The 144179-nt window shown below is 35.5% G+C and overlaps 7 protein-coding genes, 2 long non-coding RNA genes and 4 pseudogenes across 43 annotated transcripts; 7 read left to right on the forward strand and 6 right to left on the reverse strand.

Annotated features, from left to right (window-relative positions):
• Positions 1-13143: 13143 nt before the first annotated feature.
• Positions 13144-16081, forward strand: LOC112771917 (ABC transporter G family member 39-like). The gene is made up of 6 exons (XM_072225884.1): positions 13144-13794; positions 13888-14220; positions 14338-14392; positions 14547-14628; positions 15166-15428; positions 15832-16081. Exons 1-4 carry the CDS (start codon positions 13786-13788, stop codon positions 14555-14557), a joined length of 408 nt encoding a protein of 135 aa, XP_072081985.1. The 5' UTR covers positions 13144-13785; the 3' UTR covers positions 14558-14628; positions 15166-15428; positions 15832-16081.
• Positions 16082-22899: 6818 nt separating this feature from the next.
• Positions 22900-36346, reverse strand: LOC112771273 (uncharacterized). 26 transcript variants are annotated; one of them, XR_011876049.1, is made up of 19 exons: positions 33579-33722; positions 31518-32054; positions 31048-31169; positions 30790-30953; positions 30524-30663; positions 30363-30425; positions 30237-30278; positions 30105-30164; positions 29999-30026; positions 29770-29874; positions 29324-29441; positions 29202-29240; positions 28896-29078; positions 28237-28320; positions 26662-26760; positions 25886-25986; positions 25667-25755; positions 23545-23626; positions 22900-23181 (listed from the first exon to the last, which is right to left on the reverse strand). XR_011876049.1 is itself a non-coding variant. In XM_025815966.3 (10 exons), the coding sequence occupies exons 5-10, from the start codon at positions 30619-30621 to the stop codon at positions 29782-29784; spliced, it is 384 nt and encodes a 127-aa protein (XP_025671751.1). In that variant the 5' UTR covers positions 30622-30663; positions 30790-30953; positions 31048-31169; positions 31518-32054; positions 33579-33722; the 3' UTR covers positions 29769-29781. The 26 variants fall into 26 exon arrangements, 1 of the variants encoding a protein (XP_025671751.1); XR_011876064.1 differs by lacking the exon at positions 25667-25755 and having other exon boundaries at positions 29409-29441; XR_011876050.1 differs by lacking the exon at positions 26662-26760.
• On the forward strand, positions 33579-35465 carry LOC112771275 (uncharacterized). Its single transcript, XR_003186967.2, has 2 exons — positions 33579-33829; positions 35104-35465. It is a non-coding gene; the product is annotated as an uncharacterized lncRNA (long non-coding RNA).
• A 9230-nt stretch (positions 36347-45576) lies between the features above and the next one.
• On the reverse strand, positions 45577-46688 carry LOC112771512 (uncharacterized). Its single transcript, XR_003187099.3, has 2 exons — positions 46455-46688; positions 45577-46348 (listed from the first exon to the last, which is right to left on the reverse strand). It is a non-coding gene; the product is annotated as an uncharacterized lncRNA (long non-coding RNA).
• Positions 46689-46932: 244 nt separating this feature from the next.
• On the reverse strand, positions 46933-52405 carry LOC112771511 (uncharacterized). 2 transcript variants are annotated; one of them, XM_025816277.3, is made up of 9 exons: positions 52071-52405; positions 51662-51864; positions 50348-50529; positions 49965-50249; positions 49804-49862; positions 49675-49711; positions 49484-49555; positions 48350-48680; positions 46933-47627 (listed from the first exon to the last, which is right to left on the reverse strand). In XM_025816277.3, the coding sequence occupies exons 1-9, from the start codon at positions 52189-52191 to the stop codon at positions 47082-47084; spliced, it is 1836 nt and encodes a 611-aa protein (XP_025672062.1). In that variant the 5' UTR covers positions 52192-52405; the 3' UTR covers positions 46933-47081. The 2 variants fall into 2 exon arrangements, with proteins under 2 accessions (XP_025672062.1, XP_025672061.1); XM_025816276.3 differs by having other exon boundaries at positions 51662-51873; positions 52071-52334.
• Positions 52406-54881: 2476 nt separating this feature from the next.
• On the forward strand, positions 54882-57915 carry LOC112770574 (BES1/BZR1 homolog protein 2-like; annotated as a pseudogene).
• Positions 57916-58172: 257 nt separating this feature from the next.
• Positions 58173-60649, reverse strand: LOC112772921 (cation/H(+) antiporter 18-like; annotated as a pseudogene).
• Positions 60650-63323: 2674 nt separating this feature from the next.
• Positions 63324-66096, forward strand: LOC112772923 (flotillin-like protein 4). The gene is made up of 4 exons (XM_025817940.3): positions 63324-63810; positions 64316-64611; positions 64711-64959; positions 65398-66096. The coding sequence occupies exons 1-4, from the start codon at positions 63426-63428 to the stop codon at positions 65914-65916; spliced, it is 1449 nt and encodes a 482-aa protein (XP_025673725.1). The 5' UTR covers positions 63324-63425; the 3' UTR covers positions 65917-66096.
• Positions 66097-83558: 17462 nt separating this feature from the next.
• On the forward strand, positions 83559-86127 carry LOC112772922 (flotillin-like protein 4; annotated as a pseudogene).
• Positions 86128-87309: 1182 nt separating this feature from the next.
• Positions 87310-98163, reverse strand: LOC112772926 (uncharacterized; annotated as a pseudogene).
• A 10456-nt stretch (positions 98164-108619) lies between these two features.
• LOC112772925 (flotillin-like protein 1) lies at positions 108620-113804 on the forward strand. Of its 9 annotated transcripts, none has more exons than XM_025817941.3 (5): positions 108620-108865; positions 109690-109830; positions 111117-111537; positions 112268-112674; positions 113131-113804. In XM_025817941.3, the coding sequence occupies exons 3-5, from the start codon at positions 111153-111155 to the stop codon at positions 113647-113649; spliced, it is 1311 nt and encodes a 436-aa protein (XP_025673726.1). In that variant the 5' UTR covers positions 108620-108865; positions 109690-109830; positions 111117-111152; the 3' UTR covers positions 113650-113804. The 9 variants fall into 9 exon arrangements, with proteins under 9 accessions (XP_025673726.1, XP_025673727.1, XP_025673729.1 ...); XM_025817942.3 differs by having other exon boundaries at positions 108632-108865; positions 109731-109830; XM_025817944.3 differs by having other exon boundaries at positions 108636-108865; positions 111085-111537.
• A 15816-nt stretch (positions 113805-129620) lies between these two features.
• On the forward strand, positions 129621-132275 carry LOC112772924 (flotillin-like protein 3). The gene is made up of 4 exons (XM_029294787.2): positions 129621-130082; positions 130818-131113; positions 131213-131446; positions 131889-132275. Exons 1-4 carry the CDS (start codon positions 129698-129700, stop codon positions 132273-132275), a joined length of 1302 nt encoding a protein of 433 aa, XP_029150620.1. The 5' UTR covers positions 129621-129697.
• Positions 132276-139391: 7116 nt separating this feature from the next.
• On the reverse strand, positions 139392-140666 carry LOC112770575 (uncharacterized). Its single transcript, XM_025814912.1, has 3 exons — positions 140459-140666; positions 139836-140375; positions 139392-139756 (listed from the first exon to the last, which is right to left on the reverse strand). Exons 1-3 carry the CDS (start codon positions 140664-140666, stop codon positions 139392-139394), a joined length of 1113 nt encoding a protein of 370 aa, XP_025670697.1.
• Positions 140667-144179: the final 3513 nt, after the last annotated feature.

Here is a 144179-nt window from a genome sequence, read left to right on the forward strand (position 1 = left end):
AAGTCCGTCCCGTCAGAGGTCGTCATCCCTTTTGGTTGTCGTTAGAGGGGGAGCGGCTTATCCCGACTTACTGGAGTTTCGGGGCGGGGTCGAATCCCTTTATCAAGGTGACGTACAAAAGGTTGTCACCTGTAGATAAGCAAATAGCTGACGTTCTTTTTGCTATTTTTGAAAAGAACCCCGTGAACCCTCATCTTCTTATGGGTGAACGGGAGGCCGGCAGGAGCTATATCCGTGAGTTGTCTTGTTTGCTTGTCTTTGCGTTTACTGTTGTTTCGTTTATCCGTTTTGACGACTAACGCGTTTGTTGTTTGTTGTAGTGGAAATGTCTGCCACTGTGGTCGGACTTGAAAACTTGATGAAGAACTTTTTTGAGGATAGTGACGACGAGAAAGCGGAGAAGGATGCTGGGGAGGCGGAGGATCAGACCGGGAAGTTAGAGGGTCCGGCCGTGGAGGTTGAAGGTCAGGGTGAGGCTTCTTCTCGGGAGGCCGTTAAGGCGGGGAAAAGGCCTATCGGGGATTAGGGTTCCCCTGTTCCCGAGGAGGCAACTGGCGGGCACTCAACCGCTTATCACCAAGAAGATGATGACGTGGAGCTTATTCACACCCCCAAGAGGCGGAGGTCGTCAGCCAGCCCGGAGGGGGCCCTTAGTATCATGGAGAGAAATTTTGATGCAATAAGGTTTATAGATTCCCAATTGATCCCCGGGACGGAGGAACATTTCCTTGGCACTAAACTGGCTGGGCAGGCTAGATGGATGTATCGGACTTTGCTCCGGGGGGCCGTAATAGCTCGAAAGGCTGAGTTCGAGTTGTCGGGGATGCAAGCTCTCCGTAGGAAGCTCGAGTCCTCCGTTAAAGCCAATAATGATTTCAAAGTCCAAGTTGAGCAGCTCCAAGGTCAGTTGTCCGAAATGACGGAGAAGCTCAAGGTTTCGGAGGAGAAGGCGGCGTCCGCTGCCGAGAAGTTGAAAGTTTCGGACGAGTCGGTGGCCCGCCTAATCGAGCGGGAGATGACCTTGGAGAGCCAGCTGAACTCTGCCCAGGGTCGGGTGGCGGCCTTGGAGAAAGAGCGTGACGAAGCTGTCTCGTTGGCCGAGGTCGCTAGGTCGGAAGTTGAGGGGCTCAAAAAGAAGCTAAAAGCGACCAAGGATCAGGGAAAGAATGCAATTACTATGACTGAGGATGCCTTGAAGGCTCAAATGAAGATTGTGGCTCCCGACTTCGACACCTCTGCTATTGGGGTCTTCAAAATGATTCAAGATGGCAAGGTTGTAGATATGCCGAGGAAGTGATTCCTTGTAATTTTGTGTATTTGTCGTTTGTTTGTTTTGAACAATTTGCTTGTCCGTCCCATGTTTTGACACTTTATAAGTTATCCTCATTTGGTTGCTTTATGATTTACGCTCGTTTCGTTGTCTGGTCGTGTTGCCGTTATTGTCTTACCGTTTATTCTGGGCGGGCTTATTTCTTGTGCCCGTCTCGCCGTTTTTACGTTGGCAACGGTTCGGACCGATTTGGTCGCGTCGTCGCCGAATTGGTTAAGGCTTATGACCCGTCTGGCTCCCGGGGTGATCAATCCCGGGGTGCCGTTTTAGGTATCAGTCGTGTGAAACACATGTGAAGTAAGAAAATTTTAACAAGTAAAAAATTTGAACAAGTGAAAATTAATCGTCAGCTGGGCAAGTATTTGTCAAAGTAAGTAAACAAGATGAATTAACATGTGGATAGGGCAAATATCAACTATCTGGTTAGGCTCCCTGGTCGGTGAGCCGGTGGATCATGAGTAGAACCTCTTTAGGTTACTTGCGTTCCATGTTCTGGGTATTTCCTTGCCGTCGAGTCTTTCGAGTTTGTAAGCGCCTTTGCCGAGTGCCTCCCTTACCCTGTAGGGACCTTCCCAATTTACCGCCAGCTTACCTTCCCCTGGGATCGGGACGCCGATGTCGTTGCGTCGCAGGACGAGGTCCCTTTCCTCGAAATCTCGTTTGAGGACTTTTGCGTTGTAATGCAGGGCTATTCTTTGTTTCAGCGCCGTTTCTGTTAGGTGAGCCATCTCCCTTGTTTCCTCAATCAGGTCTTTCTCGACCGCTTCGCTCATGCCCGCGAGTAGTAGTCGGGGGCTCGGTTCGCCGATTTCAACTGGTATCACCGCAACGACCCCGTATGTTAGGCGAAAGGGAGTTTCCCCCGTAGCGCTTTGCTCGGTTGTCCGGTAAGACCATAAGACGGAGGAGAGTTCGTCAGCCCAGCTTCCTTTCTTATTGTCTAGGCGCTTCTTTAGACCAAGAAGGACGACTTTGTTTGCGGCCTCTACCTGCCCGTTTGTTTGGGGATGTTCTACTGAGGAGAACTTTTGCTTTATCCCTAGGCCAGAGAGGAATTCCATGAACTTCTTGTCTGTGAACTGGGTCCCGTTGTCTGAGATAACGACCTCCGGGATACCGAAACGGGTTATCACCTGCCTCCACATGAACTTCCGGCAGTTGGAGGATGATATCGTGGCTAGTGGTTCAGCCTCCACCCATTTGGTATAGTAGTCAATGGCGACAATGAGGTATTTGACTTGTCCTGGGCCGACCGGGAAAGGTCCCAGGAGGTCGATTCCCCATTGTGCAAAAGGTCGTGTAGTCGTTAGCGAGCTTAGCTCGGAGGCCGGCGCCCTGTGGAAGTTGGCGTTTTGTTGACACTTTGTGCATTTTCTGACAAATTCCTTTGAGTCCTTCATCATTGTTGGCCAGTAGTATCCTGCTCGGATGAGCTTCCTTGCTAGGGCTTTGCCCCCGATGTGGTGTCCGTAACACCCCTCATGGACTTCTCTAAGCACGTAATCCGTTTGGTCGGGATGCAAACACTTCAATAGGGGCTGGCTGAGTCCCTTTTTGAATAGTTGTCCCTGTATGATTGCATATTTGGCCGCCCCCCTTCTTAAAGCTTTGGCTGCTTTCTCATCTTCGGGCAACTTGCCGAGTTCCAGGAAGTTGGTGATGGGGTCCAGCCATGAGGGGCTCGACTTCGTCAAGTGGAGGGCGACCGTTGGTTCCTTCACCATGCCTTGGATGAGCGACCGGTTACCCGATCCTGGCTTTGTGCTCGCCAGCTTCGACAGGAGGTCTGCCCGTGTGTTCCTTTCTCTTGGAACGTGCTGGACGATGACCTCCTGGAACTGGCTTGTCATTTCCTTAACCTTTTCCAAGTATTTTTGGAGGAGGGGGTCCCGGGCTTGGTAGCTTCCGTTTACCTGCGAGGTGACGACTTGGGAGTCGCTGCATACTTCGACCTTTGTCGCCCCGACTTCCCGAGCTAGCATTAGTCCGCCCAAGAGAGCCTCATATTCTGCTTGGTTGTTCGACACTGGGAACTCGAACTTGGTTGATTGCTCATAGGTGACCCCTGCTGGGCTTTCTAAGATGACCCCTGCTCCTCCGGATGTTTGGTTGGAGGCTCCGTCCACATGAAGCCTCCACCGTGTGCCCGTTTCTTCGGGAGGGTCCCCTGTTACCTCAACCAAAAAGTCTGCCATTGCCTGGGTTTTGATTGCATGTCGGGGCTCATACTGTAGGTCATATTGTGAGAGCTCGATGGCCCAGGTCATCATCCTACCAACCAAGTCAGGTTTTTGCAGTACTTGTCGAATCTCCTGATCCGTCCTCACGACTATACGGTGACTTTGGAAGTATTGTCTTAACCTTCGGGAGGACACTAAGAGCGCCAGCGCCAGTCTTTCCAATTTGCTGTACCTCAGCTCTGGTCCTTGGAGTGCCCTGCTCACGAAGTAAACGGGCTGTTGGGTCTTCGCTTCTTCTGTAACGAGGACTGCCGCAAGCGCTTCCTCGGTTACTGACAGGTAGAGATAGAGCGGTTCTCCGGCCCTGGGTTTCCCGAGAACTGGTGGTGCTGCCAAGATCTCCTTGAAGTGGTTGAATGCCTCTTCGCACGCTGGGGTCCATTCGAACGTCATTCCCTTTCTCATTAGATTGAAGAAGGGTAGGGCTCTTGCTGCCGATGCGCCGAGGAAACGGGATAAAGCTGTCAATCTTCCGGCAAGTCGCTGGACGTCTTTGATGCAACCCGGACTCTTCATCTGAAGGACCGCTTGGCACTTCTCGGGATTGGCTTCCACTCCTCTTTGAGTGATCATGAAACCCAGGAACTTTCCGGCCTCCATGGCGAACGCGCATTTGAGCGGATTAAGCCTCATGCCGTGTTGCCGGAGGGACGAGAAAACGCCGTTAAGGTCGCTCAGGAGATCGTCGGGTCGTTCGGTCTTTGCGAGTATGTCATCCACGTAGACTTCTACCGTTTTGCCCATGAGTTCGCTGAATATCCTATTCATCAACCTTTGGTATGTGGCCCCAGCATTTTTTAAACCAAAGGGCATTACCTTGTAACAATAGATGCCCCCTGGCATTATGAACGCCGTTTTTTCCTCGTCGGGTCGGTGCATCGGTATCTGATTGTACCCCGAGTAGGCATCCATGAAGCTTAGATACCTGTACCCCGCCGCTGCGTCCACGAGTGCGTCAATATTAGGCAGGGGGTAGCAGTCCTTGGGACAAGCCTTGTTGAGGTCAGAGTAGTCCACACACATTCTCCATCTCCCATTGTGTTTTTTAACCAGAACTACATTCGACAACCAAGTCGAGTAGTCCAGTTCCCGGATGAACCCCTCTTCTAGGAGGCTGGCCGTTTGCTTGGCCACCTCTTCCGCCCTTTCCTGCAACATTTTTCTCCTTCTCTGGGCCACTGGTTTGGCTCCGCCTTAATGGCCAGGTGATGCGACATGAGCTGGGGATCTATCCCGGGCATGTCAGCAGGTGTCCAGGCAAAGAGGTCGGCATTGGCCCTGATCATTTCCATCAAAGGCTCCTTTATCTCATGGGGGAGGTTTCTGTTTATGAATGTGAATTTATCGTCCTCCTCGCTGACTCTGAACTTTTCCAAGTCTCCTTCTGGCTCTGGTCTGGGTTTGTCGTCCACCCTGGCATCCAGGTCGGCCAGGAAGACCCCTGATGCTTCTTTGGATTTTTTTCTGAGAGAAAGGCTGGCGTGGTCGCAAGCGACCGCCGTTTCCAAGTCGCCCTTGAGGGATCCCACGGATCCGTCATCGGTGATGAACTTCATCACCAGTAGTTTCGTACTAATAGCTGCCCCCAGGTCGTTAATGGTCTTTCTCCCTAGGATGATGTTATAAGCCGTGGAATCTCGTAATATTACAAAGTCTGCCATGACTGTTCTCCGTCTCTGCCCTTGTCCCACAGAGGTCGGGAGTGTGATGATTCCGTCCGGCTTGATGAAGTGGTCCCCTAACCCTACCACACCGTGCTGGTGGGTCGTCAGGTCGGAATCTCTCAATCCCAGGGCATCAAAAACGTTTCGAAACATGATATTTGAGTCTGCCCCCGTGTCTACCAGGATTCGTTTGACGAGGCCAGTTCCGACCCTAGCCGTGATGACCATGGGCGGACTTTCCGGCACCTCGTCAAACCATTGGTCCTCCGGCCCGAAAGAGATAGGTGGGAGACCCTTGAGACTTCTAACAGATGAGGTGGAGACCGCTAGGACCTTGGCATCTTTTTTCTGCGCCGATTTTGACCTCGGGGCGGTATTCCTGGCCGTCACCACGTTTACCACCGTGAGACCGTGGTCATCACCCTCTGGTTCTTGTCGTCGCGTTGTGGGTCGGGATCTGTCTTCGCCATCGTGGTCCCGGTTGCGTCTCCTTGGTTCCCTTATAAGGTGGGAGAAGTCGGCGAGTTTGCCGTCCCTGATAGCTTGCTCGAGGGCGTCCTTTAGGTCGAAGCAGTCTTGGGTCTTGTGCCCGTAACCCTTGTGATACTCGCAGTAGAGGTTCTTGTTTCCTCCCGTCCTGTCTTTCAGTGGTCGGGGCTTCGACAGTATCCCCTTTTCTGCTATCTGTTGGTAAACTTCAGTGATTGATGCCGTGAGGGGGGTATAGTTGGTGAACTTCCCAACTCGGGAGAACGGTTTGGGTGGTTTACTCGGACCGCCGTCCCTGGCGTGCTCCTTTGGTCTTTCTCTGTCTTCAAAGTGCCGGGCTTGGTTGTAGGCGGGCTGCCGTTTATTGGCAGCCACAACCCGGCTGACTTCCTCGTCATTGATGTATTCTTTGGCCACGCACTGGATCTCTTGCATTGTCCAGACGGGCTTTGTGGTGAGGTGTTTCCTGAAGTCCTCATTCGAGAGCCCGTTCGTCAAGCACAAACTTGCCACCGAGTCCGTCAGACCGTCAATTTCCAAGCACTCGTCATTAAAACGGTCCAGGTACTTCCTGGTCGGTTCCCCGGGTCTCTGTGTCACTCCTAGCAAATTGATTGGGTGTTTGGCTTTGACAATCCTAGTCGTGAACTGAGCCAAGAAGGCGTGGCTGATGTCGGAGAATTGGGTCACCGATCCTTGCGGGAGGTTGTTGAACCACCGTATTGCCGGGCCCGCTAAGGTGACCGGGAAAGCGCGACATCTGACCTCGTCTCCCACTCCTTCTAGGTTCATCCTGGCCTCAAAGGCCGTCAAGTGTTCCAGGGGGTCTTGCGTTCCGTCATACTTCATGTCTGTCGGCTTGTCGAAGTGTTTCGGTAGCCGGACCTCGAGTACGGAACGGTGGAAAGGAGTCGCTCCTATTATGACGGGTCCTCGGGCAGTTCTTCTCGACTCGTCGTTCTCGCGGCGCACCTCCTCGTCGCCCCTGTTCGACGCACGCCGCCTTTCGTGTCGGGCGTAGATGATGGGGTCCCGACTTCTTCTTCTGGGGCGTACCCGTCCCCCAGTGCTCTCCGACTCGTATTGGGGGCTGGGCGTGCGCCTCGAGCGGCTCCTTGAACGGGAACGGGTGGGGCTCTGCTCTGGGGTGCGTTGGTTGCGCTCTCTCTCTGCTAGCCTGCGCTCTAAGTCCTGCATTCTGTGGCGTAGCTCTTGCATTATCCTGGCGTGGTTGTCACCTGTCCCCCCGAAGGGGCGTCTCTCGTAAGTTTGCGTCGCATCCCTTGGGGCGACCTCTGTTGTTGCCGGGTTTCCGCCGCAACGGCGCCTCCCCCGAGCACGGGAGGCGCTGCCTCGGAGCCTGTCCCAGTTTGGACCAGTACGAAATCCATGGACGAGTGTTTTCCCCACAGACGGCGCCAATGTTCGGTAGGTCGGTTACCGGACGGTTCGGATCGAGGTTCAGAGTGATAGAAGGGGGCTCGTCTGGTCACGGTCTTCTAGTCTGAGAGGCACGAGGTCCCGAGTACTTTGTGTGAAGGGGGGTGCCACCTGCAAAGACACTCCGACGCTCTTGTCAGAATATGTGCAGGCGGAACAAGGGTGTGTAAGAATGTGACATACCTCGGGGGAAGAGCCAATCTTCCCCTTATATACATGTCAGCAGTGGGCTCCCCTGGAGGGTAAGCCCATATTCTCAAGGACGCTGTCCCATAGCTGCGGGTGAGCCGTACGGGACGCGTGTCCGGGTCGGCTGGAGGGTGCGCGACCGGGTCGGGTGGAGCTCGGGTCGGATTGACCCGCGAGAGTCCTGGGCCGGGCCGTAACAATACATTTTCTAACAAAATAGTATACTACTAATTTAATCAAATTTTCATAATGAAATAGTAGTTAAACATATCATAATAGAATAATTGAATTTTCTTTTCAACGATATAATAATTAACTTTTATATTTTATAAATACCAAATGTACATCCTTCTATAATTGATAAGAGAGTAAATTTTGTTATTCATGTAACATGGTTATTCACGATATAATGATGCATATTCAAATCCTCTTTAACAAATTATGAACAAATTGATACCATACATTACAACGATTCATACGCATTTTTATTTTATTCGAGTGAAAAACATCTATAATATATTAAATTGGACTCAATTCATATTCTATCCAAAAACATTAAACTAATTAGCCCTATCTACTATTTAGTATTAGACTTGCTGACAAACACAAAAGGCTATATTTTGGGCATGAAATTAAACAACCAAAACTTTGGAGGTCTAATTTGTCTTTTCTCTTCAGTTAGTGTGCTTTGGCAAATACCAAAGGCCAATTATATTTGGCAACTGTCTCATAACTGTTTCTAGTTGGTAAAAGAAAATGAAAATCTTTTTTAAAAATGTATTCCCTCACAATGACTCTACCAATTTAAATATAATATAGAATAAGTAATCAAATTAATCTATAAAAAATTACTTATTTTTTAAATTAGTCCCTGAAAATTTTTTTAATTAAATTCGTTTTTTTAAGATTTTAAATTAGTCATTTTAGTTAGGGATAAGTATGGTTTTGGTCTCAAAAGTTTTCAGCCAGAATCGTAATCGTCTCTCGTCTAATTTTCGATTTAAAATCATCTCTAACGTTTTTTTTCGTATTAAAATCACCTTTTTAAATAAAATTTTTAATTTAATTCCTAAACTACCCTTATTTTAATAAAAAAATTTTAAAATAAAATAAATATAAAAAAAGAAAGAAAGAAAGGGGGATACAGAGAAGCGAGGTGGGTGGGGAGAGAAAGAAAGAAGGGGAGGGGGGAAGAAAGGGGGGGGGGGGGCGAAGGGTGGAGGGGGAGAGAAGGGGACGCCATGCCGCTGCACCGTTGCCCGCCGCCCACCGCTTCTTCTTCTTCTTCTTCCCGCCGCCACACACACTGCCGCCCGTTTCTTCTTCTTCTTCTTCCCGCCGCCACACCGCCGCCCGTTTCTTCTTCTTCCTGCCACCGCACCGCCGCCCGTTTCTGATTTGTTGTAGAATATTATTGTTGCTGATTTGTTGATTTGTTGCTTTCTGTTTCTGCTTGTGTTAAATTTGTGCTTGAATTTGTTGATTTTCTGTTTCTGCTTCTCTGTGTGGAGGTGGAGGTGGAGGTGGGGGGTGGGGGGAAGGGAAGACGGGGAGGGGGAGGGGGAGGGGACGTGGGGTGGGGGGAAGGGAACGGGGAGGGGGAGGGGACGGGTGGGGACGCGGGGTGGGGGGAAGGGGGAGACGGGGAGGGGGAGGGGACGCGGGGTGGGGGTGGGAGTGGGGGATACAGAGGAAGGCAGGGAGGGGGGAGGGGGACGGCGGCGACGTTGATGGTGGTGTTGGTGGTGCTGGTGGTGGTGTTGGTGGTGCTGTTGATGGAGGTTGTGGCGGTGGTGTTGGTGTTGGTGGTGGTGGTGGAGGAGGATGTAATTGTGTTGGTAGTGGTGAGGGTATTTTTGTCCAAAAAAAATAAAAAGGACGATTTTAATACGAAAAAAACGTTAAAGATGATTTTAAATCGAAAATTAGACGAGGGACGATTTCGATTCTGGCTGAAAACCTTTGGGACCAAAACCATACCTATCCCTTTTAGTTATTTGGTTACTTTTTTTGCTAATGACATCAAAATTTATTGATGTAACACATATATTAAGTGAGACCACAACATACACATACCTAATAGTTTTTGAAAATTAGTCATTTTAGTCATTTTTTTAAATCAAATTCATCTTTTAAAGATTTTAAGTTAATCACTTTAATTTTTTCGTACTTTTATTATTGACGACGTCAAAATTTGCTGAAGTTACACCTTAAATAATACTACAACACTATCTGATATTTTTAATTTATTAATATAATAAATTTATGAAATTAGATCTAATTAACTTTAAATTAAAATATTTTAATGTCTCAATTTTTTTTTTCAAAATAATTTTATCTAATTTTATAAATTTACCATATTATTAGCTAATTAAAACTGTCAAATGTGTATTGTAGTCAAAATAATGTCATTTAATATATTATATTAATAAATTTTGATACTATCAATGATAGAAGTGATGGATAGAATAATGTGACTAACTTAAAATTAAAAAAAAATAATTAAAAATTATTTGATGACCAATTTAAAAAATAAATAATTTTTTGAGGATAAATTTAATTACTTATTTAATAAAATAAAGTACGTATATATGGTAATATTTAATGAGTTATTTTATCTTAGAGGAGGGTAAGCTCTGAAATAAGAAATCTTTTACCTAAAGATAATGAAAGAATTAATTAAAATATTAGCCACATGTTAGAAGAATAGTCTAGATAACCATAGATGGTAATTGATCATAGCCACTCACCAAAAGAAAAGTAAATTAAATCATAGGTGGCTATAGTTAGTGGAACAACCTATGTGGTTGACAGTTGTGAAGACTAAATTGGTTGGTTGAAAGGGAAACATGGTAGTTCATGAGATTGGGGATGACTCAAGTTTTGGGTGCAAAGCTACACAGCATGCGTATGTGTATAATTCATTCTTGTAGGAATCAATGGTGAGCAAACTTTCATTATAATATTAACGAATTTTGTTTACAATTGTTTTAAAAATATTAATTTTCAAGTTTATTTGAATAGTAATAAATTAAATTGTCGCTAGGAAGCAATAACTCAAATGACATAGTTTTTCTATACTCACTTAGAGGTCGCGGGTTCAAGTTTCTCTATCTTTGAAAAAAAAAATTAAATTGCCAAAAACTAATTTAATAGATGCATTGTTTTATTTTATTTTATTTATTTATTTATTTATAAAATTTTCTTTTATAAAAATTTATCAATTTATTGATTAATAGAAAATGAATATTATATACTTTTACTTTGATAAAAAAAATAAATTTATGCAAATATATAGTATAAAAATACTATGTATGAAATAATATTATAAAAAAATAGAGACAAAATTATTGCCTACTAATAATCTTAATATATAACAAATGCTATTAAGATATTTTTTAGGGGTAAGTATTGTTTTGGTCCCTAACGTTTAGGATCAGAATCGAAACTATTTCCAACGTAATTTTTTATTTAGAATCGTTCTTAACGTTTTTTTTCGTATTACAATTGTCATTTTTAATAAAATTTTTAATTTTATTACTAAATTACCCCTATCCTAACTAATAAAATAAAAAATTATGAAATTAAAAAAAAAAAGAGAAAAGGACGCGAGGGGGGAGGGGAGAAAGGAAAGGGGAAAAAACGCGCGCGCGCGGGGGGGAGGAAAAGGGGAAGTGTGGGGGGGAGGGGGGACGGCGCCGGCTGCTCCTTGCTACTGCTCTTCGCCGCCTCGCCGCTGCACCTCCCCGCTTCTGCTTCTTGCTTCGGCCTCTGTTTCTGCTTCGGCTTCTGATCTGCTTCTTGCTTCGGTTTCTACTTCTTGCTTCTGATATGCACCTTGTCGCCTCGCCGCCTAGCCGTTGCACCTCCCCGCTTCTACTTCTTGCTTCGGCCTCTGTTTCTGTTTCGACTTCTGATTTGCTTCTTACTTCTGATCTGCACCTCGCCGCCTCGCTGCTGCACTTTTTCATTTTTGCTTATGCTTCTACTTCTTGCTTCTGCTTCTGCTTGAGCTTCTACTTGAGATTTTCCTTCTGTTTCTGTGTCTGTTTCTGATTGTGTTTTTGCTTCTAATTCTGATTTTGATTTGTTATTTTTTTATTTTATTGTTGTTGTGTTGATTTTATTGTTCAATTTGATATTGTTATTTCTGAATTTGAATAATGTGTTATTCAATTCGATGTTGTTATTGTTGTGTGTTGATTTTATTAATATTTGATGGGAGGAAGGGAGGTGGTGGTGGTGGAGTAAGGGAGGTGCTGGTAGTGGTAAAGGTGCTGGTGGTAGAGGAGAATATTTTTGTCCGTAAAAAGTTAAAAGGACGATTTTAATACGAAAAAAAACGTTAAGGATTATTCTAAATTAAAAATTACGTTAGGACGGTTTCGATTCAGACCCTCTACGTTAGGGATAAAAATAATACTTACCCCTATTTTTTATTAACATATATTCTATTTTAATTAGCTCTATAATTGAACTATCTAATCTATTTTAGAGTTTAATTTAATATTTTGATAGTATAAATTTTTTTACACAATTATTTAATTATATTTTTTTAATAACTATATATAAGATAAAAGTAAAAAGTTATTTAATTAGTTTTGCTTAAGTACAATACGTAATTAATGGTATTAAAATTATTATTTTTCATTTTATTCTTATCCTGCCTTATTACTTTAACGCCCATGTAGATATAGATATAAATATAAGAATAATTAAGACTGAAACTGAATAAAGTTATGAGCCAATTCGAATTCGACTCATTAACAGTTCGATAATATAAGTTTATGAATTTGTAAGTCAAACTTGAGCCTGAATTTGAACTCATATATTAAATAAGTCGAACTTAAACTTTAATAATGAACTAACTCGAATATATATATATATATTATAGTTTTACAGCTAGTTTGAAAAAAATTATTTATATTAATATATTTTGTATTTTATATATAATTATGATAGAATCATATATTTTTATTTATATAAAATTCTAAATTATGTTCTTGTTAGTTGTTAGCGCATGAATTCAAATCAGCTCGTAAATTTTTGGTAAGTTAGGTTTACACTACAAAAAAATATTGAATACCGTCAGATTGTATCCGATAATATAAAATACTTAACAAAATCCTAAACTAAAAAAATATAAAACAAAATAAAAAAACTATAACAAAATTATCTCTGATGGTAGCTGCAGGATGATGGAAGCATGGTGGTGACAGAAAGCAGCAGTGATAGCAACAAAGTGAGAACCTCCGACAGAAACGGACACCAACAGTGGCGGCAACGGCGACAGCTCCAGGTAGTGGTGGTGATGGCAGCAGCTTCAACGGAGCATAAACATAGGGATGAGAGACAAAGAGGCGAGAAAGAAGAGAAGCGAAGAGAGAAAGAGTTCATAGAAGTGAGAGAAAAGAATTTCGTGTTTGAATTTTACTCCAATTTTACCGTCGAATTTACACCGATAAGATATTCGTTGTTGCCTAAACGCCTTGTTTCACTAAAACCTGTTGTTGTCGGAAAATTTCTCCCGTAAAATTCGACGGTAATATTGGTGCTAATAATTTAAAATTTTGCGCGACTATTTGCCATCAGATTTAGTAACGGAATTTTTACTCCGACGGTAAATTTTTTGAGAGACGAAATTTCACTCGTAACCATAAAAAAATCCGATGCTATATCTACTGCTATGTCTACCACTATATCTACCGATAATATCCGACACTAAATCTAATAATAAATCCAACGATATTTAATATTTTTTATAGTATTAAATTTTACAAATAGACTCCTCAATTTTGGTAGACCAAACTTAAATTTTCTTAGCTCTCTCTCTCTCTCTCTCTCTCTCTCTCTCTCTCTCTCTCTCTCTCTCTCTCTCTCTCTCTCTCTCTCTCTCTCTCTCTCTCTCTCTCTCTCTCTCTCTCTCTCTCTCTGATGCACTTCCGTGGTTGCACTACAAGAAAATATAGCGACCGATATAGAATTTCTAGGACCAAATCAATATGGTCGCTAAATTATATTCAGCGACCGATTTTAGCGACCAATAATGTCTTTGGAACTGTTGGTCACAAAGGCGGTCACTATTTTTATTTTAACGACCGATTTTGCAACTGATAGTGAAAAATAGGGTGAACAACTGTTTGGTCACTAATTTAGCCGCTAAATTACTGGTTGCTAAATCGATTGCTAATTGTTAATTTAGTGAGTCATTTTAGTGACTAATATAATCAGCCACTAATAGCCACCAAATTAGCAACCGACTAATTTTATACAACTAGAATATGCTCATTTTTTATGTATATTTTTTCATGCGGAAAATTCAAGAGCAGCAGAAGATGCTGTTGTGGAGTCAAGCCATGGAAAGTAAAAGGGAACGGTTCTTCCCTTTGAACCATATGCTATCACCTTCGATGAAGTCATATACTCTGTTGACATGCTACAGGTAAGTCACATTTCACTAACATTGTTTTTATATTTAGTTACTTTTCTTTATCAAAAAGCAAATGAAATCATTACTCTTGATTTCAACTTTCAGAAAATGAAAGAACAAGGTGTACAAGAGGACAAGTTGATGCTTCTGAAGGGTGTTAGTGGTGCATTCAGGCCTGGTGTTCTCACTGCTCTTATGGGTGTAAGTGGAGCCGGTAAAACTACCTTGATGGATGTTCTTGCTGGTAGAAAAACCAGTGGATATATTGAAGGAAGCATAAAAGTTTCTAGATACCCTAAGAAGCAAGAAACATTCGCTCGAGTCTCGGATTACTGTGAACAGAATGATATGCATTCACCTCACGTTACAGTCTATGAGTCCTTGCTCTACTCCGCATGGCTTCGTTTATCTTCAAGTGTTGATTCCAAAACTAGAAAGGTTTGTAACTGCGGCATAATACACCACTATGGCTAAAATCTAAGATGTTTATTATGACAAACTAGTTATCATATTTTAGATACTAATTGCTTAAAACTTTTTAGCAAATGGTTACAGATGTTCATTGAGGAAGTCATGGAACTTGTGGAGCTAACCCCATTGAGGAAAACAGGTGTAGTGTGTTTTTACTTTTTGTTATTATATCTTACGTGATACAACTTTAGATGAAGTCATGCATATGCTAAAATTTTTCATTGAGATCTGATATATAATTTGCCTTTAACCTGGAACTATCATTTTCATTGCTGTTTTATTTTCCTATGCAGTGTGTTCATAACGGAAGGTGATCCCCATCCAGGGGCAGCAAGAGGTCGTATGTCATTTCAAAGTTTTAATCCTTCTGTTGATGTGAGTGTGAATGATCAATAGTTTCAAAGCTTTTTTCGTGTTCTCAATATTGTGCTCTTTCTTGTGATCATGTTTTAATGACAAAGCAATGCCTCTGTAGAATTTAAATGAGGAAGAAGCTAAACTTCAGCAGCCAGTTGCTGAAACTAATATTTCTAGAAGAGGAGTGCTAGGGGCAGTAACTTTTGTGATTTGTAGCTATCAAATAGTCATCAATGATGATTTTAATGGTGTGAGATTGGTGTGAGATTTCATCCAATGACTCATTTTTTTTTACTAGTTACATGCTGGCTAGAATTTGAAAAAATTGTTGGCCTCGTAGACTTTTCCTTTCTAAAAATCAAAGTGGAAATGAGTCTTTTAGGTGGGTTTATTTGTCTAAACTTCCAAGTTTTTTTTTTAATTTATTTCCCTTTTTTTCCCTTGCAGCTGAGGTAATGCTACTATAGAATTTTTATTTTTATTTTTTTATTTTTTTTTTTTGCTTTTTATGTTGGTTTAAAGTGGATTAATATATTAAGCTATTAATATTTCCAGGATTTTCTTACAAGCCAGAAACAACCAAAATCTACAAGAATAACCAGGATCATTCAAGGTTATGAACCACATTCATTTAAATCTAACTTTGACTCTTGGCCATCAGGATCTTCTAATACTGGTGCTGAGGATGGAAGAGAAAAAGTTGCAGGTGGACATTGTTTCTTCTGAAGTATCAAGGAATTGGTGTCAAAGGAATGACAAAGAGTGCCCCAATAAACGAGGAAATTCCACCTTTGCTTGAAGGAGGTGGAAAGTTAGAGGTGAGTTAATAGATGGTTTTAATGGGTATCTTGGCTTAATTTAATTAATACCAGAAAATAATATATATTGGCATAATTTAATCAATATCAGAAAACACCCACTGTTGTGTAATTTCAGGTTTGGCAAATCAATATAATTTTTAAGCATTTAGCATTTAAAAAATATATATATACATGATTTAAGCATTTAGCAATAGCATTGTTCACCAAAATTCTACTAACTTGCAAATTAAAAACTACAACTAAGTCTTGATTAGAAAAATGTTTGTTTATGAAATATAATATAATTAAACTTGGATGGTTAGTTTGCTATTGTTATAGCTACTTCATTGTTTAGTTTTGGAACCAATCCAAGAGATAATTTTCTGTTTTTACTTCTTAGCTTTTTCTCTATCTTTTTTAGGAAACAAGAAGAAAAAAGTGTTGACAAAGAGAACTAGTTGAAGTGAAATGAGATATATATGGTGTAGCAACTTCAAGCTTCCAAAGTCAAAAGATCAATGTAGATTTTAAGGTTTAGTATTGTAAGATATGAGTAGTAAATGTACCATGAACCATGAATTTAGACTGTGGATTGTAAGCCATTAATGTATATTTGGATTGTGGATCATAAAATTTGATATATTTATAAATTTTGTCTCTTTTAATTTCTATATTTCAATATAGATATTGTGGATATTTATGAATTTTGTCTATTTTAATTTCTATATTTTTATATAGATATTGTGAAAAACTAGTAAAAATATGTAATTAGAAAATTAGTAATAGTGACCGATTTTAGATTTTCAGATCAGACATCAGCGACCGATTTATTCAAAGACCGATTTAGCGACCGATATTATTTGGTTAGGGGTTGGTGACCTTTTTAACAAATTGGTCGCTAAAATCGGTCGCTAACGTTTAGCGACCGAAATTGGTCGCTATTTTCTGATTAGCGATCATGGTTTTAGTGACTACCGAAATGGGTCACTAATCTGGTAATTTCTTGTAGTGTTGCCAATAATAATACATGTGTATGCATGTGAATTTATGTACCTATACATACATATAACAAAAAGTATTATAAGGGTATAACATATTGTCATATTTTTTAACTTTTTACATTATAGTGTTAAAAAATTTAAAATTTTTGTGGGGCACGAATCCCACGCTTGTCAATGTGTATTCATTCATGTTTATAACAAATCTAATTTAAAAATTTATATTATTAAAAGAATAGTAAATTAATAGACTTTTTAGAGTGTCTATTAATTTATTATTTTATTTATTAAATATATACAATACATAGTAATAATTGTGAGATTAATCAAAATAAATAATATTTTAATTTTGTTCTCTTAATGCAAATATATTTTTTTAAATTAAAACTTTAAAAAACTATGTATTATAGATGATGTATGTGTCAAATTCTGACGGACTAAAAATATAAAAATATATTTACACTAAAAATTTAATAATTAAAAAATTAATAAAAAATAATCAGAATTTATTTTATTTAATATTTATTAATTATTAATAAATTAATAAATATTAAATAAAAAAATTATTTTTTTAATCTTCTTAACATTATCGTTTTATTTTAATTTCTTCTTCCTTCACACATTATTCAAGCACATAACAAAGCATTATTACTATTATTGTTATCTTATTTTTTTTGAAAAATAAAATGAGACCACATTACTATCATAAAATCATATGTCGGATATTATTAAGAAAAAGTTGTAAATTAACAAGAGTCTCCAGTTAAACAGACGAAAGTTTCTGTATATAAAAAATTAAATAATAATTTTTTTACTTATTATCTTTAACGAAAAAGGTTTAATTTTTTATTAGCCCTTAATTTTATCATTCGTTATCTAAAATTTGAAAAAAATTTACCATGCATACCATTATATTTAACTAGATATAAAATATGTTGCACAAATAAAAACAATTAATTCTTATATATCATGATTCAAAAAAATATATTTCTTCTCTATGTATATAAAAATATAATTACATATTAGCGTAAAAAATATCATTAAATAAAAACTAATTTACAAAGTACAACGACTTGAGGGTATGATATTAAATTAGTTAAGTTAAAATTTTTAATGAATTACACAATTAAGACATAAATCCACCACATAGTAAAAAATAATACATATAAAACTAATAAATTACATAATATTTTTTTTTTGTTTTTTAAACACATATTGTATGTAAGTTTAGTTTCTTAAAATTTGAGTGGAGGGGGAGGGGGGGAGGGGGCGAGGCCACTACTCGCCGCCCTCTAGGTCCATCCCTGCACCCAAGAGACATTCTTCACACACATTAAGCCCTAAATCCTCAACTAACCATTCTCATTTCCAACCCATAATCTCGAGAACGTACACCCTAAACCCCAGTACATATGAACCCTCGTTTTCTCAAATTATGTATAAAACATTCTAAACCATTAAATACTACTCTTTTATAAAATCAAATTATTTACAAACCATAAACCCTTAAAATCCTAAATTCTCAAAAATATATACTAAATATTCGTCAATTTTAAATTAATATTTACTATTTTTAAAATTATAAACTAATTTAAAACAAAAACTAAATATACCTCACTAGATCTTAAACACTAAACTAAAAACCTTACACCTTTAACCTCTAAATCCTAACTTCTAAATATTAAACTCTCAAGAACATATCCTAAACCCAAATTCTAAATTTAAAATACCCCAACTCTAACCTAATCCTAAATTACAAACTTCAAACACTCAATCCCAAAAAAAAAAAAAACACTACGTAAAAATCCATTCAACCTTAGCAGTGCCTTTGTTTAACTTGTTTAATTAGCATGACTTATTTTAAAATATATTATGTAACATTAATTACTAATAGTTTTAAATTTAAAAATTTTAAATTATTCTTTTATTTAGTATTATTCTAAGATAAAATTTTTTGTTATTCATGACTCCATTGTTATGTTTATCTATATATATAAAAGGTTTTAATCTATGGGCCAATGTATACATATATAATAAGGCAAAACACGCATATAAACCAAGTGGATCAAGATTTTACGTAATTCTATCAAAGAGAAAAATATGACAAGGATCTACCAGGACGTTTCTATGTAGTTCGAATTAGGTACATTCGAATTTCAACAATCAATAGTAATTCGAATCACTCTTGTTCGAATTACACCAAAAGTGTAAGACATACTAGTTCGAATTGGGGTGATTCGAACTAGCAACCGGTTTCAGCACTCCTAATAATTCGAAGCATACTGATTCGAATTACTATCGAATTACATGTCCATGGTAATTCAAAATGCACCAATTTGAATTATAAGTGTTGTGTCTATAAATAGAGTTCGAAACAACCTCATTCGAACCACTATTCGAAACCCCTGTCCCACCAAATTCCAGAAAAAAATATTTCCAAACGACTCCAACAAAGGGTTGAACAGAATATTCAACTGATGGGGGATAATCTGGACCGGCTTTATCATTTGGATGGAGTCGTCCATATAGCCGGAGTTATCAACGAAGAGGTTAGTGCGAAAAACCCTTTAAGATAGGAATTAATGTGTTTTTGTTTAGATATTCTTGCCTTTCATATGTTAGAATGGTAGTCATTATTTAGCGTTGCTAAGTTAGATAGGATTGTTATATAAGTGGTTTTTGCTAGTGATTTATTAGTGATCACAAATAAATAAGATAGTGTGAGAAGTAAGGACAACAACGGGTGAAACCTTTTAAAAGTATGATTTTTTTTAACCATGAATAGTAATCAGTAATCTAAATTTTTATATGGTAATGTTGTTCTTTTTTTTAAGAAATATGACTTAAAGATATTTGCTCAATAGACCAAGATCGAAATGCGATAGAAGAACTTCTCTACCCATTTCATGCCTTGCAGTCCAAGTTTCTGTATTATAAAATTCAGGAACTCATCGAAACTTGTTGTGGGTCTCAAAAAAAATACTCAGGGGATCCTTATCAGTGAACTTCACATCAGAGCATGTTTTTTTCTTGATGGACCCTCTATAATACACCAACACTAAAACACTCTTCTCACTAGCCATTGTGTTTCACTCTAATGAGAAGAATTCACGTTTATACCATACTTATACACATCTGGTTTTTCATAATTCGAAACAGCTAATTTCGAATTATATGTATATAATTCGAATAAACTATATTCGAAATACATTTCGAACTGCTTCCCTTATAATTCGAATCGGTTTGATTCGAACTGCTCCATAATTCGAATTAGTTGAATTCGAACTACCTTGGATTCCATACATGCATAGTTCGAATGAGATAAATTCGAATTACATCCCTAGTAATTCGAATTGACTTGGTTCGAATTACTTGTGGTTTCCTAGTTCGATTTACTTGTGGTTTCCTAGTTCGATTTAGGCTGATTCGAATTACATAGAAACATGCTTTTGGGTGATCCCTATTACGTTTTTTGCTTTGGTAGATTTCTGTAATTTCTTCTTCCATTTAGTTTAATATTGTGATTTGCCTTATATAACATAATATGAATTTTTAAAATACATATATAATTTAGTGTAATTACATATATTAATATAACATATATCAAATAAATCTCAAATGATTAATTTAATGTATGAAAATGACAACTGCTATAATATAATTACAAAAATTATTCATAATTTTATTCTCCACTTTATTATATTATTAAGATATTAAATAATCATTTTAATATTATTGTTTATAGAAGTCTAAAAATAATAAATTGTATTTTTTTTATCATGTATAATATTAGAAACGATTTTTTTGATGATTCATTTTTTTAAATCTCATTCGACTATTTGAATTTCAGGATACTGTATATATCTAATATCTTTTTTTTTTAACCCTTCTTAATTAAAAAAGACAATCAACTAACTAACTGTAAGATCACTTTATCTTTTGTTAAAAATATAGTTAAAAAGACAAGAAAATAACCCCTTAAACTGATCTAGACATTTTAAAACATAAAAAATTTGACATAGAGAAAAACACAAACTACTTCTAACAATGTACTCAAATATTAAAGATAATGAGGCATGCATTATTTATACCCATATGTCCAATCCTTTTTTTTCCTCCACACCATTGGATCTTTTACTCACAGCTCAACCAAACATGATCCCATTCTTTTTAGAAGATTATCATTTTGACCAGACTACCACATCTACATGTCCATTATCAAAGGCCCATCTAGGTAATTATTTAATGGCCCCGCCTATTTAATAAAAAATATTATTAATTACACCAGTTATATTATCGTTAACTGTATTCATTATCATCTGTAAATCTTTTGCTAAGCACGAACAACTAGCACAAACTCTGCTAAGTGCGGGGTTTACGATGACTTTTCTTAGCATCATCATCCAGTATTTTGAGAACGACAATACTTCTTTTTAGACACGTGTTCTAACTATAGACAATACACGTATCATCAGCGAGTGCGGATGGATCTTACATTCAGTACAATCAAATTTTTCTTAAATATATTGTGACAAAAATTTGCATATAGCTTAGACCTTAGGGTGTATCATTATGAACATTTTGATAACTACAAAATAATTTTTATTTTTGGAACTAATAATTTTTAATATTGAATTAGGCTTATTCAATTTTTTTTACTAGTGTTGGAATCTATCCTTTTATATTTTTAAGAGATACCATCATAATACTAATATACATAGATGTGAGAAGTCTCGTTAATTGCTAGCCAATTTTTAAGATTAAATTATATTTATATTTTTTGATATAGTTATAGAGTTTCTTAAGAACATTGGTTAAGAGAATAAAAGAAACCAAATTGAATAAATTGAATAATTAACTTATTCATCTATTTAAATAAGTATTAAAAATTCGAATGTTGTCTTATATGTAATAATTTATTGATTATTTTTAAATAAAATTCAGATTTACAGTAGATTAATTCTTGACCAATTAGACTAGAAAATACTATAAATAACCAAAAGAAAGTGAAAGAAATTTTTTTTTTTGATGCATTGAATAAATAAAAAATTTAAAATATTAGTATTTATTTTATATTTTTAATAATTTTTTTTAATAGTATCTTGTCTATAAGACACTCGTTAGAAAGATCCATATAATTAGCATTAAGCATATAAAATTCAACATTAGGATAGGGATGATTATAGTGCGCTTTAAGCTAAAAGTGCTGCTAATAATTAGCCATAACACCACAAAATAATTAAGTAGCTAAAATAATTAACTGTTTATTATTATTATTATCACATCATACAATGCAAAGAGAGAATCCAAGAGTTTGACCGAGAGATACATATATAAATTATTGTTTCTTGGATGTGAAGTATTCGTCATTATTGTTTCTTGGGCAACATTTACATATTCATTAGAGACTCACAAAAATAAAATGAGATGGTATAAAATGTCAATTTTGACAAACAGCTTCAACCAAATTCACATGCAGCCTGTAAAATGTCACAAGTGAACTATGCATACAAAGGATCACAATCTCATTCCCTTATATAGGTATCTACTCATATTTATTGCAGCTACTAAAAAGAAAATATTAACAAAATTTGCTCAATTTCCCCCTCTGAAACTATGGTGTTATTCAACATAGCCGGTGCACAAATATAGTGCCTGAGATAGATATGTATCTAAATGAAACTATTTTTTATTTGAAAGATAAGATTGAAGCATGCATTAGAGACTATGTTACATATTTAAGTTTTTTATTAACTAAATTTAATTAAATTGATCTAACATAACAAAAATTAATTATGACTTATATTATTTTAAAAGAAGGTAAGAAATTTGAAAAAGGAAACAAAATTAATTATGAAACGCACAAACAAGATCGAACAAAAAAGGCAAAAAATTCGAAAAAGGAAACAAAATCCTATGAAAAAAGGAAGTTATATATTCGCGTGTTGATTGATTTAAAAGTCTGTTAAAGAAGCGCGTGAAACACACATGTCATAAGAGGCGCGTTTAAGGGTAAAGGACTTGTAACACTTGTAAGTGTTAATCGCTTGTACACGGAGATTATTCCTTATTATTATTCACTACAAGAAATTACCATAATAGTAACCGATTTAGCAACCGATTCTGGCGGTCGCTAAATCCTTGGTTGCTAATTTAAAAATAGCGACCAACTTCGGTCGCTAACCGTTAGCGACCGATATTAGCGACCGATTTTCAACTAATGCTACCAAACTAGTACCAAACGATATTGATCACTAAATCGGTCGCTAATAAAATCGATCACTAAATGGCGACCACTTTTTTGGTCGCTAAGTTGGTTGCTGAGAAAATCGATCGCTAAATCGGTTGCTAAAATTATCGGTCGCTGATGTCTGACCTGAAAATCTAAAATCGGTCGCTAAATTGGTCATTGTTACTGATTTTCTAATTATAGATTTTTACTAATTATTCCTAATATCTATATCGAAATATAGAAATTAAAAGGGACAAAATTCATAAATATTCACAATATCTATATTAAAATATAGAAATTAAAAGAGACAAATTCATAAATACATCAAATTTTATGATCCACAATCTAAATATACATTGATGGCTTACAATCCACAATCCAAATTCATGGTTCATAGTATATTTAATACTCATATGTTACAACACTAAACCTGTAAATCTACATTGATCTTCTAATTTTGAAAGCTTGAAGTTGCTGCACCATATATATCTTGTTTCATTTCAACTAGTCCTCTTTGTTAACACTATCTTCTCCTTGTTTCCTAAAAAAGATAGAAAAGAAAGATTTCCTCCACGGTTATTTATTTAAAAAATATGTTACTTTTTTCACACGGTTATTTATTTAAAAAATTCATAACTATTCAATAAAGATTTCCTCCACAGTTACACAGCATCAATCAAGACCAACACTACTCAAATTCATTATTGATCTCTTGAAAAATCACATTAAACCACAACTCTTTAATTTAAACTTAACTCAAACCTCAATCCAGATAACACCATAACATTTAAGTGTGACTTTGAAATGTTTTTTGAGTGCTGTCAATGTCATTAATTAATTTAAAGAAAGAAAACTCATTAAAGATATTCCCAGTTGCAAGCATGAGAGGGTAATGATATCATACCTCAAGAGGAGACAGATCTTCCAATCAAAATTGTTGCACCCTCACTCTTGGTAGTTGAAATAAACTTGCGAACTTTGGGATACTGAAACAACCAAACAGTTCAAAATTTAGATTTTTGCTAAATGCTTAAATCATTCATATAGATTTTCAAGTTACAAAACAAGAAAGAGTGATAGTTTGACTTGTTGATTTTGAAATCTATTCTTAATATATAAAGGTAAATACATAAATTTATCCACATTACTTTTAAACTATTTCTCTTCTTTTACTCACGCCATGTCAGTAATATCGCTTACTTGGCAAAATTTTAGAATCAACTACTCAATTTTTGCCAAATCATCTATTATTTCCAAATCAGCAAAAAAATAAAATATACAAAACCAATACAATAATTACCAACGACAATAATTAGAAATTAATAGTGTCTAACCAAATTTGTAACTTACAAAGACATTAAATTCATCTTCCTATATTTATTTTATTTTACGGTTGTAAATAATACAAGAAATTTATAACTCCAATAATTAATATATTAATTTCTATAAAAAAACTCATTCAATGTAATAAACATCCATATTACAAATATCATAATAATATTATTAATCATAATAAATTTTTCGTTATAAATATTCAAATTTCATACTATTTGAACTACTTATATAAGTCTCTTATCACTATTCTTTCAAATTACATCAAATTTAGCACAAAAAATCTATTTCTCAACTACACAACATCTCAAACTTAATGTAGATAACTATGTTGAATGTGAAAAGTGTATGAAAAAAGCATATAAAAATAGAGATAACTACATTGTGGCACATGTAATCAAACACCACAATATCCAACAATAAGGTAACTCTATATACTTTTCATAATTCCATGTATCAAATTATTAGTTACTAACCCAATACTTATTTTAGGTTCAAAATTCAATTAAAGGTTTCTGATCAAAGTGGTACAACAACTTTTGTACTATTTGATGGCGAAACAAAAAAATTATTGGGTACAAGTGCTTCAAATCTAATGGCACTCCAAAAAAGTAATGACATTAAAGCACCACCCCAATTGAAAAATGTGTGCAACATCACTTATATTTGAAGTCAATGTAAATGTTTTTAATCTTAAAGAAAGTTCTTCTCAATAATACACTGTTACCAAGACATTTGTTCTAACCAAAAACACTAAATTTCAACCCTCATTTGTTACCAAGACATTTGTTCCAACCAAAAACACTAAATTTCAACAAATAAAACAGGTAATACTAAAAAAAATCACTTATTTTAGTTATTTTAGACATCATTTTTATTTCTAATTTAAATTATTCATTGATTATGGGAACCAACTTCATCAACACTCACATACCCATCAAGAGATTAAGGAGAAACAAAACTATACAAATTCAAGACACAATTTCGGAAGAAGAACATATTTGCAAAGATGGAACAAACAACACAATAGAAAGTGCAGATAACTTAATAATTCATAGAGAACATGCATTTACAAGAACTTACATAGAAAGAAGAAAGTAACAACTCTAACAATAACCAATAAAAAAAAAGGAGAAAGAGCGCCACATAAGAAGACATGCAAAAATCAAATCACCAAATAAAAATGTCATTTTGTACATACAACTCTAATATCCAAATCTTTTGTACTACAAATTATTTTAAATAAAATACCTTTTAAATTTAACTTTAGTTTACACATTTAATTTAATTTTACAAAACATAACAATTTTTAATATTTATTATATACTATCATTAATTTACTGCTCCGCGCATCGCGCGAGTCTCATTCTAGTTTATAATAACAAAGGAAGATAAAAAAATAATTTAGAGGGAAAAATAAAAAAGAAAACGAATTTTTTTACTAAAGATAAATAGAAAAATAATCAAATAATAATTAATTCCAAAATCTATCTAACACTAAAGTATCTCTAATAGATCTAATAGTATCTACTATCTAGCTGCATATGCTACAAAGTAGACAAGGTAGCAGGGAAAGGTGTGAGTAAATAATCATAATATGTTGCCATTTATATATATCAAGTGCATGCAGTCGCTAATTTCTCATAAGAAGAAAGAGAAATTGAAATTGATTTTTATTTGGGAATTGAGAATACACTATGATTAGTAAGGAGACTCTCCAATGACATTTTCAGGGGGTCATAGAAACAAATGGTCAAGCTAGCTTATTCACTTTTACTTTCAGCTGAAAATTTCAACAAAACGAAAAACAAAATCAGTAATTGTGGTAGAAAATTGAGATAAGGATCAAGCTAATTCAAAATCATATATATTTGATTGAATTAAAATTGAGACATATGATAGAAAATATATACCAACATAATAATAATGGAGGGGTTAATACTCAAATTCGTCCCCGAAAGATTACGCGATCTTCATTTTCGTCCCCGAATGATTTTTTTAATCAAATTAGTCCCTGAAAGATAAAAAATAAGTCAAATTAGTCCTCTTGTCAGTTGGGCGATGACGTGGCACGTTAAGTGCCACGTGGCATGATGACTTGGCACGCCACGTGGCAGGTCAATGCCACGGTCAACGCCACGTGGCATGTCAGCGACACGTGGCACGCCACGTGGCATGTCAGTGCCACGTGGCAGGTCAGTGACACGTGGCATACCCAGGTCAACGCCACGTGTCACTTGACATGTAAAAAAGATTTTTATAGTCAAAATAGTCCTTGAAAGTTCAGAAATAAGTCATTTTCCTCCCTCAAATTTTAAAAATTAGTCAAACTAGTCCTTATATAATTTTTTTTTATTTTTTCTTCATAATATTAAATTTGAAATATTTTTTGATACTACTAATTTTAATAGAAATGTAATTGACAAACAAAACATTAGTAATTGTATCTTTTCTTCTTAAAAAATTTTTCCAATAAAATTATCTATCTCCTTTAATTCTTCTCAAAATCTCTCTTATTCTTTTCTATTCTAAAACATTTTTCTTACATACATTTTGCTGGAATATATATATATACTCAAAATTGAAATGTATGTATTTATTAACCTAAACAAAGTTATATGCTCGAAATCAAAATTTATGTATGTTAACCTAAAAAAATAGTGGTATAACTTTGTTTAGCTTAACATACATGTACAAGATGTCTCTGGTACGGGTTGAAGGATGGATCGGGAACCTGCGGGTCGAGGCGAAGACCGGATCGCGTGACTGGAGCGATGGGGGGAGGTACCTGTAAAGACACTTCGACGCTCCAGTCAGAATGGATCTGAGAGGTGTAAAATGTATGGAATGAATGAATACCTGGAGGGACCTGGGTCCTCTATTTATAGGTGATGGTGAATATCTTATCTTATCTTATTTGGCTAAGATAAGGGAGACGTTTGAATTCGAAAGTCGGTTAGGAGTTCTAGAGGGCCGTTTCCGGGCCTTCCGGAAGAAGGAGATGGGTCAGACCCGAGGAACCGGGTTCGGGTTTAACCTTGGGTCCGGGATCCGTGGGCCGAATCCGTAACAATACATAAATTTTGATTTCGAGCATATAACTTTGTTTAGATTAATAAATACATACATTTTAATTTTGAGTATATATATATATATATATATATTCCAGCAAAATGTATGTAAGAAAAATGTTTTATAATAGAAAAGAATAAGAGAGATTTTGAGAAGAATTAAAGGAGAGAGATAATTTTATTGGAAAAATTTTTTAAGAAGAAAAGATACAATTACTAATGTTTTGTTTGTCAATTACATTTCTATTAAAATTAGTAGTATCAAAAAATATTTCAAATTTAATATTATGAAGAAAAAATTTAAAAAAAAAATTATATAAGGACTAGTTTGACTAATTTTTAAAATTTGAGGGATGAAAATGACTTATTTCTAGACTTTCAAGGACTATTTTGACTATAAAAATCTTTTTTACATGTCAAGTGACACGTGGCGTTGACATGGGTATGCCACGTGTCACTGGCCTGTCACGTGGCACTGACATGCCACGTGGCGTTGACCGTGGCATTGACCTGCCACGTGGCGTGCCAAGTCATCATGCCACGTGGCACTTAACGTGCCACGTCATCGCCCAACTGACAAGAGGACTAATTTGACTTATTTTTTATCTTTCAAGGACTAATTTGATTAAAAAAATCGTTCGGGGACGAAAATGAAGATCGCGTAATCTTTCGGGGACGAATTTTAGTATTAACCCAATAATGGAGGCAACAGAAAGAAGGAGCTCCCCTTCAGTCCAAGAACAGAGAAAGGGGATAATGCAAAATATCTCCCGCTTCATTCACACTTAAATATTTCAGCAACCCTTTAATCCCTTCTCCATGAAAGGACTGAAAGAAGCCCCTTCATTTTCTTTCCCTCTGTTTCATCATCTGCTCATAGCTTTCAAGTGATATATTCTCCATGAGTGTAAACAGATTTTGAGATGAATTAAACTAAAACTTTGAATAGTCTATTGATCCAAGTTTTAAAGAAATAAGGAAACCTAATGCAAATATAGAGAAGCTAATTAAGTTACAGGTTTCAAAATGATGATAATAATTTATTGAGGCTTCAGTATTATAATGCTTTCAAAGAGGTAATAATAATAATGCTTTCTTTGAAGTGAAACAAGCTATCAGTATTGTAATATCAGCATTTAGCAGCAAAAATTGAAAAAATATACAAGAAAGAAGTGAGGTATGCGGGAGCTTACATGTTCATGACACCACTGAAAATGCCACCTTTGCTTATTTCAATGACTGTACATGATTGCATGAATCAAAAGCAAACGCAAGTCCTATAGATGAATGTAATGCTAGTTGGAAAAGTCCAAGAAAGGCTATTATAAAGGCTATTACAAAATTAGGCTATTATCAACGGATTACACAAATTAAAGCACACTACACTACAATTCAAGTAAGTATTTCACACCTCATTGAGTGACAACTTATTATTGTTTAAACCTTCGGTATGCTAAAAAGCAAGTTATTATTAAAGGCCTCATTTCACTTGAAAATACATCGTACAACTTTACTACTTTTCTTCAAAAGTGAACTGTTCCCAAGCAGGTTAATCTCTTTCAAAGTTTTACTACTTTTCTGTCACATTCAATAATTAATTTTACTTATAATCAGTTTCACATTTTGTAATTAGATTAATAATTCCACACAAGATGTTGAACTAAACCAAAAATCAGTCTTAATCAACCAACCATACTGCAAAACAAAATAATTCCACATCTTTAAAAATATATTGACAATTGATGGGATTAGGCAGCAGTTAGGGCCTAAAAACTTTTGAAGGTCAACATATTTTGAATTTGAGAACTGTCAAATATAGAGATTTGAGGGGAAAAAGAGGAAAAAAGGGAACCTGTGAAAGTGGTCAACAAGTTAGTGCAATCAATGCCTGGTTTTTTGCACATGTCCTTAAGAAACTGTATTACAGCATCCCTCTTTCAAACATGAAAAAATTATGAAGTGGAGCCAATCGTGTTCTCATGTATATATATATTGCCATCACAGCTGATTCATATGCTCTATTATTCTAAGAAAACTGAAGCAAAAAAGTATTAGAATTAATGACATGTGTTTGCATCAGTTTGGGTGATTCTGATCTAAATCCAACAACTAAGATAAAGCAAGAACAATACAAAAAGAGATAATAGGAGGAACTTACCCTCTCAGATACTGTTTGGTGAAAAAAGCATCATAGCTCCTGCCAAAATGTGATATTTGTTAAAAGAGTTAAATTGAAAAAATAAAATTAAAGGAGATTAATAATGGAAATGGAATTGCAACCTGAAAAAATAACATGAGCACAGATTTGTCCTATAATGCTATCAAATTAGTATGAAATGAAGAATAAGAAGTCTTTATTTCATGCCTTTTTTCCAGCATTCCTCCTTAGCTTTTTGTCCTGCAGAAAGGACAAACTCAAAAGGAAGAAGGGCTAATAATGACCAAAGTTCATAATTTAAAACTGCAACATCTGCACAGATGCCTATAATCCATAGCAAATGTTATACAAGATAAAATTTAGCAATAATGACTTATTAAAATCAACTAATTCATATTCATGCTAGAATAATGCATAAACACCCAACACATATACTATGACCAAAGATTAACATATTGAACAATTGATATTAAAATGGCTTCTAGGTCATGTCAGGAATGGATGTCATAATCCCACATCCCCAGAAGAAAATAAATTAAAAATAAAGCTAAACCAAACAGCAGCTTACCATATTTTGCAGTTAAACCCCAACTGCAGCCTCAACTGCAGCCTGGAGAGATGTGATTTCCTTACCAATTCCATCCTTAGAGTCTTTGGCATTTTTAAGTGCAGCCTGTATCCAACAACAACAGATGGTACATGCTACTATTTGGTGAACACTAGCTCCATTCTCTATTGAAGCATACATACTTCTTTTATGATACACACATCTACACTTCAAGTTATTCCCACATTACCTCTCTTTGGCGCAATGCTGCTTCCTTCCTGCAATGTCATAATGCAGTTGTGTCATATATACTATTAAACCTCAATCATATACCAAGAAAGAAATAAAGCAAGTACTTATTTTTCAAGCTCAACTCTGGCCTTGGCTTCCTTGCATCTCTCTTCCTCAACTCTGAGCTGTGTGTATCAGTTTCAACTAAGGTTAGTACTATCAGCATCAAGAGGGAGAAAGAGATAATATTAAAATACCTTGTCAAGTATGCTTTCATTCTTTTCCTGGAGCATATCAACCTGCAGACAGAGAAGATACCTCAATTCAAAACATACAAATCCTCTTTTATGGGAAATGCATACCAAAGGTGTGGTATTTGCCACATTATTAGCAATTTTTCCCAATTCAGGTAGAGGATCAATAGCAGTTGATGAAGTTGTACCAACCTGCATTTGTAGATGAAGAGTGTATATCACATATGTTAAGAAATCAAATCTACTAAAAATAATTTCCTAAAACTGATATTATAAGCCTTAGTTCTTACAGTAGCACATAAGAAAAATGGTATAAGACCACTAGCAATGTCTCTTGAAACTGCTTCAAAAAATACTTCAGGAGAAAGCACATAATTTGTTGAAGCATCAGATTTAGTGACCTGCAAAGCTCAGGATTAAGTCCACCTATCTGCCAATGCAAAGTAAAAACTGGTTAACAATAATCATAAAACGGTATCCTTCAAGGTTCAATGCTAGGACTTATAGAGGATCCTTATGAGAGGCCTTCTCAAATTTTATGTTTCATTGAAGGTACCTGGCAGGCTTTTAGTAGAGAAGAGTGTGTTTGATCAGATGCATATGTCACAAGCTTAGGAAGAGCGTCTTTTCCAACCGTCCTTAAGATCTTGTCGCGAGCAGCCAACAAGACAACTAGTACTGCTTCACTCGCTGTTCCTTAAATAACTCCACCACCTTGCCCTGCAATACAATTTCTAAAATGAATTCCCATTTAGGGGAATGGCAAGTACTTGAAAGTGTCCTAATCCCTTAAATTTACAGACCACGACCTCACCAGTAGAATGGAAATCATGAGGCAGCTTAAGTGCCTTAGCAAGCAAATTGAGAACAATGGTTTCGAGTTCTGTTGCGGCAGGAGAAGTTATCCAGCCGAAACCGACAATGTTGAAACCAGCACTGAGAAGGAAAAAAAAAACTAAAATAAGAAGCATTTTACTAAACTATTGTTGCATTAGATTTTATTAGAATATGATGGGTATGTCTAAAATGAGCACAACAATTATGTGTTTATTGGATGTGCCATGTTTATATAGACCATTAGATTTTATTAGATGAAAATCAAAGGCTAATATAAAAGAAGAGCATTGATGGACTCTAATAAATACAAAATATCCTAATACATAAATAAATATTTTAAATGACAATATTTTAATACACAAGACTTTAAATGACAACAAAATCTTTTATTCTTAAATAATTAAATATAAAATATATAAATACAAAATCTTTTATTCACGGATATACCATTGATGATCACATCCTTTGTTCAAGGCAAACTTAGCCTTTGATTCTGTTCATTGTTGACATTGGCACTCCAATCATGAACATCTGGCTCTGGAGGACGAATACTTCGAGGCACAATGCCAGGATCCCTTCCTGAGGTCAGTAGAAGGGTGGTCAAAACCTGGGAATACATTTTAAGACTTTTAAGAGAACAATGGTCTATGAGAAAAGAAACATAGTGCTTTTACATATTTGAATAATCTTTTTTTGAATAGCTATCTACTTGTAACTTTGAAATTGATATACATTTGAGTATGGAAAATAGAAGTCTTGGGCTACATTTTTTTTTCTTGGATCAGATTAATTTAAAAAAATGGTGTGAATAATAACTATAATCATTATTGAATATCCTGAGTGATGAGAAAAATCGTCCAACAATTTTCTAGCCACAAAAGCACAGAATGAGAATACAGCAACAGGGGCCACAATAAGAAATATCGTCAGAAATATAGACTTTATATCTGGTCCAAATATAAACCTCCCGCAGCATAAAAACTCCTGAAAAATAGAAAAGCCATGAATCAAAACACAAGCTAGTAAGTAAAAACAAGAAAACAAAAACTTGATCCTTGTACAATACAGATAAATACATGTTAAAGATGTGAGTTTTCATGATAAGTGAACTCCATGAATGAATTTTAATAATCGACACTCAACAACGAATAGAAGCTTGACAAGAAAAATATGCATTCAATACCTTTTCTTCTGCTGAGACAACATGACTGTCACAAACCAACTCTCCCAAAAACTTAAGCTATTACATAAAGGCACATGAATGGTTCATAACTTGGACAATGCACAGACTCATCCTAACTTGTGCTGAAATTCAATTCGAGGTAACAAAAGTCGAACTCTAGAGTCTAGATCTTATGATCATAGAAGTTCTGATGATAGTACAATACCATATCAGGATTCATCTCTAACCAAAGCTTAAGCTAAGATGAATGATTAATTAACATTTGAACTTAAAACATGGTATGATGCTATATATCAATATAAACACCTTGCTCCTAGAACTCAAATTTCTAACTGTATCAACTATCACTCTTCATTAACACACACAAACACACATTGATGATTATTCAAAATGATTACTGTTGATCTAACTCATAAAATCAATCCAAAAGATAAATTCTCAAACAACTGATTTCACCTCACAAAAAAAAAGGGTTTAATTACTCTGTTGGTCCCTGTAGTTTCACCAAATTTTTAATTAGGTCCCTATACTTTTTTTTCTTTCAATTGGGTCTTTACACTGCTTTAATTTTATAATTAAGTCCTTTCTAGTATAAAAATTATTAGAGTTAAATGAATATTTCTTTGCAAATTGAAGGTATTTATAATTAAAAACTTAATTAAATCTTTGATCGCATGTATTTTGGTAAAAATATTATGTTAATTTTATCATTTTTAACATGAAAAGGACGTGATTACAAAATTAAAAGTAGTATAGGGACCCAATTGAAAGGAAAAAAAGTATAAGGACCTAATTAAAAATTTGGTGAAACTATAGGGACCAACAGAGTAATTAAACAAAAAAAAAAATTATTGTGTTAATTAACAATAAGAGTCAACGAACAATAAAGTGAGAAAATTCAATTCAGAAATGGAAAATGCAAAAGGCTAATTGTAATTGAACTGAAAAGAAAGTGATTGCTGAAGAGGAACACAAAAGAACGAAAGATGCAGATGTTGCTAGTCTTCATATCACCGAAAGATGTTGCTCTTCTTCATATCACGTTAATGAGAAGAAAATAGGTTTAATTACTCTGTTGGTCCCTATAGTTTCGCGAAATTTTCAATTAGGTCCCTATACTTTTTTTCCTTTTAATTGAGTCCCTATACGTTAATTTTTTTTTCAATTTAGTCCCTGTCGTGACAAAATCGTTTGATATAACGGAATATTCTGTTCAAAAATGGAATATTCTCTTAATTAAATTAAAACAGCTAATTGAACCACATCCATTTTTTCAAAATACCAAAATTACCCTTGACATTTTGTCCCAAAAGTAAAAACCCTACCTGGCGATTGTTCTTTGAAGTCAGTGGCGTTTTTTCTCCCTTTGTTGGTGTCGTCGTCGTCATTGTCCATCGTCCTTGGTCTACGCTGCACTGCTCTGCGCTGATCGTCCGTCTGCTCTGCTCAATGCTGATGGTGTGTCGCTTAAATCGCGTTCCCTCGCCGTCGATCGCCGCGCCATGCCTCGCGTCGCCGCACCACGCCTCGCCTGGCCGCACCTCGCCTTGTTGCCTGAGGTTCTCGGTCGCAATTGGTCAGTTTCACCTTCAATTGCACTTTTCTTTTTAGCTTTTTGCCTCAGTTTGGTTATGCTCTTTTCATGTGGAACGGATTTTTTGTGGTAGCTTTAGGTTTTTAGAGGGAAGGAGAAGGAATCAAACATAAAAGGAGGGTTTAGAGAGGGAACTACTCTGTTTTCCCATTACAATTTGGGTTAATAATATTTTAGAAAAAAATATGAGGGGGATTAGGATATCTATAATATTTGTAAGTAACAGCAAAAATTGATGAATATATAAGGCTCTGCCTCCGAGTCTGACCTTGATTGCAGCAGTTGGGCTTATTGGTGTCCTTTAGAAGGAAATTAACATTACATGCTACTAACATTTAGCATTTAGGCAGGTTTTGACGGGTAAATAGTCTTGAAACTTTAGTGTATATATAAACTAGGAGTGGAAGGTTTTGATTTTTGACTTCTGACTGGTAACTTATAATTGATACTGAATCTGGCCATACATGAATGTTGCTATGAAAAATTGTGTTGACTTAATATATTATGGATATCTTGTTACTGCTTTGTGCTGGCTGTAAATAGTTAAAAATCTGGATGCTTTTGATATTGAAGGTGTCCAGATGGCTTATTTGCTATATATATCATTCTATCATTCAAAGGCATGGCAAAGGTTCGGTAAATGGTTAAGTCTTTTAGGATAGGGCCATTTCATTTTGAGGGTCCATAGTTTAATGAATTGTTAAATCTTTTTATGGTTGATGTTGTATGCAATGCAAAGGACTTAGTTTATGATATGTTAGTATTAATACATGGGAGAGATTAAGAGAAACTTATTGAAAACTTTTGTTATGGATTCATAAAGTCTACTATGACTGATGGTGTAAAGGATGACCAATTGTATTACCATGATGATACATATCCTTTAAATTTAAAGTAATCATGAACATGATAACAAAACAAACTACGTCTCTTTCTTGGTATATGTCTTTAGATTTAGAGGCATCTTGATTGATACAAAATCCTAAAACTTTTCTGTCTATAAACCATGAATAATTTTGAGTTTGATTTAAGATGAGATATTTGTTATTAGAAATGTGGTAATTCTTGATAGCTTTGTTCAAATAATAAGTTCATTATGATTTTATATGTTGATATATTCTCATTGATCTTTTGGATCAAGATGAGTATTCTTTTACTGCTTTTGGGAAGGAAAGGAAAGAGAAGAAAGCTAGAGTGTGTTCTATAAGTTAACAAACTATATATGCTGACTTTGTAGCATGTATTGCTGAAAGCAGGCTACTAAAGCTTTTGATGGAGATGACTATCTTATTGGGACATCTGCTGAACTCAAATATGCTCTTTTAGAATTCTTCTCGGCTTGGAAACCAGCCGTTATCAATGTTATTATTGATTCTCATGCTGGTTCAAAGAGTGGGAGGCGGCAACACAAGAACTAATTTCTACATTATTTGTATTACACTAAAATTACGTTTTCTATTGTTTTCATTTTTAGATTTTAAATTTCAATAACACAAATTCCCTAGCTCTATGGTTTTCTATAGTGTACCATGATATGATAAAGACACAAACTATATTCCATGAATCCACACAAATATAAAATGTTACATGATCGTAATGAATACTTGAATGATGGAAACTGAATTTTATATATACTTATTACTACTATTTCTGTTTTATTTTATCCATTCTTTTTTTAAGATAAGGTATTTTTAAAGTTATAAAAAAAAAAGAGAAGGTATTTTTGGTACAATTTGTATATAAATAAGCAAAAGAATGATAGTGACAAAATAAAATGGATTATAAGAATATTTTTCATGTCTTAGAATCATTGAATATGGATTATAGGAATATCTTTCATTTAATATTTATAATTTTACTGAAATTTTTAATTAAGTCCCTATATTTTTTTTCTTTTTAATTAGGTCTCTAAGGGTATAAAAGTAATTTATTAATTCACTAATATTTTTTTGACGTTTAACGTTAATAGGGACTAAATTGAAAAAAAAATAACGTATAGGGACCAATTAAAAGGAAAAAAAAGTATAAGGACCTAGTTAAAAATTTCGCGAAACTATAGGACCAACAGAGTAATTAAACCAAGAAAATACATTGTAATTCATTCCAAGCTAATTCATTGAGAGATGGCCATGACCCGTGAATCTTGGGCTTTTGTGTTTGGCCTCATAGGTATCACTCTTTTTAATGAATAGCTTGGAATGAATTAAAATGTGTTTTCTTCTCTGCAGATCATTACCTGTAACATTTTGCTAACGTTGCTAGCACCAAAGACCTTGTGAACAATGGCGAACTTTTGAGGGTCATCGGAAGGGAAATAAGGTGCGAAGATGCAATCCTTGGCACACCTCCGTCTAAGAAGCTTGCATGAAGCACATGGCGAGTTTCCACTTCCCATTTCTATTTTCTTATGATCAGAAAATACTAACTAAAAAAAAGACGAAAAAAACTAGTGATGATTAGAAGGGACTAGTTACTAAAAGCAACATACGGAGCATGATTGACAAAATGAGAGTTAGGTGTGTGTATTTATAATGGGGCGGTTTAGCCGCTACCTTAGTAATAATATCCATGTCAACAAGGCTCATTTCGGTACCCAAGATTTATTTTATTTTCTTATTAATTAATTTTGGTATTTGTTAAATTAATCCCGTGTCTTAATTATTTAGTTTATCATTTTTTTTTGTACTTGCGGATATTTCACTCACGGAAAAGTATAGGTAACCAACAAGATTTTTGAATAATGTGTAAACAATGTGAATTAATAGGGTTAAAAAGTAAATTTAATCAGTAGCATTAAATTAGGGTGAAGTGTATTTTCATTTGATTGGTGGTTGTTCATATTGTTCAAAATTTTCATTGTTCCCCTAACACTCCCCTTCACTCACATGAGATAATAATTAAGGCGCATAGGGGTACCAATGGGAGGGGCACTTGTGCAATTTGGGGGAACGTTTCAGTGGTGATTGGTTGTTTACTTGTCAAAGCTATTAATTCTCTTTGTGTATGTATTAAATCCCACGAATATAAATGAAAGAGTTTACGACCTATTTATATATGAGATAAGCCTTAAAGTGGTCTCTAAAGTTGCACTTGAGTCTCATAGTAGTCCCTGAACTTAAAAGTTATCCATATTCATCCCTAAAGTTGCACTTCGGAACTCAAACTCGTCCTTCCGGCAATTTCTGCCCACCTAACGCTACCGAAAAGGTGAGTTGGCCTCTTTCTTGACACGTTGGCATAACAGAAACGACGTAGTATTTGCTGTGGCGCCAAAATGACATGAAACGACGTCGTTTCACGCTAACCCCCTCCCTTCCTCAACGTTACCCTAACGAATTGTCTCCCCTCTCAAATCACAACACAAACATAGAGGTCTCTTCTTCTCCACTATACTTATCAATGGCGTCTGTGCGATTGTCGTTCACGCCACCTTCCTCTCTTCCGGCTACCTTCTCACCGCCACCGGCCCCCAAGCCCTCTTCGATGACGCCCTCTCACATCCCTCCACTGGTAACACTTTCACTAATTTCCCATTTTGTTCTCTTTTTTTCTTTAACGAAATCATTTAATTTTGATATATTTTATGTGAAATATACAAATATCATTAATTATCACTCTTCTTTAGTGAAAACAATTGAAAATTCTGTTTTCTGTTTTCACTTCTTTCTTTGCAAGAACCAGAAAACATAGAAAGTAAAAAGGGAAACGAAACGTGCCCTAAGTTTGTAGCACTAGCTATGTAGAACAATTTTTATCTAATCGGTGTAAGAGAGTTTTATAGGATTATTTGTTCTTGAGTTGATGATTTATTGAAAACCATCAAATACTGATATGTGATTGATTGAGTGAATTACAGAGGTTCATTATTTAGATTATAAAATAAATTTGAGCTTTCTAAGGTGGTAGCTGTCAATGAACCATGATAACCACAAATAATGGCAATTCATGCCGAAAAATTGCACTATCCTTGGGCTTCTATACTAGACGAAGGATTAGGCTATGCAATCTAATATGAGGATCAAGTCAATTAAGCTAAAGTTAGAAGATACCTTGTGGTATCAAGAGAAGATGTAGCAAATTGATATATGCAGCCTGAAGCTTATAATTAGTATTTACTGATCATTTTTAATACGTGGTTTGTGATTGTGTGTAGAGGAGGTGTCTGTAGAGAACTGAAACCAACTTAACCAAGAATATGTCTTTGTTTATGTCAATCCAAAAAAGATTTCGAATAAAGTGCTGGTAAAGTGCCTCGTCATGAATGAGAAGTTACTCATTGATGCCTTGAAGGAAGGGTCTTCTGACCCTGCACACCTTGAGATTTGGTAAGCCTCTTTTTCCCCTTCAAGCTATAAATTCTTCAAGATTTTTCTTTTATTTGCTGCATTGCAAAATTAAAATTTTTGTAACTCATCAACCTAGTTTTCTTTGTTCATGTTGAATTGGGCTGCGTTGGAGTTTGGAGCTTCTATTTGTTGATGACTTATTTTATTACTCTTTTTAATTAAATAGAATTTCCATTCTTGATAGAATAAGACCAGATACCAAAATATAATGGTATGGTGGGGGCAAAAAATCATACATGATTTTTAGTAAAAACTGAAGTACTGAATTGTGATTTGAAAACCTTTTGAAATTAGAGTTTGTACTCTGTATTGTCAACTTTTACCCTTTTCCCCCATTCCTTTCTTTGTCACATCAAATATTAAGATAGAATAGTTAAGGGAATAAAAAAACCACCAGAAATATTTTGTATATTCATTCTATGCTACAAATTTTAAGCTTGTGTGTATTGAGTTTTGTTGCTCAAAGGTTATCAGCTTTTCTTTCTGGGTGAAGTCGGATATGTTGTGAAAATTAAAATTTTCTATGGTTAATCGTACTTCTTGTGAATTTATGGTTATGTCATGATCTGGTGCTTTGATTTTTCTACATACAGTGTTAGGGATTATACTATAGCAAATGAAAACAGCAATTATTCTGAGCAGAGCGCTGTGGGGAAGACAAGAACAGAGAAACGAAGAGAAGAGAAGACAGAGCGCTGTGGGCTTTAAAATTGGGAATTAGGGTTTTAACTTGATTTGAGGGACCAAATTGATTCCGGACAGTTTACTCTGCCACATTAGCTAGCCGTTGTAATGTCCACGTGTCACGAAGCCTGCCAATTCAGCTTTCTGGTAGCGCCAGGTGGGCAGAAATTACCGGAAGGACAAGTTTGAGTCCCAGAGTGCAATTTCAGGGATGAATATGAGTAACTTTTAAGTTCAGGGACTACTATAAGGCTCGAGTGCAACTTCAAGAACTACATTGAGGCTTATCTCATTTATATACACAAGAAAAGTCTTTGAGGCATTTCATCAAACATCATGTGAATATAGATGGACATAAATGAACTATAAAATTATGCTATTCTCAAGCTAACCTATAGACAGAAATAATTTTAGATGTGGAAAGTTGCATTGAAGCCGGACATATCCCTAAAGGCTTTACATACTTTTACTAAAAATGTTATTTGTATACTAAAATCAGTCACTAATATATTTGTGTATAAATATATGTGTGATTTAATTTATTTTATTTATATTCCAACATATATTTTATACGAGTGACTAATTTTAGTAACTAATTTTAATGGACACGTAACATAACTCTATTTTTATTTATTTAATTTTTGTTTTTTTCCATATTACTTTATATTTCTCATTCACAGCTCAAAAAGACCTGTGTAAGCGTAATATTCAATGAATTCACACAACCACCCTTTACTAACAAAATCCACGACAGACGTACTTCCTCGTTAGTGATAACTAGCGGCTTAACAGGTGTTTAGTCACTTTTTTTATGGGATTTAATGTTAATTATTTTAATAAATTTTAAAATTTTAAATTCGAATAACATAAAAATAATAATATAGAATAGTCAATGATAATATAAAAATGTTTAAATTAAAATAATAATATATTATCTATCTATAAACAATAATAATAATATAAAAATAATTTAATTATAATAAACACATACATCACTTACCTACAAATAACATAATCCATAAAATAGTTATTACAATAATATTTTATCTTCTTCTATCTAACTCAAAGTCATAAAAATAAATAGAAAAATACGATTGTTTACAAAAAATAGCCATATTTAAAAGTTATATTCTTTTTCTTTGTTTAGGGACTTTTTTTTAATGGTAAGTCAAAGTACAGATCTGTATTTGAAGAATCTTTCTTATGCCTACAAAAAGTGTAAAGAAGAAAAATAATTGTCTTTTTTTTTTGTGATTATAGAACAAACTATAAATAAAAACGTTAAGATAAACCTAAAGTAATTTCTGAATTTGTAACCGAGTAAAAATCTTTAGCAATTCCTCATACATCTCCTTATCAATAAATTCTTTAGCCTTGAAGAACTACAAAATTTAGAAATCAATAAAATATACCATATGCCAATACAAATTTCATTATATTTGAACGACAATTTAACAATAAAAAAATAAAACCTGTAAAATTGAAAATTTTTGTTTGAGATTGGATTTCCTACACATACACAACAAAAGAAGCCATTAAACCCTCTGTAGAGCATTCAAATCTATAATTATTCGATATTACCTCTATTTTGTCAGTTTCTTAATCTATAATAAGGTACCTGCAATATTCTTCTTTACTAACATGAGTTGGTTCCGCTTCTGTGAGTTTGTTGCTGGAAAAAGAAAAATGTTTAATTTATTATCATTGATTTAAAATTATTTTTTGCAACTTTTTTTCAACATGGGAAACATAATTTCCGTTGCAATTTCAGAGTAACTTTTTAATATTTTAGGCATAAACTCTTTCCATTTATTTAATGAAACATGAAGAATATAGAAAGGAGATAGATAATAGGCATATCAATAACATTCTGATTACGATGATTGCATTACCTTGTATGTTATTGAAAAGTATTTCCTTTTTTATCATCTTCCAGAATTGGGTCTTGTCTGTTTTAACTTATCCTCCCCAACCAATAGAATAAATTTAAGGGAATGAACCTATTAGATAACATATGATTATGATTACTAACATAGAAATAGAAGTATGTATATTTAATGCAATTTTGACAGTAATTAATTTAAAAAATTACTTTATTGTCCATTGGTTCGATTGATGCAATTGCTTGCTCATCTTTCCATGCACTCCAGAGACTTTGAAATCCTTCTTACTGTAATTGATATTTGTTAATATATTTCTAGTATATCTAGTATGTCTCAGTTAATGATAATTAATACGTACCTGTTGCATAAAACAGATGTTCAAGTTCGTTGTCTTTATCTTCTGGCATATATTGATGAGCTCCTTTGAAATCAAATTGTCTATTAAAAAATTATAAGTTGTTAGTCGTCAATAAATTGAAGTTTGTAAACAAAAATATTTATATCAATGAAAAAGATTTAAAGATTAAAATTATATCCATATTAAAAAGTCATAATTTTTTTTATATAAAGTTCTCTGTTGCATCAGTTGTCTTATAGCATTTTTTAATTAATTATCTTATATAGGGTATGACGATTTTTGTCTTTGGCTAAATTTTTTAGTTTGTATGTTTTGTTTCATGTTTTTTAAATGTTTAAATATTACTGATCGAAATAATACAATACATAACGATAATATTGGTTCATATTTTATTTGTTCTATTATTTCTAATAATTTTTATTTTGTATGCTTTCGCCTAGAGTTATCATTTTAATTTTTACTATTTATTTTATTTCTTAAAATATATTTTATTTAATAATTTTATTTTGTCTTATTTGTATGAATTATAACAAAATGATTAAACAAAATATAAATTTTTTTAAATTAACTATTTTTTTTGTTTTTGTTAAAATTTACATATTTTTCATTGGAAAATAAATATTTTAAGTATTATTTTGATTTTTATAAAATTTTTTGTATATAGATTTTAATTTTTTTTATAGACACTGGCAATCTTTTTTATAATTGGTTCTTGTAATGATCTTAAATAAATAAATTTTTTAACATTTTATTTAATTATTTTATTTTGTCATATTTGTGTGAATTATAACAAAATAATTCAACAAAATATAAAATTTTTTAAATTAACTATTTTTTATTTTCGCTAAAGTTTACATATTTTTTATTTTAATTGGCAAATAAATATTTTAAGTATTATATTGGTTTTTATAAAATTTTTTGTGTATAGATTTTAATTTTTTTGTTAGGCATTGGCACTCTTTTTTTATAATTGGTTCTTGTAATGATCTTAAATAAATAAAATTTTTAACATCAATTATATTCACACTTAATGTTTACTATGAATACATTAATATGCTAACATATAAGGATAAAATAATAATTTTTTATAAATTTATTTACCTATTAAAATTATGTCACAATACTAAATATATAAAGAAAAAAAAAGTAGAATACTAATCAGTTATATTTTTTTCACGTCTACTGTTTTGATCAGATCTATTTCCATAAATTTCTGATAGAATGTAAAAAGAACACATTAACAAAATTATAAAATTGTTCATTGAATTAAGTTTGTACAGTATCAGTGGTAATTGAGAGGTTACTTTATAACAAAACAAATCATACCCATTAATATCATAATTATTCAAATTTTGAATAACTAAAAAAAATAGATAGTGACCGAAAAATACAAATACATGATAGGCAGTAAAAAGTTACCATTTGAAAAATGATTCAAGTGTAATCATATAATAAATTTATTAAGTGAAAAAATTATCATTTATTTTTTATAATGTTATATATATTTATTAAAAATATTTAAACCTTTTTTGTGTATTAAATAAAACGTTTAAAAGAATTGTAGAATATTAAAAAAGATATGAAATGTAAAATTCTATTAGATATTAATTGGACCACTATTATTATGAGTATCTGAATAATAGTAATCATATTATTGGAACGACAATAATGTATTTTAAAAGTACATTCGTAGATAAATTACGGATAAATAGTACTAAGAGTACATTAACATAAAGATATTGTAGAAATAATTCAAATTAAATGGTAAATTAAATTGTAGAAAAAAGATTAAAAAATATATACCAGAATTATCTACTATATTTTTTTGCTACAGAGTCAAAAAATTTAATAACAAATATATTATTAAACATTGAACATATATATTTTTCTTATAATAATACAGTTATAAAAATTTTATATCTATATAATATTATATTAAAAAATTATTAAATTATTTAATAATTGAGATTATAATTCTGTACAGACAATATAATAATATCTAGAGTAATTACCCAAATCAGTCCCCGAGAATTTTAGAATCGGACATTTTAATCCCCAAGAAAAATTAATAGACAGATCAGTCCCCAAGGTTTTATTCCGGCAGACAAATCAATCCCCAGTTCATTTTCCGACAGAGTAATTACCCAGATCAGTCCCCAAAGATTTTAAAAACGGACATTTTAGTCCCCAAGAAAAACTAATGTACAAATTAATCCCCAACGTTTCTCTCTGTTAGACATAATAGTCTCCCATCCAAAAAATAAAATAAAATAATAATTATTATTAATTGGACAATAATATTGTACTATATTTTTTGTATTTTTTAGATAAAAATAATGATAAATTTATTCATTAAATTCTTATATTATATATATATATAATAAATTATTAGATAATAATAATAATAATAATAATAATAATAATAATAATAATAATAATAATAATAATAATAAATTATTAGATATTATTTTACAAGAAATTCAAAGTTAAAATCATTTGATATTTTTGTATTTAATATAATCAAAAGATGTCCTATGTAAAAAAAATTATATATGTTTATATTAAAAAATATGTATTAAAATAAAATATTTTAATTTGAATTTATATTAAATACATATTTTTTTAATACAAACATATTTTTTAAAATGGTACATCTTTTGATTATATTAAATACAAAAATATCAAATGGTTTTAACCTTAAATTTCTTATAAAATAATCTCTAATAATTTTATTATTATTATTATTATTATTATTATTATTATTATTATTATTATTATTATTATTATTATTGAGTGACTATATATATATATATATATATATATATATATATATATATATATATATATAAATACATATATAAGAATTTAATGAATAAATTTATCATTATTTTTATCTAGAAAATACAAAAAATTATGGTATAATATTATTATGTAATTAATAATAATAATAATAAATAAAATTATTAGAGATTATTTTACAAAAAAAATTAAGGTTAAAATCATTTGATATTTTTGTATTTAATATAATCAAAGGATGTACTATTTTAAAAAATATGTTTGTATTAAAAAAATATGTATTTAATATAAATTTAAATTAAAATATTTGTTTTAATACATATTTTTTAATATCAACATATATAATTTTTTTTACACAGGACATCTTTTGATTATATTAAATACAAAAATATCAAATGATTTTAACTTTGAATTTCTTGTAAAATAATCTCTAATAATTTTTTATTATTATTATTATTATTATTATTATTATTATTATTATTATTATTATTATTATTATTGAGTGACTATATATATATCTAATGAATAAATTTATCATTATTTTTGTCTGAAAAATACAAAAAATATAGTACAATATTATTGTGCAATTAATAATAATAATTATTTTATTTTATTTTATTTTTGGACGGGGGACTATTATGTCTAATAGAGAGAAAAGTTGGGGATTGATTTGTACATTAGTTTTTCTTGGGGACTAAAATGTCCGTTTTTAAAATATTTGGGGACTGATCTGGGTAATTACTCTGCCGGAAAATGAATTGGGGACTGATTTGTCTGCCGGAGTAAAACCTTGGGGACTGATCCGTGTATTAATTTTTCTTGGGGACTAAAATGTCCGATTCTAAAATCCTCGGGGATTGATTTGGGTAATTACTCTAATATCTATAATAATATTATTTAGGCCAATAATAAAAAATTTATTGAATCAAAATTTAAGAAAAATAAATTATTATTAATTAAATAAATATAAATATATAGGATTCCTATCCATATTTGGACCATTCGGTATATTACTTGAACCAGCTCCACTATTATTGTGAGTATCTGTATATGTAGAAAATTTATTATTAAGATAAAAATAATGTAATTTGATAATTTAAGGGTACACTCAAGAAATAAATTATACATAATTGGTACTAAGAGTCTCGTAACATAGATATATCGTAAAAAATAATTCATATTAAATGATAAATTAACAACATAAATTTATTAATGAAGTATAAGCGGGTATATTTGTGATATCTTATAATGGTGTTTTCATGTTAGTTGGTCCTCTTGGTGTATCGATTTGTTTTCTTCGTCTAATACTCTCTCGGTAACTGGCACGTTTTACATTATATTTAGGTGAAGTGAGAAGGATGCGAAGAAGATGGAGGAGAAATAAAGGAAATTTTTTTCTATTATGGAGTAACCAGTAATGTGAAGTGAGAGAGATTAAGAGGAGAAACTGACATCCTATTAGTTATTATAGATGAAAATAAAGTAGTGAAAATTCTGTAACCGACCTGTACTAATGGAGTATTATGCACGTGATGTAAGAAAAATTAACGAAAGAAACGGGTATCCTATTAATGAAATAATTATAGAAGTTATATTGAGGTGAACATGAATAAAAATAAAGTATTGGAAATTCTGTAACTGAGAATAAGTTATTAGAAAGAATAAAAATGAAAAAAAATTTGGACACCAAAATAAATTTTCTCATTATATATTGTTATAGATATATCATATATCATCTAATTAGAATGATTTTTACATACCATGTATTTTTCTATTTGTTATATTAAAGTTTGTATTAATTCACACACAATAACCCTTAATTAATGCAAATGTGCTAACACGGTTCACGGATGTACTTCCTCGTTAGTTCTCAGAGGGCTTGTTGGACAGTTTGTTGCAAAATGCCAAGAAAATCCCCATAGTTGTAGCAGTAGCAGCTTCCGCCGCCACACACGTTGCCGTACCTACCTCGGCATCCGCCTCCTCCCTGGTTGCAATCCTTGACCCAGACCACCATGGCTGTAGTATGCACGACCGTCATCGCATCCTCCACCTTATCCCATCACCATGTCAACTATCACCACGAACTCCACCGTGACCACTGGGTCCACGGCTGCCTTAGACTCCTCGTCCACCATAACTGCCGCCGCAACCTCTTCTACTGCCGTAACCCTACCATCACTGCTGTTGTCCCTTTCACCGTGACAGGAAATAAATATATCTCACCGCTCTGTTCTTGTGGCCGCCGCTGCTGTGCTCCCCGCTTGCCTAGTCTCGCTGCATGTGCTTTCTATGGCAGCCGCCCAGTTCTTTCCATCGATCTACTCTTTTTCACCGCTTCCTCCTCTGTATCCACCACCACGACATTGGTGACCACCATGCTCTTGGCACGGCATCACCAAATGACAGAAAAGCTATCCGGTGATAAAGAGATCTGAAGAAGAAGAAGAAGAAGAATGAGAGAAAAATAAAGTGACCCAGAGATACATATATAAATTATTGTTTCTTGGGCAACATTTACATATTCATTAGAGACTCACAAAAATAAAATGAGATGGTATAAAATGTCAATTTTGACAAACAGTTTCAACCAAATTCACATGCAGCCTGTAAAATGTCACAAGTGAACTATGCATACAAAGGATCACAATCTCATTCCCTTATATAGGTATCTACTCATATTTATTGCAGCTACTAAAAAGAAAATATTAACAAAATTTGCTCAATTTCCCTCCTCTGAAACTATGGTGTTATTCAACATGGCCGGTGCACAAATATAGTGCCCGAGATAGATATGTATCCAAATGAAACTATTTTTTATTTGAAAGATAAGATTGAAGCACGCATTAGAGACTATGTTACATATTTAAGTTTTTTTATTAACTAAATTTAATTAAATTGAATAGGCAATAATTTGAATTTTTAAAATTAAATTTTAGTGTAAATTACTATTTAACCCCTCAAAATACATATATCAACTTTTTATACATACGCATAGCTATAGCATCCTTGAAGACATGTAAAATAATGGCGTTTCATTACAAATTCTTACTAGTGTCAGTGTCATACAAAGATGTTACAAAATTACAAACAATACACAAAAAGTAGCTAAAACAAGTTCTTGCACCTAATTCTAGGACATGGCAGTAACATAGTTTTTTTCTTAATCATCCTTGTCCCCATGCAGGGACTTGAGCAAGCTCAAGCGCATGTACTGATGGTGCCGGTAGTGCAGGTCGCTGTGGTGGTGCTGGCAACGATCTTCGTGGCGCTGGTGCTGGCAGCGATCTTCTAGCCGGTCGTGGTGGTGGTGGCGGTGGTGGTTGTGCTCGTCCTGGTATCCATCCCCGTGCTGGTGTTCGCGGAGGAGTATATCCTTTAGATTCTTTTGCATACAAACGGTGTCTTCGCTCTCTTACATATACAAACCAAAAGATCAAAGAGAACATAACGGAGAAAGAGATCATAACCAATCCAATGTAGATCCATTTGGAGTAACGGCTTAGATCAGGACAATGGTTGGTTGATATCTCGGTAAGAGTTTCGAGAACGAAGGTGCAGTCTTGTAGCTGAACAAGGGAAGGAGCATTGTTGTTCAAGGCGTTTGCGACGGTTATTGCAGAGGTAACTTGGTTGGAGAATGTAGGGGTTAATCGTCCTTGGGTTATGCATATCTCAGATGGTGAAACTTGGCACACAAAGTTGCTATAAACCTGCATCATAATGCAAACTTCAACACAATATGTCTCGTATATTCATCAGATAGTCTTAATTACTGTTTTCTAATCTGTACATCTTAATTAGTCATTTGTACAGGATGAAAAACAGAGTTGAGAAAGAAAATGAATATATTAGAGATATAACCATTCGTCACTTTTTTTTCTTATCAGCTTAAACTTTTAGAAGAACTAATATCATGAAATAGTATCAGGATTTTTATGACTAAAAGGTCTAAAGTTCGATACTTGTTGAACCCCAAAAGAAAAAAAAATTCATCATAAAGCAAAAACAAATAGAGAAAGAAAATCTATGGATTTTTGGAGGTTGGGTGCTCATTATGATCACTTTCTAGATTTCGAGAGGTTTTTAATGTTATATTTTATAAACAATTTTTTCAAGGAACCAACGTTTTTTAACCAACAATCAGCTAATAAAATAGTGAATGAGCAAAGATTAATAATTTGAGTTGTTAGTGCAGAGAAAAAATGAAAAATACTAGCTGATTGTTGACTGAGAAATGTTAATGTGCACTCTTTTACAAAAGAGGAATGCTAAAGGGTCATCAGAATTTATTGTTTAGTCATCAATGTTTAAAAGCATAGGATAAAGTATGTTGTTGGATTACTGTACTAGAAAAACTAGACTAAAAGAATTGAGTTGATGGCTAAATAGTGGCCGAAAACAATAAATTTTGATGAAGGTTCTGTTAATGTACCTCTGTGGCATTGCTTACGCTCACTTCACGAGGATCACACTGTCTATCAGTCAGATCAGGCCGGAACGGATCGCAAAGGAGCGGCATCAACGGACCGGATTGATTATAGTACAGAGGCGTGAAATTTGGGGCGAAATTTATGTTGGAAACATTTGTGATGATCTGGTTGACCAAATTGACTAGCTCAGAAGTGACTTCTTTGCTTCTTAGCAATGTTTCTTTTGCAGTGGCTTTGTCCAAGCATGGCATAATCTCATCCATGGCTGTGCTTTCAGTGGCACTGGGAAGCATGTTCCACTGATTTATCGCTACACAAGTGTCTGTTGTCACACTATCAAATGCAAGATATTTAAAGGTTAGAATTTAAATAAGCTTCACACTGTTAATATAAACATCACATGTAGATTACACGGATCTCTGATAAGTATCTAAGGAAAGTGGGAAACTACAGCTTAAAGGATTTGGATCCTCTAAAGTTTTAATTTCACTTTAGAGAGTAAAGTGTGATCTCTCACCATTTATTTCATAAGTGGGACCAAGAATAAATATGAAAGAAAAACTATTCAAGAATAGAAGATCACACTTTAGTCTCTAAAATAAAATTCAAACTTTAAAGGATCCAAATCCCAGCTTAAAAGCTAGCTATTAAAGGGAAAGAACTGCTCTCCTTAAATACAATATTAAGCATCCAGGCTACTTGATGTAAGACTTTAGACACCCATAATGCCCAATTCCCTAACAATCTACTTTGAAGTTAGGTAATATTACACATGATACTTCTCCATTTGTACTGCATTTGGTTTTGAGAACAAGTCATTTAGAACCGGATACAAAAGACAAAGACACAAAAATGAGTGTTTTTATATTTTGTTTAGTGGTAAACCGAATATAAGATAGAAAAAATAATAAAAAGTCTAATTTACCTTATTTTTTTCACACACAAGTTAGAATAAAAAATAAATTAATAAAAATATAATTATAAAAATTTGATAATGATAATAAAAGAAAAAGTATCTGCATTCAGTATCTGTCTCTTTCCTGCATTCAGTATCTGTCTCTTTCCTGTCAGAAAGGACACAAAATAGTCTGTCCATGTCCCTTTTGACCATTTTAGGGAGGGAGAAGGAGACTTACGTGTGGAGAGCGAGGGACAAGCCACATAATATAAAGGTACCGGTAACAAGAATCCATCCTGCGATTATCAAGCTGCAATTATTTATGTCAAAGAATTTCATGAGAATAGAATATGATGCAAGAAGTGAAGTTTAAGTTTGCTAGAAAATAAATCACAGAACTGATATGATATGATAGTATATCTTACTTACATATACACAAGGAGCTGTTGGCCAAATATTGAGAACACTGAAGTAGAAACAACAAATCAGAACATCAATTTAATACCACTAGGAATCAAGAAACTCTCCATCTAAATTGAGTGATAGAAAGGGACTCACAAAATCCAAGAAATGTCAAGACTATCATAACAGCAGCTATGATGATAAGTGCCATCCTCCTGTATCAATTTCAAGGAATTAGGGGCATGTCTGTTTCAGTTTTTATGTAAAAGTGATTACACAAAAAATTTCAGACAAAGTCCTAATACTAAAATCATTACACAGAATCTAAGAGATCTTGTATGTTGTCGGAGTTCTCCTTTGTTTGCTCAGCAAGTGTGCCAGCTGCAGCATTGATCTTTGTTTGCGCCGCATCAATATCGGTTTGAACATTAGCCGGGAGAAAAACTCTATCAATTCCAACCTGCTTTGCTTGAACAAGATTATCCGAGACACTCCTGAGTTTATCCTGGGCAGAATTGGCTTGATCTACGACATATTGCAATGTTTTCGTTGTACTACGATGAAAACTTCCCTGTCCAATGTAGAGGACCGCACATCCGATCCTGTAAATACATCGAGACAAGTAAGTAACTTGTAATACACGTCAAAATAAACCTGAAACCAGAAAACCAAATGAGAAAGAGGGAGGAGAGATTTGTACATTGCTATAATTGTGAATAATATCAGGAGAATAAGGGAGAGAACATAGCATGTTGGAGAGTAACCATAAGGCTCACGCTTACGACACAAGTAAGAAGAGACGAAGAGCAACAAGCACAAGCCAAATCCCAAGAACCAGATTGCTGCAATGACGAATATCGGAACTGCAGTATATGTTGCAGACTGCATTTTATGGTGAAAAAATAGTAGTGAGTAGAATTGGTTTGTAAAGTACTAAAGACAGAAAGAAACAAAAATTTAAAATAACCATAAAAGAGAAACTAAAGAATGATACAAACAACTAAATTTGAAGTATCATAATACAGGGTTCTTAAAAAAAAGCGAAAATGAAGGTGGACAAGTTCAGTACTCACTTAATTGTGTTTCCCTTTCATAGTGATTGACTTGCATTGCCATCTTGCTTTCTTATGTGACATGCATATGTTTGAAGTTATGTACAAAGCAAATTATATAAGGATTGGTTATCATTTACTAGAAATCTGAAACCAGATTTTAACACAGTAGAACTTGTTTCTTATCTTCAACTATTGTTAATGAAGATTTTACATAAACCTTCCAAAACACTGCCATGTCTATGAGAAATGATTTTTAGTGTGAGTGATTTTGTTATGAGTAGTGTTAATCTCACCTCTCCTTGTGATTTTCCTTCTCTGCCTCTTGTGAATTCTATGGAATGCTATAATTATATGGGGAGTGCTAGGGGAACAATGAAAATTTTGAACAACATGAACAACCACCAATCAAATGAAAATACACTACACTCTAATTTAATGCTACTAATCAAATTTACTCTTTTAACCCTATTAATTCATATTGTTTACACATTGTTCAAAAACTTTGTTGGTTACCTATACTTTTTCTAATTATATTTTAGCCTTGTCCCAAATAGGGAGCTTTAGGTGATCAAAACATAAAATTACAGTTCTATCCTTGCTGAAATACTAAAATAAAAATTTTATCTCTCCCTTTACCTTTCTTTCCTAGCTCCCATAACCATCACAAAAAAAAAAAAATTTTAATGTTCATTCTTTTGATAAAAGCTTATCTAGGCATTCACATTTTGCATAAAGCTACAAAAGGCCCCAAAGAAAACACGGTTATCATCATAACATGTAACACTTTCAAAGACAAGAATGATCCTTTCTTACTCACTTTACCTAAAAAGCTCCACCCTTTTGGCAAATAATCCAAAACTGAAAAATCATATGCAAGTCCAAGAACAAGAAATTTAAGTAGCAATGCTTAGCAGACACAGAAAGAAAAAAACTACTAGTAAGGGTTTTGATGAACTTACAGCCCAATAATGGTGGTCAGTGATATTCCATCCATTTGTATAGACTTTGAAGCCATCAAGAGGGTCTTTTCTTCTTGTTCTCTCTGCAGCTAAGGGAAATGGAGGGCTCTCAAATGGTTCTGCTGCAATTTCAAACCCAATATACCTCTCTGGCTTTAACCCCTTAGAAGAAAGCCTTAAAACATTTCCTCCATTTTCTTGCCCTACAAAAACTAAACAAAGCTTCCATAAGTACAAGTGAACTAACTCACTCACCCCTTCACCTTAGCAAGAAAATTAACAGCCTTTTAGGTTTGAGTGAGTATATCACCCTACATTGTCATAGTTGTAAGCAAAAACGTTGGTTCTTTAAAACTTTTGGTTAGGTTCCAAAGAGTAAAGAGAGTATGAAAAAGGAAACAATATATACCTGAAGTTGGAAAGTAAAGGCCTTTTTGTGAGAGAACAAAGGAAGTAGAAGAGTGGAAAATGAAGAATGTGAGGAGAACACAACAATGCAGGTGGTGGTTGTGGTAGCTTGATGACATCATGTGTGTTAGTGAGTGAGATCAAGGAAGAAAACAACAACAAAGTGGCTTGTGAGTTGAAGAGAGCTAAGAAGAGTTTGTGTCTAGTTGGTACTCACTTCAGTGCCAGTGGGAAATGGCAATGTGTGCCTGTGAGTGTGGGACACAGTTGCGAGAGAGAGAGAGAGAGAGATTAATGGTGGGAAAATGGGAAAATCTTGGGTTGGGAAACATGTTCCACATTAAACCTCGTTACTGTTAGCTTGAATGATATTTCTAATATTTATTTTTTGTCTCACTTATAAAATAAATAATGAGAGATCACATTTTATTTTTAAAGTAAAATTTAAACTTTAAGGATCCAAATCTCTGTTAAGTGTTAAGACTACCTCACCTTTTTTTTGTTAATTAAAGATAAAAAGATTCGAACTCATAACCTCTAAATAAATATGAAGAGATTATACCATTTAATATTACCTCACCTTTATTATGCCGGAAAAAACCAATTAAAACCATATTAGGTTAAAGATTAATATTTTAATATTGTGGCTTTGTCCTTAGCAGGGTACATATAATAATGAAAAGAGAATTTACTATATAACCAATGAATTATAATTCAAATTCATCTAAGAAGCTACGGGTTCGAGTCTCTTATCTTTAGTAAAAAAAAAAAAAGTTGTTTACTATATATTATCGTTATATTATTTTGTAACGAATTACATTCAAACACCAAATCTGTTTACGTTATATATTCTGATATCAGTTTCCATACATTTTCTTTTTCAATTATCATTTAAAAAAATATTATATAATCAATTATATGTAAATTAATATTTAATAATTATTTATGTTAAAATAATTCTTTCTTATTATTATTATTATAATTTTTTTATGTTTTAGTGAAACAATCATTAATCAATGATTCAATAATTTTAATTTTATAATAAATTATATTCTATATCAAATATACTAATGTGGCACATTTTAGTACCAATTTAAATATTTTTCTTTTCTCAATTATTTTATAAAAAAATATTATATAATCAATCATAGATAAATTAACAGAGTTAAATCCCATTTTAGTCCTTGAGATTGGCAGGTTGTATTAATTTGGTCCCTGACTTTTCAATTGCTACAATTTGATCCTCGAGATTCAAAAAAATGTACCAATATAGTCTCTTGTGTATCTTCCGTCGCTGGAATTCAACACTGTTAGTGGCATAGCTCAAGTCTTGTCACGCTAGACATATTAAAACGACGTGGTATGCGTTTTGGCGCTAAAGAAGGCACTAAATGACGTCGTTTGAGGGTTTAAACAATACTAAAACGTTATATCCCTCCCTTTTGATATTGTTCAAACCCTGAAATGACATTATTTAGTGCTCTTTTAACGTCAAAATATGTACAACGTCGTTTTAATATGTCTAACATGGTAAGACTTGAGTTATCTCACTAAAAGCGTTGAACTACATTGGTGCACTTTTTTAAATTTGGAGGACCAAAGTATAGCAATTGAAAAGTTAGGAACTAAATTAGTGCAACTCGTCAATTTCAGGGACCAAAATAGGGTTTAACTCTAAATTAACATTACATGATTAGGTATGTGAAGATTTATTAGTAATTCTATTATTTTATTTCATATATTTTTTATAATCATCGTGACTTTTTTTATATTACGGTGATCAATAATTTTAATATTTTATTTTATATTTTTTTAAAAATTATTACTATTCTTTCTTATATTTATGTGCATATTATATATAGTATTTTTTTTCTTATTATTCATAAGCGTAAATTTTAGAGTCAAATATGCTGTCGTGGCGCATTCTGGTATCGTCTACAAGTTGATGCTATTTTTAGAAAATATCATGTATTAAATAATTAGATTTATTAATATTTAATTATTAATTATTGTGAAATTTGTCAATAATTATAATATATTATTATTTTTTACTACTCAAATAAATAATTTTATTATTATTATTATTATTATTATTATTATTATTATTATTATTTTGACAACATTTAGCGAATACATAATAAATCCAGTTTAAAATATTTTAGTTCATTTTTCTTATAGATATTGAGTTATTTGTTTACTACATACGACACTTTTTCTTTTTTAAATATAAATACTTTGTGATTTTTTTATTTTATTGATTATTATTTGATGTTAGTATAAATAACAAAAAATATATGAAGTTATTTTATATAAGGTAAATATATTTATGAATAACTTATTTTAGAAACATATTTCCGACATAAATATAAAGAAATAGATTTTTTTTTGTACATTGTACAAGTATATACACTAGTATAATTAAAATGAGATTTTTTCAATTAATAGTATAGTTAACTGTGTGACATACTTTTAAAAGTATTTTTTGATTTATTTGATTTAATTAAGATAAATATTAAATTATTTAATAAATTATTTGACTATATTAACTATTAAATTATTTAAATATCAAATATTTTATATATCGTTATATATTATTCCGTATATAGTACGAATAATAATAATAATAATAATAATAATAATAATAATAATAATAATAATAATAATAATATTACAAAGTCATTCTAATTTATTCTTTTTTATCAGCATTTAGCTATTAGCTTATTTTTAATTATAAGTTTATGTTAAAAAAAAGTTCTAAAGAAATTAATAAAATGTGTATACTAACTAACATTACTAATCAATATAAATAAGAATGGCTGCTTCTGAAGTTTGCTCTAGTAATAATAGGCAAAGTGGCAAAGTCATAAAAATAGGTTTGCATATAAATATCACATTTTCTCAAGGTTTGCTTCATACTCCATATTTTGAGTTCAAATTCTATTAACTGGATAAAGTGTAATAAGATTCCGTTGATTCTTGGCAGGATATGTAATCTCGCGTGAAAATATTTATAATTTTACATAGACTACCAATATTCCCTAAGCTTCACAGGGAAACCATGTTCATATGATCATATCCATCGAGAGGGTTAGTGTGACAATAGTCAAAAGTTGAAGATGGTTAAGAGTTTGATGGAAATTGGAAACCTAAAGAGATATAAGGAGAGAATGTGGGACCCAGAAAATATGAGTAAATTTTTTTTTTATAATAATCAAATAAAAAATTAGTCTGTGGCAGATAAGTTTTATTTAAAAATTTGTTGTTAGTTAATAAATTATTATATACAAAAAATAAAATTTAAATTATACATATTTATTTAAATAAATTAGCGAGCTAACTGTTAAACTAATCCTACTTATTTAATAGGAATAAAAGTGGCTCATATCCCAATGTAATTTCCAACACTTACTGTGTGGCTTTTGACTTTAATACAAGTATCCAACTGTGGACCACTATCACAGCCGGTTTTCCTGCTCTTGCAATTTTTTTTTTTTATATTTAATTATTTTTTTCCCCTCACCTATTCAAGGGTTTTGTTTTTTGGACTTGCCTAACCTTTTGAAGCTTTCACAGAAACACTGTGGCCAGTAATAAATAATTGGGTCTGGCCTATTTACGCATTTAAAAAACGCAGGCTCATTAAAATAAGCGACATAAAAAAAAAACGGACTAACTTGTAGTAGATTAAACGGATTTATTCGGCTAATGAATCTTAACTCACACGGCATTTCGCCTCCTCCTTTAAAATTGAGGTTATCTAATCTACCTAACAGAAAAAAAAAAAAAACGGATTTACTCACACATTTGAACAAAAAAACGGATTTACTCGTACGGTCTTTTTTAAGAGCATAAGAGGAAGGAAACAGAATCGCAAGGCAATTACTGAATGGCAAAGTCTCTGATATAGATATATCAAAATATCTATACTTCTGGATCATACGTGTGTGAGTCTAACAAGAGATGCGTGTTCGCTATTGATAATCTGCAAAATCAATCCTTTAAAAAAGTGCCATTGCAATAGCAGTGGGTCAGAAACTTTGTTTAGAAGTGGTCTTGTGAGGGTAGGAGGATTATTTGCTGAGTAAATTCCCAAAATGGTCTCTCAGATTGAGCCCGTACACCAATGTTACCCCTGACTTTTAAAATGCTCTAATTGCACCCTTCAAATTGAGCTCCGTGCAAAATCCTGGTCCTTCCATCCATTTCCAGCGTGACTCAGCAGCCGGAGCGCTGAGCTAGCGGTTTGTGATCCACGTAGGCAGCCTCGAGGGTACTTCCATTGCTTGTTAAGAAGAGGACAGTACTACCTACCGCAAGGTTTCTTCTTCTACTTCTCTTCTTCTCATATCTACTTGCTCTTTCTTGCTTGCTTTGTTGATCCACTTTCTAATCTTGCTAAAAAGTTGATTTGATTTTGGAGGCTTGCGATCTAACTAGCTTTTGTAGTGTTAATCTGAGATCAGGTGTCATTGTGATAGTTCTAGATGATTGATTATGTTCCGTTAGTTTCACTCTAGAAATCTTGATTGAGATCTGTGTTTTGATGACAGGGATGCAAGAGGCCGCAAGGTGAGATTGGAGGAACTCCAGCGAACATGAGTGGTTGTTCTTCACTACAGCCAAGCCCACAGTCATCAGCGTTCCCAAGCCCTGTTCCTTCCTACCATGCTAGCCCAACTTCCTCATCATTCCCCAACTTCCTCATCATTCCCCAGCCCCTCTCGCATTGATCCCAACCTTCAAAACCCCTCTTCATTCCTCCTACCATTCATTCATAACATCACCTCCATCCCCACAAACCTTCCTCCTCTTAGAATATCCAATAGTGCCCATGTTACCCCTCTTCTTTCTTCCCCAACCTCCAGGGGTTCTAAAAGGAAGGCGGATTTCGAATCCCTCTCCAATGTCTCCTCTCTTAATTCGTTCCGCCATCCTCTCTTCACGGTATCCGCCCCATCCAGCCCCTCCTGCCACCACCAATTGGCTACTTTCACCATTCCTGAGTGTGATGAATCTGATGCTTCCACTGTGGACTCCGGTCGCTGGGTTAGTTTTCAGACAACGACTGCCTCGGCTGCTCCTCCATCGCCTACCTTTAACCTTGGAAAACCAGCAATGCAGCAGATCACTCCCCAGAGTTCCATGGATATAAATGAAGGCATGCAATGGGGCCAGGCTGCAGAGAGAGGAAGACCATCGGATTTTGACTTTGAGAATGGTAGAGTGAAGCCATGGGAGGGTGAGAGGATACATGAGGTGGGAGTGGATGAGTTGGAACTTACTTTAGGCTGTGGAAAGGCCAGATGTTGAAAACAATGTTTAGGGCTACCTCCAGGCAAAACGGCGTCGTTTAAGGCTGCCTACGTGGACCACAAACCGCTAGTTCAGCGCTCCGGCTGCTGAGTCACGCCGAAAATGGGTAGAAGGACCAGGATTTCGCACGGAGCTCAATCTAAAAGGTGCAATTAGAGCATTTTAAAAGTCAGAGGTAACATTGGTGCATGAGCTCAATCTGAAGGACTATTTTGAGATTTACTCATTATTTGCTAATGTGATATTATTAATGAAATGTTAGGGATAAAATTTTTTGGGCATGGATTTCGCGGGCTTAATGAAATTTCGGCCAGATTGTTGGGCGTAAAGAATATAGGAGGAGAACTGTCTATGTTTTAAAATCCATAAAGAAAGGAGAAAAAATATTTTAATGAAATAGGAAAAAAAAAAAACAAGAGTAGCGTGAAGATCCAATAAAATTAAAAAACAGTGGCTGGTGCTACATTAAAAATATGTGAACATTAAAAAAAAATTAATAATTATAAATTTTATGTTTCTTAAGTATTTCATAATGTATTGGTGTCATATCTAAATTTTAATATTTTTATTTATTTTATTAAAAATTGAATGGACTAGAAGATCAAAAATCTAATTAAATATTATTCATCAATTATATATATATATATATATATATATATATATATATATATATATATATATATATATATATATATATATATAACATTCTTATTCTCACTTAACAAAATTATTAAAAAATGTTAACATATAAAATAAGAAGTTATTAAACTACTCTTCTACCTTAGCCTTTCGGATATATATATCTAAACACTTGACAAGTTAAAAACCAAAAATGAATTAAAATTGACCAAATCATTTGTTAACACAACCTTAACCAAATTATTGATTCTGATACTGCTGCATTACCAAGACGGATGCTATTGTCGGGCAATCTTGAGATACCAGCAAAGAACCAATTGGTCCAAGTTCTGGGTATTCATTTCTCTTGAGAGCGTATGCCAATTCACCTTGTGGCCTTCGACCCACAAGAACCAAATTGCAATGAGTGAACTCGCAGATCACAGCAACTGTTTCTGCTGCATCCTTTACTGCTTTCTCTTCGTATGTCACAAAATCATCGTTAGCTACTTTCGCCTTGAATTCATTAAGGAACTCCTCATCCTCAGAGATTAATTTGGTGCTGAAAGAGGATTCTCCCACATCCACTCTAACGATATCTCCTGTGGTACTTGGTTTCACGACAAAGCGAAGAACCACCAATCTTATGCCAGGGTGCTCGGCCATTCGAGCACCATAAGCAAGGGCCTCGCGATCATCACTTCCACCAAAGAAAAGCACTGTAATGGAATAAGAAACATTGCTTGCAGATATATGGGATGTACCACCAAGGCCACGATCAACGAGAATTCCAACTGAGCATGGAGCATTCTCAAGGACCCTTCTGTTAACATATTTAAAATCACTTCTTGTTGTCTTTAATGAGACATCCAATCCTTGGTGCTTATGAAACGGAAGAATGATTACTGCAGCTTTCTTTCCCCCCAGCAGTTGCACAAATGTCTACGTGCATGTCTGCCATAGATGAGATTTCGGTCATTGGTTTGATAGACACTTGACTCAGTTGATGATAAGCCTCAAATGCCACAATTAAGTGATCAGCATCAGAGGGACGATCCTTATTCCAAAATGACAACCCATTTTTCCTTGCCTTATGTACCATTAATATTGTTGATGACCTCTCAGAAAATTCTCTGAGGTGCATTGTATACACACAAATTCCACCGGACTTCTGGATTCCTCTTGAGGCTTCAATCAAGTTTATCATTGATAGAATATTTCTTGCATTATGGAAACAACAAAGAATCCTCAATTGGCTGTTTGTGTTCTTCCTTGCAATTGTTTTGTATTTGTAATCATCTATTTTTCCCCTTCTTGCAGGCTTATACACAGCCATGACAAGAGGAGTGGTAATGAATGTGGTATACTGCCATAAGAACCATAATGGCAAAGGTTTGATCATTTAAAACCTTCCTATCTTTGCCAATGTTGAGAACAATCAATTCAACCAAGCCCTTACTGTTCATTAGGAATCCCAGAGCTAAAGCCTCTTTCAAGGGTACTTTACAGAAGAGTGATACAACAATGGTTCCAACAATCTTCCCAAAACAAGCAGTGAAAATAACTAAGGCCAGAATACCCCATGACTGCAGGCCGTGAATGGTGAATACGTTGGTCTTCAATCCACTTGACACAAAAAAGAGTGGGAGGAAAATGCCCGAAACAAGATCCTCTACTTTCTCCACAAGAGCACTGGTAAATGGTCCATCTTTTGGAATCATCACGCCAACAACAAATGCACCAAACATGGCATGGATTCCAATAGCATCTGTAACAAAACCCGCGGCCAAAACAACAACTAATGTAGCACATATATATATCTCATCCACCGGCTCGCCTTCATTACATCGTTGTGTAATCCTTTTAAAAATCGGAGGAACAATGATGATTGAACAAATAACAAAACCACATCCACATAAGAAGACCCACAATGACACTAGTGGAGACTCGCTATCGCTTGACAAGGCAACAGCAAGTGCAAGCAGAATCCAAGCAGCAATATCATTTACTGCTGCGGCTGACATAGCCATTCTACCAACATTGGTGGTTAGAAGTTTTAACTCGGCCAAAATACGAGCCAACACAGGGAAAGCAGTTATGGATAGAGCTACACCCATAAACACAAGAAATGCAGTACCATTTACACCTTTGGCAATTGTTTCTTTAAGAGCAAATGACGAACCAATTCCCAAGGCAAAAGGTATATTTATTCCAGCAATAGCAATGGCAAGGGTCTGTTTTCCTGTTTGACGCAAAGATCTAGGATCTAACTCTAGGCCTGCAAGGAATAGAAAGAACAAAAGGCCAATATTTGCCAGAGTATCCAGTACTATAAGACTTTTGGAGGGGAAAACAGCATTCAAATAGCTTTTATTTCGTCCTAATGCTGATGGCCCAAGTAATATTCCTCCCACAATCTCTGCAATGACTCTTGGCTGCCTCAAAGGCCTTATAATATATGCCAATCCTCTTGTGACTACAAATACTAGGCATATCTGTAAAATAGCCATCGAGAGTGCAAAATCAAGAGGGTTATCTCCTTGAAACACACCATTTGATGTTGGTTTCATGGGTGGGGGGCAAGCACTTGCAGAAGTAGCATTGGTAACCATTTTCACCCTGCAAAGTCCAAAGCTACACCAGACTCTCACTTAAATTTATTGCACGTTACTCCAACAGCAGGAAGGCCTAGTGTGGAAAGAGCGCAGTAGTTAATAGATCATGAAGTGATTCCTAACCCGCGCTTTACTTGATAAAATTGTGAAAGAATAAGAAAAGAAGAGATGAAGAATATTATACTTTGTATTTCTTGATTGATTGAATTGAATTGAATTGAAGTGTGTTGTAAACTATGAGGGTAAAACTAAATATATATAGAACATTGTCCTATGAAAGATAAAAGCAAATAAAGATAAGATAAAAACAATTAAAGAGAAGATAAAGATAAGATAATAAAGACTAAAATTGTAATTGAATTTATGTATTCTGTTGGGTTGAATTTGTGGGCCACGAGACTTCTTTATTGTTGTCATGGACTAAGGTAGAAGAGTAGTTTAATAGAAGTATTTTCAGTTTCTTATTATCTATTTATTCTCAATATATTATTCTTGCTCGGACAAAATTTATAAAAAAATAATTCTATTAATTATGCCCATTAACATTGTTATTACAATAACAAATATTTTCGTTATCTTTAATAATAAGGTTTATTAAATTTGTTGGTAACTCCTAAAGTCCATATTTATTTGAATAATGCTATAAGTCTTTTTATAAATTAAGTCTAACTAAATTAAACAATAAGATAAAATAAAATTTGTTAGTAACTCTTAAGGTCCATTATTCAATATTAAAATAAAATAATGCTTATTGTAAATGATATATTTTTTAATCAACGCGGTAATTATTGAAACATGAAAGCAAAATTCTCTGTAAAAAAAATATAATATAATTGAATGGTATTTAAGCCATCCATTTTGAATGAATTTTTTAAGTAATATATTAAATTAGGTATTTATTTCGGTATCATGATAAAGTTATATGAATTAGTACGATAAAAATATTGACGAATAAAAAAACGACATATAACCTATAATTCTATAATCTTATATGGACTATAAATATAAAAATATTTCAGTATCATGATAAATTTATATGAATAAGTACGATAAAAATATTGACGAATAAAAAGACGACATGTAGCCTATAATCTTATAATTCTATATGGACTATAAATACCTCTCTTAATTGATGAATAATATTTAATTAGGTTTTTGACATTCTAATCCATTTAATTTTTAATAAAATAAATAAAAATATTAAAATTTAGATATGACACCAATGCATTATGAAATACTTAAGAAACATAAAATTTATAATTATTAATTTTTTTATTTTTTTAATGTTCACATATTTTTAATGTACCACTACTGTTTTTCAATTTTATTGGATCTTCACGCCACTCTTATTTTTTCTTTTTTCTTTTTTTCTTTGTTCTTCTTATTTCATTAAAATGTTTTTTTTCTTTTTCTTATGGATTTCAAAACATAGATGAAAATGGATCCTCTCTATTTTTTTTTGTCACCGGAGAGAATAAAGTGTAATCTCCCATCTTTAATTCTACAAGTGGGATTAGAAATAAATGTAAGAGAGAATGCAATGAAGAGTGAGATTTTTCACTGGATACCCTCCAGTTTTTTTTTCCACTAGAGATGATCCACTCCCAAACATAGATAGTTCTCCTCCTATATTTTTTACACCTAGGCCAAAATTTCGTTAAGCCCACGAAGTCTATGACCCAAAAAATTTTATCTCTAACATTCCATAATAATATCACATTAGCAAATAATCCTTCTGCCCTCACAAGATCACTTCTGAACAAAATTTCTGACCCACTTTTATTGCAATGACACTTTTTTAAAGGACTGATTTTGCAGGTTATCGATAGCGAACACGCGTCTCTTATTGGACTCACACACGTATGATCCAAAAGTATAGATATTTTGATATATCTATACCAAAAACTTCGCCTTACTAAATTACCTCAATTTAAACATTGTTATTCTTTTCCTCTTCTTTCGTAACTAACACTATGTTTGATTTAAGGAAAAACAAAAAAAAAAATGAATAATTTTTTTTATTTAAATGTTAAAAAAATGGAAAAGAAACAAAATTTTGGGATGGATGTTACTAAAAAAAATTTTCATCCATTACAAACAAAAAAATAAAAAAAATTATTTTTTGTGTATTTACAATATTATCTATAATTCTATTATTATTAATAATTATCAATATAAAGTTAGTTTTAATATATTATCATCATGGAGATTCACATTTAAACATTATATATGTATTAGATAAATAATTTAAATTAAATATATAAAATTATAATATTTTATAATATTTATAAAATATAATAAAATATAAATAAATAAAAATATTTATACTTTATTTTATTATAAGAATATTAATATAATTTTATATTATTATGATTTTTTTTATTTTTTTAATCCAAAAATATTTTTTTAATTTTTTTTATCTATTTTCTCTTCATCTAAACTATACACAAATAATTCTATTTTTTTTTATTTTTTTTTCTATATCCAAACAAGAGTAAGTATAAACTAAAAAAAAAAACTTTGAAAATAAAAAATCTCAAAATAACTCAAGTTTTAAATCAAAAATATTTTTTTTAAATATAAAGTACATACAAATATCTTAAAAATCTCAACCAACCGTTTCTAAAAAAAAAAATCAACGATAAAATTGTTAATCTTAAACGCGATAAATTTGACTATTTCTTCTGTCTTGTACACATTAATCATTCGTTCACTCACTCCAATTCTTCTATCTTAATTAAGCTTCCTCCATCTCTCTCATACTCTCTCATAGGTCATAGATCAATGCACTACAACAAAATCTAGAACTGATGAAGTTCAAGGTAGCGAATGCATCGGAATACCTGGTAATAACAGGTGCAGGGATCAAAGACGTGAAGCTTGCGAAGAAAGCATGGGTATTGCCATGGCAATCATGCACCACCTTGGACCTTTCTCCGGTAAACTACACGTTCGAGCTCCAAGCCATGAGCGCCGAGAAGCTCCCTTTCAAGCTTCCTTCGGTGTTCACAATTGGTCCACGTGTTGACGATCACGAGTGTCTCCTAAAGTACGCCAAGCTCCTCTCGTCCCATGATAAGCTCTCCAACGACGTTAATGATCTGGTCCAAGGAGTCATTGAGGGCGAGACGCGTGTTCTCGCAGCTTCTATGACTATGGATCAGATCTTCAGGGGAACCAAGGAGTTCAAGCAAGGTATGCAATATCAATAACCAACTTTTTTTTTCCCCTTCTCTGCCTTTCAACTTACTTTCTTAAATCAACAATGTATCTAAATTTAAATTATATTTAGATAGTTAGATATGTATCAATGTATCATAGTATCATACTTCATAGAGTTGATTTATGATTATAGTAGAAAAAAAAAGTGGGGTTAAAAGGCCTTATTAAGGTAGAAACTCAGGTGCAGTCAACTTCACGTAAAGTTGATAGCTAAGAGCTGTTAGATGATTTGACTGATTTGACTAAATTTTCATCTAACAGCTTCGAGATATCAATTTCACGTGAAGTCGACCTAAGTTTAGTTTTCACCTTTTTAAAAGTAATGCTAGAGAACTAATGTTTTGGCCAATATCTATTACCTTGGAACTTCTGAAAAATTATGATTGCACCTTATTGTGAACTTCTAAAAACTTATGAGTAATAGAAATAACATACATCAACTAGTTGAAACTAACATACATGTAACCGTTACTTGAAGGTGTGTTCGAGAAGGTTCAGCTGGAACTGAATCAGTTTGGGCTGCTGATCTACAATGCCAATGTGAAGCAACTGGTGGACGTGCCGGGACATGAGTACTTCTCTTACTTGGGCAAGAAGACTCAGATGGAGGCCGCAAATCAGGCCAAGGTTGATGTTGCTGAGGCCAAGAAGAAGGGTGAGGTTGGTGCCAAGCTCAGGGAAGGCGAGACGCTCCAGAATGCGGCCAAGATCGATGCTGAGACGAAGATCATTGCCACTCAGAAGAAAGGCGAGGGCGATAAGGAGGAGATCAACGTAATTAAATAATGTTTTGTATTTTCATTATTCTTTAATGAAAGAAATACATAGTTTAAATTGATATAGTTTTGAAACATGTTTATTTGAGTGTTGTAGGTGAGGACATCAGTGAAGGTGTTCGAGAACTTGAAGGAAGCAGAGGTGGCAGAGGCAAATGCAGAGCTGGCAAGAAAGAAGGCGGAGTGGTCGAAGGTGGCTAAGTTGGCGGAAATGGAGACTACAAAGGCAGTGTCTTTGAGGGAGGCAGAGCTGCAGGGCGAGGTTGAGAGGATGAATGCTAAGGCGAAGACTGAGAAACTTAGAGCTGATTACCTTACCAAGGCAAGCGTTGAGTATGAGACCAAGGTTAGTGCCTTCAGAACTTTTTTTAAATTATTTTTTATATAAAATTTAAATTCTAACTCTAAACCCTAAGCCTTCTATAAAAAGTAATGATATTAACTAACTAAAAAATAATTATCTATAATTATACTATACAACTTATTAATTAGTATCCTTGTATACTATTTCTACTCATGAAGTATGTAATCTCACTGAATTTCTAAGATTGGCCATTGGACAAAGTAAAATAATGCAACTTATCATCAATTCTTGAATTTTGCAATAATAACTGCATGATAACATTTTGAATTTATCAAATACTTTTTGTTTTCTGTGAATTTTGCGATATTAGATAGTTGATTCAAACACTTTTGCTCATGATGTGTCAATATACAAATGCGGAATGAAATCCTAGTTACTTTTACTCTTTATGGATCCATAACAAGTAAAATTATTTGATAGGCACAAGAGGCCAACTGGGAACTATACAAGAAACAAAAAGAAGCAGAAGCAGTTCTTTTCCAGAAGGAGAAAGAAGCTGAAGCACAAAAGAAATTAGCAGAGGCACAGTTTTTCGCTCGCCAACAAACCGCCGATGCACAGCTATACGCGAAGAAGAAGGAGGCAGAGGGGCTTATGGCATTAGGGAAAGCCCAAGGTGCATATCTAAAGACACTCCATGAAGCAGTTGGAGGAAACTATGCAGCTCTAAGGGACTACTTGATGATAGAGGGTGGAATGTATCAAGAGATTGCTAAGATTAATGGCGACGCAGTACGTGGACTCAAGCCGAATATCAGCATTTGGACTAATGGCAATGACGAAGGCAGTGATGGCGGTAGTGCTTTGAAGGAGGTTGCCGGTCTGTATAAGATGCTGCCACCTTTGTTTAAGACAGTTGAAGAACAAACTGGTATGCTGCCTCCAGCTTGGATGGGAACCTTGACTCAAAAGAATGTGGATCAAACTTCTCTAAAGTGAAAAGATTAATAAAATGATAGTCCGAATCAAATATATATCATTTCAGTATTTTACCAATCTCTTTAGTTTAGGAGATTTTCTTCAAAAGAATGTTTATATTATGTGTTAACTCATCTACCATTAATATGACATGATTAAGTATTAGTTCTCCTCAATAAATTTGCTTAGTTTCTTTTGTTATTAGGCTATTTCTACATTCAATATATAGTATTAACTTCATAATTTCTTTTTTTTTTTTAAAATCACTCATTGAGGTACACTTGAAAAATGTAGCAAAAAAAAAATGATATCTTAAGCTAAGGCTACATTTTTTAGACTTTGGAGACGCTTTAGTGAAAATGCCTATATTAGCATTGCCTATTTTAAAAGAATACGCTTTTTTGTATCAAGGGCTACGTTTTTTATATTTGAAAATAAGGTGCGCTTTTGAAGTGATGCTCTTCAGAACCAAAGACTACACTTTTCAACACTAATGATTACCAGAATTCAAAAGAATAAGCTACACTTTTCTTTGTTATGACATCACTTTAGAAACGTAACAACATTATATACCTATAACTATTCTATATAAGTGTAGCCTTAGATTCCTTACTCTTTTTTTTTTTTTTTAATTTCTGTCTCTCTATATATATATATATTAAATTAGTCAAATATTATAAAATAAAAATAAGAGTAAAAGACAAATAGGTCTCTGACCTTTTTTTTGCGGACATTTTGGTCCCTGACCATTGAAAATACTTTTTAAGTTCCTGACATTCTTAAAAGTTGGACGGATCGGTTCCTCCGTCAGACCCAACGGAAAAGTCTGACGTGGCTCCCGTAATGCTTGTCACCGTATACGCGTCGCCTAGTAGACTTTCCTCTCACGCTGGTAGACTTCCCTCTCACGCTTACGCGTCGCCATGAATTCTCCACTTTGCATTTTTTTTTTTCATTTCTTTCAAGTCATTCTTACCTTCAAAACTTTAAATACTAATAAAACACTAATAAAATACATAAAAAATAATAAGAAATTTCATAAAAAATTTCATATAATAAAAAAAATTTAGATGACCTAAAAAATAATAAAAAAATAATAATATACATGAAAAAATAAAACATTAAAAAAATATAAAAAATATTTATCACATAAATAAAATAAATACAATAAAAATAAAAATATGAAAAAGAGTACTATATATTTTATAATATCAAACAAAAAGAAAATGTTCTATAATTTTTTTAGTACGGTTAGTACTCTTTAATTTAGTATCATTTTGAACTATAAATTTTTATTATTTATGAATATTTTATTACTTATCATTAGTATATAATAAAAACAAAAATAAAGTACAGAGAAGTACAATAAAAACAAAAAAAAAAAGAAAAAAATTTCATACAAACATAATATATAATAATTACAACCAACAACATATATCATATGAACAAAAAAATTATAATAAGTAAATAAAATTTATATGAATAAAACCAAATAAAAAAATAAAAAAAATTTATACACAACATAAATATAGTATAATAAATGATAAAAAAAGAATTTATATAAACAAAAAAATAATAAAAATATCATAAAAATTAATAAAAATAAGAATTTATATTAACAATAGTTGTCATATGAATAAAAAAATACAATAAAAATATAACATTAGAACACTAAAAAAATAATATTAAAATATTTATCATATAAATAAAAAAATACAATAAAAAACATAAAAATCAAAATATGAAAGAGAGTACTAAAAATAATAAAAAAATTAAAATATTTACATTAGCGTGATTGAAACAAATCTAAAAGATTTTGATGAAAAAAAAAGGGTTAAGTACGATCTTGGTCCCCAACTTAGAGGCTGAAAATCGATTTCGTTCCCGACCATTTTTTCGCTACAAAATGATCCCCCAAGGTTTCAATTTGTTTTAAAATCGTCATTTTTACCAATTTTATTTTTTTATTACCAAATTACCCTTCATTAAAAAATTATAAAAAAAAAGAAAGAAAGACATCAAAGGGACCGAGAGAGAAAGAGAATAGGGAGATGGGGGAGCGAGAAAGAGAAGGGGGGAGAAAGAGAATCCGGGGGAAAGGGGAGGGAAGGCCGCACCGTCGCACCGCTGCACCCTGTGATCGGAAGGGAAAACAGAGAGCAAGAGAGGAGAAAGCTAAGGGAGAAGAGAGAGATCGGAAGGGAGAAAGCTAAGGGCCACCGCTGCTGCCCCTCGCCGTCTGTAACACCCTACTATCAAAATGCCACGCTTCCGACTACGTCACTCTGATAGTTCGGATATTACGACGAGTCTTAAAATATCTAATACTAAAATATGGGACTGTTTAAAATTGAAACCGAATATTCAAAACATACATCCATACTTTTCAATACAATTTACAATACTTACAAATAATACATACATATATACATCATGCCAATATATAAACTTCACATAACAAAACTCCTATCCTTCTTGCAAAAGTTATAATATTAATGGCAAGGGAAGAGTAATAATAACTAAACTAAAACATCTTCTATCGTATAAGCTAAACTCAACTACTCTTCATAAGCTTCTTCGTCCGTTTCCTGAAAAGAGAAGTCTGTAGGGGGGTGAGAACCTAACCACATGGTCTCACCACATATTTTCAGAGTTTGTTATAAGATGTTTAGCAGGTAAATTGTTTTTCAAACTCAGTGATTAAGTATCCAGAAATCCAAAATACAGTTTTTCCTATAAAAGAAAATTAAAAGTTTTCTAACATTATGAATGACCAATCTGTTCCAAACATAGGTTCATTAAGTCTATGCTGAACCAGCTTGATTTTTTATACTTTACTAATAAATCAATCAGAAACCAATCACAAACTTCAACTCAGCGACTCAACCAATTCCACAACCAAATCATCATCTCATCATCAATATCCAAACTCAAAGGTACCACGACAGAAACAAACATAGGCAAAACATACAAGGAAAACACAGGTATAAATTACAATTACAGCAATTAGCTCAGATAACAATTAATAACAGTTAAGCAATTAGGCAGACCCAAACAAATTCAAACTCAAGCAAAGCATACAAGTGCATATGATGAATGCCTATCCTATGACTGTTGATATCAACTGTCGGTTACGTAGCCATCCCGACATGTTCTCAAGCTCAAAAAAATACACCATGGGAAAAATCCCCAAGCTGACATGGGGAAAGAACACCCCAACCTCAATAATATCCATGGGACGAATCCCAAGCTGACATGGGGAGAAGAGACAACACCCCAAGCTGACATGGGGAAAATAATACCCCAAGCTGACATGAGAGAAATAACACCCCAAGCTCAATATATTCAATCATTTCTCATAATTATCAGTTTCATTTTCGATACTAATTCATATCTCATTTTCACATTCATCCTCATTGTCATTCAATTATTCAAAAATCATACTAAAAAAAATCAATCTTCACTCTCATACTCATTCTCACCATACCACTTGTTACTTTCTTCAATAATTCAGATTCAAAATATAATTCATTCTTTTCTAAATAAATCAAGCACCAAACGTAAACTTTTTCTTCATAATTCCCAAAAATCAAATTATAAAATCCTTGAAAATCTAAATCTTTCTAAATAACCATTTATAAACAAAGGCTTCAATTTTTATAAAAATTTGGACAGCATTTCCTCTAAAATTCGAACTATGTCACTTTTGCGGGTCCCATCAAAACCACATTTTTCAACCCATTCTCACTAGTTTTCAATATCAAATCCTTTCCAAAATCAAACTGAATTCCAACATTAAACATCTTCCAGTAATTCAAAGAAAATCAATTCAATAACGACCAACTTAACAAACCAAAATAGTGAATCAAAATAACTAGCTTCCTCAATAATTCAGTAAACCAGTCAAATAAATAATCACAACCATCTAAATAGTTCAATTCAATTCATAAAACTCATGTAATTATAAACATATATTTTTCATACTATTATCGACTTATAACAACTCTTAAAAATAAAATGAATTTAAGAAAACGCCCCTACCTCGACACGTTCAAACCACAATCCAAAGAAATTCCTTTCCTCTCGACCCGAAATCAATGGCAACTGAAACCTCAGCTCTGCTTGCTTCCTCAAACGTGACGTGCGACCTCGGTTTCTAATTCCTAAAACATCAATATCGTGGAAACCTCAAAACACACAACAGAAAACCAAAGGTGAGGATTTCGGGGTAGGGTACTGGAACAAAAGAATGACACGCTAGCCACCCCAAACTTAACTGGCAGTAGCTCCGACAGCGGCCAGGAGCTTCAGTGGCTCAGCAACAACCTTAATTTTTGACATGCAAACCCATAAAATTAACCCTACAACATCTATACATCAGAATCCTTAACCACAGGTAGCTAGAATAATTACAGAAAGAGCTTCAAGGCGCGGGCAACTCACTGTAAAAAGAAGAATGACAAAAGTGGAGCGGCTGCTCCGATGGCGACCTCCGGCAGCGGCGACGGAGACAGCTTCACGGACGGCAACGTGGTTTGGTGATGGGTGGACCGGTAGCGACAGATCCGATGCGCGTCTCCTCTCTCCGTGGCTGAGCTCCCTCGCGGTTCTGTTTCCTCCCTCGCACGTCCTTCTCTTGTGACGGAACAGTGGCGGCGATGGCATGAAGCACGGCGCGACGGTGGTGACAAGGCGTGGTGAAAACCGGCGACGGCATTAATGACGCGGCTGACGGCGATGGCTTTATGGACGGCGACGCGGCTGACGGCGCGACTCCCTCTCCTTGCGACGGCGCAGCTGGCAGTGGCAAGGACAGACGGCGGCGACGGGGTTGACGAGCTCAGCAACGACGACCAGGAGTGGCAGCTCCCTGGATGACGACGGCAGCGAGGTAGACGGCGGCGAGCTTCTCCTCCCCTGGCGCTCCCTTCCTCTCTCTCGGATTTCCCTCTCCTCTCATCCCTTTCTTCTCCCTCGGTCCCCCTTCCCAGATCCCCTATGAAGCATGGACATTTCGCTGAGTTATCGTGTCCGCGTGTCGGACACATTTCGGACATGACACTCACCGACACTCGTCTGACACGCGTGTCTGCTGTGTCCAACCGTGTCTTAGTAAAAAATAAAATATTCTTTTCCGGACACGCCTGGACACACCTAAATACAATCACGTATCCGCGTGTCCAGTCTTATTCTTAACATATATTCTTAAAATAAATTTAGATATAGTATATATTATTATTTATTAAAACAAAAAATATTTTAAATATTTGATATAATTAAAATAAGACATTAAAAATAATTAAAAATTTTAATTTATATTTTGATATCATAAAATATCAAAATATCATTACAATTTATCTAAAAAATAATTTATATTTTATATATATGCGTGTTCCCGTGTCATGTAAGATTTTAAAATTCGCGTGTCGACGTGTCCCGTATCGTATCGTGTCCCGTGTCCGTGCATCATAACAGATCCCTTTGTTTTTTTTTTCTTTTCCTTTTCTTCTTTCTTCCTTTGAACTGCTAGGTTAGGTTTGTGTTTAGTGTGTGTGTTGTGTGTAGGTCTGACTGAGTGAGTGAGGGGTTGGATTCAGCGTGTGTGTGGGTCAGAGTGAGAGAAGGTGAGTGAGTGTAATTAGGGTTTGGGGTAGTGTAGATTATTTTAGGTATTTTTATTAAAATTTTAGGTATAATAATGTAATTTTATAAAATAAATAAAAAGATAGAATAATAATTAAAAATCAAATTAGATTTAAAGCAGGGGCGGAGCTACCTATAATAAAAAGGGGGTAATGGCCCCTCCCAAACTTCAAATTTTCTTTATAAATTGTGTACAAATTTTATTTTACCCTCCTTAAAAATTTTATTTTATTTTTTTTATTACAAGATTAATTTTTAGCCCCTCCTTCAACTTCAACCTAGTTTCGCCCCTGATTTAAAGTAGTCATCCTTAAAATACTTTTTAATTACCAATTTATAAATTATTGTTAGTTAAAAGCTAATTTAATAAAAATCGAAGATAAGTAAATTAATTCTTTATTATTTATAAAATAAAGTTAAAAATATAAATATTTAAAATTAATGCATATAAAATACTCACTATTTTTCAATTATAAGAACTCTAAATAATAAATAAGAATATACTTAACTTATATATAAAAATTTCTAAAAATATAATATTAAACAAATATAATAGATAGTAAATAATTTATTAATAACTTTTTAAAATTGTGTGTCTTACACCGTCGCGCCGCCGCTCCTGCTCCTCATCGTTCAGTCCTCGCCGCTGAATCTCACCGTGTGCTGCGAGCCGTTTCTGCTCCTACTCCTCGCCCTCGTCCTCGTCGTCGTGTCGCCACACCTCCTCCTCACCGTCGCACCTCGTCTCGTCATTTGTTTTGGTAATTATATTTATGAATTTTTGGTTCTTGTAATTGAAGATGAAATTGGGGATTTTTTGAGTTCTGGATTCTGATGATGATGACGATGATGATAATGATTTTCTGAGTTTTGAGTTTTTATTTTTTTGAATTTGAGTTCTGGATTTTTTTTTCTGAGTTTGAGTTATGGATCCTGAGTTCTGGGTTCTGATGATGATGTCGATGATGATGATGATTTTCTGAATTGTGGTTGATGTGATGCAAATGGTGATGGAGTAGCAGTGGGTGGGGGTGGTGGTGGTGGGTTCTGATTTTGAGTTCTTATGATTCTATTATCTATTGTTCTTATGATGATGGTGGTGGTGGTGGTGGTGGTTCAGCTTCGCTTCTGGTTAATTTTGGAGAAGAAGGGGGAAGGGTATAAATGTCCGAATGACGATTTTAAAATTACATTAAACCTTAGGGACCATTTTGTAGCGAAAAAAGGGTGGGGACGAAATCGATTTTCGGCCTCTACGTTGAGACTAAAATTGTACTTAACCCAAAAAAAAATTAGAACGAAGAACATACAGAAAAAATTACTGTAAAAGTTATATGCTTACTTGCATCTTTTTTATAGAAGAAAATGAAAGGTAGAGTTGGTAAAAAAGGAATAAATTTCTCATCTAATTTCTCAACTGTAATCAACATTCCCCAATGTAAATGCAGAAGCTAGAATTTTTTGCTTCACATGAACGTACGTTCAGAGGTGAAAGCAATTCTGGGTTCAGAGTTTCAGAAAGTTGCCAAACATAAAAATGAGACGTTCAAGACACTCAAACGGACTTCTCTTTCCCAACGTGAATCCTAAACACACCCTAAATTGCTAGATTTAATTTACTTTTCTCTCATTCGATGCCTTGATATGTTTGTTTGAGTGATTTAAAGTTTTGAAGGCAAGAATAGCTTGAAAGAAATGAAAAAAAAAAACATGCAAAGTGAAGAATTCATAGCAAAGTGGAGAATTCATGGCGACGCGTATGTGACCCACGCGTACGCATGACAAGCATTACGGGAGCCACGTCAAACTTTTTCGTTGGGTCTGACGGAGGGACTGATCCGTCCAACTTTTAAGAATGTCAGGGACTTAAAAGTATTTTTCAATGGTCAGAGACAAAAATGTCCGCAAAAAAAATGTCAGAGACCTATTTATCTTTTACTCTAAAAATAAATACATAATAATAATATACAATAATCTTTAAATAATAAAATTTATCCTTAAACTAACAAAATATATTTATAATAAACCAAAAGTATTAGGATCACATAAATGTTACACCTTCAATTGTATGAGAAATTTCTCCATTCGAATATAAGATCACATATATGTGTTCAGAAGCCATTTCCACAACAGAAGTTGATGAATCTAAAATTTATGGAAATGGGATTCATGGAGAGGAAGAAAAAGTAGAAGAAGGGTGAATTGGAGATGTGGCATCACTTCTGCTGGAGCGGGGTTTTTATAGCCTAACTTTGGTTCCAATTCGTGTGCAGTACACACTAAGTTGCCTCATCTCATGTGTGCTACAAACAAAATCTGCTGCCCATTGTGTGTGTTCCCCCACCTGAGTTGTTTACTTCGTGTGCAGTATCCGCAATTTTAGGATTGCACACGGATCGGATCGGATCGGATATAACCTAAAATTCTATCCGATCCGCACTGCACTTATCGGATCAGATCGAATACGATATCCGTAATTTTTCAAGCTGGTGCGGTATTTTTATAACCACACTTACTAACCGGCAAGTGCACCGAGTCGTACTAAGTAATACCTTACGTGAGTAAGGGTCGATCCCACGAGGATTGATGGACTAAGCAACAATAGTGTTTGATAGGCTTAGTTAGACAAACAAAAATTGGTGTTGAGATGTAATATAAAAGACATTAAACAATATCAAAAATATTGAAGAAAGGCAAGTAATTAAGATGGGAATAATATATGGAGAAGATAGTTAAGGTTTCAGAGTTATCTATTTGTCCGGATTAAATTTTCTTACTAACTAATTTAATCATGTAGGATTTAGTTTATGGCAAACTATATGTGACTAGACCCTAATTCCTTAGACCTTCCTAGTCTCCTCTAAAATTCATCAACAGCCAATTCCTTGGTCAATTAATTCTAATTAGAGTGTGATAATCAAATTCCAGTTTATATGCCACAAAAACTCTAATTACCCAAAAATAAAAGGATTATATGTCACGTATCCCGTTAAGTCCAAATAATTAAAATTTAGGAGAAAATATTTTCAAGCTGTTGTTCAAGTAAAGAGCTTTTCCAAGTTTTACAGGAACTCAAATAGAAAGAGGGTCATACTTCCGTTCCACCCAAATTCATAAAATAAAGAGCGGAAACAATTCTTAAATATAAATCCATACATAAATTAAAATAGAAAAAGCAATAAAATCAATCCATAGAAATAGACAGAGCTCCTAACCTTAACAGTAGAGGCTTAGTTGCTCATGGAATGTAGAATGTAAATTTGTATAGAATTCCCTAATGGAATCCCCCTAATGGTATATTCTACTAGGAGAGAAGTCTCCCCTTTTTATAACTAATCCTAATTTATTTGAAATCTAATATCTAAAACTAAAAATTAAAATAATATCTTTTCCTAGAATTAAAATTTGAATTTAAATTTGAATTAATTTAAATAATCAAATCTTCAATGGATGGATGGGGACCACTTGAATTGTCCATGCTGCAGCTTCTAATCTGTGTTTTCTGGGCTGGAAACTGGGTCAAAATAGCCCAGAAATCGCCCCCAGCGTTTTTTTCTGCATTTTCTGCATGTGACGCATGTGACGCGTCCGCGTCGTCAACGCGTTCGTGTCATTTGTGCAGATTCCAGTCCACGCATTCGCGTCAGGCACGCAATCGCGTCATTGCGATTTCCTCTATTCCGCGCGGTCGCGTGAGTCATGCGTCCGCGTCGGTATTCGCTGGTCATCTCCTTGGCTTCTTCTCTTTCTCTGCAGAAACTTCATCAAATCCATCCGAATGCTACCTAAAATAAATAAAATTGCACAAAACTCAAAATAGCATCCATGGTGGCTAAAATATAATTAATTCTTAATTAAATTCAATAATTTAGGTGCAAATTCACTAGGAAAATATAGGAAAGATGCTCACGCATCACAACACCAAACTTAAACTGTTGCTTGTCCTCAAGCAACCAAAACTAATATAAGCTTAGGATGTGAATTTGTATGAGAATGAGAGTTCGATTAAGCCCATGTCTCTTCTTACAGTGGGGTTTACAACTGCAATCTTGAATAGTTTTGGCATCTCACTTTATCCTTTGAAGTTCAGAATGATTGGCATCCTTAGAAACTTAGAATTCAGATAGTGTTATTGACTCTCCTAGTTCAGTATGTTGATTCTTGAACACAGCTACTTTATGAGTCTTGGCTGTGACCCTAAGCATTTTGTTTTCCAGTATTACCACCGGATACATAAATGCCACAGACACATAACTGGGTGAACCTTTTCAGATTGTGACTCAGCTTTGCTAGAGTCCCCAGTTAGAGGTGCCCAGAGCTCTTAAGCACACTCTTTTTGCTTTGGATCACGACTTTAACCGCTCAGTCTCAAGCTTTTCACTTGACACCTTCACGCCACAAGCACATGGTTAGGGACAGCTTGATTTAGCCGCTTAGGCCAGGATTTTATTCCTTAGGGCCCTCCTATCCATTAATGCTCAAAGTCTTGGATCCTTTTTACCCTTTGCCTTTTAGTTTAAAGAGTTATTGGCTTTTTCTGCTTGCTTTTTTTCTTTATTTTATTTATTTATTTATTTATTTATTTTTAGCTTTGTGTTTTTCACTGCTTTTTCTTACTTCAAGAATCAATTTTATGATTTTTCAGATTATCAATAACATTTCTCTTTTTCATCATTCTTTCAAGAGCCAACAATTTTAACATTCATAAACTTCACTATAAAAAATATGCACTGTTCAAGCATGCATTCAGAGTCACAGAAAATACCACCATATTTAAGTAAATAAGACTATTCTTCAATATAGACCAACTTTCTCATGCAATATATCACTCCTATATATTATTTATTTAATTTTTTTTTTTTGAATTCAAGTTCAGTGAGTAATACATGAGACATCTTTTTAGAATTAAAGCAATTACGAGAAAACTAAACTAGTTCTAGGATTCTAACTAATAAAAGATCATGCAACAAACAAAGCAAAATAACAGGAAACCGGAACATAACATAAAAAAAAGAGGGGAGGAATAAAAAATGAAAGGAACTCAACCACCTTAATTATCCTAGCGGTCGCTTTATTCTTCAGGTTGTGCTCCTTCGCGAAGATGATTCGCCTCCCTTTGTACTAGAAAACTTATAAGCGCAGCGTCAACACCAAACTTAAAGGTTTGCTTGTCCTCAAGCAAAGAAGAATTGAAAATAGAAGAGACAAATATTAAAAATGAAAGAAAAATTAAAAGGATAAGAGAATAAGAGAGAATTAGGATTGGGAGAGAGAGAAAGAAACTGGGCGGCGCAAGCGACGCGTTCGCGTCAATGACGCGATCGCGTACGTCACGCATCCTTCATAATGACGCGTTAGCGTCAGGCACGCGTCCGCGTGGATGGCCATGTATGCAAATGACGCGGACGCATCGGGCACGCATCCGCGTGACCGAATTTGTGCTTTTAGCATACATCTTGCCTCAAGCCATCACAACTCTCTGCCCAGACACCTTTTATGTCGATTCTTCATGTCACGCGTCCGCGTGAAGTGGCAAAAATCATGAATGACGCAGTCGCGTGAGCCATGCGTCCGCGCGGGCTTGTTTGTGCTAGAGGCATAATTCTTGCGCCACTCCCGCGCAACTCTCTGTTCAAATTTATTTTTCACGCACTCATGATTGACCCGTTCGCATCAATGACGCGATCGCGTCATGTGCCTCTCTTTTTTTTTTTTTTAGCCTGAGGTGTTCGGTTCCTGTGATAAAATAGCTGCATGATCAGAAAATTAGTAAGAACTTAATAAAAAAAAATAAAATAAAATAACTAAGAAAACTACTACTACGAAAAATAGCTAAAGATGAAAAAGAATGATCATACCACGGTGGGTTGTCTCCCACCAAGCACTTTTAGTTAAAGTCCTTAAGTTGGACATGTTGTGAGCTTCCTTGTCATGGTGGCTTGTGCTTGTACTGATCCAGGAATCTCCACCAATGTTTGTTAATCCAATGGCTACCGGGATCCCAAACTAGGCGCATAAAGCCTTTGAGCAAGTTGAAGCAAGTGACAAGGCCCCAAGAGTGTTGATTGTGGGAATGAATTTCAGGGTCCCAAACCTTGCTTTTACACCCGTCTTCTTGTGGATCACCATTGTTCCTACCGGGTGGCAAGCGATCTGAATTCTCACAGAGACATCCAAACATCCTTCTAGACCCATTCAGATTAGCTCTACACCAATTCTTGCACTTCAATTCGGAGCATGCAACCATATTGAACCTTACTTGACGACTCTTACCACTAACCATCTTCCTCTTACTCTTAATGCCACAAAGAGCTCTAAGTTGACCATCCGTCTCCAGTAGTCCATATTCAAGTGAAAAAGTAAAGGTTAAGGGTAGAAATTTTACCCACTTGAATGTTGTATTGGATGGTGATGGCTTTGGAAGAGGTCTTGCAAGCTCTACTCCCTTGTGTTCTACTTTGAATTCTACCACCTCCTTGCAAGCTTCCTCAATTTCAACATCTTCTTCTTGGTAGCTTTCTTTTTTGACTGACTCTTCATTGACCTTGGTCTCAGCGCCAGCTACTTTACCACTTCTCAGTTGAATAACCTTGCAGTCTTCTCTTGGGTTCACCACTGTATCACTTGGAAATGTACTTGCAGACTTCTCAGGTAATTGCTTGCTCATTTGGCCCATTTGCACTTCCAAGTTTCTAATGGAGGCTCTGGTTTCCTGCATAAAACTTATCATCATCTCCCAATTAGAATCTTCCTGGGATTTAGAGTTTGCCTGCTGAGTTGATTGAAACTGGTGGTTATTAAAATTATTCTGTTGAGAACCATCTTGAGAATTATGATTAAAATCTTGTGGCCTCTGAAGTTGCTCTCTCCACCCAAAAATTGGGTGATTTCTCCACCCCTGATTGTAAGTCTTAGAATAGGGATCATTGTTGGGGTTTCTAGGAGCACTCCCCACGTAATTGACTTCTTGAAGAGGATTTTGGGTGTTGATAGCTGAGACTTGCATGCCACCCATCTGTTGAGTAAGTAGATTTAATTGCTGAGTCATAAGCTTGTTTTGGGTAAGAATAGCATTAAAAATTTCTACTTCCATAACACCCTTCTTCTGAGGAGCTTCAATATCTGATGGTGGCTCTTGATATGGGTAGAAATATGATGGTTCTTGGTAGTTGGAACATGGAGCATTGAAGTTTCTTTGGTTTGGACCTTGCCAATCAAAATTTGGGTAGTTTCCCCATTCATAAGGATATGAATCACTACTCGGGTGTGAGTAGTAACCCATATGATCTCTCTCCATTATTTTTTTCTCAGCACAACACACCAAACAGAATTAAACGCACCATGTGGTAAATAGGAAAACAAAGAAGACAGAATAAAATTCTAAAAATTAAAATAAAAAAAATTAAAATAAAACTAACTAGAAAACACCAAACTTAATTTCAGAAATTAAAAAAATATTAGTGCTATTGTAAATATATATATATATATATATAATAAATTTTTTTTAGGTTAAAAATAGAAATAAAATAAAATTTATAAAATATTAAAAAATAAGAAAAATAAAGGGAAGAAACGGAATGAAATTAAAAAGAAAATAAAAATAAAAAAGGAAAATAAAATATAAAAAATAGACGCAGGTTTTGAAAACAAATTTCGAAAGTTAAATGAAGCAGGAAAAATGAAAACGGGGATAGGGGGGGGGGACGAACGAAAAAAAAATGAAAACAAGGGATTTTTTTTTTTTTCGAAAAATAATAAAACAATATTTAAATAAAATTAAATTTAAAACGCCTAATTTAAACAATCAAACTAGGGATGTCAGTGGGGCGGAGGCGGGGGATGCCTCCCTGCTCCCCATCCCCGCCCTCATATTTGCTCCCCATTCCCGCCCCATTCTCCGCCGTGGGGGAATATTGCTCCCCATCCCCATTCCCCACGGGGCCCCATTCCCTGCGGGGACCCCATTCCCCATGTACATAATAGTTCTAACTAATTATTAATTTCCATATGAATAGAGCTACAAGTATCTATCTTATACAAAAACTGCAAGATTTTATACAAAAAGTTTAAATGACACGATGGTGACTTCTTTCGAAATAACGCAATGGGGATGCAACGACGAGCCAAAGGACAAAGTAGTAGACGAGGTGGGAGACGCGGCAACAGAGAGGAGAATGGACACGACGGCAGAGTTACAAAAAGGAACGCCGCAAAAAGAAATTACGACGCGGTAAGGGTGATGGCACAGTGAGGTGTGACGATGCGGTGAGAAGGGTGACGAGGGAGTGGCTGCAGAGAGGTTGGATGAAGTATGTACTGCCTTAGGAATCTCTGAATTGAAGAAGGGTTATGCAAATAAAGATTAGGAGTTTTGGATTTCTATATATATGTGTGTGAGAAATGTCTAAAAAACATATATGAGAAATAAACTATTAAAAATAATTCAAGGAATTCATAAATTTCGGGGAATAGCGGGGACGGGGCGGGATCCCCGCTCGGGTCCCCGCGCCTGCTTCGGGGGAATTTTGTCCCCCATCCCCATCCCCGCAGGGAAAATTCTCCACAATCGGATCCCCATTCGGGGCAATCCCCGCAGGGATCCCCGCGTCTCGGAGAATTTTGCCATCCCTATAATCAAACAACTAATAGTTGTTAGTCACAAAAAAAAACAACTAATAGTTGTTAATCACAGTCAATCCCCGGCAATGGCGCCAAAAACTTGGTGCGGTATTTTTATAACCACACTTACTAACCGGCAAGTGCACCGGGTCGTACCAAGTAATACCTTACGTGAGTAAGGGTCGATCCCACGAGGATTGATGGACTAAGCAACAATAGTGTTTGATAGGCTTAGTTAGACAAACAAAAATTGGTGTTGAGATGTAATATAAAAGACATTAAATAATATAAAAAATATTAAAGAAAGGCAAGTAATTAAGATGGGAATAATATATGGAGAAGATAGTTAAGGTTTCAGAGTTATCTATTTGTCCGGATTAAATTTTCTTACTAACTAATTTAATCATGTAGGATTTAATTTATGGCAAACTATATGTGACTAGACCCTAATTCCTTAGACCTTTCTAGTCTCCTCTAAAATTCATCAATAGCCAATTCCTTGGTCAATTAATTCCAATTAGAGTGTGATAATCAAATTCCAGTTTATATGCCACAAAAACTCTAATTACCCAAAAATAAAAGGATTATATGTCACGTATTCCGTTAAGTCCAAATAATTAAAATTTAGGAGAAAATGTTTTCAAGCTGTTGTTCAAGTAAAGAGCTTTTCCAAGTTTTACAGGAACTCAAATAGAAAGAGGGTCATACTTCCGTTCCACCCAAATTCATAAAATAAAGAGCGAAAACAATTCTTAAATATAAATCCATACATAAATTAAAATAGAAAAAGCAATAAAATCAATCCATAGAAATAGACAGAGCTCCTAACCTTAACAGTAGAGGCTTAGTTGCTCATGGAATGTAGAATGTAAATTTGTATAGAATTCCCTAATGGAATCCCCCTAATGGTATATTCTACTAGGAGAGAAGTCTCCCCTTTTTATAACTAATCCTAATTGATTTGAAATCTAATATCTAAAACTAAAAATTAAAATAATATCTTTTCCTAGAATTAAAATTTGAATTAATTTAAATAATCAAATCTTCAATGGATGGATGGGACCACTTGAATTGTCCATGCTGCAGCTTCTAATCTGTGTTTTCTGGGCTGGAAACTGGGTCAAAATAGCCCAGAAATCGCCCCCAGCGTTTTTTTCTGCATTTTCTGCACGTGACGCATGTGACGCGTCCACGTCGTCCACGCGTTCGCGTCATTTGTGCAGATTCCAGTCCACGCATTCGCGTCAGGCACGCGATCGCGTCATTGCGATTTCCTCTATTCCGCGCGGTCGCGTGAGCCATGCGTCCGCGTCGGTATTCGCTGGTCATCTCCTTGGCTTCTTCTCTTTCTCTGCAGAAACTTCATCAAATCCATCCGAATGCTACCTAAAATAAATAAAATTGCACAAAACTCAAAATAGCATCCATAGTGGCTAAAATATAATTAATTCTTAATTAAATTCAACAATTTAGGTGCAAATTCACTAGGAAAATATAGGAAAGATGCTCACGCATCACAAGCCAGATCCGATCCGATCCGCAAGTATGCGGATCGGATCGAATCGGATATCGGGTATATCCGCATAATTAAAAAAAATGTTTTCAAATTCCATTTGGCTATTTTTACAAAAAAAAAAATTCATTTTTCCACCTGTTTAAGCATATTTAATTCTAAAATATTATCAATAAAAGTTCTCTTGAATAACAAAAAAAATAATAACACAAGATTTAAACTTAATTATTCTAAGTCGAAGTACAACATAAAAAATAAAAAACAAGATATCATAAAATTCATAAAACAACACATTAAAATTCATATCACATTAGGATTTATTTTCTTAAACTATGCTATTTATATATGATGTGCGGATATGCGAATTTGCGGATCGAATCTGCGGATATCACTGCCAAATCCGCAATCCGATCCTACCATAATGCGGATCGGATCCAATCTGATCCAATGGCTTTGTGGATCGAATAATATCCGCAAAATTCGAATCGGATGCGGATAATTACCGCGAATATGCGGATATTATCCAATTCATGTGCAGCCCTACGCAAATTGGAGGGAGTCCTGACACGACCCATTTTGCAACTGCCGTGCCTTCATTTTGCGTCTGCCCTGGCTAATGTGGTTGCTCCAATTCGTGGCTGCCGAAGGTGAAATGGAGTCTTTATTTCGTGGACACCTTACATAAAATGGAGAGTAATTCTATTTCATGGATGATGAACCTGAAATGACAATGCGCAATTTGAGCACAGTTTTAATCTATGCGCATTATGAAAAATAATGAATTTCTCGTACATATATAAATAAAAAAGTCCTAATATAATTAAAATAAAATTTTCTCAATTAATAGTATAATTGATGTGACATACTTTTTAAGGTATTTTTTAATTTATTTAATTTAATTAAGATAAATATTAAATTATTTAATAAATTGTTTGACTATATTAACTAGTAAATTATTTAAATATCAAATATTTTATATATTGTTATATATTATTCCGTATATAATACGAATACATATACTAATAATAACATTAGTATTACAAAGTCATTCTAATTTATTATTTTTTTTTAATCATCATTTAGCTATTAGCTTATTTTTAATTATAAGCTTATGTTAAAAAAAAGTTCTAAATACATTAATAAAATGTGTATACTAACTAAAATTACTAATCAATATAAATAAGAATGGCTGCTTCTGAAGTTTGCTCTAGTGATAATAGGCAAAGTGGCAAAGTCATAAAAATAGGTTTGCATATAAATATCACATTTTCTTAAGGTTTGCTTCATACTCCATATTTTGAGTTCAAATTCTATTAACTGGATAAAAGTCTAATAAGATTCCGTTGATGCTTAGCAGGATGTGTGATCTCGAGAAAATATCTATAATTTTACATAGACTACCAATATTTCCAAAGCTTCACAGGGAAACCATGTTCATATGATCATATCCATCGAGAGGGTTAGTGTGACAATAGTCAAAAGTTGAAGATGGTTAAGAGTGCAAGGTTTGAATCCTAGTGTAGTTGTTAGGTTTGTGTGTGTGAGAGTATGTTGTATAACCCAAAAAAAAAAAAAAAACGAATTTACTCGTACGCTTTTCTTTAACCAAAAAAAAAAGATTTACCACAATTGTTAGGTTTACTCGTTTGCTAGTTGTTAGGTTTTTTTTTAACATTGTTACCATTTGTTCCTTCCCTCTTCTACAGTTCTTCGTCACTAAGTATAGGCTAAAAATGGAAAAAAAAAATTTAAATAAAAAATCTCAAAATAACTCATGTTTTGCATCTATATAAGCTTACAGTCTTCTGTATTCTACACACATCTAATCACTCGTTCACTCACTCCAATTCTTCTATCTTAATTAAGCTTCTTCCATCTCCCTCATACTCTTTCATAAGTAATAGATCACTGCATTACCAGAAAATCCAGAACTGATGAAGTTCAAGGTAGCGAATGCATCGGAATACCTGGTAATAACAGGTGCAGGGATCAAAGACGTAAAGCTTGCGAAGAAAGCATGGGTGTTTCCATGGCAATCATGCACCACCTTGGACCTTTCTCCGGTAAACTACACGTTCGAGCTCCAAGCCATGAGTGCCGAGAAGCTCCCTTTCAAGCTTCCTTCGGTGTTCACAATTGGTCCACGTGTCGACGATCACGAGTGTCTCCTAAAGTACGCCAAGCTCCTCTCATTCACATGATAAGCTCTCCAACCACGTTAATGATCTCGTCCAAGGAGTCATTGAGGGCGAGACGCGTGTTCTCGCAGCCTCTATGACCATGGACGAGATCTTCAGGGGAACCAGGGAGTTCAAGCAAGGTATGCAATAACAATAACTTCACCTTTTTTTTTCTTCTCTGCCTTTTAACTTACTTTCTTAAATCAACAATATATTTAAATTTAAATTGTACTTAGATAGTTAGATATGTATCAATGTATCGTAATACCATACTTCTTACAGTTGATTTATGAATATACTAGAAAAAAAGTGGGGTTAAAAGGCCTTATTTAAAGGTTGTCAATGGTAAAAGTCCTAAAATATTAGGTATTATCAATTAGAAAGAATGCATCATAAATCCTCTTTACTTGTTTTACAATCAACTTTTGTTTTTCTTAGTTGTATGCAAACCTATTTAAAATACGATTGAATTGATTTTTAAAAGTAATGCTAGAGAACTGATGTTTTGGTCAATATCTATTACCTTGGAACTTCTAAAAAATTATGATTGCACCTTATTGTGAACTTCTAAAAAATTATGAGTAATAGAAATAACAGACATCAATTAATTGAAACTAACATACATGTAACTGTTGCTTGAAGGTGTGTTCGAGAAGGTTCAGATGGAACTGAATCAGTTTGGGCTGCTGATCTACAATGCCAATGTGAAGCAACTGGTGGACGTGCCGGGACATGAGTACTTCTCTTACTTGGGCAAGAAGACTCAGATGGAGGCCGCAAATCAGGCCAAGGTGGATGTTGCTGAGGCCAAGAAGAAGGGTGAGGTTGGTGCCAAGCTCAGGGAAGGCGAGACGCTCCAGAATGCCGCCAAGATCGATGCTGAGACGAAGATCATTGCCACTCAGAAGAAAGGCGAGGGCGATAAGGAGGAGATCAAAGTAATTAAATAATGTTTTGTATTTTCATTATTCTTTAATGAAAGAAATACATAGTTTATACTGATATAGTCTTGAAACATGTTTATTTGAGTGTTGTAGGTGAGGACATCAGTGAAGGTGTTTGAGAATTCGAAGGAAGCAGAGGTGGCAGAGGCAAATGCAGAGCTGGCAAGGAAGAAGGCGGAGTGGTCGAAGGTGGCGAAGTTGGCAGAGATGGAGGCTACAAAGGCAGTGTCTTTGAGGGAGGCAGAGCTGCAGGGGGAGGTTGAGAGGATGAATGCTAAGGCCAGGACTGAGAAACTTAGAGCTGATTACCTTACCAAGGCAAGCGTTGAGTATGAGACCAAGGTTAGTGCCTTCACAACTTTTTTTTAAATTATTTTTCATATAAATTTTAATTTCTAAATTTTAAATTCTAACTCTAAACCCTAAACCTTCTATAAAAATTAATGATATTAACTAACTAAAAATTAATTATCTATTATTATACTATACAACTCATTAATTAGTATCCTTCCTTGTATACTATTTCTACTCATGAAGTATGTAATCTCACTGAATTTCTGAGATTGGCCATTGGACAAAGTAAAATAATGCAACTTATCATCAATTCTTGAATTGTGCAATAATAACTGCATGATAACATTTTGAATTTATCAGATACTTTTTGTTTTCTGTAAATTTTGCGATATTAGATAGTTGATTCAAACACGTTTGCTCATGATGTGTCAATATATAAATGCGGAATGAAATCCTAGTTACTTTTACTTTTTATGGATCCATAACAAGTAGAATTATTTGATAGGCACAAGAGGCCAACTGGGAACTATACAAGAAACAAAAAGAAGCAGAAGCAGTTCTTTTCAAGAAGGAGAAAGAAGCTGAAGCACAAAAGAAATTAGCAGAGGCAGAGTTTTTTGCTCGCCAACAAGCCACCGATGCGCAGCTATACGCGAAGAAGAAGGAGGCAGAGGGGCTTATGGCTTCAGGGAAAGCCCAAGGTGCATATCTAAAGACACTCCATGAAGCACTTGGAGGAAACTATGCAGCTCTGAGGGACTACTTGATGATAGAGGGTGGAATGTATCAAGAGATTGCTAAGATTAATGGCGACGCAGTACGTGGACTCAAGCCGAATATCAGCATTTGGACGAACGGCAATGGCAAAGGCAGTGACGGCGGTAGTGCTTTGAAGGAGGTTGCCGGTGTGTATAAGATGTTGCCACCTTTTTTTAAGACAGTTGAAGAACAAACTGGTATGCTGCCTCCAGCTTGGATGGGAATCTTGACTCAAAAGAATGCGGATCAAACTTTTCTAAAGTGAAAAGATCAATGTTCTGAAAATCGGACCAGATTGATCGGTTTAATCGGGTTAATCGAAAATCGATTATCTAATCGGTCCAATTTACCTATAAAATCACTCTGCAAAAAACTGGCGAAAAAATCGGGCGAACCGACCAAATTTCAGCAGGATTTGGATATCACAAGGCTTACTATCTTCCAGACAGCATTCAAAAGTTAAAATCTCTCACAGTTTGAATCTTTCTTGCTGCCTAAATCTCCTTCGGTCTTTGCATTCTCTGTCTAGTCTGACATCATTGAGCATACTTTATTTAGCGGGGTTCTCACATCTCAAGAGTCACGATCTTACAATCTTGGCAACCTAGCGTCTTTGACGGATTTGGATTTATCAGAAAACAATTTTTTAAGGATTCCAATAAATATCCATGAACTCCCGAGGCTTAGACGTTTGAATCTAGACTACTGCCCTAATCTTAAGGTTTTACCAGAGATTCCGTCAAGATTTCACAATCTTGTGCAATATAACTCTTGATTGTGAAATCTTGACGGAAGTTCTGGTAAAACCTTTAGCTTAGGGCAGTAGTCTAGATTCAGACGTCTAGGCCTCGGGACTTCATGGATATTTATTGGAACCCTTACAAAATAGTTTTCTAATAAATCCAAATCCGTCAAAGACGCTAAGTTGCAAAGATTGTAAGACCGTGACTCTTGAGATGTGAGAAAACACCCTGCTAAATAAAGTGTGCTCAATGATGTCAGACTAGACAGATAATGCAAAGACTGAAGGAGATTTGGGCAGTAAGAAAGATTCAAAATTGTGAGGGATTTTAACTTTTGAATGCTGTCTGGAAGGTGAGTAAGCCTTGTGATATCAAAGGTGTGTTTATTGTGTTCATGTATAATGGATTTTTCATGTTTTCAATACATATTTTATATTTCAACATGTATTTTATATTAGTGACTAATTTTAATATATTCCTAGAATGGTTATTTCATTATATACAAGAATATTGAAATTCTTAAGTCTCGTGCAAATAGAAAACATAAGGATCCTCCATTATTTAGGGTCAATTTTGACACACACAAAAAAGAACATGTAAAAGAAACAAAAACAAAGGAGCCAACCCTCACATTTAGGATCTGAGTTTACTTATTACTTGCTCTCAGAAAAGTATAAAGGGTTAAATACTGTAACAATGTAGAATCATGGAACTATAAATAAACCAATACTCTCGCATAATGTTATTCAAACCAAATTATATCCAACTGTCTTAGTTTTGTAAGCCACTTATGTGTATCTTGATATATACATGGTTTAGATGGTGTTTCCAAATCACCATCATCTACATTTGATGATGACTCTACATTATCAACTCTTTTACCCTTCTCAACAAGGCTGTCATCCTGTCGGCTTCGATGTTGTCTCACTTTCAGGGACAGAAGCCGAGAAACCTCGTGAAGTCCACCCATTTTTCCAGTGCACGAGCAATAATGTACCGACCTGCAGCAAATTCCATAAATAACTCATTTTTCAAGGTTGTGTCGATTTTCACCTTGTTTGGTAGGTCGGGTATCGGACGGATCGGATTAATATTCTGGTTGATGATGAGATGGGGGCTCGCCTAGTCGTAAGCTGCCGGGAAGGAATGGACGATGTTCCGAGCACTTCGTGTGAGGGGGGTGTCACCTGCAAAGACACTCCGACGCTCTAGTCAGCAATGAATGCAGGTGAAAAAAGGATGGTGGTATGTGACGTACCTTGGAGGAAGGGTAGGACCTTCTCCATATATACCGTGTTAGAGGTGGGCCCATCAAGGACAGGCCCACCTTCCTTGATACTTCCTTCTCACAGCTATAGCGTAGCTGTCAGGGACGCGTGTCCGGGTTGGCGACTGACCCCATCGCACCTGACCGTTCGGGTCGGGTGGTGCTCAGGTCGGGCCGGCCCGCTAGTGGTTTGGGTCAGGCCGTAACAGTGCCCCCAACGTGCCAGCAATGATCGTGAAGGTGGTTGGTGGCGCGCTATCTCTTATTCCGTGTGTTGTCGCCAGGTCGGCCGCCCGTGGAGGGGACGTGCCTCTTGCGCGCGTGTCTGTTTGTTGCTGAGGTGACCGTTCGTCGCCTCGTTCCTCGTGCGGAGCATTAAATGCTCATAATGGGTTGGAAAATCCTGTGCGCAAAGACCATTTTTCCCCCAGGCTTTTCGCGCTTCTTGAGTGGCAGTTTTAAACAGTTTTGCATTTGTTTTCCTCTCCCACTCTTACTTCTCCTATCTTCATCTTCTTCACTCCCAAATATCCCAAAGCATTGTTCCTGCATCCTTGTGCATCTCTTTTTCTTTCAAGTTTTCGCAACCAACCCAGGTAAACATCGATCCCTTCTCTTTTCTGCTTCAAGGTTCTCTTATCCTAATTATTGGATTTTCTGCGTGTTTGCTGTTTGTGCTTGCTGCTTGTTTGATTTGTATGCTAGATGGTCTTAGTGTTGAATAGGTGCGTTAGGGGGTTACCATTCTAGGGTGTCATCTTTCTTTACTTGGATTGTGCTTTAGCCATTCTTGCTTTTAGTCATTTGGATAGGTTAAGTGTAGTTTCTGGGTTTTTCCGAGCTCCCGACCTGGTAGACTAACCGAGTGGTAACCCCACTGTAGGTATGCCTCGCGTCGTCTCACGGACTTCTACCTTCGCCGCGAGCTACGATCCTTATGCTTGGGTCGTTTCCGACTTAAAAGACTCTCCTAATCAAATGGGTCTGGAGGAGCTAACGGAGTTCCGCCAAGGCAAGTACTTGTGCGGGGGGACAGACGAGGAAGCCAATTACGATGTCTTCGTTCCTGCCCCCAGTGAACGGCTATACGAGATTAATTTTCACTCCCCCCGGGTTTCCGAATGGATCTGGTTTTACAAAGGCATGTTCACCCAGGTGGGGTTCGCATTCCATTTTCCGCGTTTCAAATGGAGCTCCTTGGCCGAATATCCGTGTCACCGTCGCAGCTGCATCCAAACAGTTGGGCTTTCATCCGCTGTTTCGAGATGGTGTGTGAATACCTGGAGCTGCCGGTGTCTTTCAATGTCTTCCTCTTTTTCTTCAACCTCACGAACCCTTCAAAGGAGGGGAAAGCGAGAAAATGGTTCATGTTCTTCCGCTCTACCCAGGGGCGGAGGATCTTTGGTTTGTTCGAGGACTCTTACCATGGGTTTAAAGATAAATACTTTAAGGTGCGTCCGGTCAAGGGTCGTCACCCCTTTTGGTTGTCGTTAGAAGGGGAGCGCCTCATTCCGACGTACTGGAGCTTTGGGACAGGGTCTAACACATTCATTAAGGTGTCTTATAAGGGGCTGTCCGCTATGGACAAAAAGGTTGCCGACGTACTGTTGGCGGTTTTTGGGAAGAATCACGTGAACCCCCACCTTTTGATGGGTGACCGGGAGGTCGCCAGGAATTATATTTGTGAGCTGTTTTACCTTGTTTTTTATTGTTCTTTTGCATTGCTACTGCTTCACTTGATTGTGCCGGTTTCACGACTGACTTGTTTACTTGCTTGTTGTAGTGGAGATGTCTGCTTCGGTGACAGGGCTTGAGGGTTTGTTCAAGACCTTCTTGGCAGACAGTGACGAGGAGAAAGCCGATGAGAAGGTTGACGGGAAGCCGGAGGGCCATTCTGAGAACAAGGATCAGGCGCCGCCGTCTCCTCGGGATACCGAGATGACGGAGAAGAATTCGGACGGGGCGCACATTTCTCCCATTCGCGAGGAAGCGGCCGGCCCCGAGCACTCGTCCTCTGCTCAACAAGAAGATGACGATTTGAAGCTTAACCCCACCCCCAAAAGGCAGAGGGCTTCCTCCAGCCCCGAGGGGGTTCTCACCATGATGGAGCGGAACTTTGATGCCGGGACCTTCATAGATTCGCAGCTGCTTCCCGGCACAGAGGATCATTTCCTTAGCACCGAGCTTTCGGGGCAGGCGAGGTGGATGTACCGTACCCTTCTCCGCGGTGCCGCGATAGATCGGAAGGCTGAATTCGAGTTGTCGGGGATGCAGTCGCTGCGCAGGAAGCTCGAGTCTGCTGTCCAGGCCATCAACGAATTCAAAACTCAAGTTGAAACTCTTCAGGAGCAATTGTCTGAGACGGGGAAGAAACTGAAAATTGCTGAGGAGAAGGCCGCGTCTGCCGATGAGAAGTTGAAGACCTCCGATGAGACCGTTTCCCGTTTAACCGAGCGGGAGATGACTCTGGAGATCCAACTTAATGCCACACAAGGTCGGGTGGTGGCCTTGGAGGAAGAGCGTGATGTGGCCGTTTCGTCGGCTAAGGCCGCTGAAGCTGAGGTTGAGGAGCTTAAGAAGAAACATAAGGCGACTAGGGAGCAGGGGAGGAACGCGATCTTCATGACTGAGGAGGCCCTTAAGGCCCAGGTGAAGATCGTGGCTCCCGACTTTGACACATCAGCGATTGGAGTTTTCAAGACGATCAAGGATGGCAAGATTATTGACATGCCGAAGAAATGAGCTCTTGTTCCTTGTGTTTTTGTATGGATTTTTGGTTTTTGTTGTAGAACTTTGTTTATATTGTTATACTTTAAAAGTCGCTTGGTCGGCTTATTGTTATCGTCGTCTTTGCCTCTGGTAGCGTTTTCGCTTTGTCGTGTTACCGTTTTGTTGGTGTGAGCTTTGCGCTCGTGTTTGTTTACCATTGTGTTGGTAGTTCGGTGAAGCCAGGTCGTGGTCTCTTGCTATCGTTGTAGCCGTTTGTAATGGCTTTGGTTTAGGTGGCCCCTGGGGTGATCAGTCCCGGGATGCCGTATCGTGGTTCCGTTTAACGCGTCGTGGAAGTTGTTGTCGCGTGGTGCGTAAGTAGGAAAAGAGAACAAATAGGAGTAAAATTGGTAAAAATGACAAGTAAACATTAACCGGAAATTAAATAAGTCTGTTACCATGGTAGATACAAAGGTAAGTGATTAAGTTCGTTAGGTCGCCTGGCCGGCCTGCTTGATCTAGGGGTAAAACCTTCTCAGGTTACCCGTATTCCAAGTTCTCGGGACCTCCCTTCCATCGAGCCTCTCCAATTTGTAGGCGCCATTGCCAATCACTTCTCTGACCCTGTAGGGGCCTTCCCAGTTTGCCGCCAGTTTCCCTTCTCCCTGGGTTGGTAGGCCGATGTCATTGCGCCGACGAGGTCGTTTTGCTCGAAATCCCTCTTGAGAACTTTGGTGTTGTATCGCAGGGCGATTCTTTGCTTTAGTGCTACTTTTGACAGGTGGGCCTTCTCTCTGATCTCATCTACTAGGTCCTTCTCTACAACTTCTTCCACCCCCTTGAGAAGTAACCGTGGGCTCGGTTCGCCGATTTCTACGGGTATCATTGCGTCTACCCCGTATGTTAGGCGGTAGGACCAGAGGACTGAGGCAAGCTCGTCAGCCCATGCTCCTTTCTTGTTATCTAGCCGCTTTTTGAGGCACAGCAAGATGACCTTGTTTGCGGACTCAACTTGTCCGTTTGCCTGGGGGTGTTCTACCGAAGAGAATTTCTGTTTGATGCCCAAGCCGGCGAGGAATTCTACGAACTTCTTATCGGTAAATTGCGTCCCGTTGTCTGAGATGACGACCTCCAGGATGCCGAACCGAGTTATCACCTGCCTCCACATGAACTTTCTACAATTGGACGAGGAAATAATGGCTAGTGGCTCGGCCTCTATCCATTTGGTGTAATAGTCGACAGCGACTATGAGATATTTGACTTGACCTGGGCCAACTGGGAAAGGTCCTAAGAGGTCGACTCCCCATTGTGCAAAGGGCCGGGAGGACGTCATCAAGCTCAGTTCGGTGGCCGGTGCTCTGTGGAAGTTAGCGTTCTCTTGGCACTTAACGCATTTTCTCACGAACTCCTTGGAGTCCTCCATTATTGACGGCCAGTAGTATCCAGCTCGAATGAGCTCCTTGCTAGGGATTTGCCCCCGATGTGGTGACCACAGCATCCCTCGTGGACTTCTCTGAGCACGTAGTCCGTCTGGTCGGGGTGCAGGCACTTCAGGAAGGGTTGGCTGAGTCCCTTTTTGAACAATTGGCCTTGTATGTCTGTGTATTTGGCAGCCTCGCTTCTCAACGCTTTAGCTTCCTTCTCACCTACGGGGAGTTTGCCGTTCTGCAAAAAATCAATGATGGAGTCCATCCAGGAGGGGCTTATTCTGGTCAGGTAGAGGGCAACTTCAGGTTCTTTTGAGATGCCTTGAATGAGGGATCAGTTGCCGGTTCCAGGTTTCGTACTCACTAGCTTGGATAGGAGGTATGCCCGTGTGTTCCTCTCCCTTGGAACGTGTTGGACCGTGACCTCTTCAAACTGTTTACTCAGTTCTTTGACCATCTCCAGGTACTTCTGTAGTAGCGAGTCTCTGGCTTGGTAGCTTCCATTTACTTGCGACGTGACGATCTGCGAGTCACTGCTTACTTCTAGCCTCGTGGCCCCGACTTCCCTGGCTAAGATCAAGCCACCCAGAAGTGCTTCATATTCTGCTTGGTTGTTTGATACGGGGAACTCGAACTTGACCGAATGTTCGTAGATGACCCCGGCTGGGCTTTCCAAGATGATCCTGGCGCCCCTGGACGTCTGGTTGGAGGCTCCGTCTACATGGAGCTTCCACCGTGTGCCCGTGTCCTCGGTTGGGTCTCCGATTACCTCCACCAGGAAGTCTGTCATTACTTGCGCCTTAATTGCATGTCGGGGCTCATACCTTAAATCGTACTAGGATAGCTCGATGGCCCAGGTCATCATCCTTCCTGCCAGGTCGGGTTTCTGGAGCACCTGACGAATTCCCTGGTCCGTTCTCACGACTACTTGATAACCTTGGAAGTATTGTCGTAGTCTGCGGGAAGAGGTCAGGAGCGCTAGTGCCAGTTTCTCCAACTTACTGTACTTGAGTTCTGCTCCCTGCAGCGACCTGCTCACAAAGTAGATCGGTTGTTGAACTTTCCCCTCTTCTCGTACCAAGACCGCCGCCAGCGCTTCCTCCGTTATAGCCAGGTATAGGTAGAGCGGTTCTCTGACCACGGGCTTACCGAGTACAGGCGGTGTTGCAAGGATCTCTTTGAAGTGGTCGAACGCTTCTTCGCATGCCGGGGTCCATTCAAATTCTATTCCCTTTCTCATTAGGTTGAAGAAAGGTAAGGCATTTGCTGCCGACGCTCCCAGGAAACGAGATAGGGCGGTGAGCCTTCCCGCCAGTCTCTGGATGTCTTTGACGCAGCCTGGGCTCTTCATTTGGAGTATTGCTTGGCATTTTTCAGGATTGGCTTCCACCCCTCTTTAGGTTATCATGAATCCCAGGAACTTCTCGGCCTCCATGGCAAAGGCACATTTGAGAGGGTTGAGCCTCATGCCGTGTCGTCGGAGGGCCGCGAACACGTTTCCCAGGTCGCTTAGAAGGTCTTCAGGTCGGGTAGTCTTGGCAAGGATGTCGTCCACGTAGACTTCTACCGTTTTGCCAATGATGTCGCTGAATATCTTGTTCATCAGCCTTTGGTACGTGGCCCCGCGTTCTTTAGGCCAAAGGGCATTACCTTGTAGCAATAGATTCCTCCTGGTGTTATGAACATCATTTTTTCTTCGTCTGGCCGGTGCATCGGTATTTGATTGTAGCCGGAATAGGCATCCATGAAGCTCAGATACCGGTACCTCGCCGCCGCGTCGACGAGTGCATCAACGTTGGGTAGGGGGTAGCAATCCTTGGGGCATGCTTTGTTGAGGTCAGAATAATTCACGCACATCCTCCATTTTCCACTGTGCTTTTTTACTAGGACCACGTTCGACAGCCAGGTCGAATAGTCAAGTTCCCGGATAAATTCTGCCTCGAGGAGGCTGGCCGTTTGCTTGGCCACCTCTTCCGCCCTTTTCTGTGACATCTTCCTCCTCCTTTGGGCCACCGGCACGGCTTCTGGCTTAAGGGCCAAGTGGTGCGACATGAGTTGGGGATCTATCCCTAGCATGTCGGCTGGTGTCCAGGCAAATAGGTCACCATTGGCCCTAATCATTTCCATCAGAGGTTCTTTCAGCTCATGAGGAAGGTTTCTATTCACGAAGGTGAACTTCTCCTCCGTGTCGCCGACTCTAAACTTTTCCAGGTTCCCTTCTGGTTCGGGTCTCGGCTTGTCGGTGACTCTGGCATCCAAGTCGGCAAGGAACACTCCTGATGCTTCTTTGGATTTCTTTCTCAGCGAGAGACTGGCGTTGTTGCAAGCGACTGCCGTTTCCAGGTCTCCCCTTACAAACCCTACTGACCCTTCTTCGGTTATGAACTTCATTATCAGCATCCTTGTGCTGATGACTGCTCCCAGGTCGTTGATGGTCTTCCTCCCTAGGATGATATTGTAGGCCGTGGAGTCTCGTAGGATCACGAACTCTGCCATTACTGTTCTTCTCCCTTGGCCTTCTCCTATGGAGGTCGGCAGGGAGATTATCCCGTCTGGCTTGATGAAGTGGTCGCCGAGCCCTACTACGCCGTGCTGGTGAGTCTTTAAGTCGGCATCCTTTAGGCCTAAGGCGTCGAACACATTGCGGAACATGATGTTCGAGTCTGCCCCCGTGTCTACAAGGATCCGCCTAACTAGGCCAGTTCCCACCCTGGCCGTAATGACCATGGGGGGCTTTCCGCGACCTCGTCAAACCATTGGTCCTCCGGACCAAATGAAATGGATGGAAGTTTTTTGGGGCCTCGCGCAGAGGATGTGGAAACCGCCAGGACTTTGGCGTCTTTTTTATGTGCCGATTTCGACCTAGGCGCCGCGTTCCTTGCTGTTACTACATTCACTATGGTAAGGCCATGGTCATTGTCCTCTGGCTCTTAGCGTCGCTTTGCTGCTCGGGTCTTGTCTTTGCCCTCATGATCGCGATTCCGTCTCCTTGGCTCCCTAATGAGATAGGAGAACTCAGCTAGCTTTCCATCCCTGATCGCTTGCTCCAGTGCGTATTTCAGGTCGAAGCAGTCCTGTGTCTTGTGTCCGTAACCCTTGTGGTAATCACAGTAAAGGCTCATGCTCCCCCCTGTTCGTTCCTTCAGAGGTCGGAGCTTTGACAAGATCCCCTTCTCGGCTATTTGTTGGTAAACTTCCATAATCGGCGCGGTGAGGGGAGTGTAATTAGTGAACTTCCCGACGCGGGGGAACGGCCTGGGAATCTTACTCGAACCGCCGTCTCTGGCGTGTTTCTTCTGCCTTTCTCCGCTTTCGTGGTGCCGGTTTTGACTGTAGGAGGGCTGCCGTTTATTGGCAGCCACGACCTGGCTTACTTCTTCATCATTGATGTATTCTCTGGCTACGCATTGGATCTCCTGCATTGTCCACACCGGCTTCGTCGTGAGGTGCTTTCTGAAGTCCTCGTTTAGGAGTCCGTTCGTCAGGCATAGGCTGGCAACCGAGTCGGTCAGCCCATCGATCTCCAGGCACTCGTCGTTGAAACGATCTAGATATTTCCTTGTCGGTTCTCCGGACCTCTGCGTCACTCCAAGCAGATTGATTGGGTGCTTTGCCTTGGCTATTCTGGTGGTGAATTGGGCTAAGAAGGCATGGCTTATATCCGAGAACTTGGCCACTGAGCCCTGCGGGAGGCTATTAAACCACCGTATCGCAGGTCCCGCGAGGGTGATCAGGAAAGCGGATTAATATCCTGGTTGATGATGAGATGGGGGCTCGCCTGGTCGTAAGTTGCCGGGAAGGAATGGACGATGTTCCGAGCACTTCGTGTGAGGGGGTGTCACCTGCAAAGACACTCTGACGCTCTAGTCAGCAATGAATGCAGGTGAAAAAAAGATGGTGGTATGTGACGTACCTTGGGAGAAGGGTAGGACCTTCCCCATATATACCGTGTCAGAGGTGGGCCCATCAAGGACAGGCTCACCTTCCTTGATGCTTCCTTCTCACAGCTGTAGCGTAGCTGTCAGGGACGCGTGTCCGGGTCGGCGACTGACCCCCTTGCACCTGACCGTTCGGGTCGGGTGGTGCTCGGGTCGGGCCGGCCTGCTAGTGGTTTGGGCCTGGCCGTAACACACCTTATATGATGTTTTTGTGGATCCCATACTCAATATCAATAGTGAAAAAATCAACACATGATAAGTTTATGTGATATTTCCACATGTTTTTCTTCCTCAATAGAGTTGAAGGAATCCATGTAAATCTATAGTTTATTGTAAGCAGCGAAATCAAAGTCGAGAGCAGGATATCTCAAACCTACCTGCACGTTCAAATGACTTTCTGCTAGGCATAAATGAAGGATCCATTCCCCAATTCCTTTGAAATCGACTTATCTGCGTGAACAAATGAGTTTCATTATGATCTAAGATGCAAAAACAATAATGTACTGCATATGAATCAATGACTACTAAAACATCTTTTAGGGACTTATTTGCATAGAATAAGGAAGGAAATGAAGATTTTGCAACCCACCTCATCCTGCAAATTTTCAAGTTTGTCCCAGTAACCCTTTGGTTTTCGTTGTTTGTAAGCCAAGGAAAGATTCATGATGGTTGCAATCTTTCTGAATCCACCCATGCGAGTGATAGCCTTCTCAATAGCAACTCTTCCGTGTAAACGAAGATGCTTCCTCATTGGCATAAGCCCTTCTTGTCCATGTGCTGCAATGAACTTCACAAGTTCGGATTTCAGTATTTCGATATCCCTTTGTAAGCCTGGAACTTTCGGCCTTTGCTGACATGAACTTTGAACATTGTCTTCCTCCTTTTCAAAACCAGACGAAGCAATTTGTTGCCTTGAATTTGTATTCTTCCCACTAGCTTCTGAAGTTTTTAATCCATTTCTGTTCTCAACATAGTCTCTTATTGCTGACAAATTGGATGGTAGATCTTCAAAAATGACCTGAAATGAAATAAGCAAAAGAACCAAAAGGTTTTCAGCAATTAAAACAATTACTATATCAATATATTTTTGTTGCTTGGAGATCAATTTTTGACAGTATGGTTGAACCATCTAATAGACAAACCTCCTCCATGATAGCCTCCGAAAGGAAAGTATCTTTGTGCATTTTTATATCCACAGAGTACTTCAGCAAATGTGTGATGATTTCCTAGTTGTTCAAAAATCCATTTTCCTTGAAACGAATCAAAATCCCCTTCAACCTGTTCAAAACCTATCTCTTGCTCTGAATTTTCACACAAATCTAATATGACTCGAGCATGAAGCACCATATAAAGAAGGCCTTTACACCCTTCCTGCATGTCAATTAAACTATGTAAGTTACATCAATCGTGTTGTGTTTAAACAAAACATAATTCATGCCTAAACTTGTTCAAGAGATGGCTAAATATGATTCCATACCTGAAGAATGCGGATTTTATTGTTATATCGCGATAAAATCTTACTGATTGCTAAATTTGGAATGATCCTGCAACAAATTACATTGAATCAATTTGATCGAGTATAGCAATTCATCTAGAATATTTTCAATAAAATTTTCGATGTGTGGTTTTCGGTACATGAAAAAGAATAGATGACTCACTCAGTTTCTCATAGGCAGTGAGAACATTCCATACTTCACAAACAGGAGCTTTAACCGTAATGCTTGCAATTACACAGCGATGGACGCCTCCATTTTCCTTCGCATCAAAACACTTTATTAGTTACTTGAAGCACAAGTCATTGTTTTATAATAACTTCATAAAGATTGGTTACCACTTACCAGAAGGCCATCAAATCTGCGGAGATGAACTTCGTCCACCATGAGGCCTATCGAGCCTGCAAACTTTTCCAAATATGCCCCAGTTTCCGGCCACCTCATTGGAAAGTACCATTTATCTTTTTTATGAATGAACCATTAATAGCAATAGAAGTTTCTTGGAGTGAAAGCTTCTGACTCTGCATAAAATCCCTTTCAGCTCTGTAAGCCAAAGCTCAAAGGTTCACAGGAAGATCGGATCTGATAATCCTTTCCAACAAATAGCTGGGGAATCGAATCTTGGTATCACGCTAACTTCATAAGATAGAATAGAAGTTGATGCCCTGCATAAACTAGAAATACCACTCTCTATTACATAAGAAAGTTCAATATGTACAAGGTAACAAGGATACTTCATTGCATTTTGATCAATAACCAGAAATTTTTGATTAGGTGGATATTTGATTAATATTTTAAAATTAAAATTAAAATTATTTTTTTTTCATCATCTCTCCTTCATTCCATAGCCAGAAATTGAGAGAAATTATAGAACCCCAACAAAGAAAAAATAGCTACAACTCAATAGAAGAAGACACTCATATTTTTTACTTGTACCAGTATTTTTTCCTCTGCTCCTTCTCTAAATTGCGCAAAGAGTTGAACATAAATGTGAGAATTTTGTATGTGCTAATGAAATTGGAGATAGTGAAAAAAATATAGGAGTTTTGTAAAAGAATAAATAGCAATTCTTTTAAAAAAATATTAGTTGCTCTCTCATAATAGCAATTCTCAGAATATTAAATAGCAATTTTTTATTTTTTCAATTTTAGAACATCACAAATATTAGTTGCTCTCTCATAATAGCAATTCTTTTTAAAAAAGAGTAAATTACCAATTATGCCCCCGAATTTGTAAAACGCTGACAAAAATAACCCTAATATTTGATAACGACAATAATACCCTCCAAAAATTTTAAAACGGTACAAATCTGACCACCCGTGAGGAGAACCCTTCTCCGTTGAACGGCGCTTGGTGATGTGGCAAACGGAAGTCCAACGTGGCCTCCCTATTAGGCTTCACTATCCGTTTTGTTCCTAAATCCCTAATTTTTGAAACCCTAATTGGACAATTCAAATGAAATTACTAGATTAACCCTTTAGTGAAAGACCATATGTAACTTAGACGAAGTTGGACGCGCGAAACTGAAGAGTTTCTTGGTGGTGGTCTCTGTCTGTGTTCGTCTGCTGTCGCTTTATATCCGTCTCTTGGATTTCGTAACGTCATATGCAGTGACACGTTTGGCGTTGATTCGGAGTGAAGAAATCGTTGTGGAAGAACGAAAATTTTGGTAAGCATTTTATGTTTTTGTTGTTGTTATTATCAGCCAGTTGGGGTTTGAATATGGAGGTATGATGATGGTAGTTTGATGTGTTGTGTTAGCTCATTATAACTTTTATGATGACTTTTGTCAGATGGCTACACATATCACATTTGTTTATCACCATCGGGGTTGGTTAGAGAAAGATGCGGATGGTGTGCTGAAGTATAATGGTGGTACAGTGAGTATCATCGACAGGGTGCACGTTGATACATGCAACCTATTCCTTGTGGAAGGCTTGTTTCTAGATTTAGGGTATACTAGGTATACTGAAGTTTATTGGTTGGAGCCCGGGAAGGATTTAGGTAACGGGTTACGGGTGCTCAGGAGGGATGCCGATGTGGTTAAGTTGTGTGAAGCTGCATTGAGGAATGAAAACAGGGTCCACTTGTATTTTGAGCATCCAGTTGATGCGGAGCCAGAGTATGTTGATGAGGCTGAGCTTATTGGTAACGAAGAAGTTGAGACTCTTGATTTAGTGGATCAGCAAATTCATCAGCAGGAAGCCGAAGAAAATGAACAGGATGAAGGATATGAAAATACAGAAGTAGAGGGAGATCCTTCAGAAAATCAATCAAATCATCAAGCTGATCCCCCACAAGAGGTGGAACAAGAGCAAGAAGAGGATGATGATCCCCCACATCAGGAGGAAGAAGAGCAAGAAGAGGACGAAACAATGCTGAACAAAGGGGGGTATGATTCTGCGTTGCCAGATGAGGCTGCTACTGAAAAGGTTTGTAATGAAACTCAGGCTGGAACAATGGAAAACGAGGCCCCCAACATAGGAGACAACCATCAGACACATGTTGAAGACCAGGCGGGTCAATCTAATCCTGAAGAAGCCCAAGGCAGGGGAAGAAAACCCAGGAAGAAACATGCGAGGCCCCAACCATCTGGTAGAGCTCAACCTGTACCACAAAACAATAGTGATGCACATGCTGGTAAGTACATGAATTGTAGATCCTAGTTGAAATATTGAATATTGTTGGGACTGTGTTTTACCTGTCATAAGATGTTTGCTAATTAAAAAATTAATCATATGAATGCTTTATGTTGTAAAATTAGATGACGATGCAGGTTGTGGGGTTCAAGGCCGGAGGTATCATCAAAGACCCCGTCCATCTGGACAGAAGATTCTTCCACCTAGGGAAGAGAATCAGGCTCCAAGGGTGGTTGTTCCTAACCCTCATGACCAGGATGAAGAACCCACTGAGTATCAGTATCATTCTGAAGAGCTGCACACCCCACCTGGTTCTGATTCTGAGGATGAAAACCCGGTATTCCCTCAGTATAATCCAGATACGAAATTTGGTAAAATTAGACTGGAATTAGGAATGGAGTTTGGCACGATGCAGCAGTTTAAGGATGCAGTCAGGAAGTACAGTATTCAGCTGGGCAGAGAGGCCTTTTTTCTCAAGGTTGAACCACACAGGTGCAGGGTAATATGTTACAATGAAACTTGTCCATGGGAAGTTTACTGTGCAAGGAGAAACCAGCCCCCGAGTTACCAAATCAAAACATTGGTCGATGAGCATACATGTCCAAGGAGTAACAAAAGCAGGTCAGTGACGTGTAAATGGGTGTCCGAGGAGTTGATTAGCAAGATTAGAGTCTGTCCTAATTTGTCTCATAGAGAGGCTCGTGATATGTTCAAGGTTGAGTTTGATATATGTGTCGGAGAGAGGATGATGTTTAGGGCAATGGAGAAGGCTAAGGATGTCATTGAGGGCACAGAAAGGGAACAATATTTGAAGTTAAGGACTTACTTGAATGAGCTCCGTAAGGCCAATCCAGGATCCACCTGCCGTATGAGCACAACCCCACAACAAGAAGGGTTGCCTAAGTTCAGAAGTCTTTACATATGTCTAGATGCCTGCAAACGAGGATTCAAGCAAGGATGTATGCCTTTTTTATGCCTTGATGGAGCATTTTTGAAGGGTTATTTTGGGGGGCAGCTGCTGACAGCCGTGGCTCAAGATGCAAACAATCATCTATTCCCAGTTGCATATGGAGTAGTTAATGCAGAAACAAAGAATAATTGGAAAGAATTCCTGGAGTATTTGTTGGAAGATATCGGGGATCACAGGCAATTTGATTGGCACTTTATGTCTGACAAACAGAAGGTATCTTGTCTGTAACTTGTGTGTTAAGTTATTTAATACTATATGCTGACTAACTTAGTTCTTGACAGGGCCTAATTCCTGCTCTACAAGAAGTTATGCCGGGGGTTAATCACAGATTTTGTACTATGCATATGTGGAGGAATTTCAACAAGCGCTGGAAGGACTTAGAACTCAAGCAGTTGCTATTTCAATGTGCAAGGGCATTGACTGATCAGGAGTTTAATGAAGGTATGGATGCTATCAAGAAAATTAATACTTCTGCCTGGGAATATCTTTCTAAGTATGAGCAAGAAACTTGGTCAAGATCAAGATTCTCAACTTGGCCTAAAGTGGATAACATAACCAATAACAATGCTGAGTCACTTAATGCAACCATGGTGGGGCTAAGAGGCAAGAGCATCATTACCATGCTAGAGGAAATTAGATATTACCTTATGAAGATGATGGCAACGCATAAAGATGCACTCATGGCCTACACGGGGAAACTGGCTCCTATCCAAATGAGCAGATTGGAGAAGGAAAAGAAGGAAGGAAATTACTGGGAGGCTCAATGGGTGGGAGACGATGACCACAATGTCTTTGAAGTCAGAAGGCATGGTCGAACAGTTCGGGTCAACACTCAAGACAGGACTTGCACTTGTAGAAAGTGGCAACTCACAGGTCTGCCGTGCTGTCATGGAGTTGCTGCAATTCAAAGAAAAAATCAACGTCCAGATGAGTATGCCCACCATTGGCTGACCATGGAAGCGTACAACAGAACATATCAATTTCACATCAACACTGTCCCTAGTCAAGAATACTGGGCTGATGCAGAGGGCCTCCCGTGTCTCCCTCCACCTTATAAGAGACCAATAGGAAGGCCTACCAAGAAGAGAGCACGACATGAATCAGAGAGTCAGAGTGGGAGCCAGTACAAACTCAAGAGGAGTTATGGAAAAACAAGTTGTAAATATTGTAGAAAGGTAAATAAAAACTCATTTCTTACACAACTGTTGTTGTTATCTGTTCTCTTCAAGTTGATCTGATGTTGTTTTTTGTAGGTGGGACACAATTCCAGGACCTGCCCTGATAAGAATCATGTTGCAGCTGGGGCAGATGCAGATGCACAAGAAGCACCTCAATCAGGTCAGCCAGCAACAGGAGGAGTTGTTCCACCCAGGGGCTTACAAGACATGTCAGATTCAGAGCAGGAGATGTATTGGGAGGAAACCATGGATGCAGTCGAAGAGGAGCTCACACAGGGCCATCCACACTCTGAAGCTGATGAAGAGGTAGCACATTCTTCAATAATTGCTCTTTACACTAACTTCAGATCTAGTACTTAAATTTAATTTACTGTAGTCAAACATGAACACCTCCGGTTCAACTAGTCATCGTGAAGGAAGGAGAGCTACTAGATCTAACCTTGCAAGGAGAGCAGCAAGATCTACCAAGGCTGCTGCAACAACTCTTCAAACTCCCTCCAACACTGCTGCGGCTGGTGCAGCATCTACTAGCAGGGAAACAATCAGGGTCAAGATGCCTATCAGGAGAACCCCCTTAGCCCAACTAGATCTCAGGCCCACAGCTACAGCTACAGCAGCCCAACACCATGTTAGGCCCACAGCTCCAGGCCCACAAGCCACTCCAAGGCCCAACCCACCATTTAGGCCCCCACAAATAAGGCCCGTCGCACCATCTGCAAATGCTGCTACTGGTTCAGGAGTTCCAGCCTCCACAATGACTCCACTTGTGTCAAATGAAACCATGAATGGAGCATCTAAGGCAACCACCTCTAGGTTCTCAAGGTTTATGCCAAATCAGTCAGCTTGAAGGAGACTTTGCTATATAATTACTTCATCTTTTGGGTTATAACTTGATCTGTAGTTCCCCTTTGTTGGACAACTTGAGTATTTTGGGTTGTATGTTGATATTTAGTATGTTTGGTATTTAGTTATAACTTTATCCAGTTTTTGGGAATGTATGTTGATATTTAGTATGGGTTATTGCCCTTTGTTGGACTCTTTGTTTATTTTGGTATCAGCTATGAAGACTGATTAGCATGTATAGAGTATTTTGGTTGGAACAGTTTGTGCTAATGCTTGATGTTATGCAGATCAGTTGTCTCGGTTTTTATCTTGTCCTTTTACCAATTTTGATTTCTTAGGTCTATTTGAACTTATTTAACATGTCTGAGTTGCCTTTTTGGTTAGTTGCACTTCACTCCATTCATGATTTTCTTGGTGATGCAATAAAATTCTAGTCACAGGTTCAATTCATTAACAAGTAAGCAAAATAACCACAGCAATGTCAACATAAATAGTATGCAACAATAACACATAACAGTCATCAATAAACCCTGTCCTGCATGCATTCGTTATCCTATCTAACCAAACACATCAAACTCAAACTCAAACTCAGTACAAGTCCACCCAGTACAAAACACAGAAGCAATTCAACTCTCTTCATCTGCTCTATCAACATCTTTCGATCTCTCTGTGTCGTCTCACTCTCAACACTGGTAAATCTCCCTTCCAATACTCCACATGCATTGCATCCTACTGTGCCATTCTTACAGCATTCCTCCACCCCAGCAGATTCCTCACCCGTTTCGTCCATCCATTGAAAATAACAGCACCCACTGTTCTTCGTCTGCCCAACACAATAACCATTCATCAAGCTCAGTTGTCGACGGGGGGAACAAATGAAGCACAAAATTCATACTTACCTTCCACAGAGGACACCTGAAGAACCATCTACCTGGGTTTTTCCTCGTCTTCGACTTCAACGCCACCACCTGAAGACGACAGAAGCATGTGCCATCATATGGCTTGCTCACATGTTCTTCGAGCCCTTCAGATCCACTATTTTCCATATACTGTGTCCTTCGATTATAACTGGACATGACTGAGCTTCCAGCATGCATGGCAATGGTTAGGGTTTTGCTTTATGCTCAATTTGGGGAAAATGTTCATTCTGATTTCTAAATAAGGGAGTAAAGGGAGTGAAGCCTAATAGGGAGGCCACGTTGGACTTCCGTTTGCCACATCACCAAGCGCCGTTCAACGGAGAAGGGTTCTCCTCACGGGTGGTCAGATTTGTACCGTTTTAAAATTTTTGGAGGGTATTATTGTCGTTATCAAATATTAGGGTTATTTTTGTCAGCGTTTTACAAATTCGGGGGCATAATTGGTAATTTACTCTTTAAAAAAATATAATTAAATGATCCTAAAAATGTATAATAATTTTCAAAATACAAAAAAAATATACAATTACCAAAAATATAACATTTATGTAACAACTGAAATTTAATTGCTGATATAAAGTTATATATAATATTATATCATAACTAAATAAATGTTTAATTAAAGAATTTAATATTTATATAATATAATAAAATAAATTAAAATTTCAGCTTAACCATAATAAGTGTTCAAGTTTAAATTTTCATAAATCAAATTCTATTATTTTTTATCGAAGTAAATTATGCAATAAAAAAATTCATAAGATCATATTGTAGTGTATTAATACTCAAATAATAGAAATAAGATCATATTAATTAGTGTTTATATAATAGTCTAAAATTATAAAGTTACATATTCATTATATATAATATAATATAATATATATTAGTAAAAAATATATAATCCATTCCCAAATAAAAAAAATTATTATTAAAGTATAATATGCAAATAAAAAAATAAATTATAAATTACAAAAACTATCTCTAGAATTTATTACATAAATAATAAAAGTTGTGTATCTATATAAATTAAATTATATTAAATTATAAGATATTTAATTTAATCAAATGAATTAATTAGTTGTAATTGATTTGATTTAATAATTTAAAAAAAAATTGAATAACACTTTTCAAAAATACGTGATTCTAAATAATCTAAATTAAAAATAAAAAAATATAACTAAATTATATAATACAACATAATATTCTTATAAGTATCTTTTATAACAGATCTAATGACAAAATATTTATCATTTAAATAAAATAGATATTCTAATTTTACAATTATTAAATTTTTTTTTTAAATTGCATCATTTACTTTGAAAAAAAAGGCGAAAAAAATATTTATTCACTATTATCATTTAAATAAAATATAAAATAGATATTAAATGAATTTTTTTAATAATTACTCAACCATAAATATATATCAGGGACATATAAAGTTTAAGAGCATACAAAATAAATATAACACTTACTTCTTACACTAACACAATAAAATCATCATCATAAGTCCCTTTAACACAAATTAAATAGATTAACATACAATAATAAAGAAACAATCAAATTCAAAAAAAGTATAGAACACCCATGATATACTATGACTTTTAGTATTGAGGAAGCTTTAACCCTTTATTCTTTTATTAGCCATATTTTTATTCATTCTACACTTTATTTACGAATACGCTAAGAGCCAAACCATTGCTTAAACCTTTCAAAATTTCATATATTTTTGCCAAATATAATATTATTATGTGTCTTCTGTACACACCAAAGAACTAAAAGAACTAAAAGAACAAAATCATCCATATTTTCTTTATAGAAACTACTGAATAGAAGAACCATTAATTAAAAGATGAGGTTCTCTTCTAGTATATATGACTTTTTATGATAATAAAATAAAAATGAAAACATGGAATAATAGTGTGTTTTAATTTAAATTTTTTTTAATAACTAAATTTGTCAACGTAATCAATAAATAATGACAACTGATACGAATTGAATATACTTTGAGTATAATATACGTTTCATTATTTTGTACAAAATATATTAGTTTTAATTTTTATATTTATTATTATTGGATATTAAAAATAAAGTATTAGTATTTTTCTGACCTTTCTCAACTCCAACTATGATTAGGTCTAAAAACTCGACCACCTCATTGGAAACAAATATAATCTAATTAATCAGTTTTAATATAGTGCTATACATTGGCATAATCAGTTTTTATCTAATATTGTGATTGATGTATTTTTAATTTGGATAATATTTTAAAGTTTATATTAGACTATAATTATACTTTTATGTGTTTATTTATATTTTAATTATTATTTTATTATAAAATAGTTATTTCGATTGATCCAGTAAACCAATAACTAAAGCAGTCTAATGACTGGAACCAAACCTTGCTCAATATATTTGATTTTATTTAATTATTAGATGAAAATATTTCAATTGCCTATTTTATAATTATTCATAGATTTTGATTTTAAAGACTAATAATAAATTAATTAAATTAATTAATTAATACACATAATTAATATAATTTATTTGGTTTAATAAATTAAAAAATAAATAAAAAAAATACTATCAAAACATTAAAAGAAATAAATTAAGAATGAAATAATACCAAAATAAATTAATATAAATTATAATAAATTTTAATAAATTATGTCACATTTAAATATCTAATCAACTTAATTAATCCATATAATTAATTCATCATAACAAATTATATTTAATGAATAAAAAAATAAATCGAAAACACTCTAAAAGATATGACACGCCAATTCTATAAATAGTTTTATATAATCTCTCAAAACTCCACTATTTCCTGTAAAAAAGTGAAATAAATAATTCTGTATGATCTCTAGAAAAATATTTGTATAATTGTGTATTATTGTTCTTACTTTAATTTTATTTTTAGACATGATAATAGATGTGCACATCCTTCTTAAATAAAATAGACAAATAGAATTGTTAAATCATTGCAAAAATAAAAACCTTTTGATAATAAATAAATTTCATTATTATTGTTAAAATAGTTGTGCTTGAATCATTGTTTTCAGTGTCTATTAAATTACCTTCGTTATTTCCATGTCTTTTATTTCTATTATTATTTACAAAAGTCAAATATAATTATGAATTTTTAGATAATTATGATATTTTAAAATATTTTATTTACAACACTAAATTAATCATTATTTATATATATATATATATATATATATATATATATATATATATATATATAATATATATATATTTTGGTTAACTTATTTTTAATAAATGTTTATATTTAATATAATATCATTAATATTTCGTCTTTGAATATTTATTTTTTATTTTTTTATTAATATCATCATAATAGCTTGTTTTTTTTTTTTTTAACTAAATGTCATGGTTATTAATTATGTATATGTAATAAGATGATCAAAAACTGACATACAGTTGATAATTTAATAATATTTAATAATTTTTAATTATTAATTTTATATAAAAATATCTATAATAAATTATACACGAGACAGTAATTTTTTTAACTAAATTAATAGGTATTTATTATTTTATTACATTCAATTAGAATAAATAATAAATTATCTATTTTGTTATGCGCCTTATAAGGTAATGAATTAAAGTAATTGATAATAATTAATTGATATAAATTATAATAAATTATGTGATACTTAAATATCTAATTAAATTAATTAATTGATATAATTAATTCAACGTAATAAATTGAATTTAATGAGTTAAAAGAAATAAATCAGAAAACACTCTCAAAAGCATGCCACATTAACTCCATCGTTAAGTGTAGAAACCCGATTTTTATATAATAGAATAGATAGAATAGATTTTGTTATACATAATAACAACATATATTTTTGAAATTTTATTTTTTAATTTAAATTTATTTATTTTATATCTCTTACATGTTAAATAACTTTAAGATATTTTATTTTTTTATAACTTATTTTTAATTATTAATATTAAATTTATAATTTTAAAAATAAAAATATAAAATTAATTTTTTAAATTCAATAAAAAAATAGCTGAAGAGGCACGATTCGCTAGGACTGCACATAGTTTGATTAATCCAAAAACCAAATCTATTTTTTGGTTAACTAAAAATTCAATCTTGATTAATTAACTAAATTTGTTTTATCTGATAAAATTGGTTATTAATTGGTTATAAAATTTAAAAATCGATTTTAATCGATTATAAAAATAGAAACTAATTTTAAAAAACTGGTTTTTGAATAGAAAAATTGGTTTTAAAAAAATAAAATAAGTTTTTTAAAAAAAACCATTTTTTAAAATTGTATTTTTAATCTAAAAAATTAAAATTAAAATTTTGTTTTGGTTTTAGTTAATCGGTTAAAAATCTATTTTTTTATGGTTCTAAAAATCGGATCGGGTTGGCCAGTTGAACCGGTTCAATCAGAAATCGATAATGAAAATGGTCCGATCCAATGTTCAAAACCGTAAATTTAAAAACCGCCTACAAATGTTGAACCGGCCAAGAACCGGCAGGTTGGACCGAATCTGGAACCGGCCGGTTCTTTAAAACGACGCTGTTTGCGTAATTTAAAAAAAAAAAAAAAAAGGAAACCCCACGTCCCCACCCCCACGCCCCTTCCCCTGGACCCACCCCCTCCTTCGTGTCACTCAGCACAGCAAAGAAAGGGAAAGCAAAGCCATTCTCTTCAAAGTTCAAATTTCAAAACCCAAATCAAACCCTAACTTCTTCAACGGTTCCGCCGCCGGCGGTCGTGGTTGTCGGCGCCTCCGCGGCTTCCTCTTTCCCCTGTCCCAAACCCAGACTCTGTTTTAGCTCGGCACGTCGTCCATCCATTCGTCTCGCCGCTCGCCGTGGTCCTCGTCCTGCTCTCCGTTGAAGGTTAGTGGCACTGCTTACTGGGTTTTTCACTTTTTCCTTTTATTGCAGATGATATATACATAGAAGTTGTAGACTGATAATGTCATGGGTAATTCAGTTTGCTGCATTGCATTACTATGTATCTTTGTTCTAATGAATAAGAAAAAAAATATAAATTGATATGAATCGAACAGGTTTTGCACTTGACTATGGAATAGGTAACTGTTGTTGAAATTATTGCTAAATATGGATTTGTTATGCTGCTGCTACTATAAATTAATTTCTTTCTAGCTCTTGACCTCATGTTAGGAAGTTTCACATGCCACAGACTTAATTCTGTGTTGTATGTATTGCAAAGGGTACAATGAAGCTAGGCCGGTTAGCAAAGGAATTAGCAGCCGATGTAAATATTAATTATTAAATGCAGAGCTAAAGGACTGTTTCCTCGTCCAGTGGGTTATGTAACAATTAAGTGTCAATTTTAGTTGTGTCATTCCTTTAATAATTATTTGGCAAAAGAATTTCTCTTATTGCTCAAAAGAATTCCTTTCCTTCTCTAATATCTATACCAGGAAAACATAATTTAAACCGAATGGGTAGTAATTTTGTACTTCTTTCTCTGTTGCAACATTCTTATAACTCCTAAATGATATAAATATAGTGAAACACATTGTTTGAGTGAAAGTTTGGTTCAGTAAATTGCATAACCAAAATAATCTATCTGATTGCTGTGTATAATCTTTAGGCTGTTTCTTGTGTTTTTCATTTTACAAAAATAAGTTTATTTTTCTTAGTTTTACACTATTCTCACTCTTTAGTACTTGTTTCAAATGAATATAACTAAGTTGAAGTGAATTATTCATGTCACTGGTTCGAGCTGGAATAGTTGGATACCCTAATGTTGGAAAGTCATCATTGATAAACCGTTTACTAAAGCAAAGAATGTCCCCTGCAGTCCCCAGACCAGGAGTTACAAGAGAATTGAGGTAACTTATTCATTTTATTTGTTACCAAGAGGTTGAAAGTGTTTTGAAAATTGAAACAGTTTCTTAATTGTTCATGAACTTATATTCTGTTAAAGTTGAAACTAATGGCTTCTAATGTTGAGGACTTAACAAGTTTTTGCGAATTTTGATGATTGATGACAAATTTTCATGTAGGCATTTAATATTTAGATATTTTTTTTAATATTTAAGTTTTGAGCTTGTATTTTGATAAGATCATATACTTTAGTTAATGACATTTCATATAGTGTTTTAAATTTGAAAGATATTTTAAGATTTATATTAGACTATAATTATATTTTAGGATGTTTATTTCTAATTTATTTATTATTTTATTCTAAAACAAGTTTTTGCGAAGTTTGATGATTGATGACAAATTTTCATGTAGGCATTTAATATTTAGATATTTTTTTTAATATTTAACTTTTGAGCTTGTATTTTGATAAGATCATATACTTTAGTTAATGACATTTCATATAGTGTTTTAAATTTGAAAGATATTTTAAGATTTATATTAGACTATAATTATATTTTAGGATGTTTATTTATAATTTATTTATTATTTTATTCTAAAACAGTTTTTTCGGTTGAATTACAATTGGACCGGTGAACCAGTGACTAGAGCGGTTCGATGACCGGTCCGGTTCTTAGAACTTTTGATTTTTTTTTTTAAATTTGATTTTGGTAAACCAGTTTTGAAAAATATGGATATGGTTTTTAAAATTGTTTTGTTAAATTGGTTAACGAATATGTGGTTATAGTTTTTTAACCGTTAACCACAATTTGGTTTTTTAATGTACACCTAATAATAAAATCAATATATTTCAGAAAATAATTAAAAGGAGGATCGTATCTCCTAATAAGAGCATAAGAGGAAGGAAACAGAATCGCAAAGCAGTTACCTCAATTTGAATATTGTTACCACAATTGTTCCTTCCCTCTCCTTCCTCACTAAGTATAAGCTAAAAAGGGAAAAAAAATCTTTTTAAATAAAAAATCTCAAAATAACTCAAGTTTTAAATAAAAAATATTCTTTTTTAAATATAAAGCGAATACAAATATCTTGAAAATTACAAAAAACCTTTTCCAAAAAAATCAAAGATAAAATTGCTAATCTAAACGCAATAAATTTGACAATTTCTTCGGATATTTGCATCTATATAGGCTTCTAGTCTTCTGTCTTCTACACACATTAATCATTCGTTCACTCACTCCAATTCTTCTATCTTAATTAAGCTTCTTCCATCTCCCTCATACTCTCTCATAAGTCATAGATCACTGCATTACAAGCAAATCCAGAACTGATGAAGTTCAAGGTAGCGAATGCATCGGAATACCTGGTAATAACAGGTGCAGGGATCCAAGACGTGAAGCTTGCGAAGAAAGCATGGGTGTTTCCATGGCAATCATGCACCACCTTGGACCTTTCTCCGGTAAACTACACGTTCGAGCTCCAAGCCATGAGCGCCGAGAAGCTCCCTTTCAAGCTTCCTTCGGTGTTCACAATTGGTCCACGTGTCGACGATCACGAGTCTCTCTTAAAGTACGCCAAGCTCCTCTCGACCCATGATAAGCTCTCCAACCACGTTAATGATCTCGTCCAAGGAGTCATTGAGGGCGAGACGCGTGTTCTTGCAGCCTCTATGACTATGGACGAGATCTTCAAGGGAACCAAGGAGTTCAAGCAAGGTATGCAATAACAATAACTTCACCTCTTTCTTCTTCTCTGCTTTTAACTTACTTTCTTAAATCAACACTATATTTAAATTTAAATTGTACTTAGATAGTTAGATATGTATCAATGTATCGTAATATCATACTTCTTACAGTTTATTTATGAATATACTAGCAAAAAAGTGGGGTTAAAAGGCCTTATTAAATGGTTGCAATGGTAAAAGTCCTAAAATATTAGGTATTATCAATTAGAAAGAATGCACCATAAATCGTCTTTAATTGTTTTACAATCAACTTTCTTTTCCTTAGTTGTATGCAAACCTATTTAAAATACGATTGAATTGATTTTTAATTAAAAGTAATGCTAGAGAACTAATATTTTGGTCAATATCTATTACTTTTTTTTTATTTTATTTATTTTAAAATTTTAGATTTTAAATCATAAATTTTTAATCTTAAATCCTAAATTTTATATTTTATATTTTAAATTCTTCCAAAAAAAAATAGAAATAGAAAAGAAAAATGACTTAATATTCCATATACTTTTTTCTTTTTTCTTTTTCTAATCATATCACCAAATAAAAAAATGATTTTTCTACTAAACATTCAAATAACCCTATTTTATTTGATTGCACCTTATTGTGAACTTAATTTGCAAATTGTTGGTAATAATGTTACTCATGAGTAAAAGAAATAACAGAAATCAATTAATTGAAACTAACATGCATGTAACCGTTACTTGAAGGTGTGTTCGAGAAAGTTCAGCTAGAACTGAATCAGTTTGGGCTGCTGATCTACAATGCGAACGTGAAGCAGCTGGTGGATGTGCCGGGACATGAGTACTTCTCTTACTTGGGCAAGAAGACTCAGATGGAGGCCGCAAATCAGGCCAAGGTGGACGTTGCTGAGGCCAAGAAGAAGGGAGAGGTTGGTTCCAAGCTTAGGGAAGGTGAGACGCTCCATGCAGAGCTGGCAAGGAAGAAGGCGGAGTGGTCGAAGGTGGCGAAGTTGGCGGAGATGGAGGCTAGAAAGGCAGTGTCTTTGAGGGAGGCAGAGCTGCAGGGGGAGGTTGAGAGGATGAATGCTAAGGCCAGGACTGAGAAACTTAGAGCTGATTACCTTACCCAGGCAAGCGTTCAGTATGAGACCAAGGTTAGTGCCTTCACAACTTTTTTTTGAATTATTTTTTTTATAAATTTTAATTTCTAAATTTTAAATTCTAACTCTAAGCCCTAAACCTCTATAAAAATTAATGATATTAACTAACCAAAAATTAATTATCTATTATTATACTATACAACTCATTAATTAGTATCCTTCCTTGTATACTATTTCTACTCATGAAGTATGTAATCTCACTGAATTTCTAAGATTGGCCATTGGACAAAGTAAAATAATGCAACTTATCATCAATTCTTGAATTTTGCAATAATAACTGCATGATAACATTTTGAATTTATCAAATACTTTTTGTTTTCTGTGAATTTTGCGATATTAGATAGTTGATTCAAACACTTTTGCTCATGATGTGTCAATATACAAATGCGGAATGAAATCCTAGTTACTTTTACTCTTTATGGATCCATAACAAGTAAAATTATTTGATAGGCACAAGAGGCCAACTGGGAACTATACAAGAAACAAAAAGAAGCAGAAGCAGTTCTTTTCCAGAAGGAGAAAGAAGCTGAAGCACAAAAGAAATTGGCAGAGGCAGAGTTTTTCGCTCGCCAACAAGCCGCCGATGCGCAGCTATACGCGAAGAAGAAGGAGGCAGAGGGCCTTATGGCATTAGGGAAAGCCCAAGGTGCATATCTAAAGACACTCCATGAAGCACTTGGAGGAAACTATGCAGCTCTAAGGGACTACTTGATGATAGAACGTGGAATGTATCAAGAGATTGCTAGGATTAATGGCGACGCGGTACGTGGACTCAAGCCGAATATCAGCATTTGGACAAACGGCAATGGCGAAGGTGGTGACGGTGGCAGTGCTTTGAAGGAGGTTGCCGGTGTGTATAAGATGTTGCCACCTTTGTTTAAGACAGTTGAAGAACAAACTGGTATGCTGCCTCCGGCTTGGATGGGAACCTTGCCTCAAAAGAAAGCAGATCAAGCTTCTTTAAAGTGAAAAGATTAGTAAAGTGATAAACATGAATGAAATATCATTTTAATATTTTACCAATTTCTCTAGTTTAGGAGATTTCGTCAAAAGAATGTTTATATTATGTGTTAACTCATCTACCATTAATATGACATGATTAAGTATTAGTTCTCCTCCATAAATTTGTTTATTAGGCTATTTTCACATTCAATAGAGTGTTTATTTGATATTTTATTTTTTTTCAAGAGTAAAGTATCGTTTTTGTCCCCAACGTTTGGGGTAAATCCTATTTGTGTCTCTAACGTTTAAATCGTCTTATTTGTATTCCTAACGTTTGTAGAAGTGATTCAATGTTATCCTGCCGTCAATTACACATCATGAACGCTTTATTTTGAGTTTTAAAAATCTCTTCCTTAAGTTAGAATACAAATGTCTGGGATAGAATCGATGATCTACTTCGACAAATAGCTCATCAAAAGTTGAAACTAATTCCTACAACATTTACATAATTCACTTTTCTAGGAACATAATTAAATCTAAACACAAATAGTGGGTATAATTTTAAAATTGAACACATCCGAATGAGACCTAATTGAGAATGAATACATCCAAGTAAGAATAATTGAAAAATATAATTTGATTTGTTAGTATAATTGATAATACTATAATAGGATAACATTGAATCACTTTTATAAACGTTAATACGATTTACTTAATTGTTACCTACTTTTTTTTCAATGCGTATGCATTAGCCACCAAGCACTATTTGTCTAGTTTGAACAAAATTAACATCCGCACGTAAATTTAAATATATAATTAGAAATTTCAATTCCATATATATTGGGTACTGTTAGGGAGATAAAAAAAAAAGTCAGAACTTGCCTTATTTAGTATTCATTAATTGTCGCGACAATTAATGAATGCTAAATAAAGTAAGTTATTGTTGTTTTTGGCTGGTTTTCTTTGGTTACCAAATATTTCCGATATTTCTTTTATGAAAGTTGTTATTAAGTTTGTATCCTACTATCCTATATATTTAAATGGCATTATATTTGGATCGAATAATAGGAGGAAGGTGTGATCAAGTATTAATTTTGAGGATAAATTATTAACGATTATATTGTATATACATCAAAATTAGTTATCACATTGAAAATAAATTAAATTACATGTATTTATATATAAATATATTGGTGATCAATTTAGTAGTTGATTTTAGTATATAGGTAATATTTTAAAACTATTAAAATGATACCAAAAAATAAATAAGTTATTTAAATATTATATGCAAAAAAATTGGAAAAAAAATTAAGAGTAATACTGTTTAATTATAATTAATTTTTATTATATTAAATCAATTCAATTGAATTTGATTAATAAAAAATTTAAATGTACAATATTATTCAAAAATTAACATTAATGGCGACAACGTCTTCTTTCAAAGTGACAAAGAGGACTACCGTCTGCATTATCGTTTTGTTAATATTGTTCTATGACATTATTCACATCTTATATTGTATAGAAATTTTTCTATTTTACATTATTGTTGTTAAATGTTTTTAGTTATTAGTAATTAATAAATATATATATTATTATGACCCTTTTTTATAGACTAGTTTAGCGGCCATTGGCCCATTTCTCTGGTGATGAACGCAAGTCTGCTCTTTAAATTAGTTGATTGGACCGTTTTTGGTAGTAGTATTAGCTACCTGTACCCTTTTCTGATTCTAATATTGGGTTTAAATTTTAATTCTTTATATCCGTCCAGACCAAAATTTTTGGAAGGAAGGAAGGCGTAATTTTAAGCCGAACAATATATGTTTTGGGCCAGAAAAAGATAATAATTATATTTATAGTAAATAAAAGAAATATTGTCAACAAAAAAAATAATATTAATGAGAAGAATACTATTAAAATGAAATGTAAAAAACTACCCCAAAAAAAAAAAATGTAAAAAGAAATACACTTGTTACTTGTTAGTGTTTGAAACAGTAATGTGAAGATTGAAGAGATAGTTTAGCCTACTAAACTTATGTTCTAAGCTTATGTTCTGTATCTCTTTTGGCCAATAAAATTCAAAGGCAATTAGGGTCCGTTTGAGAACTCTAGAAGTAACTTTTTTTAATTTTTGACTTATGAAAAGTAGTAGTATTAATGTCTGGTGTAATTTTTAAAACCAAATTGCAACTTTCTAAGAAGCTATTTAGGAGTTTATAGAAAAGTTAAAAAAAATGACTTCTCTCATAATACTTTTACTTTTTATCACATTTTTATAAAATAAGCACTTTTAGAGTTAAAAATCCAAATACAAAATAACTTATTTATAAGTTACTTTTAATAGAATCATTTATTGTTTAAGTTATTTTATCAAAAAGAGCTTAATTAAGTTGGTTATCCTTTTTTCGTTTTTCTAAACCCAAATAAATTAACGTAAACTCATAAACAACAAATTTATTTGGGATTAAAAATAATTATAATTAAATAATTAAATAATTAAAAAAATATTAATAAAGAGTACGTATTCTTTTAGATTATTCTACTAGAATTTTTAATATTGAATAACTAAAAAAATGTTTATAAGAAAAATAAAAAACTATGTTGCATTTAATATTTAAATATAATTTTGAGTTAACCTCATGTTCTTTAAATTAAAAATTTATAATTTTATAAAAAAAAAATTAGTATTTTTACATGTAAAAAAAAAAAAAACCTTGTCAAAAAAATAAATAAAAAATAAAAACATTACAAAACGATATCAAATATTTTCTATTTAACATGGCAAAATGTTTGAGATACAATATGAATATTTTTGTCCTAACCAATTCATAAATGTTAATTATTAAAGATTAAAAAAATATTTTCAATTTTTTAAATTTGATTTGAATTTTCTATTCCAACATGTGTATCTTATCCATAGGCAGAATTTTGCTTGGACAAATGGAAGTTAAGAACCCCGCAGAAATTTTGGTAAAAAAAAAAAATAGTAGTTCTTTAAAAAAAAATTAGTTCAATTGATTAAAATACTGTGCTTCCAATTTTTTTATTAGTATTTTATTTGTTTGAAATGGTTTTTAAATCAATAATTTAGTTTAATTTACCACTCGAATAATGCTACTTTAATTGGAAGCTCATTATCTTTGGATCTTTGATGACATAGATCAGGATGAGGAAAATAATTGTTTGACTGTCAGAGAGAGCGCGAAAGAAATTAAAGTGGGAATAACATCGACATTTCCTTGGCCAAGAAAGGTGTATAGCATTAAGAAAGAGTGAAAATTAAAGCGGTTACTATTATTGGGGGTTTATATAATTAAACCATAACTCATCCCTGAAACAAATTCATTGTATATTAAGAATTATTAAAATATATGTTATGTTTGCATAGAGAAAATGTGAAAAATATGGAAATTTGATCTGCATTATTCACATTATTCAAAGTGACAAAGAGGATGATTATCGTTTTGTTAACATCGTTCTATGACATTATTCACATTTTATATCTGTATAGAAATTTTTCTATTTTACATTATAGTTGTTAAATGTTTTTAGTTATTAGTAATTAATAAATATAAGTATTATTTATATATATTATTATGAGCCTTTTTTATAGACTAGTTTAGGTAATTAAATGCATTAGCCACTAAATACTATTTTAATATCCTATTTTAAGTGCTAACTTTAGCCATTGGCTCAAATTTTCAATGGCTATAATTCATAGGAACCTTGGATCATCAAAAACCAAAGTATAGTTTGTCTTATTGAAGAAAATCTCTTGATATTCTATATAAGATTGTATAGGTTGTGTACTAATTGGTAGTCTTTCCTCTTCAAACATGCAGATTTATGATTTTTCCCTTTCTTTCATGCACTCTATTAAGCGAGTTACTAAATTTTGTAAATACTTGTATTGCACTTAAAAATGATTTTATCATTGTTATTGTACACATTTTATGTATGAGAAAATCCTATCAATTTTTAGAGGGTTAAATAGCAATTCTTAAAAGTTCATGATTTATTGCTAGTATGTATTTATATTGATGTTGTTAATTATCGGAAACCGTGAGTTTCTTTGTGTTTGAAAATGTCATTCCTATGCTAATATGTAATATATGTAATAAACTTGCTTAGTATGTAAGTTGGTATCAAATCTGATTCGCTCTTTTGCAGGTAGAATATGGCAATAAAACCAACAGTTGCATTGAGGACTATACTTGTTGGAGGAATTGCAGCATTCGCTAAAATAGTCGATGCAATGAAGGCTGCAAGTGTTGTGAAAATGGGTGCAGCTGTGGCAGGATCAAAACAAGAACAAAAGATGCTCCTCAACCGTCTCTAGAATAATGTATCTTTATTTGTTTTTGGATTTCTTTATATAGATTAGTTGAATCTTTTCCGAATTTTATGGGAACAAAGAGAGTCATTTGCGAATTGTGATATTGACAGATGGTGAATATAATAACCACTTCAATATTCTGTTAGATATAGAATCATGAAGTCTTAGATGAAGTTGTACACTCAGCTGAATAGTGTGTTTTAGATATTGTAAATTTTACTTTGCAAAGTGATGACTTTGCAGTGAATTTCTTTTCTTTTCTTTTTATGTTTTCAATTTTTCTATGCCAGTTTATGTTTGTTCTTTTATATAAAGTTTATTTTAATAACATGATTTACTTTTTGCATAATGATTAGTTATTTAATGTTAATTATGTTGGCTTCCACAATGTTAAAAGTAGTATGAAGTGGCCTAGTGAAAGGTTTATGTAGCTATTGTCACGCTTTATAAGTGTAGCCATATCGTTTCGTAGTCATCAACAACCACACTTACTAAGCATAGCCACATATCACCCTATATTGACACGCTTAAAAAGAGTAGTCATATCTTTTTCTATCGGCACACTTTTGAAGCATACCCAAAACCAACCTTCTGGTTATGCTTCAAAAGCATGGCTATATGTATACTTTTTGGTACGCTTTTAAAGTGTAGTTATAAGGTTATACATATAGCCACGTTTTTAAGTGTAGCAATAGATGAAAGCGTGGCAAAAAAGAAAATGTGCCGATAGGTCGACAAAAGCGTTGCAATAGAGCAATCGACACACTTGCAAATGTGACCTTTTCAAAAGTGTACCAATAGCTCAAAAAGGGTGGCGAAAAGCTATCAGCACGCTTTTTCACACTTTTCGACATACTTTAAAAGCGTGGTAAAAAACTGATTTTCTTGTAGTGTTGTCATTAAGTTTGTATCATATATATTTCAATGGCATTATATTTGGATTGAATGACATGAGGATGGTGTGATCAAGTGTTAACTTTGAGGATAAACTATCTACTAAAATAGTGCCAAAAAATAAATAAATTATTTAAATATTATATGCAAAAAATTAGAGAAAAAAAATTTAATATTGATGCTAACAACGTCTTCTTTCAAAGGGGTTAAGTACGATTATGGTCCCTAAGGTATAGATCAAAATTTTTTTTGTCCCCAACCTTTTTTTGCATACAAAATCGTCTCTAAGGTTCAACATAATTTTAAAATCGTCCTTTTAGACAAATTAATTTTTTAAAGGACAAAAATACCCCTTCTCTCTCTTCTCACCACCACTACCACCACATCCACTACTACTCCATCACCATCTGCAACTTCCACTAACCAATCCACCAAAATCCCTCTCATGTTCGCAGTTACATCTTTCTGAATTTTCTCAAGGTAATCAACCCTCGGTCTTCTATTCTTCTCCAATTGATAAAAAAAAATAGCGTTCATCAGAATCAGTACAAGACCCACCCCAAAAAACACCTACACAAAATGCTAAAAGGTGCAATTTTTTTGAGACCAAAATTTACCTCCATCTTCCAAAGGTACACATAGATATAAGAGGCAACAGGGTCAACATTGAGCTTGCCATCTTCATCATCAAGCACATTCTCTTTCTCCTTCTCCACCTTAACCTTCACAGCCTTGATGTTCTTGTCGGTGACAAAAGCTTTCTTGGGCTTGGCATTGTTGAGGCATTTGGATTTTGGTTTTTGAGTATTCAAATTTTCAGTAGGAAAAAATTGGTAAGTTCACCCCATCCACTACCACTCCATCACCGTTGCGGCAAGGCTAGGGCGCGAGTCTCTGCGTTGTGAGGGCGAGGGCGAGGGCCAAGCGACGGCAAGGGCGAGGTGCTGCCTTCAGCCCGAGACTCAACCAGAGGTAGAGGGATTATTCTTCCTCACCCCTTTTGCCAAATCCTGATTTGGTGGTGGCCAGACCAGCGGAAGAACTTGACGGCCTAGGAGGAAGGCATAGGAGAGGTTGAGGACTTGCTCGACATTGGAGGAAGTGACAGAGAGGGAGGAGTCGTAGAGAGATTGCTCAATGGAGTGAAAGGGAGTGGTGGCGATGATGTGGCAAAGGGTTTTGACAGTGGGGAAGAGGGAGGAGGGGGAGTCCAGGTAGGAAGGAAAGGGCTGGGTGCGACGGTAGTTGGACTCTTTCTTCTATTTTTGCTTCTGATAAAGAAGAAGAACAAATGATATGATGAAGGAGAACAGAATGGTATTTTGGTCCAAAAGAGGATTTTATATTTAAAAAACGTAGGCTCATTAAAATAAGCCTCATAAACAAAAGAGAAAAGGACAAATAGGTCTTTGACCTTTTGGTCCCCAGACATTTAAGTCCCCAAGGATTTGAAAATATATTTAAGTCCTTGACCTTTTCAAAACCTGGATATATTGATTTCTAGGTCTAATTTGTCTCATTTTAGAAACTCTCACACATGTGCATCCGTATATCGGCCAAGTCAGGACAACGGAAGCCATGTTTGATTTTTTCATTGGGTCTGACAGACCCAAGTGAGCAGAGGGATTAATGTGTCCAAGTTTTGAGAAGGTCAAGAATTTAAATATATTTTCAAATCTTCAGGAATTTAAATATCCGTAAGCCAAAATATCAATGACCCATTTGTCCTTTTCTCTAAACAAAAAAAGCGGACTAACTTGTAGTAGATTAAACGAATTTACTCGTACGGTTTTTTTAACGTCGTTTCTATACCTAAGAAAAATGGATTTACTCATAAGACCAAAAAAAATGATTTACTCATTTACTTTTTTATTCTTAAATTTTTTTCATATTTCATCATTTTCATCCTTTTTTAATCATTCGGCCATATCTCCTTATTTACAATATTTTAATAACAAGTGTACCATACAAATATCATCGGCTAACAAATTAACAACCGAGAACAAATCAAACAAACACTCTACACACGCCAAAAATCTCGTACCACTCAGGCACACAAGCTGATCCCCAATAACGATCCCTAAAAAACTGAGCCCTACTCAAACAGATATTCCCTAGCTCACTATCTATTTAAACGAACGAGCAAACCTCGTCAGGGTATGAAAAAAACACACACACTAATATATCCTCGGTCAAACGAAGCCACAATGTCACCTCTGCAATACCTTATTTCTATTTCTGCCTTTTACGTTTATTATACTATGTACTGACTTGAGCGTCGGAGTCCTTTTTACAGGTTCCACGCCGAGGTCAACGGTTCCGAGAAGAACACTTCCGAGTTGCTGATTGGTCGTAGCACGAGCTATACCTCGGGAGCATATTTCGCACGGAACATTTGGTGCCCACCGTGGGGCCTTCGCCTCATCTTTAGTTTTTATATAACACCCCTATATTCGCCTTGTACTCTTTTTTCTTTTTAGGAGCCGAAGCATGACGGATCAGTCAAACACTCAGCAACATCCTCGCACTAACGCCGACCTCATGGCCGCCAACGTTGTTCTGCTTGTAGAAAATCAACGGATGGTCGAGCTATTAGCCACGTTGCAAGACAATGGCGAGAGGAAAAATTTCAACAAGAAGACGAACACTGATAAACACGAGGAACACCAGTTAGAATCTAATGCAAAGACAGGGAAAACACCCCCAAAAATAGGGAGACGACGAACTAATACTTTCTCTGAAGAAATAATGAGTTTTAAAATGCCTAAAAATTTTACACTCCCTATGACTCTGGGACCATACATAGGGATCGGAGATCCTAAATTTCATGTCACAAAATTTGAATCTATGATGTTCCTCAATAGCGACTCCGATCCTATTTTGTGCCAATCTTTTCCCACTTTTTTAGATGGTGCTGCCCTATTATGGTTTTCCAATTTGCCTGCAGGTTCCATAATCAATTTTGACGAGTTCGCCAAGTTGTTCATTAATCATTTTGCAGCCTCCAGGATCTATGTGCGAGACTCGAACTACCTAAGCACAATCAAACAAGGACAGCACGAAAGCTTGAAAGATTATATGACATGCTTCACAACAGCGGCCATGGAAATTCCCGACCTCAATCCAGAAGTGCAATTGCACGCCATCAAGAGCGGCCTCCGACCTGGGAAATTCCAGGAAGCCATCGCCGTGGCAAAACCAAAGACATTGGAGCAATTTTGAGATAAAGCAACATGGCAAATTGAAATAGAAGAGCTATGTGAAACCCGGAGGAACGAGAGACAACCATTCAGAAAAGAGGAGGACAAGCCTCATAACAAGGATTCTAAAAAACCCTTTAAGCTAACTCCAAAGTTCGATTCATACACCCGATTCAATACCAAAAGGGAAGACATCCTTAAAGAAATACTACACAACAAGCTAATAAAACCACCGAGCAGAGCTGGCTCATACCAAGACCAGAGGTACGTCGACAAGTTGAAGCACTGTGCCTTCCACCAAAAGTTCGGCCATACAATCGATGAATGCGTGATTGCCAAGGACCTATTAGAAAGATTGGCCAGACAGGGACACCTGGACAAGTACATAACTGGTAAGACAAGGCCAGCTTCGCAGAGCACCAGTGACCGGCAATAAGAGCAAACTCTAAACACCTCGGACAAGGCCAGATTTCAACCTCCACCAACAAGAGGAGTTATCAATTGCATCTCTGGGCGGTTCGCGAGTGGTGGACAAACAAACTCGGCACGAAAATGCAGTTACCGATAAATGTTAATGGTCCAACGGACGGCCAAGCCCATCATTCGCAAACCACAAACATCCCACATATCTTTTGAGCAGTCCGATTACCAAACAAGGGCCGACAACCTAGATGATCCCGTCGTCATTTCCATCCAGGCGGGCGACCTCTTGGTAAAGAAAGTTCTGTTCGACCCCGGTAGCAGCGCCGACGTCCTCTTCTACTCTACTTTCAAGAAAATGGAACTCAGTGAACACACAATGCTACCATCCTTGGGGGAGCTAGTCGGATTCTCGTGGGAACAAGTATCCATCCTCGGCAGCGTATGGCTAAAAATAACCATAGGCGACCACCCCTTGAGTAAAATGACAAATGTGCAATTCCTAGTCGTCGACTGCACCAGCGCTTACAATATCATCCTGGGCAGACCTTTTTTTAAATTCCTTTGGTGCTATTGTATCCACTATCCATCTATGTGTTAAATTTCAGGTAAGATGACCAGATAGCCACCATACATTCCGACCACATCGAAGCTCATCAATGCTACAATAAAAGCCTGAAAATAAGATCAGAAACCAACCAGAAGGCCGAACCAAAGAGGGGAACCTATGATGTGACAAATATCTCAAACACAGGCGATCTTGATCTAAGAGGAGATCTCCACGACAGGCCTGCACCAACAGATGACCTTGAAAAGGTAATATTAGATGACAATAACAATCATTACACTTACATAAGTCGTTCTCTTTTTTCAGGGACTAAAAAACGAATGAAATAATGCCGATCTCTTTGCATGGACAGCAGCAGATATGCCCGGTATCGACCCGAGCCTTATATGCCACAAATTACAAATCGACCCTAGAGCTCGACCTATATCCCAAAAGAAACGAAACATGGGAGACGAGAAAAAAGCAGCATGTCTCAAAGAGACCCAAAAACTCCTACAAGCAGGATTCATAGAAGAATTACGATTTACAACATGGCTCTCTAATGTGGTTATGGTAAAGAAGGCCTCAGGTAAGTGGCGAATGTGTGTAGACTTTACTAACCTGAACAAAGCATGTCCTAAGGATGCTTATCCCCTCCCATGTATAGATAAACTGGTTGATAATGCATCAGGATACAATATCTTAAGTTTTCTAGATGCATACTCTAGATATAACCAGATTCTAATGCATCCACAAGATAAGAATAAAACAGCTTTCATCACCGAACTTGGAAACTATTGTTACAAAGTTATGCCTTTTGGACTTAAGAATGCAGGTGCCACTTATCAAAGACTCATGGACAAGGTCTTCAGTAAGCAGATAGGAAGGAACTTTGAGGTCTATGTCGATGACATGGTTGTCAAGTTAAAACAAGACCACAACCATGATGCCGACCTGGAAGAAATATTCAAACAAGAAAGACAACACAACATGAGGCTCAATCTTGAGAAGTGCGCTTTCGGGGTAAAAGGAGGCAAATTCCTTGACTTCATGCTTACCTCCAGAGGTATCAAAGCCAACCCCGAGAAATGTGATGCAATTATCAAAATGAGGAGTCCTCGGACAATCAAGGAAGTCCAACAATTGAACGGCAGACTAGCCGCATTATCTCGATTCCTACCAGCAATATCCACACATTCACAACACTTTTTCAACATACTCAAGAAGCAACAAAAGTTCAATTGGAACCCAGAGTGCGAGACAGCTTTCTAGAAACTGAAAACAATGATATCCTCTCCCCCGATCTTACAGAAACCAAGCTCGGGTAAGCCTTTATTTCTATATTTATCTGTTTCTTCTAACGCTGTTAGCTCGGTACTTGTCACAGAAATAAAAGACAAACAAGAACCAGTATATTTTGTCAGTAAAACAGTACAGAACGCCAAGCTCCGATACCCACCAATGGAAAAGTTAGCCTATGCATTAATACTCACAGCAAGGAGAATAAGGCATTATTTTCAAAAGCAACAAAATCATAGTCAAAACCAGCCAACCTCTACGACAGATCCTTACAAGGCCCGAGGTTTCCGGAAGACTCATCAAATGGTCAATAGAACTATCCGAATTTGACATAACCTACGAACCAAGGACAACTATCAAGGCTCAATTCTTAGCAGATTTCCTAGCCGAGTTAACGGACCAACCACAGCAACACTATACCTGGGAGCTATACGTCGATGGGGCCTCAAAGGCAGAAGGATCAGGAGCAGGTGTCTTACTCACAAACAAGGACAACTTACAAATTGAGCAATCGATCAGATTCACATTCCAAACAAGTAACAATCAAGCTGAGTATGAAGCTTTGCTCGTCGGATTACGACTCGCTCAGTCACTAAACATAATAGACCTGCAAGTATATTGCGACTCGCAACTCATCGTACAACAAGTAACAAGACACTTCCAGGTAAGAGATCACTTGTTAGAAAAATATCATGCGATGGTAAGAGATCTTATCCCTCAATTTCATTCACTACAAATCACACACATAGCTCGGGATCAAAATACCCGAGCAGACGCCTTATCAAAATTAGCAACAACTAGAAAAAATATGAATGAATCTGTTATATCTCAATTAACCCTTGCTGAACCGAGCTTCAGCAACAAAGCTATCTTATCCATATCACAGGATCGGGATTGGAGAGCACTATACAAGCAGTATCTACAAACCGAAGACACACCAACAACATCCGCAGACCCTAAAGCATTCAAGAGGCGCGCCACGTCCTTCACATTAATCGGGGTAGACCTATACAAAAGAGGTTTCTCCCAGCCACTCTTATGCTGTCTAAGCAAAGATGAAGCCAAGGTCGTCATGGACGAGGTCCATGAAGGAGTATGTGGGAACCACATAGGGGGAATGAGCTTAGCATCAAAGATAGCCCGAGCAGGATATTATTGGCCAACAATGAAACAAGACTGCATCGAAAAAGTAAGAAGATGCGATAGTTGCCAGAAGCATTCCCCACTAATACACAACCCAACCAAGCTCTTGCACACCTCGGAGGTAAGCTGGCCATTCTACAAATGGGGGCTCGACATCCTCGATCCATTTCCTAGAGCCCCTGGGCAGGTAACATATTCACTTATAGCAATCGACTATTTCTCAAAATGGATTGAAGATATACCCTTAGCCAAAATAGGGGCCGATAAAGTCCGATCATTTATTTGGAAAACTATTATTTGCCGTTTCGGATTACCTCATGCTATTATTACTGACAATGGTTGGCAATTCACCGACCAAAACCTGGCAGAATTTTTACAGGAATTTCGGATTAAACACCATTTCTCATAAGTGGAATACCCACAAACAAATGAACTCGTCGAGGCTGCTAATAAAGTCCTTCTCAATGCACTCAAGAAGAAGCTCGGCGACACCAAAGGAGAATGGGCCGATCTCATTCCTGAAATACTGTGGAGCTACAACACCACAAAATAAACAACAACATAAGAAACACCCTTCCGACTTATTTATGGGGAAGAAGCCATGATCCCGGTAGAGATCACCATGACATCCAGACGAGCCAAACTCACATCAACTGCCGAAAACAACAGCATAAGGCAAATAGAGCTGGATACAATAGATGAAGACAGACATAAAGCGATGCAGGTCATAATACAAAGGAAGTACAACAAAAAAGTCAAACCAAGATGGTTTGCCGAACAAGACCTTGTCATCCGGCGAACGGAAAAAGCAAGGAAACCACAAGCCCATGGAAAGCTTGCCGCAGCATAGGAAGGTCCTTACCGAATCTCAAAAATCATCGGAAAATGAGTATATAGGCTCCAAACAGTACAAGGGACAGACGTCCCTGGCATTTGTAATGTGTCATCTTTAAAAGGTTACTTACTATAAAATGATACAGGCAAGGGGAGGCACTCTTTTTCCTACTCGCAAGGTTTTTCCCACCCTGGGTTTTTCTTGGAAAGGTTTTAATGAGGTCCCCCACCCTATATTATTTCAATGTATACAAATCTACAAATAATAATATAAATATTACAATTCCTATTTGCAAAAGCCAAGTTCACAAACAACAAAAATTCAATAACGCTTAAGTCGTTCACATCAGTCCCATGGAACATAGTCAAACAAAATACAACTATGATTGAAACAAAAAGACCAAAACACAAACATGTAGTCTAATCTGCCCTTTTCTCAATCGATACACTCTCATCCTGGTTCTCGGCCAGTGTTTCATCGTCCATGAGTCGTCCATCACTAACAATCTTCGTAACATCTAGAAGGCTAACGTCGACATCAGAAGCAACAACACCAATCTGGGCAACAGCCCGATCAAAGCCCATAGTGAAGGCAGCCAACACCTCTTCTTCTAATTCCAAAACTCTCGCCTTCAAGGTTTCATTTTCAGAGATCCCAGCCTCCAAATCTCCTTTAAACTTATTATTCTCCACCTCCAAACTTTGAACCTTTTCCTTTAAACTCTTAACATCAGCTCTAAGTCGTTCCAACTTGGAATCCTTATCCTACAATGACTCTTTAAGCTTCTTAACAGCAGCAATGCTATCCCCTTCAAAGATGGCATCAAGCTCAGATGTACGACCTATAGACAATAGGCGGGTACCAATAACCTGCAACGCAGAAACAACAATTATAAAAAGCAAACAAACTCCTCTACCAAAAACAAAAACCAACCAACCTGCAGATACCGCGCGACACCTATCTTCCCCGCCTCGTGAATAATCTTTACGTCAGCGTCAACTTGGGCAACCTCGTCCGCAACAACCATAAAGGGATACCCAGCCGACCATATATAGTTCCTCGGCCCCTCTTTGTAACCATGCAAAATCACTTGGCTTTGGTGAGCAGCTTTAATCTCCTCAGCTGTAAAGACAGCATCATCAGCCTTCGGACCGGTCAAGTTAACAACCCTCGAGAATCCCGTTTTCCTCTTCAAAGGAACATCCTGGTCCACAGCACCTCTTCCCTCTTTCGCCACATTTGTTGATGACCCCTCTTTTTCCTTTTTCTTGGCCTTAAAAACAAAGGCCTTCAGGTTTTCCGTGGTCAGATTCGACGTTTTCTCACTTAAAAACAAGAAACAAATAATCACAAAAGAAACCTCAGCACAGTAACCAAATAATATTACAACAAAGCAAGGATACTTAGATACTCCTCTAAAGCTTCCATGTCCCCTTCAAGCTTCAACAAAACAGGAATAGACAACAACTCCGACGAAGACATAGCAGCCATCAAGAACCCAATAATGTAATCTTCACTTTTTACCCTATCCTCACACTCCAACACTTGCCTCGGTTCAGAAGATCAGAAAATAGGAAACCTCTCCTCCATCAAGGCATCCAGGAAAAACGGATAAAAATCCTCACAAACCTGAACCTTTACAAACATCTATTTAAAGTCCTTAAAAGAGGACTTATACAAGCTGAATACAGCTCGGCCAGGGTGGCTACTCAAATTCACCCAACCTCCTTTCCACACAACCTTCGCCTGGAATAAGAAAAAGAAAACATCTAAGGAAGGATAACATCCTAAATATTCCATTAAGCACTCAAACGCACGAACAAAAGCCCACGAGTTAGGATGCAATTGCGTTGGAGCGCAGTTCAACAACGACAAAACGCCACATTCAAAATCAGTAAAAGGGAACCGAATCCCCAACTCTGTTAACATACAAGTATACACATAGAAGTAGGCCCAGTCATCTCTCCTCTCACACACTCTATCTTCCTTCCCACATGGTAAAAACCCAACTTCCAACCCCTCAGAACCCCTTACCCACCTAGCCTCATTCAATCGAGACAACATCTTTGTAGTACTAAAAACAGAAACCCGGGACTTAATGTCACCATCAACCCAACTGTAAGGATCGTTTTCATCCACAGCAATGCCTTTCCTCCCCATAAGTAGAAGACGACAAAGCCAAACAGAAGTAAAAACAAAAGGAGACAGACGAAAGTACTTACATTTTTTACTCATTCTTTTCCTCAAAACAACAAACTTCAAAGAAGCCTAACAGTCAAGGGACAGGGAGTTACTACGACACAATACCCCACGAAGCCCCTCCACTTCCCCTTAACCACACAACTTTCGCAACCCCATTTCCTGTGCCAAAAAAAAAACTCAAACCCAGCAGCCCAATTACAAGGCTCGCGACACAAAAGCCCAGCAATAGAAACACGTTGAGCTTGGGGGCTCTCCAGGCAACAAACCCACTCCAACAAAGGTCAAACTTCTAAAAGCCGAGAATATAGAAGCTCAACATGTTTCCCATGCTGAACTTGGGGGCTGTGTACCATACCAATATCCTCGGCTAACAAATTAACAACTGAGAACAAATCAAACAAACACTCTACAAACGCCGAAAATCTCGTACCACTCAAACACACAAGCTGATCCCCAATAACGATCTCTATAAAATCGAGCACTACTCAAACGGATATTCTCTAGCTCACTATCTATTTATACTCTGTACTGACTTGAGTGTCAAAATCCTTTTAACAGGTTCCACGTCGAAGTCAACAGTTCCGAGAAGAACACTTCCGAGTTGCTGACTGGCCGTAGCACGAGCTATACCTTAAGAGCATATTCCGCACGGAACAACAATAAAATCAATATATTTCAGAAAATAATTAATAGGAGGATCGTATCTCCAAATAAGAGCAGAAGAGGAAGGAAACAAAATCACAACAGAATCGCAAAGCAATTAATTACCTTAATTTGAAATTTTGTTACCACTTACCACAATTGGTCCTTCCCTCTTCTTCGTCAGTGAGTATAAGCTAAAAAGAAAAAAAAATTAAAATAAAAAATCTCAAAATAACTCAAGTTTTAAATAAAAAATATTTTTTTAAATATGAAGCGAATACAAATATCTTGTAAATTTCAAAAAATCTTTTTAAAAAAAAATCAAAGATTAAATTGCTAATCTAAACACAACGAATTTAGTCATCAAAAAAAAAAAAACACAACGAATTTGCCTATTTCTTCGGATATTTGCATCTATATAAGCTTCCAGTCTTCTGTCTTGCACACATTAGTCATTCATTCACTCACTCCAATTCTTCTATCTTAATTAAGCTTCCACCATCTCTCTCATACTTTCTCATAAGTCATAGATCACTGCATTACAAGAAAATCCAGAATTGATGAAGTTCAAGGTAGCGAATGCATCGGAATACCTGGTAATAACAGGTGCTGGGATCAAAGACGTGAAGCTTGCGAAGAAAGCATGGGTGTTTCCATGGCAATCATGCACCACCTTGGACCTTTCTCCGGTAAACTACACGTTCGAGCTCCAAGCCATGAGCGCCGAGAAGCTCCCTTTCGAGCTTCTTTCGGTGTTTACAATTGGTCCACGTGTCGACGATCACGAGTGTCTCCTAAAGTACGCCAAGCTCCTCTCGTCCCATGATAATCTCTCCAACCACGTTAATGATCTCGTCCAAAGAATCATCGAGGGAGAGACGCGTGTTCTCGCAGCTTCTATGACTATGGACGAGATCTTCAAGGGAACCAAGGAGTTCAAGCAAGGTATGCAATAACAATAACTTCACCTTTTTTTTCTTCTCTGCCTTTTAACTTACTTTCTTAAACAACATATTTAAATTTAAATTGTACTTAGATACTTAGATATGTATCGATGTATCGTAATATCATACTTCTTACAGTTGATTTATGAATATACTAGAAAAAAAGTGGGGTTAAAAGGCCTTATTAAAAGGTTGTCAACGGTAAAAGTCCTAAAATATTAGGTATTATCAATTAGAAAGAATGCACCATAAATCCTCTTTAATTGTTTTACAATCAACTTTTTTTTTTCTTAGTTGTATGTAAACCTATTTAAAATACGATTGAATTGATTTTTAAAAGTAATGCTAGAGAACTAATGTTTTGGTTAATATCTATTACTTTTTTAAAAATTTTATTTATTTTAAAATTTTATATTTTAAATCATAAATTTTAAATTTTAAATTTTAAATTTTAAATTCTTCCAAAAAAAATTGAATTAGAAAAGGTAAACGACTTAATATTACCTATACTTTTTTCTTTTTTTTTTTTTTCTTTTTCTAATCATATCACCAAAGAAAAAAAATGATTTTTCTACTAAACATTCAAATAACCCTATTTTATTTAGGTCAGAACTTCTAAAAAATTATGATTGCACCTTATTGTGAACTTAATTTGCAAATTGTTGGTAATAATGTTACTCATGAGTAACAGAAATCAATTAATTGAAACTAACATGCATGTAACTGTTACTTAAAGGTGTGTTCGAGAAAGTTCAGCTAGAACTGAATCAGTTTGGGCTGCTGATCTACAATGCGAACTTGAAGCAGCTGGTGGACGTGCCGGGACCTGAGTACTTCTCTTGCTTGGGCAAGAAGACTCAGATGGAGGCCGCAAATCAGGTCAAGGTGAACGTTGCTGAGGCCAAGAAGAAGGGAGAGGTTGGTGCCAAGCTTAGCGAAGGCGAGACGCTCCAGAATGCGGCCAAGATCGATGCTGAGATGAAGATCATTACCACTCAGAAGAAAGGCGACGGCGATAAGGAGGAGATCGACGTAATTAAATAATGTTTTGTACTTTTATTATTCTTTAATGAAGGAAATGCATAGTTTATATTGATATAGTCTTGAAACATGTTTATTTGAGTGTTGTAGGCGAGGACATCAGTGGAGGAGTTTGAGATTTTGAAGGAAGCAAAGGTGGCAGAGGCAAATGCAGAGCTGGCAAGGAAGAAGGCGGAGTGGTGGAAGTGGTGGAAGCTAGAGAGGTGGACGGCGATCGAGGCTAAAAAGGTAGTGTCTTTGAGGGAGGCACAGCTGCAGGGGGAGGTTGAGAAGATGAATGCTAAGGCGACAACTGAGAAACTTAGAGCTGATTACCTTCCCAAGGTTAGTGCCTTCACAACTTTTTTTTAATTATTTTTTATATAAATTTTAAATTCTAACTCTAAACCCTAAACCTTTTATAAAAATTAATGATATTAACTTGCTAAACATTAATTATCTATAATTATACTATGCAATTCATTAATTAGTATCCTTCCTTGTATACTATTTCTACTCCTGAAGTATGTAATATCACTGAATTTCTAAGATTGGCCATTGGACAAAGTAAAATAATGCAACTTATCATCAATTCTTGAATTGTGCAATAATAACTGCATGATAACATTTTGAATTTATCAGATACTTTTTGTTTTCTGTGAATTTTGCGATATTAGATAGTTGATTCAAACACTTTTGCTCATGATGTGTCAATATACAAATGCGGAATGAAATCCTAGTTACGTTTACTCTTTATGAATCCATAACAAGTAAAATTATTCGATAGGCACAAGAGGTCAACTGGGAACTATACAAGAAACAAAAAGAAGCAGAAGCAGTTCTTTTCCAAAAGGAGAAAGAAGCTTTAGCACAAATGAAATTAGCAGAGGCACAGTTTTTCGCTCGCCAACAAACCGCCGATGCACAGCTATACGCGAAGAAGAAGGAGGCAGAGGGGCTTATGGAATTAGGGAAAGCCCAAGGTGCATATCTAAAGACACTCCATGAAGCACTTGGAGGAAACTATGCAGCTCTAAGGGACTACTTGATGATAGAACGTGGAATGTATCAAGAGATTGCTAAGATTAATGGCGACGCAGTACGTGGACTCAAGCCGGAAATCAGCATTTGGACGAATGGCAATGGCGAAGGCAGTGACAGCGGAGTGCTTTGAAGGAGGTTGCCGGTGTGTATAAGATGTTGCCACCTTTGTTCAAGACAGTTGAAGAACAAACTGGCATGCTGCCTCCGGCTTGGATGAGAACCTTGCCTCAAAAGAATGCGGATCAAGCTTCTTTAAACTGAAAAATTAAGTAATAAACATGAATGAAATATCATTTTAATATTTTACCAATTTTTTTAGTTTAGAAGTTTTTTTCAGAAGAATGTTTATAGAGAAAGTCTACGCCCAGCATTTTTATTAAAATTTGCCTAACACTTAACCATAAAAAAAAATGAGTAATCTCATATCATTAGATGTAATCTCACACCATTAAAAATATTAATAATAGCTAATTGATAGTTACAAATAAAAAAAAAAAACCTGTTGGCTCCCTAGCATATTATGTGTTAGTTCATATACCATTAATATTATGTAATTTTAAAAAAAAAAATATTAATTTAGATCGGTTTAAAATTCAGTTAATTGATTTTTTTGTCAAATCGAATTATCCAATCTAACTATAACAGAAATAATACAGTTTAATCGATTATAGATGTTAAATTTTAATTGTTAAAAAATATCTTTAAAATAAAAACCGTTTTAGACGTCTTTATTTGAGTGGTTTTCTATATTTATATATAGATATATTATTGATTGATTTAGTGACTAATTTTAGTATACGAATAATATTTTTAAACTATTAAAATAACACCAAAAAAGAAAATAAATTATTTAAATATTATATGCAAAAAATTGGAGAAAAAATTAAGAATAATGTTACACATTAAATTTTTTTATGAATTAAATCTAATTAAGTTAAATAATAAAATTTAAAATAATATTAATTATACCTAATTTAATTAAATTTAATTATTAAAAATTTTAAATGTGTAATATTATTCAAAAATTAATTTGATGCCGACAACGTCTTCTTTTAGTTATTATTCACATTTTATATCTGTATAGAAATTTTTCTATTTTACATTATAGTTGTTAAATGTTTTTAGTTATTAGTAATTAATAAATATAACTGTTATTTATATATATTATGATGAGCTTTTTTTATAGATTAGTTTAGCAGGTAAAAAATAAAATATAGTTAAGCTTATAGTATATAAAATTCTTGTTTAGGTAAACTTAAATATATATATCGGTGATCCTATACGTATAAATTTTTTTATAATTAAAATTATTAATTAAGTCGGCCAAAATTCAATAAAAAATATTTGCATATGTTAAAATTTTTTTATTGAAAAGCACAAAACTTGCTTGACACACCATAAAAAAATTTTCATATACAAAAATTTTTGTACAAATTTATTAATATATTATAAAAAATTTTGTACGTAGCATAAAAATTTTTACTCATAGCACATAAATACTTGCTACGTATATAATTTGTTAATTTGGTGAGTCAAATATTCTAAACATGTGGTTTAGAATAAAATTTTGTGCTATATGTGTATCAAAAATTTATGTGTTGTGTCAAAAATTTTGCAGTGAACACTAGAATTTATGTACTATATGTATTTTGTTGATTGAATGTCAATATTATGATGGTTCAAAAAAATTTTCTATGCTATGTAACAAAATTTTTATGCTATATATCAAAATTTTTGTATTATATGTATTTTATTAGTTAGATGTATGTTAATATTTTGAGCACGTAATTTTTTAAAAATTTATGTGCTATGTATTAAAATTTTTGTGAATTAAAATTTCTGTACTTTTATAAAAGATGAAGAAGACAACGATTGAAGATGAAAAGAAAAAAGAGAGAGTAAAAGAAATCAAACAAAAGAAGAAGAAGGCGACGTTGAAGAAGAAGACGGCATTTAAAAAGAATAAGAAAAGAAAAAGATGACGACAACAATGACGATGACAACGTTGAAAAAGACGACGTCGACGAAAGATAATGAAAGAAAAAAAAGAGAAAGATAAAAAACAACAGCTGTAGTGTATATATACGTACATTTGAAGAAAAAACGCATTAACTTAGTTAAATACTTTATTATATATGTCCGATTTCTAGTGTTCATGGAGTAATTTTTAATAATCTAATTAAATACTTAAATCCATGTTTACACCACCAAAACAAAGGAAAATTATGGGTAATAAAAAATTTTATTCATGAATAAAGTCTAACGATACCTGAAAAATTGAAAAAAGATATATCAAATTCAATTTTAATAAGAAAAACACAATTCATAATATGAGCAAACTTCCAATGCAAGTTGTAGTTCGATAATCTACTCAATGAGTCCTTGTTCAAAGATTCTTAGGTAGTGTTTGGTAGAGAGATAGAAACTGAAAGATTGAAATTAAGAGATAGAGATTAAGAGACAGATATTGAAATAAATTTTTGTATTCTGTTTGGTGCAAAGTAAGAGACAACAGAAATTGAAATAAGAATGAAACTCTAATTTAATTTGCACAAAGGATAAAATTGAAATTAATTAATTGATATGAGGGTATTTTAGGTATAAAATGTTATTAAAATTTTAGACTCCGTCTCTAAAAATTTCAGTCCCCTGTGTCTTTACTTTATGAAGGTACTGAAATACTGAAATTTTGGGAACAGAGACAGAAATTTTAGTATCAGTCTTTGAACCAACAAACATAATACTGTATTTCAGTCTCTTAGTCTCTATCTCAATACCTCAAAACAAACGCTACCTTAAGGTTTATAGTTTGTACATATTTTTTACGGATTTTTTTCCATTATAAATTATCAAAAATGATTATTTTCACCAAACATGATTTTCATCTTTATTTACAGGAATACACGTTTTTTTTTTGGGTAATTATGGCAAGTTTGCCGTACCCCGACGAACTCCATATTTTTTATGGAGTTCGCCGTAGCCCGTGCCCCCGGTGAACTCTATGCAAAGTTCTGCGTATTATAAATTCGAAGTGGGACCATTGTCCCTTGTCCTTTTCTTTCCAAATCTTCTCCTAATTTCTATTCTGTTAGAACTTTTTGTATTCCGGCGTTCAAGAGATTCGTTATTCACAGCATTAACAGTTTGAGGTTAGTAATTAAATATTAGTTTGAGTAATTTTTCTCAGATTAGTTAGAGTTACCTATTATTTCTTAGTCAGTGGTTACATGCTAATTATAATTAGAGCTACTGTTTACTTATTTCATGTTATTCGGTGGTTGTTGATTGTTTTTAACATGTGAATTAGTATAAGCTCTTAGTCTATTTAATAGTTAGTTTAGTAAGAAAAATTGGTTTAAGTTGTTAGTCAAATCCTAATAAAATTAAGTTAAAATGTGGGGTTAAGTGAGTAATAGCTTAGGGTTGCCTAGGGTTTTAGTGAAAGTGAGGTAGATAACTAGTATTTATCAAATACGTTTGTTTAGAAATCCCGTTAATGTGAAACAAATGCTGATAAGTACATGTTATTTTGTTTAAATTGGTTGTGGTTAGATGCAGCAGCAGTTATTGGGATACGAGGAGACCCTGTACAGATTAGATCAGATTGAGCATATTGTTGGCAGACTTGATCGAGTGGTATGATGATATCGTTTTCGTTTATCTCTCTTTAATTATGAAACAGTGAACTTGTGCTATTTAGAGTTGACGCTGGTTTTTTTTTTTTAATTTTATCTTTCCGTTTGGTAGGCACCTCGGATCTTGCGCACCAGGCGGAATTTGATGACGAGGCCACCGGAGGCGATTAGGCCATATCTCAGACGAGTCGGATTTGAATATGTGGCCTACATGGTTGAGTTTGACCATGACTGGTCACTTGCCTCGGCGTTGTTAGAGAGGTGGAGGCCTGAGTCCCACACCTTTCATCTAGCATGCGGGGAGATGACGATCACGCTACAGGACGTGGCGTATCAGCTGGGACTCAGGATCGATGGTGATCCTATGAGCGGGTGCATAGATAGTTGGGAGCAGCACCATCAGAGACGGACCATTGAGGACTTTTGTCAGCAGTTATTGGTGTTGTGCCTGGCGCGGATGATAGACAGTCCCAGACAAAGTGGACTGTCAAGCTAACGTGGTTCCTTAACAGTTAACACTGTCTACGGAGAGCTGGAGTAGGACACCACTGAGGAGCGCCTCCTGAGGTACACGAGAGGCTACATTATGCAGCTGATAGGGGGTATTCTATTCCTAGATGCATCTGACTCTTGGGTGCACATCAGGTGGCTCCCCCTGCTGGAGGACCTCGATGCATGTGGTAGGCTGTCGTGTGGATCGGCTGTATTGGCTTGGATATACCACCAGATGTACTGCGCCAAGGAGCATGGTGCGCGCAACCTGGGTGGTTGCGTCAGCCTGCTATTGTCTTGGGCTTACCACCGTATTCCCCTGCTACATCCAGATGGATTTGATACCCGTCAGTTTTCGCTTGTTGAGAGGTATATTTTTTTGTTTTCTGCAATATTCATTTGTTTATTTACTATATTAAGTGTTTAATATAAATGAGTTGTGATGTTTCCTTTACCGCGGATTTGTAGGTGGGTTCAGTACCGACCGGACAACACCAGAGGTGAGGGGCACCTTAGGCAATACAGGCGTGTCCTGAACGGGATTGGCATGCTCGCTGTAAGTCATAAATATTTTTGCATACCCAGTTTACTTTATGTTATGTATTTTGCAAATGAAAATTCAATAATAACACCAACTTGTGTCTTGGAAACAGGTTGAGTGGACACCGTATGCAGACCCACAGTTGGAGGGTATAGTTCCGCATGCGATTACTGAGGCTGACCATACGGCGGCTGTTGTCTGCCCGCTGCTCTGCTTTGCCATTGTTGAGTGGCATCAGGTGGACCGAGTGGTGTGGCAGTTTGGTGGCCTGCAGCACATCCCGGCCAGGCCATTAGACATCGACAGCATGCACGGGATGGATGGTCGATTTGGACGGGTTGAGTGGTTCCCGCACTTGCTGGGGGGATGGCATGAGCTATGGGATCATCGGGCCGACCATCGTCTGCACATCCATCATCATATAAACCTGCGTCCTTCACTGGCATATATGACTTGGTACCTTCAGTGGGCACACACGGGTTGTTTGGTCAAGGTGACCAGCATCTAGTGCCGGCGGGGGTGGTGCCGGAGGACCTGCCTCTATGCCATCCTCCTGCTCTAGAGTTACATCAGCCTGAGGATGGTCACCTTCCAAAGCTACGCCTTCCCGCTGGGAGAGGGAGAGGTAGGGAATGGGGGAGAGCTAGAGCAGAGGCAGACGTGGTGGAGGCGGAGGGAGGGAGCAGGCTGACGAGCTTCACCGGGACATGGACTCAGCTAGCCCCCTAGGTGGTGGGGCAGAGGGAGTTGGTGGGCATGAGGCTGGTGGTCAGACTATTAGGACTCTGCCATGATCCTTGCCTGGAGGATACTTGTCCCTCAGACCCCCTGGTTCACATCACTCTGATGTTAGTTCCAGCCACCAGGCCGAGGGACCAGAGGTTGGGACTAGCCAGCAGGAGCAATAGGCGGTGCATGGGGACATCGGTACCCAGTTCCATCTACCATTCAGCCCTAGTGATCTTAGACAGCATATGCACTACCAGCCCATATTGGACACGCAGGACTTGCTTGATGTGAAGATGCTGGTCCCTGAGTGAATGACCGGTTTGATGCAGGGGGTGATGGCGGGTTGGCAGATATCGGGACACATTCAGTGCAGGCACAGCCATTCTCGCAGATGCACACATCTCCTCCTCAGTCAGCATACCAGCCACGACATGTTGATGATCCCTCCAACGGGTCGTCATCCACTGCAGACTATGCCGCACTGAGGGAGTAGATGAGCACTCGTCAGCCTGACCCGGATCCTCAGCTCGGGCGAGCTCAGCACAATATTCGATCACCTGCTTGTGGCACAGGTGGGTGTCTAGACCCGAGGCCTCATAGACAGCGTCCTCTGCGTGGGGGTAAGCAAAGGATGGGCTAGTAGATATTTGTATGGTGTAGTTTTGTTGGATAGTTAGGGTATTTGGCGATAATGTATACACAAATGTTTGTTAAACACACACACACACACACACACACACACACACACACACACATATATATATATATATCGTTATCTTTTTTTTTGGTATCACTGCATTAGAATTTAACAGCCACATAAGTTTAATTTTATCAACTTTTCTTGCAATGCAAATTACACGAAAATAAAATTACAATCGTAACAGTTATAACAAACCCACCCCGCTAATTAACGTCGGCTAGACAATGCACCTGCACCGTCAATAGCGGTACACGTCTTCCGCGTGTGACCAGTTTGACGACACAATCCGCACCTTTTCTCCCCTATATGCTCGACGTCATCCATGTTGTTCTGGATTCTAGAGCTGATCGGTCGACCTCTCTTCACTGTCATCATCCTAGGGTTGGGTCGAATGCGAGGCCCATCATAGGATGGCCAATCATCCTCATCTCCAATCGGACGAAACTCTGACCTATATACATTGAAGACAGACTCCATGCGATACACCGGATGCACAAACCCCCTCCAATCAATTCTTGCATGCGAGCATGCTGCGAGGACGTGACGACATGGAAGATGAAGCGCCTGGAAATACCCACAGTTACACTTGCCTTCATCGAGTAGAACCTGGTAGTTTTGTTGTCTGGACCCAGGGACTACCGCTAACTCTTCAACTGTGAAGCTAGTTCGTGAACGATCAAACTGGTAAACATTCATGGTGTTGATGTGCTTCAAGTTGAACTCAATGGCCTTCATTAGTGTCTGCGAGAACTCGGCGCCGACTTGGAGTTGAGCAAGGGCCTCGGAACCCTTTCTAGCAAAAAGTTCTCCTAACCGGAAATAACTTGACTTAACAAGAGCCATTTTTGGCAAATTCCGAGAACCTTTCATCACAGCGTTTATGCACACAGAGATATTCGTCGACATGTTCCCGAATCTACGACCCTCATCAGCATACGGCGCCCACTGTGATCGTGGCATCTCGTCAAGCCACTTCATGATCGCCTCATTCTCACCCCGTAGATGCCCGAAATAATGAGCAAAATCCCGCTGCGACTTCGAATACGCTGCATTAATTAGAACCTTTTTCAAGTCCTTGTTCTTGAAGTGAGTGATGAAGTTAGAAGCAATGTGTCTCATACAAAATGCCTGGAAAGCATGAGGTGGTTTTCATAAACTATCATCGGCATTCAGTGCACCATCAATTGATTTGTGCCTGTCTGAAATCACTAAGACACCGGGTTGTGGAGTCACATGATGACGCAGATAGGACAGAAAGAACGACCATGCCTCCTTTGTCTCACCCTCGACCACGGCAAACGCAACAGGCAAAATGTTTGCGTTGCCATCCTGAGCTATGGCCATGAGCAGCATCCCACCGTATTTACCATATAAGTGTGTTCCATCAATGGAAATTAGTGGCTTGCAATGCTTGAAAGCCTTAATGCATGGTGGAAATGTCCAAAACACCCGATGAAACATGACGGTATCAGCTAAACCAGGCCAAGGCTGAGTGACAAGTTGCACCCAAGTACCTACAGACGAATTCTCAATAAGCACATTGTATACCGTTCTTGTATTATTAATATATAAACACAACGAATAAATCCATACCAGGCAAGTACATTTGCATAGCGAACAACCAATGAGGAAGCTCGTTATATGACTCCTCCCAATCCCCATATATGCTAGCAATCACTCTCTGTTTTGTGAGCCAAACCTTTCTGTACGATGCCTTGTAACCGAAGTGTTTCTCTAAACCTCCTTGCAGAACTTTGATACTTATTGTTGGATCCGCTTTTACAATTGTGAAAATGTATTGCGCAATCACCTTCGAATCCAACCGACGATGGTCTTGTCCCATCGAAGTTTGCATGCATCTGTGAGGATCTCTGTATCTCCTCACCTCCCATTTTTCTACCTTACGGCGATATGATATGTGTATGCTCCAATTACAACCCGGTCCGAATTGGATACACTGTGCATTATACCTCCACTGGTCACTGTTTACTATTTTGTACTCCACAGCCCTCCTGATGTTGTACATCTTAACAGCCAACATGACTTCTTCCTTATTTTGAAAATGTTGTCCAACCTCAAACTCATTCCTTGGATCATCTTTAGGGCCTCCCTGGGTGAAGGACCACTCATTGCCTCCAGATTCAACATAGAAAAGTGGTCAGGGCGATCATACGGTTGGGAAATAGCGGGCTGTGTCAGGGCAATTTGTGTGTCACCGTAACAGTTCATCTCTTCTTCATCGTCACCATCATCAGAAATTTCGACAGGTTCTTCTTCAGCATCGTCTCGATCATCAGGGTTAACTTCATACTGATCCATCATCGGATCCCTAACAGCGGAACCATCGTGACTTTCAACGCCGTCATCCAACTCAGCATTGTCCACTTCAACATTAGACCCTTCTTGACTACCTTCAGGAGCCATATTCAGATCCACCATTGTCCGCCTGATATTTCATCTACGTCCTCGTCGTCGCGCAGACGATACCTGATTAAAAATACCATAACGTTTTTATCACAAGTGTGTTCACATAAATATACCACCAGCAGAAACAACACAGTTGTGACATACCTTTTATAAATTAAAGTACCATCTATTTCGGTTGGATATCCGTAGTAGATTTTCATCACCTTCTTTGTCTCTTGCGTCCTCACAGAGAGTAATACTAGATTCTTTAACAGCTCTAAACAATTGATTTCTGCTGTCAGATGGGTAAATATAGGTTGGTTCGATCTAAAAACGATAGAACCTTCCTCATCATACACCATATCTCCATTGTAATGAATGGATAACAGTGGATTTCTTGCCATTGTAAAAAAATGAGATAATCAACAGCCAAAATGATTGTGGAGAACAAAGTTCAGTGCTCAGCTCCATTGGGTTAGGGCCATTTATAGGAAAAATTTAGCATAGAGTTCGTCGGGGGTGCAGCGAACTCTATATATAGTATAGAGCTCGCGCGGGGGTATGGCGAACTCCATAAAAAATATGGAGTTCACCGGGAATACGACGAACTTGTCCTAATTACCCAAAATAAAAACGTGTATTCCTGTAAATAAAGATAAAAATCGTATTTGGTGAAAATAATCATTTTTGATAATTTATAACGGAAAAAAATCCTTTTTTTACATGCATGAAAGATCAACAAGATAAATAAATAATGTAATTTGAAGAATGAATTATGCCTTTAAAAAAAAAACAAGTAAATCGCAATACCTTTGTCATCTATAAGCTAATTGAAATGAAGTATCTACAAGGAGAGTAGGGGTGGCAATATGTACCCTATTCGCGGGTATTCAACCCGACCCCACCCGATCGGGTAGGGTTGCCAACCCGATCTGCAACAGATAGAGTAGGGTGTGGGTAGAGTTTTCGTGCATGTCGGGTAGGGTGCGGGTTAAGTCTCAACCCTACTCGACCAACCCGCACTCTATATATGTTTATGTTATATACTTATATAAAAATATGTTTTAAGCGGATGTTGAATCAAAGACCTCTTACTAAATGCAAAAGATCCTTAACCACTAAAAGAAAATCATTAATTGATAATTTAATATATATTTTTTTATATAAAAATCAGTTCTATTTTAAATTATCATCAATTATATAATAATGTATATTTTTTGTAACCCGCGAGTAGGGTCGGGTACCCACGGATTAAGAGCGGGTAGGGTTAGGATTGAGATATTCTCAACCCGCGAGTAGGGTTAGGGTTGGATCCAAACCCTACCCTACCTTACCCATTACCACCCCTAAAGGAGAGAAATTATGTCCTCACACTACCACAAAAACGGAGTTTAGCCACCAAATTTTAACTAAGAACACTAAATCGTGATAAAAATAAATGAGCGTGTCTTTTATTTATCACGAAACATTGTCATAGTAGCTAAAATTTAACTTTTTGCCACAAACAATATTTTTTGTAACTGTACTTCCTGCTTACATTAACGTACCTTAGCTATCCTGTCTTGAATAAAATAATTTTTAAATAAATTTATTAATGTATAGTATCATTTTTTTAAATATTCTGACGTTAACACATATTTATGAAATTAAATCTAAAAATATAAAAAAATGAATTTAGATAAAATAAAAAGTTATAAAAATAAAGATAATATTCTAATATTTGAATTAATTATAAAGATAAAATTTATTTAGCTAAAATAATATAATTTGAATAAATAAACAAAAGTTCAATAATTTTTAAGTATAAAAAATTTAGTTTTTATTAAAAATAATTATTTTATCATTTTTTGAATTTAAAAAAATAGGATAAGTTAAAAAAAATTTAGTCTTTATTTACATGCTTTAGTACTCACTATATATTTTTGTGAATAATGTACTCTTATTATATGCATAATTATTTTTTTAAAAATTATTTTATGAAATTATGAATTAAATTTTTTATTTATACTATTATTTAATTGGTATATACCATTAATTAATTATTTTACAATTATTTTTAGTTATAAACAAATTAATACTAATTAATTTATGAGTCGCTTATATAAAAGTTAATTTTGTTAAGTAACAAAGAAATTGATTTGTAAAATTTTTTATAACAATTTTACGTGATAATTAATTTGTCTAATGTAATAAATTTTAGTAACTAATTTAGTAATTAAAATTTAATAAATATTAAATTTTTCAGGTAAAAATATTTTCAAAACTTACTTAATGTATAACTTTTGTTATATTGTTTCGTATATAATAGATAAATAATTAAATAATGGTGTATTATTTGAATCATCAACTATCAACTGCATGAAATGAGAGATTGTGAGAGTCATATAATTAATAGAGTAATTTTTTGGTTATTTATTGTTATTATAATAAAGATTAAAGATAAAAATATTACAGACTCAAAATTTAAATTTAAATTTAAATTTTTAATCATATTTGACCATTAAAAAATAAATAAATAATTATTATATTAAAAATAAAATAATTTAAAGTATATTTAGTAGATAATAAATAGTAAAATAAAAAGAAATATTCTTAAAATTAAAGAAAGTTAAAAGATGATTTAAACAATAATGACCAAACTAAATTTTTAAGATTTAAAATTTTAATGTGCACTTAACTTCTGAGGTAGTTTTTGGCGGAAAGTCTTTCTTTAACCACACTATATGAACCCTATCATATGATAGGGTATCCTCCAAACTCAAAATACCGATTTTTTCTTTCTTAATTTTGGTGTTATTTGTTGGTTTTTTTAGCAGATTTGTTCGTGAAGCAAAAACATAATAATTCAGGAGAGATCCTTCTAACAGAACTACGATCACCACAGAATATCAACAACAATAATGAAGAATTTGCAGAAGGTTTGGACGAAATAAGTCTCAACCAACTGTACCTACCAGAAAAGATTACAATGACCCTTTTAGCTGTGAATGTCAAAGGTAGATGAAATTTCAATTTTTTTACGTGATTTTTTGAGTTCTAATATTTAATTTATTTCTTTTATTCAATTTTGTATTCAGTTGGAGACACTTTTACGGAAAAATTTACAACTGTCAAAAGGACGACAATTCAAGTTTGGCATTTAAAAAATGATGAAAAAGACATTATGAAACTTGATGGGTATAGACAAAGTCGAGATAATGACGCAAATTTTTTGGTGCGGTTTCTGGGTGTAATGATCCGTAAAGCAACGCTGAAAATTGGAAAGGTCTTTGGTGCTGAAAATGTAGGATAAATTTAAAGAAGCAGGTTAAAACTTTAGAGAAAAAGCTATGGATACAAATTTTTGTCTAGTTTATCCAGTGATATGTCAGACATTTAATTAGTGTATTTAATAAGTAATAGTTAAAATTTTAAATATATTTATTCTAGAAGGGATTAGAATTTATTTTATTTATGTTAAAATTTTTCTTATTTCTTATTATATATAAGTTTAGACTTGTATTATTATTATTATTATTATTATTATTATTA

Source organism: Arachis hypogaea, chromosome 18, assembly GCF_003086295.3.
Source record: "Arachis hypogaea cultivar Tifrunner chromosome 18, arahy.Tifrunner.gnm2.J5K5, whole genome shotgun sequence".
Classification (NCBI taxonomy): domain Eukaryota; kingdom Viridiplantae; phylum Streptophyta; class Magnoliopsida; order Fabales; family Fabaceae; genus Arachis; species Arachis hypogaea.

What these genes read in the sequence shown, in the direction of transcription:
- LOC112772924 (XM_029294787.2), top strand. Translation starts at nt 129,698, where the DNA reads ATGAAGTTCAAGGTAGCGAATGCATCGGAATACCTGGTAATAACAGGT. An exon ending in AACCAAGGAGTTCAAGCAAG is followed by an intron (nt 130,083 to 130,817) that starts GTATGCAATAAC and finishes TGTTACTTAAAG; the next exon opens with GTGTGTTCGAGAAAGTTCAG. An exon ending in GAGCTGATTACCTTCCCAAG is followed by an intron (nt 131,447 to 131,888) that starts GTTAGTGCCTTC and finishes ATTATTCGATAG; the next exon opens with GCACAAGAGGTCAACTGGGA.
- LOC112771273 (XM_025815966.3), bottom strand. Translation starts at nt 30,621, where the DNA reads ATGCTTCAACAAATTATGTGCTTTCTCCTGAAGTATTTTTTGAAGCAG. An exon ending in TGGGAAAAATTGCTAATAAT is followed by an intron (nt 30,279 to 30,362) that starts GTGGCAAATACC and finishes CTCTGTCTGCAG; the next exon opens with GTTGATATGCTCCAGGAAAA. An exon ending in CAGCATTGCGCCAAAGAGAG is followed by an intron (nt 29,875 to 29,998) that starts GTAATGTGGGAA and finishes TGTTGGATACAG; the next exon opens with GCTGCACTTAAAAATGCCAA.
- LOC112771511 (XM_025816276.3), bottom strand. Translation starts at nt 52,191, where the DNA reads ATGATGTCATCAAGCTACCACAACCACCACCTGCATTGTTGTGTTCTC. An exon ending in CAACAGCTCCTTGTGTATAT is followed by an intron (nt 49,556 to 49,674) that starts GTAAGTAAGATA and finishes AAATAATTGCAG; the next exon opens with CTTGATAATCGCAGGATGGA. An exon ending in GCGTAAGCAATGCCACAGAG is followed by an intron (nt 47,628 to 48,349) that starts GTACATTAACAG and finishes ATTATGATGCAG; the next exon opens with GTTTATAGCAACTTTGTGTG.
- LOC112770575 (XM_025814912.1), bottom strand. Translation starts at nt 140,666, where the DNA reads ATGGCTCCTGAAGGTAGTCAAGAAGGGTCTAATGTTGAAGTGGACAAT. An exon ending in AGAAGAGATGAACTGTTACG is followed by an intron (nt 140,376 to 140,458) that starts GTGACACACAAA and finishes TTGAATCTGGAG; the next exon opens with GCAATGAGTGGTCCTTCACC. An exon ending in TATGCAAATGTACTTGCCTG is followed by an intron (nt 139,757 to 139,835) that starts GTATGGATTTAT and finishes ATTCGTCTGTAG; the next exon opens with GTACTTGGGTGCAACTTGTC.
- LOC112772923 (XM_025817940.3), top strand. Translation starts at nt 63,426, where the DNA reads ATGAAGTTCAAGGTAGCGAATGCATCGGAATACCTGGTAATAACAGGT. An exon ending in GCGATAAGGAGGAGATCAAC is followed by an intron (nt 64,612 to 64,710) that starts GTAATTAAATAA and finishes TGAGTGTTGTAG; the next exon opens with GTGAGGACATCAGTGAAGGT. An exon ending in GCGTTGAGTATGAGACCAAG is followed by an intron (nt 64,960 to 65,397) that starts GTTAGTGCCTTC and finishes ATTATTTGATAG; the next exon opens with GCACAAGAGGCCAACTGGGA.
- LOC112772925 (XM_025817941.3), top strand. Translation starts at nt 111,153, where the DNA reads ATGAAGTTCAAGGTAGCGAATGCATCGGAATACCTGGTAATAACAGGT. An exon ending in AACCAAGGAGTTCAAGCAAG is followed by an intron (nt 111,538 to 112,267) that starts GTATGCAATAAC and finishes CGTTACTTGAAG; the next exon opens with GTGTGTTCGAGAAAGTTCAG. An exon ending in GCGTTCAGTATGAGACCAAG is followed by an intron (nt 112,675 to 113,130) that starts GTTAGTGCCTTC and finishes ATTATTTGATAG; the next exon opens with GCACAAGAGGCCAACTGGGA.
- LOC112771917 (XM_072225884.1), top strand. An exon ending in TTGATTCCAAAACTAGAAAG is followed by an intron (nt 14,221 to 14,337) that starts GTTTGTAACTGC and finishes AAATGGTTACAG; the next exon opens with ATGTTCATTGAGGAAGTCAT.